We start from the raw sequence: 144,179 nt of genomic DNA, 5'->3' as shown, positions 1-144,179 counted from the left end.
TTTTAACAAACAAATCACTTCACACTTCCAAGTGGTGCTAGGCTGGCTCTGAGACACTAATCAAAATGTCGACAGATAATATTCATTCTTATGCACAAATCAAACGGAAAGCATCGTTTTATCCTCGTGAACGAGTGGGTACACGCCGAATATCGAATGCAAGGTAGTGAATGAGAGAAAACAGATGGGGTGTCATAGGTCAAATTAGACTCTGCATTTTTATGTCTGGAATTGTGACATGTATAGTTAAAAAGTGTATTTAGTGTTGATAATAATAATACTGCCTGCCAGTGCCAATAATACATATTTGAAAACAATAAAGTTATCTTGTTATGGCTGCAATGCCACTATCGGGATAAGTGTCATCAACAACCGCTGAATAGCATAGCGCTACATTCAATAAATATTACTACAAATATTTATATTCATGAAATCACAAGTGCAATATAGGAAAACACAGCTTAGCCTTTTTTTAATCCACCTGTCGTGTCAGATTTTGAAATTATGCTTTACAGCGAAAGCAATCCAAGCGTTTGTGTAAATTTATCGATCGCATGATAAAACATTAAGTACACTTAGCATCAGGAAGCTTGGTCAAGAAAATCAGAAAAGCAATCAAATGAATCGTTTACCTTTTGATGATCTTCAGATGTTTTCACTCACGAGACTCCCAGTTACACAACAAATGTTCCTTTTGTTCCATAAAGATTATTTTTATATCCAAAATACCTCTGTTTGTTTGCCGCGTTATGTTCAGAAATCCACAGGAAAGAGCGGTCACGACAACGCAGACAAATTCCAAATAGTTTCCATAATGTCCACAGAAACATGTCAAACGTTTTTTTATAATCAATCCTCAGGTTGTTTTTAAAATATATAATCGATAATATTTCAACCACAAATGTCGTTCACAGTAGGAAAGGGAAAAGCAATACCTATCCAAACTCTGTTGCGCGAGCAAAACTCATGTGACCACTTGATGTGATGTTATCGCTCTGGCTAATTTTTCAAAATAAAAGCCTGAAACTATGTCTGAAGACTGTTGACACCTTGAGGAAGCAAGAGGAAACGGAATCTGGTTCATATCCCTTTAAATCCACCAAAGGGAGGCTATGGAACATGGAGTTTTCAAAATAGAAGCTCCTGTTTTGATTTTCCTCAGGGTTTCGCCTGCAATATCAGTTCTGTTATACTCATAAACAATATTTTGACAGTTTTGGAAACTTTAGAGTTTTCTATCCAATACTAATAATAATATGCATATATTAGCGACTGAGGAGCTGGCCGTTTACAATGGGCACCTTTTCATCCAAGCTACTCAATACTGCCCCTGCAGCCATATGAAGTTATGTGTTTATTTCAGTCTAGACAGGCTACGGCTGGCAAAATCGAGGAAATCCTTGCTAAATTTTTTATAAACTGCTCGGGTGTATTAGCTACAACTGTCCTCACGTTTGTGAACTAACGTAACAACTGTTTAGAGCAGAGGGACGGTGGCTCCCGTAGGACAAACAGTATAAGGTGAGTCAAAAGGAACACACAACAATAATTCACAAGGGCTACATAGTGAACATAACAAATACAACTATATTATGGATTATTGTGACAATTAAGTTGGCATACGCTACTCAGTGTATGTAAATTGACGCTCTCTAGCCAGTCATATAAATACGGTTCCCTTTAATATAGACCACATAGAAACTTTCAGAAAATCAACAGTTTGACATGTCTCTCATTATGTTTCTCTTTAACCCACAACACCAATGTAACGGTATTCCGTATGAGAAGGAGAGTCGGACCAAAATGCAGCGTGTAGATTTCGATCCATGTTTTAATGAACAAACGTTAAACACGAATCAGTACAAAACAATAAACGTAACGAAAACCTAAACAGCCTATCTGGTGAAAACACATAGACAGGAACAATCACCCACAAACACACAGTGAAACCCAGGCTACCTAAATATGGTTCCCAATCAGAGACAAATGACGAATCACCTGCCTCTGACTGAGAACCATATCAGGCTGAACATAGAAATAGACAAACAAGACATGAAACATAGAATACCCACTCAGATCACACCCTGACCAATCAAAACATAGAAAATACAAAGTAAACTATGGTCAGGGCGTGACAGTACCCCCCCCCCAAGGTGCGGACTCCGGCCGCAAAACCTGAACCTATAGGGGAGGGTCTGGGTGGGCATCTGTCCGCGGTGGCGGCTCTGGCACTGGACGTGGACCCCACTCCATGACAGTTTTAATCCCCCTCCTAAACGTCCCTAAATAGGTTACCCACCACAATGATAACATGAGACAGAGGGACAGCTCGGGACAGAGGTAACTCGGGACAGATGGGTAGCTCAGCACTGAGAGGAAGCTCAGCACTGAGAAGAAGCTCAGCACTGAGAAGAAGCTCAGCACTGAGAAGAAGCCCAGGCAGGTAGTAGAAACTACCAGAACCTGGCTGGCTGGCGGTTTCAGCAGATCCTGGTCGACTAGCAGATCTGGGAGAATCTGGTCGACTGGCGGATCTGGGAGAATCTGGTCGACTGGCGGATCTGGGAGAATCTGGTCGACTGGCGGATCTGGGAGAATCTGGTCGACTGGCGGATCTGGGAGAATCTGGTCGACTGGCGGATCTGGGAGAATCTGGTCGACTGGCGGATCTGGGAGAATCTGGTCGACTGGCGGATCTGGGAGAATCTGGTCGACTGGCGGATCTGGGAGAATCTGGTCGACTGGCGGATCTGGGAGAATCTGGTCGACTGGCGGATCTGGGAGAATCTGGTCGACTGGCGGATCTGGGAGAATCTGGTCGACTGGCGGATCTGGGAGAATCTGGTCGACTGGCGGATCTGGGAGAATCTGGTCGACTGGCGGATCTGGGAGAATCTGGTCGACTGGCGGATCTGGGAGAGTCTGGACGACTGGCGGATCTGAGAGAGTCTGGACGACTGGCGGATCTGGAAGAGTCTGGTCGACTGGCGGATCTGGAAGAGTCTGGTCGACTGGCAGATCTGGAAAAGTCTGGTCGACTGGCAGATCTGGAAGAGTCTGGTCGACTGTCAGATCTGGAAGAGTCTGGACGACTGTCAGATCTGGAAGAGTCTGGACGACTGTCAGATCTGGAAGAGTCTGGACGACTGTCAGATCTGGAAGAGTCTGGACGACGGGCAGATCTGGAAGAGTCTGGACGACGGGCAGATCTGGAAGAGTCTGGACGACGGGCAGATCTGGAAGAGTCTGGACGACGGGCAGATCTGGAAGAGTCTGGTCGACTGGCAGATCTGGAAGAGTCTGGTCGACTGGCAGATCTGGAAGAGTCTGGACGACTGGCAGATCTGGAAGAGTCTGGACGACTGGCAGATCTGGAAGAGTCTGGACGACTGGCAGATCTGGAAGAGTCTGGACGACTGGCAGATCTGGAAGAGTCTGGACGACGGGCAGATCTGGAAGAGTCTGGTCGACCGGCAGCTCTGGGAGAGTCTGGTCGACCGGCAGATCTGGGAGAGTCTGGTCGACCGGCAGATCTGGGAGAGTCTGGTCGACCGGCAGATCTGGCTGCTCCATGCTGACTGGCTGCTCAATACTGACTGGCAGCTCTGGCTGCTCCATGCTGACTGGCAGTTCCATGCCGACTGGCAGCTCTGGCTGCTCCATGCTGACTGGCTGCTCCATACTGACTGGCAGCTCCATGCCGACTGACAGCTCCAGCTGCTCCATGCTGACTGGCTGCTCAATGCTGACTGGCGGCCCTGGCTGCTCCATGCTAACTGCCAGCTCTGGCGGCTCCTTGCAGACTGGCAGCTCTGGCGGCTCCTTGCAGACTGGCAGCTCTGGCGGCTCCTTGCAGACTGGCAGCTTTTGCGGCATCCTGCAGACAGGCAGCTCTGGCGGCTCCTTGGAGACTGGCAGCTCCATGCAGGCTGGCAGCTCTTTGCAGACTGGCAGCTCCTTGCAGACTGGCAGCTCCTTGCAGACTGGCAGCTCCTTGCAGACTGGCAGCTCTGGCTGCTTCATGTAGACTGACAGCTCTGGCTGCTCCTTGCAAACTGACAGCTCGGGCTGCTTCATGCAGACTGACAGCTCAGGCTGCTCCATGCAGACTGACAGCTCAGGCTGCTCCATGCAGACTGACAGCTCCTTGCAGGCTGGCAGCTCCTTGCAGACTGACAGCTCCTTGCAGACTGGCAGCTCCTTGCAGACTGACAGCTCCTTGCAGACTGGCAGCTCCTTGCAGGCTGGCAGCTCCTTGCAGGCTGGCAGCTCCTTGTAGGCTGGCAGCTCCTTGCAGGCTGGCAGCTTTAGCGGCATCCTGCAGACAGGCAGCTCTGGCGGCTCCTTGCAGACTGGCAGCTCCTTGCAGGCTGGCAGCTCCTTGCAGACTGGCAGCTCTGGCTGCTTCATGTAGACTGACAGTTCTGGCTGCTCCTTGCAAACTGACAGCTCAGGCTGCTCCATGCAGACGGACAGCTCAGACTGCTCCATGCAGACTGACAGCTCAGGCTGCTCCATGCAGACTGACAGCTCAGGCTGCTCCATGCAGACTGACAGCTCAGGCTGCTCCATGCAGACTGACAGCTCCTTGCAGACTGGCAGCTCATTGCAGACTGGCAGCTCGGGCTGCTTCATGCAGACTGGCAGTTCTGGCTGCGCTGAACAGGCGGGAGACTCCGACAGCGCAGGAGAGGAGAGAGGCTCCGGCTGCGCTGAACAGGCGGGAGATTCCGGCAGCGCAGGAGAGCAGAAAGGCTCTGGCTGCGCTGAACAGGCGGGAGACTCCGGCAGCGCAGGAGAGTAGAAAGGCTCTGGCTGCGCTGAACAGTCGGGAGACTCCGATAGCGCAGTAGAGAAGAGAGGCTCTGGCTGCGCTGAACAGGCGGGAGACTCCGGCAGCGCAGGAGAGGAGAGAGGCTCTAGCTGCGCTGAACAGGCGGAAGACTCCGATAGCGCATGAGATGAGAGAGGCTCTGGCTGCGCTGAACAGGCGAGGCGCACTGTAGGCCTGATGCATAGTGCTGGCACAGGACGTGCAAGGCTAGGGATGGGCACAGGAGGCCTGATGCGTGAGACTGGAACCAACTTCACCAGCCGACTAAAACGGACCTCAGGACGAGTATGGAGCGCTAACCCAGGTGCCATCAAATCCCTGACACGTTCCGTCAGGCGAATTCTATGCAAAATGCACCAACACAGCAACTCCCTCATTTCTCTCTCCTCCAATTTCCCCATTAACTCCTTCACAGTCTCTGTTTCACTCACCTCCAACACCGGCTCTGGTTCTGCTCTCCTTGGCTCCTCACGATAAACAGGGAGAGTTGGCTCAGGTCTGGCTCCTGACTCTGCCACACTCTCCCTGAGCCCCCCCCCAAGACATTTTTTGGGCTGACTATGGGGCCTCCGTCCGCGCCGCCTTGCTTGCTTCGCAAACTCCATTCTCCTATATCCTTCCGCGCACTGCTCCATCGAATCCCAGGCGGGCTCCGGCACTCTCCCTGGGTCGGCCGCCCACCTGTCGATCTCCTCCCAAGTCGTATACTCCATACTGCACTCCTCTTTGGGCTGCTCCTGTTGTTTCTTCTCCCGCTGCACCTTTGGGCGGCTACACTCCCCTGGTTTAGCCCAGGGTCCTCTCCCGTCGAGGATTTCCTCCCATGTCCAGAAATCCTTATTGCGCATCTCCTCGCGCTGCTCCTGCCTGTTGACACGCTGCTTGGTCCTTTTGTGGTGGGTGATTCTGTAACGGTATTCCGTATGAGAAGGAGAGTCGGACCAAAATGCAGCGTGTAGATTTCGATCCATGTTTTAATGAACAAACGTTAAACACGAATCAGTACAAAACAATAAACGTAACGAAAACCTAAACAGCCTATCTGGTGAAAACACATAGACAGGAACAATCACCCACAAACACACAGTGAAACCCAGGCTACCTAAATATGGTTCCCAATCAGAGACAAATGACGAACACCTGCCTCTGACTGAGAACCATATCAGGCTGAACATAGAAATAGACAAACAAGACATGAAACATAGAATACCCACTCAGATCACACCCTGACCAATCAAAACATAGAAAATACAAAGTAAACTATGGTCAGGGCGTGACAACCAAGGTCTGGTACCTGAGGTGAATTCAACAAGGCTTCTGTTTGCGGCGACATGTTTCCAGGGTAACAATTTCAGTTGAAAGGTTTTAATGAATGTTCCAAAATATTATGATGAAACATCAAACAGCTACTTTTTGTATGAATTACTGTATTTTTAGTGTATTTAAATGGAAAATGACTTAGCTATTCCTACTACATATAGTAGAAAGTCTACATGGCCGCTTTTTTAGAGGTGCTTTAGACGCAAAACAGACACCTATGTTCGCCACACACTACCTTCTCACACTGTTAGCGAGCAGTCGCGGCTCACACAAAACAAATGGAATAAATCAAATCAAATGTATTTATTATAGCCCTTCGTACATCAGCTGATATCTCAAAGTGCTGAACAGAAAACCCAGCCTAAAACCCCAAACAGCAAGCAATGCAGGTGTTGAAGCATGTTGGCTAGGAAAATCTCCCTAGAAAGGCAAAAACCTAGGAAGAAACCTAGACAGGAACCAGGCTATGAGGGGTGGCCAGTCCTCTTCTGGCTGTGCCGGGTGGAAATTATAACAGAACATGGCCAAGATGTTCAAATGACCAGCATCCTCCGAGAGAGAGAAAGAAAGAGAGAGAGCATACTTAAATTCACACAGGACACCGGATAAGACAGGAGAAGTACTCCAGATATAACAAACTGACCCGACACAAACTACTGCAGCATAAATACTGGAGGCTGAGACAGGAGGGGTCAGTAGACACTGTGGCCCCATCCGATGATACCCCCGGACAGGGCCAAACAGGAAGGATATAACCCCAACCACTTTGCCAAAGCACAGCCCCCACACCACTAGAGGGATATCTTCAACCACCAACTTACCATCCTGAGACAAGGCAGAGTATAGCCCACAAAGATCTCCGCCACGGCACAACCCAAGGGGGGGGCGCCAACCCAGACAGGAAGATCACATCAGTGACTCTACCCACTCAAGTGACGCACCCCTCCTAGGGACGGCATGAAAGAGCACCAGTAAGCCAGGGACTCAGCCCCTGTAATAGGGTTAGAGGCAGAGAATCCCCATGTCTAATATATTAGCAAACGTTAGCCAGCAATCGCAAACTATTTCCTTTGTTGAACGCACCTCTGGTGTGGTCGACATGAGCAGCTCTGTGTCAGTAACTGTTATCCTCATCTTAGTGTCTGGGGACTGAAGGGTCACACCTGTCACACCTGTACGCCTGGTTTCTACTACCATACCCTGTTCAAAGGCACTTAAATAGCTTGTCTTGCCCATTCACCCTCTGAATGGAAAACATCCATGTCTCAAATGTATTTTTAAACATGTCTTCTCCCCTTCATCTACACTGATTGAAGTGGATTTAGGAGATGACATCAATAAGGGACCATAGCTTTCATCAGGATACACCTGGTCAGCCTATGTCATGGAAAGACCCCAGCCACCCCAGTCATAGACTGTTCTCTCTACTACCGCATTGCAAGCGGTACCGTAGTGCCAAGTCTAGGACAAAAAGGCTTCTCAACAGTTTTTACCCCCAAGCCATAAGACTCCTGAACAGGTAATCAAATGGCTACCCGGAATATTTGCATTATGTGCCCCTCTAACCCCTCTTTTTACGCTGCTGCTACTCTCTGTTTATCATATATGCATAGTCACTTTAACTATACATTCATGTACATACTACCTCAATTGGGCAGACCAACCAGTGCTCCCGCACATTGGCTAACCGGGCTATCTGCCCCTTGATGAAGGAGCAAAAAATGTCAAATACAAATACTGAGCTACAGCATTATTGTATGCTAATACAATTTCTCAGAAAATTTGATATTTTTTTTTACAAATGTTAATTTTTTTCCTCAACGATAAGTGACAAAGTTATTGGCACCCGTAAAGATTCTTACATAAACAAACCCCCCCCCCCCAAAAAAATATAATCTGCCTTAAAATTCTACATTTTAAGGAACTGTGTTGTCGCCTTCAATTGCTTTGTATGTCAGTGGGGTATAAAAATGAGTCCATTTTGTCATCCATGGCCATGGAAAAAGGCAAAGAATAACAGCATTGTTCAGGGAGGGTGATGATGAATTTCCACTGGTAGAAACAGTATGATTAGTTTGCAGTGCCTGTATGATATACATTTTTATGAAACATATACCTTTCAAATGACCATCTCTACGATAATGATACAACCTGTCAGACAGGCAGCACTTTGTGACCCTGGGGCCCTTCAAATCCTGAAGCTGTGCCCCAGAAGAGAAAATAACTTGTTCCGGTCATAAAAGCTGCCAGACCGCATGGTGACATTGCTTACAACCGTTATGACAGGCTCATTGTCCACCCAACCTCCCAAAAGCCTGGAAGGGATGAGAGAGAGCCAAGCCTATTTTTTTTCTCTCTTGCTTTATTTGTTATTTTGCATATTATGTCTATCTCTCTGAGACGCTACCCAGGAAAGGGCTGAACATAGCCCATATTAATATATGTAGGCTTAGAAATAAGGTTTTTGAAATCAATAGCTTGCTAACATTCATATATTAGTCACTTTGGATACTGCAGTAGCAATACAAGGATATAACACCTACAGAAGAGACGGAAATGCTTATGGGGGAGGAGTTGCTGTATATATTCAGAGCCATATCCCTGTAATGCTTAGAGAATATCTCATGTCAAGTGTTATTGAAGTGTTGTGGTTGCAGGTTCACCGGCCTCATCTAAAGCATTTTATTTTGGGGTGTTGCTGTAGGCCACCAAGTGCTAACAGTCAGCATCAAAAGATTGTCTGTAAAATGCTTGATTAGTGTGATGTAAACAGATATCTACTTTCTTGGGGACCTGAAAATTGACTGGTTTTCATCAAACCTTCTCACTGTAACTATTGCCTGTAATCGCCTGCCATATGATTTATGTTATACTCACTCACAGACATCATTCAAACAGTTTTAGAAACTTCAGAGTGTTTTCTATCCAAATCTACTAATAATATGCATATATTAGCAACTGGGCCTGAGTAGCAGGCAGTTTACTCTGGGCACCTTATTCATCCAAGCTACTCAATACTGCCCAAAGCCATAAAAAGTTTTGTTCTAAAGCTGTAACCGTAGCCATTGGATGCAATGATCACAATATAGTGGCTATATCTAGGAAAGCCACATTTTCAAAACTGGACCTAAAATTGTGTATAAGAGATCGTACAAATGATACATTTTTGGGGGGTCTGATACGATTAATAAGGTGCATCCAGATGCCTCACTGAAATTGCTTCTTACAATAATTGATAAACATGCACCTGTTAAGAAACTGACTGTTAAGGCTCCATGGAATTGAAAAAATGCATGGTTGAAAGAGATGGCTACTAAGTCAGCTGCACATCTGACTGGCTAACTTACTGTGAATGAATTAATTATGTGACTAGATTCAACAACAACAAGAATAAAGGAAAACAACTTAAGTACAGAAAGGCGAATTCAGCTCTATGTTTCATTGAATCAGATGGCTTATTCATCACAAAACCATTTGATGTTGCCAATTAGTTTAATGATTACTTCATTGGCAAAGTGGGCAAACTTAGGCAGGAAATGCCAACAACGAACAGTGAGTCATTATATTCATGCATAATGAAAGAAATGCATTGCAAGTACGAATTATTGTTATGCTCAATTAATGACAAACCTCCTGGCACTGACAACTTAGATGGAAAGTTGCTGCCGGCTCTTAGCAAACTGTTGGGGAAAATGGTGCTTGACCAAATACAATACTATTTCTCTGTAAACAAATTGACAACAGACTTTCAGAATGCTTATAGAGAAGGGCACTCAACTTGTAATGCACGGACACAAATGACTGATGATTGGTTGAAATAAATAGATAATAAGAAGATTGTGGGAGCTGAGACTTCAGTACAGCCTTTGATATTATTGACCATAACTAGGGCTGTGTCAGTCATGCAAAAGAGTGCCATTCTCACTGTATTTGACCGTTAATTTACATTAACACGTTTAGCATCTCCAGGCCTCCCTGTATACAAGCCGCTGATGTGCACGCCTTTGGAACATGATTTTATTGTATATGATTGTATAGTAAGAAGAATATAGTTGAACTTAGCTGAATAAATTTGAAAGGATATTTTTCACCTTAATTATTAGGGCTCAAATCCCAACATCCGGTGAAATGGCAGAGCTTCAAATTATTATTATTTTTACTATAAATATTAAACTTTCGTGAAATCACACATGCAATACACCAAATTAAAGCTACACGTGTTGTTAATCCAGCTAACATGTCCGATTTCAAAAAGGCTTGACGGTGAAAGCACACCATGTGATTATGTTAGGACAGTGCCTAGCCACAAAACCATACAGCCATTTTCCAGCCAAGGAGAGGGCTCACAAAAGTCCGAAATAGAGATTAAATTAATCACTAACCTTTGATGATCTTCATCTGGTGGCACTCCCAGGACTCCATGTTACACAATTTGTTTTGTTCAATAAAAAACCTCAGTTTAACTTGGTGTGTTTTGTTCAGTAATGCATTGTCTAAAATAACATCAGTTGAAATTGCAGAGATACTCATCATAAACATTGATGAAAGATACAAGTGTTATACATAGGATTAAAGATACAATTCTTGTTAATCCAGCCACTGTGTCAGATTTCAAAAAGGCTTTACGGCGAAAGCAAACCATGCTATTATCTGAGAATAGCACCCCATCAAACAAAGACAGACAATCATAATTCAACCCGCCAGGCACGACACGAAACTCAGAAATAAAGACATAATTCATGCCTTACCTACCTTTGACGTCCCATAAACATCACAAATGGTCCTTTTGTTCGATTAATTCCGTCGTTATGTATTCAAAATGTCCATTTATTTGGCGCGTTTGATCCAGAAAAACACTGGTTCCAACTCGCGCCACATGACTACAAAATATCTCAGAAATTACCTGTAATCTTTGTTCAAACAACTTTCCTAATACAACTTTAGGTATTTTTTAACGTAAATAATCAATAGAATTTAAGACGGGATAACTGTGTTCAATACCAGAAGAAAACAAAGTGTAGCGAGCTTTCAGGTCGTGCGCGCTTCTATCAAACAGTACACTTCACTTGACCCTTGTTATGGACAGCCGTACTTCTTCATTACTCAAAAGAAAAACATCAACTGATTTCTAAAGACTGTTGACATCCAGTGGAAGCGATAGGAACTGCAAGGAACTGCCTTAATTCTAAATTCCCAATGAAAACCCATTGAAAAAGAGAGTGACCTCAAATGTTTTTTCTGGATGGTTTGTCCACGGGGTTTCGCCTGCCAAATACGTTCTGTTATACTCACAGACATCATTCAAACCGTTTTAGAAACTTCAGAGTGTTTTCCATCCAAATCTATTAATACTATGCATATCCTAGCTTCCGGGCCTGAATAGCAGGCAGTTTACTTTGGGCATGCGTTTCATCCGGATGTGAAAATACTGCCCAATACCATAAGAAGTAGCTATGTTGAGCTTTAAAAGTGCTCATTTGAAAAAGGTCCTTTATTAGGTTTAGTTATTTGGCAACTTTAGTTGTGAATGATTCAACCAGTATAATGTCATAGAAATCAAAACGCATAAGGGCTGTAAGGTATGACTATTGATGATTGAGAAAGTAGCAAAAAAAAGTTTGTGCTCTCATCAAGAGATCATATTTTCACCCATCAGACTCTTCTTAATATAACCTCAGCTTTACTAATACGTCAAATTAGTTTTGATTTAGAATGGTCGATTTATCAAATGGGCAGTATCAGGGGCAAGCGGAAAAGGACATTTCATAGGTATGCACTCGAATAGCGAATGGAAGCCACGTACTTTCCCACCGGTCTGTTTTGTAGGCTACTTTCAGATTGATAGCGGAGGATCATGTGCTTAATATGGGCTGCTGAGAAATAAATATAAGAACACTTATTTCATTCCGCTCATCAACCGCTGTTTGAGGAGCGTGCTCTCACTGCCCCGACAGGTGATATTCCGCCTAAGCCATGAACTCTCCAACCTTGCAGCTACCCAGTGCTTAATTTGGGAAACCAAGTGAAATCTGTTCGGGAACATCGCAACAAACATATTTCACTAAACTGTTGAAAGCCTGTCTGTGTGCTCAAGAATGGAATAAAAGAGAGAGAGGAGATGGAAAAGCATGGTGGTGAGATACAGTATTCTGTATAGGTAATGGTTAAGGTAATGTGTAGGCTATTCAAATCCAAATTCACCAAGGTAAGCCACCCTGCACAATCAATGAACCAACAGCATCGCCTAGGGCTATACATTCTCTCCCAGACTCATGGATATACATGTTGGAGCATAGCATAAGTTAACCAGTCCATCCAGTATACATAATAATACAGACCACACTCAAAGGTGATTACTCAAATGTGTTTAATTTTGGAGTATAGACTAGACCAATTATGTACCGGAAACATCTTAAATCAGTTTTGTTTAATGATTTATGCCACGCCTTATATGTGGTAAGCAGGGTTGGGTAGGTTACTTTCTAAATGTAATCTGTTACAGTTATTAGTTACCAATCCAAAATTGTAGTCAGTGACGTATCTTTTGGATTACCCAAACTCAGTAACAATCTGATTAAATTCAGTTACTTTTAGATTACGTTCCCCTTAAGAGGCACTATGTTAAAGTTTACATTCCTGGCCGTATATAGATGTAAAATTTGACTTTATGGTTTGGTTATGTAGGCTTCTTTTTAACCCATCGCTTACTACTACATATAATAATACAAATAAATTATATCTTTACATTAAAAACCAAAGTTTATGAGAATTCCAGTCATTCCAATAAATGTAATACGCCTTGATCTTCAAGAATAGGACTTAGAAATATGGAAGTAGAGAGAGGCCAAATTGTTTTACTTGAGCATAACCCCAAAACTAAGGACTTATTAGCCAGCCCTACTCTGCTGTTTATTGTAAATGTTGCGCTCATGGAATGGCATGCTTTGAGCTCTACTGAAAAGTACTATGTACTGTATATGATGAACAGAGAGTAGCAGTAGCGTAAAAGAGGGGTTGGTGGGTGGGACACAATGAAAATAGTCCGGTTAGCCAATGTGCAGGAGCGCTGGTTGGTCAGCCCAATTGAGGTAGTATGTACATGAGTGTATAGTTATAGTGACTATGCATATATAAGAAACAGAGTAGCAGCAGCGTAAAAAGAGGGATTGCGGGGGGTTGGGAGGGGGCTCATAATGCAAATAGTCCGAGTAGCCATTTGATTACCTGTTCAGGAGTCTTATGGCTTGGGGGTAAAACCTGTTGAGAAGCCTTTTTGTCCTAGACTTGGCACTCCGGTACCGCTTGCCATGTGGTAGTAGAGAGAACAATCTTTGACTGGGGTGGCTGGGGTCTTTGACAATTTTTAGGGCCTTCCTTTGACACTGCCTGGTGTAGAGGTCCTGAATGGCAGGCAGCTTAGCCCCAGTGATGTACTGGGCCGTAGGCACTACCCTTTGTAGTGCCTTGCGGTCAGAGGCTGAGCAATTGATGGCAGTGATGCAACCAGTCATGCTCTCGATGTTGCAGCTGCAGAACCTTTTGAGAATCTCAGGACCTATGCCAAATCTTTTTAGTTTCCCGAGGGGGAATAGGCTTTGTCGTGCCCTCTTCACGACTGTCTTGGAGTGTTTGGACCATTCTAGTTTGTTGGTGATGTGGACACCAAGAAACTTGAAGCTCTCAATCTGCTCCACTACTGCCCCATCAATATCAATGGGGGTGTGCTCGGTCCTCCTTTTCCTGTAGCCCACAATCATCTCCTTAGTCTTGGTTATGTTGAGGGATAGGTTGTTATTTTGCCACCACATGGCCATGTCTCTGACCTACTCCCTATAGGCTGTCTCGTCATTGTCGGTGATCAGGCTGTTGCATCGTCTGCAAACTTAATGATGGTGTTGGAGTCGTACCATGCAGTCGCAGGTGAACAGGGAGTACAGGAGGGGACTGAGCACGCACCCCTGGGGAGCTCCAGTGTTGAGGATCAGCGTGGCAGATGTGTTGCCACCTACCCTCACCACCTGGGGGCGGCCCTTCAGGAAGTCCAGGATCCAGTTGCAGAGGGAGGTGTTTAGTCCCAGGATCCTTAGCTTAGTGATGAGCTTTGCTATGGTGTTGAACGCGAGCTGTAGTTAATGAATAGCATTCTCACATAAGTGTTCCTTTTGTCCAGGTGGGGAAGGGCAGTGTGGAGTGCAATAGAGATTGCATCATCTGTTTGAGCGGTATGCAAATTGGAGTGGGTCTAGGGTTTCTGGGATAATGGTGTTGATGTAAGCCATTACCAAACTTTCAAAGCACTTCATGGCTATGGACGTGAGTGCTATGGGTCTGTAGTCATTTAGGCAGGTTGCCATTGTGTTCTTGGGCACAGACTCAATCAGGGACATGTTGAAAATGTCAGTGAAGACACCTGCCAGTTGGTCAGCACACGTCCTGGTAATCCGTCTGGCCTCGCAGCCTTGCATATGTTGACCTGTTTAAAGGTCTTACTCACGTCGAGTACGGAGAGCATGATCACACAGTCATCCAGAACAGCTGATGCTCTCATGCATGCCTCAGTGTTGCTTGCCTTGAAGCGAGCATAGAAGTGATTTAGCTCGTCTGGTAGGCTCGTGTCACTGGGCAGCTCGTGGCTGTGCTTTCCTTTGTAGCCTGTAATACTTTGCAAGCCCTGCCACATAAGACGAGTGTCAGAGCCGGTGTAGTATGATTCAATCTTAGTCCTGTATTGATGCTTTGCCTGATTGATGGTTCGTCGCAGGGCATAGCAGGATTTCTTGTAAGCTTCCGGGTTAGAGTTCCGCACCTTGAAAGCGGCAGCTCTAGCCTTTAGCTCAGTGCGAATGTTGCCTGTAATCCATGGTTTCTGGTTGGGGTATGTACGTATAGTCACTGTGGGGACGACGTCCTCGATGCACTTATTGATAAGGCCAGTGACTGATGTGGTGTACTCCTCAATGCCATCGGAAGAATCCTGGAACATGTTCCAGTATGTGATAGCAAAACAGTCCTGTAGTTTAGCATCTGCTTCATCTGACCACTTTTTCATAGACCGAGTCACTGGTGCTTCCTGATTTAATTTTTGCTCGGAAGCAGGAATCAGGAGGATAAAGTTGTGGTTGGATATTTGTTGTACCGCAGCTCTCTAGGCCCTCTACTGTTTTCTATTTTTACCAATGACCTGCCACTGGAATTAAACAAAGCCTGTGTGTCTATGTATGCTGATGCCTCAACCATATGCTCTACCGTTCAAAAGTTTGGGGTCAGTTAGAAATGTCCTTGTTTTTGAAAGAAAAGCAAAAAACAATTGTCCCTGAAAATAACATTTATCAGAAATACAGTGTAGACATTGGTAATATTGTAAATGAGTATTGGAGCTGGAAAAGGCTGATTTTAATGAATATCTACATAGGCGTACAGAGGCCCATTATCAGCAACCATCACTCCTGTGTTCCAATGGCATGTTGTGTTAGCTAATCCAAGTTTATCATTTAAAAGGCTAATTCATCATTAGAAAACCCTTTCGTAATTGTGTTAGCACAGCTGAAAACTGTTGTACTGATTAAAGAAGCAATACAACTGGCCTTCTTTGGACTAGTTGAGTATCTGGAGCATCAGCATTTTGTGGCTTTGATTACAAGCTCAAAATGGCCAGAAACAAAGACCTTTCTTCTGAAACTCATCAGTCTATTCAATGCTGGCCAGACTAGTTCTGGAGCTGGATTAGCCATAAGCTTTTAGGGAAAACATGACCACAGATAGAAACCAGTATCTTTGAATTTGCCATATATTGTTAATGTCCAAAGTTTTGGCATCTTTCATTAGAGACATTTTTGTACATTGTAATGGACACGTTGCTACCTTTGGTATGTAGGCTGCTGACAGGCTTTGTCTGTGGTACAGCAAAGCCAAGTCAGCCCCTGCTCATGGTTCTCACAGGGGAAGTTTAGCTGCACCAATCAAAGCAGTGAAGACTTAAATGGTCAAAACCATTCACCTTGGGGTGATGGGGGAGCAGAGTTGCAAAATGCAATCATAACACTCAATTATACCATACAGTATATATGTTTTAATACAGACTAGCTCAAAATAAGTGAACATTTACAAATTATCCAATGGATTAGCTTGAGAAACAAAAGTGGAGATGAAAAAAGTTTACAACCTCTATTTTAATTTGCTCGATGGCTCATGTGGCCAAATCTAGGCTACAGCGAAAAGCTATTTGGTTCAGCTCAGTCGCAACTCGCGAAGGGGAAGAACTTGCAGATGTTTCTGATTAATTAATAAAAAACGCCATGCTGGTTGGTGGGTGGTATCATTCAAATAACACCCAACATTGAAAATAATTAGCATGTTACAGTATATCAGATCATTGATACCAAACAAATGTTAAGTCCCCACTTCGGATTTTCCACTTCAAGCACAAATATATCTGTGACTTTGACTAAAACGATATTGACTTCAATCGTCATGCAACATCATGGGTAAACTCTGGGCATCGTATTTCACCTGAGAAAAAGTTCATTTTTGCTCTTTTGGTACTTCAAAGTAGCCTCAATTTTAACTGCCTTGATAACCTTTCCGCTGTTGTTTTACCCCAAGTATTTTTGATCTTGCTATTATTGTGGTGCCATGTTCCTTTTTTTGTAATGCACTTTATATTAGATATTATATGTTTTACTTTGTAATTGTCCTTGTGTGTCTTGAAAGAAGCAAGTAACATGTATTATTATTCTATTTATATAAAAGCATATTCAAATGAGATCCACACGGGTGATTTTCATTTCAAGAGGCACAGTCAATCCCTCCCAGGTGGTGAAGGCAAAGTTAAACATCCATAAATCACAATGGTTTGGGGTCAGCATTTTTATTTACTGGAGAGGAGGATTTAGTTAATGGCTTGTCATCAGTGTTATGATGGATTTGGAAATGTGTGGGATTTAAAACGAGAGTTTTAATGCGTCATTGGGAGAAGCTTTCTTCTTCTCTTTCTTACCCTCCCCTGACCCCCCTCCCTCATTGACCTGTGTCCCCCCTGGCCTGCTCGACATCCTTTTGCCATAGTGTTTGATCCGAGAGTGACGGGCTGTGAAATTAAGAGTCACAATAATGTAGCTGAAAGGTTCCCTGTCTAAGAGAGATGAGTGTGGGATCATTCATAGCATTCATTTGTGTCTGCTCTCTTCTAATGGTTCTTTAAATGATGTTTATGGCTTTGAATTAACACAAAAAAAGGAATTTCAGAATGCTTATAGGGACGTGACAAATACAGAGCTCGGTTGACACCACCAATCTCCTCAGCCGGTAAAGTCTCAGTCAGAAACATGGTTAAGGAGTAATCTGGCATTGACGCGATGATCGATTGTGTTCGGTTTTATTTGTTTTGCCAAATGGATAATCTTTTTTTTTTTTTTATTGAGTAAACATTAAATCATTTTCTACAGTATAATTAGATGGCCCGCCTCCTATGCTGCTTAGTGATGCTGATGCCTTTTCTCCCCCGTCTCTGTCTTGGCTGAATTTGCATGTCCCCGGCACTAACCCACACTCTGTCAGAGCTGATACATCACCAAAAGGTCAGCGTAGGGAATCTCCCTGGGCGCAGCAGTAAGTGCCGCTGACTTTCCCCGAAACAGAAAAAACTGCCAACAATACCCCGGGAAGCCTGGGAGTTACACTGAGACTGCCTTTTTCTGCCACCTAGGCTGCTGACAGCATCACAACATTGCCCCGCAGGCCCCGAAAGAGCCGACTCAGGGAATCCCATTTATAAATGTAAATAAAAACAACTCGGGTCATGATTCAGTAAACCCCTGTGACAGATTCAAATTTTCCTCATTATCATTCCCTGCGTGACTGGTTTTTAGCGTCCATGGCATTACTGAAATTCAAAATATTATGTGGGACAAGAGATCATTTCCGATGTGTGGTCAAAGTTGCACTGCTAGTCCTGTGTTCATTTTCTCTGCTCTTACCTCCTATTTGGGATCCATTCTTTTGTTTTAGGTGACAGCACTGACATACCCCAACAGACACCAAATTGTGTATTAAATTAAGATGTAAAATCGTGACTCGGTAATTACAGAAAGCTGTTTGTTATCGGATTAGGTGTTTGAGCAGGGCGTTCTCAATTGGCTGAGATGGAGGTGAAGGAGAAGCTTAGACAAACTGTAATCAGCTGTGGCTGTGCCCATCCCACGTCTGCCTCAGTCTCTTCACTCCCCCCCCCAGGGTTATTCGAGAACAACGCAGAGAGTGTGAACCACGGCATCACATATCATTGACTGGATGGGAATTGTGATTTAAAGGTAACAGAACGTTTTATATCTGACACTACTAAAGATTGCATTGGAGTAAGACGAGAATAGGCTTCTTTGATGAAGTCCACCATCACAATATTCAGAACCTATTTTAACCAATTTTCAGAACCTAACTCCAAATAAAGTGAAGTGTGTTTGTTTTCCTCTCACAGCAGAGTAAACAAGACGAAGGCCTTTAAAAGTCCAACTGGAGCATAATGCATAAATTAACAGGCTCCCAAAGCAGTCAAAGGTGTACACGAGAAAGATTCCTTATTTGGTCTTAGCATAACATAAACATTTTATATGTACATATTTTATATGTATATTAACTGTTTTTATGGAAATGTGTGACCTGTTGTCAACGAAGGTACTCAAATTTGACTAATTAACATTGTTAAAGCCATAATACATACGCATGAACCCTTTGAGCATACCTTGAACCCTCCCAGTGACAGAACTCCCTCTGGTGTCCTCAAGCTCTTAGAGAAATGATTTAGCCTGACTTGCCCACCCCAGCCCAACCTATATTTACCTACGTTAACTTTGCTAACCAGCCTGTGGTTATTCCTCAACATGGCCACGCAGCGTTTTTTTGCATCTTGTGCTCATGAGCAATAAATCACAAGGGAGGTTGACAACCTTAAATAATCATTTCCACGATCACATTACTGTGAAGCCCCTTGGGATTTATCTGGTACAATTTTCCTGCTTAAATTACCTGAGATCTTGTCAGTTGTGCATAGTCTGTGAACAAAATACTGATTTAACAATGATGTATTAGTATGATGCTATGTCTGGAAATGGATATGATAACTAGATTTGTTATTCCATTCTTGCTAATCCCTGTAACCAATGACTGTGGTGATGCAACCTCATGTAATGATACCTACTGGAAGAAAAGGTACATTTAGTCAGTGCTACCCCTTCCAGTCTCTTGTTTCAACCTGTAGTCTGAACCCTTGAGATTCCTACATTGAACAATATGGATGATTCCACGCCAGCTTGGCCCGCAAATATTTTTGACAATTCTACAATAGAAACTTCATCAGGCGGGAAGGATGTTTGATATGCTTTTTACATTTGTATCCCAAACCATTTGTGTGGGGGAAAAAAACAAAAACAAAAAACATAATGAATGTGTGTTTTTTTTTAACTTATACATGCCTCCTGTATGCTATGATCTGTAAATCAAGATGATGCGGACATCTTGGTATCATTATACTCCTTGTAGTCTGCTCTAAAATATCGAGTAGATTCTGAAGTAAGTAGTGTCTAGACTAGAGTCTGAAATACAATTATTCATATGGATTTATTCAACATTACGAATATGAACTCTAAAGTACCCTTTTCAATATTTTTATTTTATTTTTAGACATATTGTTTTAAACAAAATACTTTACAAGTACATCACATTTCCAGAGTGGGCGCTCCCCTACTTTTGACGTAATGATCTATTATTTTAGCACCATCAACACAGTGAATGGGAAAATGGATTTGCTAAATGTGCAATCCTAAAGTAGGGCTTTGATTGGTTAATTACCTATAATGTAAATTTCTATCTATAAAATTGTTCCAAACACTATGTTTAAAAATAAGCTAAATCAAAAAGGATACTTTTGAGATATGCATATTCATATGTTTAATGTTTAATAAATGTATGTATCTTTTTATTCTTCTGAATCTAGATATACTCCATTATTTAGAACACACTTTAAGGAGTATGACACCAAGATGTTGTCTGTATCATGAACGGTTCACGAAATATAGGTTCTTACAAGAGGTATACAGTGCAGTCGGATAGGATTCAGACCCTTCCCTTGTTTCACATTTTGTTACTTTACAGCCTTGTTCTAAAATGCATTTAAATAAAAACAATTATCATTAATCTACACACAATACCCCATAATGACAAAGAGAAAACAAGTTTATCAAAAAATGTAAAAAAAATAATAATAAGGCCCAGTGGCCTCCATCATTCTTAAATGGAAGAAGTTTGGAACCACCAAGACTCTTCATAGAGCTGGCCACCCGTCCAAGCTGAGCAATTGGTGGAGAAAGGACTTGGTCAGGGAGGTGACCAAGTACGCAATGGTCTCACTGCCAGGGCTCCAGAGTTCCTCTGTGTAGATGGGAAAACCATCCAGAAGGACAACCATCTTTCCAAATGCTCTGTAGGTCTGCAAAATAATTGTGATAAAAAAAATTAAAAGAATGTCAAACATCCTTCATCCCAATGAAGTTACTTTGTGAGAATTGCCAGAACGATCTGAGATACCAAAAATATTTTCGGGCCACTTTGGGATGAAATCGCCCATATGTCCATAATGTTCAAGTAGATGTTTGGCGACAACACATTATAGTTTTCCATGTGTGCATGGTGAATGACTTGACTTCTAGATTACACGTTGGTTTTCAAACCTTCAAGCTCACTGGTTAGCGTTGTGGTGCTGAACCATAAAGGTATTTCTGCTCTTTGCTTTGTCCTTGAGTTTTTTTCCTCACCCTGTTGCTGTGATACGAGCTTGGGAAAGGGAAAAGTTTTGCACCTCAGGCTATTATACATTACCAAATACACAAACATGATCTTTTAAAGGCATTAGGACATTCTCATTTAACCTGTACATTTAATTGTTTCAGAATTGTTTTATCTTAGCTCTCAAGCAGAACATATGTTGCTTGCCTGTTGCCAGTTTCTTGTTTCGTTAAATATACAGTACTTGTTGGCAAACCAAGACATTATACTAGTTTTATTCTCTAGTAAATCCTGGAAAGTCTTACTGTACCTCGGTCGATGTGGCCTTATACTTTCAGATCATAGTTTGTTTAATTATGCCAGTTTATTTCTGTCATTGTACATGACTAGAAGCACTGCAGCATTTACAGCTAACCAGTGAATATAGACTGTATTTTCAGTAAAAGACAACACAGATGGTACTTGATAGGGATAGTGTAACGTTTTCAGGGGGCCTGACAAGTGTTATGGACATTGCTGTAATCAGACGACAGACCTTGTGCAGGATGCAAAAAGGCAAGCATGCTAATTATCAGTGAAGATGCTGTTGGAGTTGGACAGGTGTGACAGGACTTGAGAACATTGGCATCGAGAGAAAGCAAGCTAACAGCCTCCACAAACGTGTCCCCTTTAATGAATCTGCCTTACTGGCTCAAATCCAACACTCATCCCCTGTATCTCGAAACAATTATTTGGAGCCTTGGTACCCTTCCCCAAAGCTCTGCCTTCAGGACATGTTCTCTGAATGCCTCAATAGCTGTGAAAGTGCCTCTCTAAAAATGTAGTAAATTAGCAAAGCTGGGAGGTAAGATCAACAATAACTTTAAATCGCTCAGTTGAGAAATCAAGAGCCTTGAGCTGAAAAACAACAAGGAAACTCTACTTTGAATCTAAAGTGTAATACCGGATGAAACTGAAAGGCTAATGCTGTGAAGACATTACACTTATACTCAATTACATTTGGTTACCATTATACAGTATAGTATCATCTAGCATGCTCTTTAGAACTGAGATATGCATTGCTATTTCAGATAATGTTGGAAAATGTGATTATTAATTAGTTTGTTTTGATTGAGTATGACAGTACTCAATCAAGGCTTCACCTGTGCCCTGTATAACATTTTCTTCAAGAGACCACCCATTCAGATATTTCCTTGTCATTATTGACAATCACGAGTCTACTAAGTAGTCGCCCTGATAGACCAGCAGAGACAAACTGGGCTCTATTTTTGACTAGCGTCAAACGCACGGTCTTCGACAATTTTTACTTGTAAAAGCAAGTGCTCTACTATTTTCCAACCCTGGCGCCGGGTTTAGTCATTTACCTGCCTTATATCAGCTCACTTGCTCTTGGATGGGAGGGGTGGAAATATTTGAGGTGTGACCCCTAAAAACGTGTGCCAATGTTCCAATTTCAGACAGCGCTGCTGATAATGATTAAGACTGGTCTTAGCAGTAATGCAATTGGTTAAGGCATCGATTTTGCCAGTTGAGGCACACAGTAGCTTATTAATAAGTAGCCTATAACCAATGTTTTCTTAATATATCACGAGCAGCAAAACAGTCAACAGACATTCTTATTTTTTCTTTATAATGGACATAAGTTTTGTCTGTGCAGCTTCTGTGAAAAGTTTGGACTCATTAGGCCTATGTGCGATGCCCTATGAATGAAAGGTGTCAGTGACTGTAGGAAGTATGTTTAGGAACATCAAGTTATTACAATAGACTGCTTATTGTTTTTCCTTTTTCATTTTGTAATTTTCCAATTTCTTGTTGGACCTAACTGTCAAATTGCAGGAATTCCAATCGCTGTCCTTGGTGCTGAATCAACTTGTAGCCTAGGCCATTTGCCTGTTTTTGTTTACCTTCTATGTGGCAAAGTCACTAACAGGGCATATCAACAGCGATGTTAGGCTAATCCTTATAATGTTTGGGCAATGTCCAATTGTCCATGGCTCGAACATGCAGTGCATTTTAGAAATGGGAGTGCAATGTTTGTAGACTAATATTTCCATTTTGAAGTCAATAATGAAAAACTAGATTGGCTACAGGTTTGTAATAACTAGGCCTATTGTCGGGTTAGTGTTCTATTTGATAAACTATATTGTTTAAAAAAATAGACAGATTGTTTTCTGTTCAATTTGGTTAAGAAACTAAATGATTACACTGACTCACCGTACATGGTTCAAACGCATTGCAATTTTGTCTGCTATTTCTGGAAATTTGCAAATATGATTTGTAACGTTTCATGATGTTTATAAAACATTACATTTGTGAGCAGTATAACGGTGAGGGGACATTCCCACTGTAACGGTGTGTGCTGAGAGTCGGGAAGCAAGTTCAGGGAGTGAGTGTTTTAATAAAATAAACGGAACATCATTAAAAAAAAACAAGAACCTCGAACAACGCACAGACATGAAACAGAAACACCCAAGGAACGAACCAAGGGGAGTGACAGATATAGGGAAGGTAATCAGGGAGGTGATGGAGTCCAGGTGAGTCTGAGGATGCGCAGGTGCACGTAACGATGGTGACAAGTGTGCGCCATAACAAGCAGAATGGTGACCTAGAGGCTGCAGTGGGAGCACACAGCACATCCACTTTCTCATTATATTGGATCTTTATCCAGTTTGGATGTGCAAAAAACCCTCCAGAGTCTAAGTTGGCTCGTCTGTATTATACGACCACAGGGAATAATTATCAAAATTGCAACTGTATTTAAACAGAGCCTAAGTTGTTGTTTCGTTTTATTAGAATTTGATTAGAATTATACATGGTGTTTTTAGTCCTTATCAATAACCGAGTGAATGTAATATTGCTTATTGACTGTTTGGTATGTACATGTCCAGTCTGCAATTTAGAGTAGGACTTTCCATATTGAAGCAACGCAATTAAAACAATGTAAACTGCAAACAGCAGGCAATTTAATGTACTAGGCTATAATGGACTAACATTGAAATTGGAGTTGATGACAATGCAATGTATAAAAGACCATAAATACACATCTTGAAGCAAGCACATGTTTAGCCATGGAGCACGTTCTGATTGGCCAGTGAGGGGCCAAGCCTTGACACACCCACAACTTGTTAATTCATCAAAACCCAGCCCTTTCGCGCTACTACACTCATAGTTCTTGTTGTGGTGTGACGCCCCATTCGCAATAGCTAGAGCTTGCTTGCCATGTATTTATGTGGGTAATCTGCCTTGGAACAGGTTCCTAAATATATGTTGTCATCTAGCCCCAAACCAGAGATTCAGCCAGTGCCCTCTAAGAATATCTGAACGCCGATCCTTCCAGGCATTCAATTAAAAATCAGCTGATGATTTGAAGACTGCGGTCTGTTGGTATCATGAGTAAACCAAAAGAAACAGAAAACAGGCCCAAGGGCTGATGGTGTTACAACTGATTAATAACACAGGTGTGTTGGAGCATCTCCCACACACCTGCCCCTCCCTGCCTGGCTGCTGACTCAATAGTAATCTAGTCTGTCTCTGCCCTAAGGCTCCTCTCATGACTGATGATCGACATATAACGGACTATTTCTCGTTATTCTCTTATTCAAGAAATCAATCTTGAATAACCCAGAAAAAAAACAATTGCTGGTCTTGTAAACGTTGTCTGAATATTATGCAAGCTAAATGTCGCAAACTCTCAGAAAGAAGCTTGTAAGAAGCTCGGGAAGGCATTAGCATATTGTTCTTTATGAAAGTCTTTCTGTACAAAAAAATATATGTTTACCAAGAGCACCACTAAAATTGATATTGTGCACTGTAATGTTGTAGGCATAAAAAAAAATTGCTGTAATTTATAAGCTTCACATTTGTATTATGTATACAATGGACTTAGGTTTGACTGTCTTTCCCTTTAGCAATATCACCTGAGATCTGTAAAGGCACCATTCATGTGCGACATTAGCAGCCCTGTTTGTCTTGCTCCGTGTAAACGCTCAGCGTTGTTATTGATGGACTGTAAGCTGTGAAACTGGTTTGATTACAACTGGTGCAAACTTCAGCATGATGTCCTTCTGGAAAGCCAATTTCAGCATACTGTGGATGATTAGTATTTTACTGCTGCAAGTTCATCATTAACCGTGATCCATTCCTCATCTCATCTGCAGCATGGCAAACACAGGCCTTAGCTGTGACACAAAAGATGCATCTAGATTTGTGTGTGTCTATGTAAATGTGTATGTGGATTTTCCCTGGTACTTCATGGCATAATAAAGTACCAGTCAAAGGTTTGGACACACCTACTCATTCAAAGGTTTTTCTTTATTTTTTTGTATTTTCCACATTGTAGAATAATAGCAAAGACTTCAAACTACGAAATGACACATATGGAATTATGAAGGAACCAAAAAAGTGTTAAACAAGTCAAAATATATTTTAGATCTTAGATTCTTCAAAGTAGCCACCCTTTGCCTTGATGACAGTTTTGCACACTCTTGGCATTTTCTCAACCAGCTTCACCTGGAATGCTTTTCCAACACATGCTGAGCACTTGTTGGCTGCTTTTCCTTCATTCTGCAGTCAAACTTATCCCAAACCATCTCAATTGGGTTTAGGTCGGGTAATTGTGGAGGCCAGATCATCTGATGCAGCACTGCATCAATCTTCTTCTTGGTCAAATAGGACTTACACAGCCTGGAGGTGTGTTGGGTCATTGTCCTGTTGAAAAACAAACAGTAGTCCCACTATGCGCAAACCAGATGGGATGGCGTATTGCTGCAGAATGCTGTTGTAGCCATGCTGGTTAAGTGTGCCTTGAATTCTAAATACATCACTGACAGTGTAACCAGCAAAGCACCCCAACACTGTCACACCTTCTCCTCCATGCTTCACGGTGGGAAGCATACTTGCGGAGATCATCCATTCACCTACTCTGCATCTCACAAAGACATGGCAGTTGGATCCAAAAATCGCAAATTTGGATTCAGAAGACCAAAGGACAGATTTTCACCGGTCTAATATTCATTGCTTGTGTTTCTTGGCCCAAGCAAGCCTCTTCTTATTTTTTGTGTCCTTTAGTAGTGGTTTCATTGCAGCAATTTGACCATGAAGGCCTGATTCACACAGTCTCCTCTGAACAGTGGATGTTGAGATGCGAAGCAACCAGTTTCATCATAGTGCTTGATGGTTTTCACAACTGCACTTTCAAAGTTCTTTAACTGTTCCGTTTTGACTTACCTTCATGTCTTAAAGTAATGATGGACTGTTGTTTCTCTTTGCTTCTTTGAGCTGTTCTTGCCATAATATGGACCTGTTTTTTTTACCAAATAGGGATATCTTCTGTATACCACCCCTACCTTGGCAATGCTGATTTGGTAGCTTCCATGGGCTCCCGAGTGGCGCAGCGGTCTAAGGCACTGCATCTCAGTACCATAGGTTTGAATCCAGGCTGCGTCACATCCGGCCGTGATTGGGAGTCCCATAGGGCGGTGCACAATTGTCCCAGTGCCATCCGGGTTTAGCCAGGGTAGGCGGTCATTGTAAATAAGAATTTGTTCGTAACTGACTTGCCTACTTAAATAAAGGATCAATTTTAAAAATGTAAATACCTTGTCACAACACTACTGATTGGCACAAACTTTTTCTTTTTAACTTTTATTTAACTAGGCAAGTCAGTTAAGAACAAATTCTTATTTTCAATGACGGGCAAGGAACAGTGGGTTGACTGCCTGTTCAGGGGCAGAACGACAGATTTGTACCTTGTCAGCTTGGGGATTTGAACTTGCAGCCTTCCGGTTAGTAGTCCAACACTAACCACTAGGCTACCCTGCCACCCCACATTAAGAAATTCCACAAATTAACTTTTAACAAGGCACACCTGTTAATTTAAATACATTCCAGGTGACTACCTCATGAAACTGGTTGAGAAAATGCCAAGAGTGTGCAAAGCTGTCATCAAGGCAAAGGGTGGCTGCTTTGTAGAATCTCAAATATAAAATATTTTTTTGATTTGTTTAACACGTTTTTGGATACTACATGATTCCATAGTTTTGATGTCTTCACTACTATTATACAATGTCGAAAATAGTGTAAATAAAAGAAAACCCTGGTGTGTCCAAACATTTGACTGGTACTGTGTGCATCAAGGCAGTTGTTAATGTCATGATGTGTTGCAGCGCGCACCTTGTCTTGCACTCTGCATGCATATATTAATGAATCTAAATACATTTCCGGTCCCAGGAATCTGCTGCATGATCAAAATAAACATAGTAATATTCATGTCGCTGCAAGTAATATTTGAATAACAGCACTGTAATATACAGTAACTGTTCATCACTGAAGCGTACCAATGCTATTAGCTTGGTTTAGCTTTCCTGGCAGATACACACCCTCGAGCTCAGAGCATGCAGGGTATCGCAGTGGATTATGTGTCAAAAGTGTACAAAATTCACCAATAACAGGCATGAATTGACAAATAAATGGATATATGAAAAAGCACCTGTGGAAGCCCATGAACCATGGAATGACCACATCCTCCTAACAAACCCTGTGAGGATTTCAATGATCATTTAGCCGGGAGGTTGCACTATAGATTAGCTATTATATCTGACACAACTGATTGACACAATTCTATTTTCAGTTATATAGACGCAACACAACCATTACATTGAACAACATTTACAATCATAACCTTGATCAAACAGCAGCTGCACTTACACAAACATATTGTATCATACAGTTATATATCACATTAGAAATGCAAACATACAACTATGTATATACTAGGAATTATGTAATGTTTTTATTCTGTATTGGAAAATAATACACTTATCTTCTTTTTCCCTCTTATGAAATGCATTGTCAATCATCCCACTTTGTTTAAAGTCTGTGCCTTCCTTCTGTCTGTGACATTCATTGGAGTGAAAAGTCCTTTGCGTCTTTGGGAGATGGGGACCAGGTTGAGAAAATGCTTCGAGACAAGGTTAGAAAATGTTCCACAGCCTGTTCTGTAGCTCTGAACTAGGACATCTCACAGGGATTCTGTGAGTCAGTGTTAGTTTACCTTCACAATGTTAATAGTAACAATGGCATGAACCGGGCATATCTGAAGGAGACGTTGGCAATGCTGATTTGGTAGCTTCAATTTCATAAACTCAGGTAACCTTGAGAGAACTGTTCTCACTCCTACAGCATCTGCACTTAATTTTTTGCTGTGCTTTACCTTATCAATTACAGTACCCTTCTACACACACCATTGTCTGCTTCTTGGGAATGTTTTACCTTTATCTTGTAATTCTGTTATTCCAGGTTTCACCTTATCTTCCATGTTCTCCTGGGATAATACATAATTCAGTTGGGATACTCTTCCTTTATCTTACTCTGGTACAGAAACAATAGTGCCGTTTCTTTTTACCACTGTCTTGAGTCGGTCTGGTTATTCACCAGGAAACCTTGTTCCCACGTCCTGATCCCAAGTCCAGTATTGACTTTTCCACACCTTTTTTATCTTCAATCAATCATTCTTTCATTGCCCTCTCTGAGATAGACATCCACTGGCGGAATATCTCTTCCATCTCTTCGTTCTTCCATTTGCGGATCTCAATCTTTCCCTCTGTCTCTTTTTCTCTCCAACGGACACCTTCCCAGTTCCCCAGTGGTAGAATGAATGACCTGCCTGGTGAGTTATCTAAAGGTCTACTGAGTTCAACCTCTGTGTCACTGAAGGACACCTTTTTAAAACAACTATTGGCTTTTCAAAGTTGTCTGATATTCTCAACATTCCCAAAGAACAAAGTTGAACATGGTGGTCTTGTGATGTATGCAGGTACACTTGCTAAACAAATAGGTGTGATAACAAATCACAATACAATGAATGAGCCAAAATTATAGACAAGATATTTTATTCACTACAGACAATTCCTTAAAATGTTTGTATAATCAAAAAACCTAGTAATTCAGGAAATTTGCATCCATAAGGATGTCTGCCTCAACAACTATGTTTACACTACAATGTTTTGTTGGAATCTCCTTGAGTATGCTACTTTCATCCCATCCCATCCACTGACTATGCAGAAACTCCCAAAACTCATGCAGGCTACTGTGTAAATCAATATGGTCAAACCTAACCTAGGCTAATTCTAAATTGAGTGATTAAGAAGGGATTGATTGATTGATTGGCATAGAACCTGAAGGAGTATGCTAGAGACAGTATGCCTTCTACTAGAGACAGATGGTTAAGAGTGAAGTACTTTTTCCATAAATCCAACTGGGACTTGAACCCATGTCCCTCTGGTTTCTCCCAAGCAGACATGTTCTCCATAAGAGTTAACTCCCTTGGGGGAGCTTATCTAGGATGGCTACACTACTAATCCCTCTTTCTGAAGCTCATTAATTTCTGCCCGCATGTCAGATGTCCTGGCAGCCTCATCCCACTTTTAACACCAATGTAGCAAATCTAAGGAAAGGACACAAATCAAAACCTCAAGAAAGTCAATTCCATTGGAGGATTTTGGAACACACCTATGATGGAGTGCTTGTATGCTTCAACGACACTATACATTAACAAATGGATGTGTCCTGACCAACAATTTGGTCAAATTCCCTAAACCAAGTAATCTGATTCATTCTACTGTCCTTTTGAACTTTTGCCCTTGCTCGGACTCAAGTCGATTAACTTCACTCACTAACTCGCTACTGACTGTGGTTCCATTTCTGAATCATCATCGTCTGTCGATCAGTCCCTAAAAACAGTCATCCCTAAAATGACATCAACATTGTCAGGATCCGCTCTGCCACAGAGGTAGCAAAGAGAAACGTCTCTGAGGGAGTGAGAGCTGTGATCTGATCAGACAGGATTTTCAGACCACAAGCTGGCTGCTGTCCATGTTACTACGTGAGGAAACGGTGCTGAATTTCTATGCGTCCTCGGCCAGTCCGTGGTGATGAACTGACTAGCGATATGGCGAGTTCGGGCCCTGAAATCACAGTTTTCACTGGTGCGATTGAGTCACTGTGGTATCTAGTCTTAATCAATATTTAAATTTAAATATAATAGCCTATATTACATTTTCAATCTACATGTGTCAGAAAGGACACACACAGCCCCTCTCTGCACGATCCCCATCATATGGCTCTGAAAAAAGTGGTTTGCGTGTACAACATTTCCTCAAATTAATCCTATAATTGCGCACGTTAAAATAATCCTATAAAATCTCAAACATGTAAATTGAGCACAGTAATCCACTCCCTGCTGTGGGTTGGTTAATGTAGACGCTTCATCAACGCGCACGCATCATCATCCTAAATGGTGGGCTTTTTTTCTATTTGATAAGGAGTCCTCCGTTTTGTGATGAAGGCTTTAATGTCAATACGACGTATTCTTTGATAGCAGTCAATACACTGTCTCCTAAAGCAGAACACCGCGCTCGATGGCATGATTTGACAGTCATCGTTACCCTTATTTCTGATTTGTAATCCCATAAAGGCAGTACCATTTTGCCAATAGAAATCGGAGGTGGAAAGAGCTTGTGGCTGCGGATTGTAGCTGTGGAGAGGCTATGTTAGTACTTAGTGCACAGAGGGGCGCGATGCATGCGTAAACTGGCTCAAACCTCTCCCCAAAACGCCCCTCACTTCGCACCGTGGACCGCTGCCGGCCGCTCACTGCCTGTCAGTGCTGCACCGGACTTGCCTGGCTATCCAGACTCCTTGCTCCGGCCAAACGGTACGCCACGCCCACGGACGTTAGTTTCTTCTCCGCGAACTACAGAGCAGCGGAATAATGTAGTGTGAGTCGTCAGTTTAGCACTGGACACCACCGACTGAAACTTCTAGGTCTTCGCTCCAAGGATGTATATTTGATACGGATATTACTGCCTCAACAAGGCTACTAACGATCGAAATTTGGCCGCGGATATGCTGGACTCAGCAGATTAATTTACAATCACTGCCACTATATGGAAGGACGATTGTGTTCTGGAGAAAACATTTGGAAACAAGTATTTTCTGTCTGGGTCGAGTCATTTGACGCTAAAACGGAAGAAATGTCATACTTGGATATCCCACGCATAGATGCTACTCATTTGTGTGATAATATACGTGGGAACTAATTGCAACGCAACTGCCCTCCTCGGTGCAAGTGAGTGTTCTTTGAGCACCAAGTCCAGAAATATTGGGTGGTTGTTGTGCTTCTTCACTCTGCTACTGGGGAAGCAGACCGGCGGCAAATCGATGCATTTCTTGCTCAAATCTACTCGGGCAATTGACCTCGTTGCATAGCCTACTGGAGATTGACAGACAACGGAGTGGTAACATCGGGCTCAGGAATAGAGGTAACCATATATCATCATGATTTCATTGTTTTCTCATATGAAAGATTTAGAAATTCGGTCATAACCGAGTAAGAGAAAATTGTTAATTGTTTCTACAGATGTGCAAGTATTGTCACATTGAGCTGTTATGTGACAGTGGAGTTCCATGTGTAAATGCATTTCATGGAAGGCTAATACGAGGTGTGGATCAGGTGTGGTTTGTTTGACGTTGTGGGGGTCTACAACAGAATGCTGTGTAATGGTCTATGGATAGGCTATTGCACCATTCAAAAGTAAAAACTCGTTCGCAGATAGATGACTACTCTAGTCTCGTTTGATTGTCTCACCACAAACAACCACGGGAAATGTAGATGTGGTTATTAGCAAGTTTGTTCCCCGATCCAGATATTTACTCGTAACATTCTTTTACTCGGTCAGTCTTGATTTGTGACAAATACTGCATGCACTCTTACAGCACATCAAACTGCTTTGAGACTTTGTGAAATATGCTTCTTAAGTCCATGTCCTTTTCTAAATCGATTCGATCGTGTGTCAAGTGCACCATGGCCTATTGGAGATGATAACCAAAAATGTGACGAGAGTATTGAAGATGAAGAATGCATTTGGGAATTATGTTCAACCATGTTGGCCGAACAGATCCTAGCCTACGTGTTTATTTATGTTGATCCTTTTCGAAAAGAAAGAAAAAGGGCGAGACCGTGTCTGTGAAATCGATCTTCAATCACGTTGCAATTCCACAAGACTATACAGGGTTTATGTTGGGACACTTATGTGCCTCACACAATCAATAGACACCCTGGGAGGAGGAAGTTCAGGAAATGCCTGTGCATATGAGTAATGTGATAAGTATTGGAACAATTTAACGTCTGGTCTAGCCTTTTTTATTTTATTTTGTATTGTACACTGGTGTGCCTGTGTTTCTTTAATAATTCTAAATTACTTTTAATCATTCGCTTCCATTGGCATTGCATAACGCAAGACCACTTTTAATGAATCCGTTCCACCTGAGCTAGTTGGCTGTTCGGCTAATGAATGTAGGTGAGCCTGTGCAATTCGGCTTTTGGCCACGGCCGAGGTCTCTCCTCCTCATTGCCCAATCATGGCAGTGTATTTTTCCACTGATGCAGCACCTAGCTCTGTATCCCTTGTACCGTAAATCCAGCAAGGAGAATTCTGAATGTCAAGCTGCAGTGCCTGAGAATGTCTTATTTTGTACCGCAGGTAGGGGGCCACGGAGCACCAGCCACAGCTTGCAGGTCCCTCCTCACATGAGCTATAGTCCGTTATGCTTCACATTACTTTGTTCCCACAGATATAAGAACATTGTCAACGTGCTACTAAACAACCCAGGTCAGCTATTACATGCATGTTTGTCTGGCTAGCTACAGGTAACTGCCACAAAAATGGAAACACTTGAGTAAATGAAGGATACAAAGTATGTTGAAAGCAGATGGTTCCACGGAGGTGTGGTTTCTGAGTTAATGAATCAATTAGCATCCCAACAGGCTAATGGTCCTGCTACACTACAGCCATGCTTTCTTTGAATTTAATGAAAGCTGCGCTACTGACCGTGTTGTGCTCGCGTTGCGTCGCGTCCAACGCAGCGTCCAGGCTCAAGACTTGTCCGAGGTTCCTTTCTCCACGGCTGACGCAGCAGTTCATTCTGCCTCGTGAATTGAAATAAGGATAACTAAAGTTGATTTTGGTTGCGTTATGGCCTCGACTATAAACCACTGGTTATTTTACTAATATTCAGTCAAGAAGCTACTAGCTAGCAGGAACTCTAGCTACATTGACTATGTTCACAATGTAAACAAAAGCAACTTGTGTAATTAGAAGATAATTTAGTACAACCACTAGCAACCCTTTAATGAGTACTTGCGAAAAGTTGGACCAAAGCTATTGTACTTACACATAATGGATTAATATGGTACAGAACAGTAGGGTAAAATAGAATAAAGTCACTCTTGGCTTCTGCCCCTCTCAGCTCTCACTCTGTGTAGCAGGTAGATCGTCGCATTGACGCGCCAGCTGATGTTAAAGCAACGGAATGCTTATAGTGTTGCTGAAGTGTTATGGTCATGTATAAAAATGCTGGGCAGGCCATTCATTTAGCTACCATGGCTATAGGATGACAATTCCCCCATCCACAGGGCATGAGTGGTCACTGAATGGTGTGATGACCATTAAAGCGATGTAAACCATACCATGGCCATCTCATTCACCAGATCTCAACCCGATTGAACACTTATTGGAGTTATCAAGTTTTATTAGTCCTATGGTATAAACTTACTTGCAGGTTACTTCTTGACAATGCAACAACAATAAGAAATAATAAAAGTTAAGACAACATTTTGACGTAAGTATAATACAGGAAGGCACAATTTACACCTGTTTTGGGGAAGTGGCGATTGGGGCGAAAGTGGTTAAATTATGCAGTATTTAGCAATCATAAAAAGAGTCTGGTGTAAATTGGTGATGGGAGAGCAGCAGTTGTGATGTGTGTGTTTTGGATGATATATCGTATCGTTTGGACAATTTTGCAATATCTTTGTGCTAGTTGGCTGTACCTTCACCAAAACATAATTGTGCTCCATCTTCTTTTTAAAATAAGGAGCCAATTTGTTTTCCGCGCATTTATTTCCAGCACTGATCCTAACTTGTTGTCTCTCTGCAGCAGACATATGGTGAGAAATATGTTTTTAACATGGAATCACAATAAAAGTACAGTATCGAATCATGAGAATCGCAATGCATATTGCATCGGCACCTAAGTATCGTGATAATATCGTATTGTGAGGTCCCTGGCAATTCCCAGCCCTATGTAGGTATGTATGTATGTATGTATGTGTGTGTGTATATATATACATGTATGTATGTATGTATGTGTACTAAGGTGTGGAGAATCAGTGCAGGTGGTCAGTTCAAGTGTTCAACAGGCTGATGGATTGTAGATACCAACAGTCTCAGAGACTGAGTTTCTATCAGACCTCATGCTCTGATATCGTCTGACCGATGGTAAGGGAATTAATAGCTCATGGCTGTGGTGTGTGGGGCCCTTCGTGAAGATGGGTGGGAGCACGGTCCCAGTGATGATTCTGGAGCGGCGCCTGAGACAGGGTTTTCCACAAACATCAACAAAACCCCAAATTATGGAATTGTTCATGGAAGAAGGGTGTCTCATCCCTCCAATAGAGTTCCAGACACTTGTAGAATATATACCAAGGTGCATTGAAGCTTTTCTGGCTCATGGTGGATCAAAACCCTTTTAAGACACTTTATGTTGGTGTTTCCTCTATTTTGGAAGTTAAATGTTGCCTTCTGCATTCTTGTATTGATCCCCTCCCTGTGTGTGTTAATGGGTAGGCTGATATTGGCTCTGGGTTGTTTAACAGCTGCCAAGGATCTGTGTGGACTGTTATCTCCCTCCTTTTATCATTCTGCTGTGCCCTTGAGGTGACAAATAAGACTTGACATCGGAATATTGAGATACACTGACCTCAAATTGACAAAGAGTGTATGCGCTCCAGAGGCATCTCTCGAGATATATTAGTGCTGTCTGGCGTTCTTTGTCCCGCAATGATGGATGGATATCTGACTTTCTGCAAGATTCTCTCTCTCTCCCACCGTCTAACCCTCTCTCTCTAAGACAGGTGACAGGCAGGGACAAATAAAATGACAGTGCCCTCCGCCCATGTAGGACATCATGCCGCCAGTCTGTGGCTGTCAGTGCCAGCATGGCTCTATAATAAGGCACATGGCTGCACCATCTGCTCCTGGTTTCGCTATTTAAATGTGAGAATAGGCCTGGTGGAGCATCCTGGCCTTGGAAGGGTTTGTAAGGATTGTCCTGAAATCAGTTGGATTTTCCAGAAATAAGATTTACAGCTATAATTGTTTTACTTGAAGACCTTAACATGTGTGCTTTCATGGAATACAAAATCATGTCGAGACAAAAAGGAACGGTTGAGTTTTTTCCCTGAAATGTCACAAAATGTATGTCTCTAAAATGAAGACAGTTTAACATTATTTAACTAGAATCTCAGACCTACATCCAGATGAAAGGTGCATGCATATTTCATGATGCATTTTGAAATTCATGTGTAGTGTTCTATCGCTTCTGTGTGGAGAATTAGCTCAGTCATTTGTGATTGCCTGCCAGAGGGTCTCATTAACGTTTTGGGGGAAAAAAATGTTTAGTTCTATGTTGAGCAGAGCCTATAGGCTACAGTTACCATGTCCACCGAGGTGCTAGATTTCGGCAGTTTTGGACAAATCACCTGATCTGTTCATAATGCAGGTGTTGGTTCCTGCTTAGCAAGCGCTTCTTAAACGGGTGTTCTTCCATCCAGTCCGTAAGGCCACAAATAATTTAAAGTCAAACTCAAGTCATGGGCTTATCAGTCCGGGTGGCATGTTTAGGGAGCACTTCAGAGGGGTAATTTAAGTTTCGACCGGTGGGAAACCCCACCTGTCTTCGCCCTAAGGACCCCCCCGGTGCCGGGGGAAAACCAAATCATGCCCCAAGATAGAGGCAAAAAGACAGAACTTCAGGAGTAGCTGTATGCTAATGTAAAATTTGGTAAAGTGATGTTATCCTAAAAATGTGCAAGGGGTTTTCATCACACGTACAAGTATGTTGAGATGGATGTGTCAGACACTTATTAATACTTTTCCTGTTTTTGTGAAGAGAGCTAGGGAAGTGCTAGAGTTTCCCGTGTCTCAGCAGCAGACTGAATGAAGTCTTATCATATACAGTACCTTGATGTAGCTGGCATCTTTGACAACGCTTCATGTCAGCTACGCCATGAAACCTGGCCTTCATTATCTGCTCCCGTGCTGATTGTTTCACAATGACTATGCTCTTACTAGCATGTGTTATTGATTCAATCCGTGCATCAGTTAAAATTAATCTAATTACATTCCTTTCGGACAAGGCTTTTCCAAATGTGTGTTATGGTTGGGTTTTCCCCAAAAGAAGGCACCGCACCAAATGAGTTTCTTTGAGGACATTTTTTATGCATTTCTCCCTGGGATTGAGACTGAAATGTCTACACTACAGTAGGCTGGTAATCAGCATGGTGCTTTATGATAACGACAGAAAGTCTTCCTCCCCGATGAGCACAGGGAGCGTGATTTACAGGAAATGTGTTTTATGCATTTATAATTATGTTCTACAAAGACTAACATCCCAGCCAGCAACCAGATCCCTTACTTAATGACACTGCTTTCCCTGTTCGTCACGTATGTCAGCACCCCAGTGCTCATAGCACCCCTCCCATCACCAGTACCACCCCTTAACCCCTCAACCCCCTCCACTCCATCCAGTACTTAACACCACTAAGGTTAGCTCTCCACAAGCACACTAAGCATTTCCACTATACTGCATCACAATGGACCTTTTCCGCTGTGGATCCACAATCAGCCCAGCATGTAATTTACCAATTGATCCTTATCAAGCCCAAATATACTGCTGTGGAAGTATATTTGACTAAGCTCCCCCATCTCTCTATTACCCCCCACTGTGATGGAACAGATGTGAAGACCAGGCTTATGACTGAAGTGTCGCTCTCCTATCTCACTCGAGAAATCAGCCTTTTACGATGGAAGCAGATTGATACTGTGCTTGAAACCTTTTTACACCTCTGAGTCTGAAAAGGCGGGCAGCAATTGCAGTGTCAATTTCTTGGGCTCTGGTTATTGTTGGACCTGGAGCTTGGGACTGTAGCCTTCTGCATCTCATGTTGGCTGTTACCGTGGCTATGCAAGAAAGGAAAGAGACTGTGGCATCCCATAGTGTATAATTTTCTAATTTCCCCAAAACTTTTCCATTCGCAAATTCTTATTCCATATATTGTACAACTATTACTATCTCGCTAAGACACATTCTTTTTAATTATGCCACTTGTCTATTTGACCTTTCTTATTAGTTTGGATGACATCAAAGCGAGAGGATTACGCGTCTATGGCACCTCACCATTAAAATGTAACATTGTAATTGCAATCATTTGCTTGCAACCTTTTAGGAAGGCTCTCGTTTGATTCCTAATTACTAGCTAAGCAAACGAGGGTCTTTCAGTTCCATTGGGTTTGCCATTTTACACTGAGGTAGAGGTTAAGTATGGGAGTAATGACTTTGTGCTACTTATAAATATATGCTTACCTTATCTCATTAGGTTGGCTATAGAATATTAAATATCATTCACTGATGGAATATTGGGATTCAGAAAGTCCCATCCCCTGTTATTACACAAGTCAACGTTAATTTCCTGCACTTCATTTATTTTATCTCAACAGTTCTTTCCTTTGACTTTATATCCTGGCCTGTATTCTGTGCTCTATTCTTGCCCGACCACCTCGCTCGCTCTCTCGCTCTCCCGCTCTGCTGTAACCACTGGCACAGACAGAACTAATCACTTGCCGAATCCCCTCTGGGGAACAGATCTGGCTCTGTGGGGCTACTCCTCCTCCCGGCTGCCGCATTCCGAGGTGACTCAATCCTGCTGCATCCTGCCTATCGAGCGGCCAGAATCTCAATCAGCCTGCTTCTGACCTCTGCTGTCAGGCATCTGGACCGGTGCCACTCACTGCCTAGTGAGATGGGGTATTAATGGATTGCTACTGTGCTGTGCCGGGCTGGGCTGGGACAGACCTCACGGCCAGGTCTGCTTCTGTGCCGTGCACGTCCAAAGTCACATATCTCTGCCTGGACCTTATATATTAATCCTAGTGGGCACAGCACTTGGCCAGCAAATCAACCATGACACACAGCAAAACCTGTGAATATCAGTGTCCTCCCATTCCCCCCCCCTCCCCCTCCCGCAGCCTAGTGCAGCCTGTTGGGTGGATTATATACAGTAAATAACAATGTTCTCTATAACCATCCGCGTCCTTTCCAATCAGACGGAGGGATCAGACGGTGGGATCTATACAGACCTATCCGGGTCAGTGTCACCAGGCAATGCTGCCACATCTGGGCCCGTGTACATCCAACCAGCCGCATTAGCATTAGTGCTGCCAAGGTTAGTGTGCCAGTCGAGAGGATTCCTGAGCTGAGACTTTAGTGACACACATCAGGTTGGGATAAGGGCCGGAAAAGGAGGCAGATGGAGGCAGACGTGGTTGTGCCAGGTTCATGATCAGGATTATACAGGCAGGATCACATGCCCCAACTGAATCGCGACAAAGAGCCTCGAGCAGATTGGTCCTGATCTAAATATAAAACAAAAAGCAGAGGATCTATTCATGAGCAGAGGATGAGGGATGGACATGCACGACTAAGTAGGAGAGCTGCTGCTGTGGAAATGTCCCAACAAAGAGCAGTACTTGAGGCTGCGTTCCGTACAGTACTGTCTGTATCCCGCTTAACCCCTTCCCCCACAGTGCAACGCTCCAGGACGCTCGCCTCTCTCTTTGTTCTCCCTCCGGCTTTGCATCCAAACAGCTGCAAACATAAACAAAGCACCTATGATTGACAGAGCCTTTATGGAACACGATCTGGTTACTGAGAGGTTCTTATCACGACAGTATATTGACCCAGGCCCCGGTGAGAAATTACACATGCTGTGTTAGCACACACGCTGTACACTTTAACAGCAGGCTAAACAACTACACAACCCGCTCCTCAAGCAGTGGCGGAATGCATCAGAGCGGTGGAGCGGCATTGTCCAAGTTGCCTGTTTACGTCTGTTTATGCCGATCTATGTGAGGAGGTGGATGCTGCGCTGGCACATTTCCCTGAGTCAGGGGGTCAATGTTCTCCATAGTATCTCTGCCACATCCTCACATTGCTCCAGCGCCCTGCATATGATCCCCGTAACAGCTGTGTGGCTTGGCATGTGTGTGTGGGCACAGGGTGGGTAGACACTAGACATACTTGAACCTGAGTGCTGTGCGGCACATATTGAGGACAACTGTGGTGAATTATTCCATGCTAAACTATTGTACACTAGTTTACGTGGAGTGTGGTGATTCTACTGGGTGACATAAATTGCATGTCTGTAATTAGGTCCCTCATGGGTCTTGGCTATCAGGCAGCAGATTACTTGTCTAGCTGGTTTGAGAAATACTTTGTCAGCATCTTTTTGTAGTTCAAGTCAGCTGAAATCAATAGCACTTTCTTGTTTTTTCTTACAATTCGGTAATTGGAGAGAAGATCCAGTCCAGAGCCCTGAATTGAGTTAGGTTAGGCCAGGGCAACAGAGGTTAGGAGATCAGTAGTAATGTTGTTGGAGGCCTCAGGAAGTCATGAGAGCCATCAGGCTGATCCAGAGTATTAGCCTAAGTTTTACTATATAGTACTGTGTGTGTGTGTGTGTGTGTGTATGTGTATATATATTAGTGCATTTTTATCCATGTGTTTTACTGCATACAGAATACATTAAAGTCAATCACAGATAGTGTCTGCTAACCAAGCACAACTCCAGGTTTCCCCCTGCGAGCTTAGGTTTGAAGAGACACCAACTCCAGGACACATCACAGGCATGGGTATGTACAGCTCGCAGTGAGTTAGGGTACTGTCAGTGACAAAGATCTGTTGGCAGATATCGCTCCACACATCGATATGGGTAGTGGGGGTGCATGCTTCAACAGGCTCATTTTCACGTGACTTTCATGGCCAGCCTGAATGGAGAAGCCACATTCCGTCTCCTCTTGATATGTGACAGTATGTAATATTTTATACTAGTTATGAATCCCACTAGTTTATTTATGTGCCCCATGAAAGCTAGTGTTATTGTTATTGCAGTGTGAGATGCATTTAAAATAACATAGCATTTAACAAACTGAAAGCAAATAAATATTTTAACTCTGACTTATAAGCCATATTTTTGTAAGGCAAAATGGAAAGTTCCTATCACGTATTTCACACGTTTCACTTTTCATTTTTGTTCCCTCGGCTCAAATTAGCTATGATAATGTTGATGGTTAATTTAAATAGGTACACCAAGTGCACTCTATCAGAAGAATACCATTTGAATCTCAAACCTTCACATCTCAACTGTAAAAGGTTCCCGCTGCCTCTGGGTGGCTGTCTGCCAAGGGTAATATATGTTAATGGGGACATTGTTACATATTTAATAAGGGCCTTGTTTTATTCATAGGGCCCTTAGATATGTGTTGTTCCTGAGCAATAGGAGTGCTCTTTTCTACTCGTTCTTCCTAACCCATACGTACACTCTTAGGAAAAAAGTCGCAATTTCTTTCTGTTGGTTTGTGTTTTTTTTGTTTGTCTTGACAACAAAAAAATATAAAAACTCGATCACAATTTTTTTTAAATAAATATGTGCTATCTAGAACCTAAATGGTTCTTCAGCTGTCCCCATAGGATAACCTTTTGAAGAACCCTTTATGGTTCCAGGTATAACCCTTTTGTGTTCCATCTAGAACCCTTTCAACATACATAGTTCAACATAGTTATACATGGAACCCAAAAGGGTTCTACCTGGACCAAAAAGGGTTCTCCTATGGGGACAGCCGAAGAACCCCTATAGAACCTTTTTTTTTTCTAAGAGTGTATAGTTTGTTTATTAGGCCTAAAGTAGTTGAACCAACGACATCCGCTCCACTCTCGCTGGCTTAACTCGACTTAGATATAGGTCTCATGCTGTTAACCCCCATACTTGTTTTGACCTCTCTTCTTACTTCTCGTTTTTCATGGCCATAAGTGGCTGAGTTAGAGCTGAATCTGTCTGCCATTTTCACCTCTTGAACTCTACTCTAAGTGCATGGTAACATATGGTCTATAATATGCCTTCCTGAGTGTGATCAGTGTGTCCTAACTGCTGTTATGTAAGAGTATGTGTGTGTGGACATGACAGGCTCTCCCCATGATGTATTCTGTTGCCTGGCTTCAAGTCCCTTCTCTCAGATGGGCTTGGCACCAACTCAACTGACCTGAGTGTGTGTAGCAGTCACATGACAGTCCTAGTTGTGCTGCTAGACTAGCAGAGATGTGATTCGTTCAAAGGGTGACATCTGTCTACTCTGCTCCCCAGTGAGAGAGCGGGAGAGGCCGTGGTGAGAGAGGGGAAATTACACAGTGATTTATTTCTATTTGGGGATATCTCACAGATTTTTTTATTCTGTTTAATGCCCTGCCCTTTTCACAGAAATGAGAAGAAGCTTGAGAAATGGATGTTGGAATGTACACTGAGTGTACAAAACATGAAGAGCACATTCATAATATTGAGTTGTAGCCGCCCTTTTGCCCTTAGAGCAGCCTCAATTCGTCAGGGCATGGACAAGTGTTCCACACACAGGGATGCTGGTCCATGTTGATTCCAATGTGTCCCACAGTTGTCAAATTGGCTGGATGGCCTTTGGGTGGTGGGCCATTCTTGATACACACAGGAAACTGTTGAATGTGAAAAACCCGGCAGCGTTGCAGTTTTTGACACAAACCGGGGCGCCTGGCACCTAGTACCATACCCTGTTCAAAGGTACTTTAAATATTTTGTCGTGCCCATTAACCTGCTGAATGGCACAGATACATGATCCATGTCTCAATGCTTAAATCCTTTAACTTGTCTCCTCCCCTTCATCTACACTGAAGTGGATTTAACAAGTGACTTCAATAAGGGATCATAGCTTTCACCTGGATTCACCTGGTCAGTCTACTGTATGTTATGGAAAGAGCAGGTGTTCCTAATGATTTATACAGTCAGTTGATGTGTTAATGAGTAGATGATTAAGTGGTGTTGTCAGATGACTGGTTGATCATTCCCTCTAATGTAGCGACCTAGAAATGCTTAACTACCATTAAATGTATAATTTAACGAGTTTGAAGAACACAAAGTTAATCATTAGTGGTTGTAATTCCCATACCTAAAATACAATTATTTCTAATGTATGTAGATACAGTGCATTCGGAAAGTATTCAGACCTCTTGACTTTTTCCACATTTTGTTACGTTAGTCCTATTTTAAAACGGATTAAATCAATCTACACACTATACCATATAATGACCAAACAAAAACAGGTTTATAGATGTTTTTACAAATGTATTACACGGAACCAAAACCAGCTGCGCGTGTGTGCCATCGTGCGCAAATGTATTTTTTTCCCCCTACACCAAACGCGATCACGACAGGTTAAAATATCAAAACAAACTCTGAACCAATTACATTCATTTGGGGACAGGTCGAAAAGCATTAAACATGTATGGCAATTGATCTAGTTAGCGTGCACTATTTAGCTAGCTTGCTGTTGCTAGCTAATTTGTCCTGGGATAGAAACACTGAGTTGTTATTTTACCTTAAATGCACAAGGTCCTCTAAGCCGACAATTAATCCACACATAAAACGGTCAACTGAATCGTTTCTACTCATCTCTCCTCCTTCCAGGCTTTTCATCTTTGAACTTATATAGTGATTGTTATCTACACCTTCATAGTATTACCACGTCGACCGGCAAAACAGTTCGTCTTTCAATCACTTGTACTTGTTTCTATAAACCGATGAGGAGATGGGAGAGGCAGGACTTGCAGCACGATCGGCACACCTATATTTGGGGAATTTCTCCCACTCTTCTCTGTAAATCCTCTCAAGCTCTGTCAAGTTGGATGGGGAGCGTCGCTGCACAGCTATTTTCAAGTCTCTCCAGCGATGTTCAATCGGGTTTAAGTCCGTGCTCTAGCTGGGCCACTCACGGATATTCAGAGACTTTTCCAGACGCCACTCCTGTGACGTCTTGGTTGTGTGCTTAGGGTCATTGTCCTGTTGGAAGGTGAACCTTTGCTCCAGTTATAAGACCAGAGAATATTATTTCTCATGGTCTGAGAGTCCTTTAGGTGCCTTTTTGCTAAATCTAAGTGGGTTAGGTTTTTAATGAGGAGTGGCTTCCATCTGGCCACTCTACCAAAAAGGCCTGATTGGTGGTGTGCTGCAGAGATGGTTGTCCTTCTGGAATGTTCTCCCATCTCAACAGAGGAACTCTGGAGCTCTGTCAGAGTGACCATCAGGTTCTTGGTCACCTCCCTGACCAAGGCCCTTCTCCCCCGATTGCTCAGTTTGGCCAGACGGCCAGCTCTAGGAAGAGTCTTAGTGGTTCCAAACTTCTTCCATTTAAGAATGGTGGAGACCAGTGTGTTCTTGGGGACCTTCAATGCTGAAGACATTTTTTGGTACCCTTCCCCAGATCTGTGCCTCGACACAATCCTGTCTCGGAGCTCTATGGACAATTGGTTTCACCTCATGTCTTGGCTTTTGCTCTGACATGCACTGTCAACTGTGGGACCTTTTCTATAGACAGGTGTGTGCCTTTCCAAATCATGACCAATCAATTGAATTTACCATTGGTAGACTTCAATCAAGTTGTATATACATCTCAAGGATGATCAATGGAAACAGGATGCACCGGAGCTCAATTTTGAGTCTCGTAGCAAAGGGTCTGAATACTTATGTAAATAAGGTTTTTTATTTTTAAGAAATTCGCAAAAAAATCTAAAAACCTGTGTTTGGCTTTGTCATTATGTGGTATTGTGTGTAGAATGATTTCATAAAATGACATTTCATTTTAGAATAAGACTGTAACGTAACAAAATGTGATAAAAGGGAAGGTGTCTGATTACATTTTGTTGCATAGTATATTAGACAAAAGTCAACACAAATATACTTTGAATACACCGTAAGTACATTTTATGTATATTTATTCTAAATTACAAATATACTGAAATGGTATTTGAATTAGAATTCCTGTATTTTCTTTACAAAAAAACTGTTTGTTTCAAATTTCCTTTTACAAATACACTTCCACCTTGATTGACGAGGATCTTCTCAGCCAATGTTAACATGTTATTTACAAAGCAGCTGTAGATGGTTCAGCAACTTATACGGAGCACTTCTAAGAACTGTGTACTATTAGTATTTCATACTTCAGTTGTTCACATTATGGTAATACATTAACGTTTCAATAAAATGTGTAAATTGTAATTGAACATCAAAACATTTGAATAAGGTAAATATGAGGAAGAATATAATATTATAAATCAACTTCAGCTGCAGAAAATGATGCTGGGTAATATGCAAATGTTTGTGCACATGCAAGTAGCTTTTAAATATATTTTGTGGACATTTTAAGTTAAATATTTTTTCGGGAAAGTATATTTTCTTGGGATATGAAAAAGTATACTCTCAGGAAGCATGTTTTTTTTAGCTGTGCAGTATTACTTTAGTTCCTTGTTGCATACAAGATGTACTGTATGTTTTGGAAAGCATTTTATTCTGCATATTTTTCTATTTTTCACTCGGCCATTTAAATCATTATTTTGGAGTCACTACAATGTTATTGATCCATCGTCAGTTTTCTCCCATCACAGCCATTGAACTCTAACTGTTTTACGTTCACAATGGCCTCATGGTACAAAACCTGAGCAGTTTCACTCCTGTCCTGCAGCTCAGTTCAGAAGGATGACCTGGTCTTTGATATGTTTAATACATAATCCATAGCATAATTATTAACTCGACCATGCTTGAGATATTCAATGTCTGATTTCATATTGTTACCGATCTATCAACCACTTCCCTTTTATGAGGCTTTCAAAAGGCTCCCTAGTCTTTGTAGTTTAATCTGTTCTTGAAATTAAATGCTTGACTGACGGACCTTACAGATGTTACATGGGGGACAGAGGACATGTTAGTTATAAAAATAAAAAAAACATGTAACATATTCTGTGATTTGTTTAGCTAAATTGTACTCCTTAACTAATTTAGACTTGCGTAAACAAAGAAGCGGAATGCTTATGCAATGACTATATCTAATATGTATTATACATTTTTTTTTACAGTAAATTACAATACAATTTTAATCCCACTTTTTAACCCAATTTAAAGGGGTATGAATGATTTTGCAAGGCACTGTATAGAGTTTCATGGAGAATTTTTTTCTCGTAAAAACAACTCCAAGTGTATTTTGAATGAATATACTAAATTTAAGTACAGTTTAAATTTGTGTTTTTAAGTTTAATGATAATGAGCATATGAGTATACTTAATAAAGACTGAAAACAATTAATTTAAAGTAGTAAGTGTAGTGAAGGTTGATAGTTTTTTTCAGTCTTTTAGTATACTAAAAATAAACTATCAAATCTAAAGTAAGCTTTTAACACGTGTATTGAAGTGTGATGTTTTAAAAAAACATTTTAATATGCTATGACTATAACGTTCACTTAATACGTATGTTAAAGTGTAATACTATTACATTTATAGTATATCAATGGGGTGGCATAGCCTAGTGGTTAGAGCGTTGGGCCAGTAACCAAAAGGTTGCTAGATTGAATCCCCAAGCTGACAAAGGTCAAAACCGGTTGTTCTGCCCCTGAACGAGGCAGTTAACCCACTGTACCTAGGCTGTCATTGTCAATAAGCCCATAGAGTATATTATGTTTAGGCTATTTCTTTCAATATATTGTTAATCCAAAATGGTGTTTTTCAATATTAATGTTTATATTTTTCAATAGTCTTAAATTAAAGTGCTTTTTAAAAATCAAAATACTACTCGAGTTACAGAGCAAGCAGCACACCACGCATATTTGCTTTGCACCTACAGATGAAACTCTTACTTATTTCTTACTTATGCTTTTAGATGCAAATGTCAAACATATGTCAATAATTCTTCCTCCAAAGAACTATTCTATGGATTATATTTAGTGAAAATCCCCCAAATCCTGGTCTTTTTTTTGGTCCTGGTTTCGTGATGAATCACTCACATATAAAGGTTAATCTGTCTGATTCAACCATTTTATATGGAGACTCTGTAAAAGGGGCACTCTAACTTCTGTAACCTCTACTAATTAACACCGCATGCGTGTCTAGTAATGGACGCTGACATTAAAGTTTGATGTGCCAATCTACGTGTCCTTTTTTTTATTGATGCACTTGATGTGATTTTAGGGTTTAGGCTGTACTTATGATTCTGAGAACTAGATAAGCTCTGGCTGTATCTAGTTCTGTGATGGTATGACACATTCACACGAAAAGGAAAACTCTGCTATCGTCTAGATGCTGAGATTGACAGGCAGGTCCAATGTTCCCGTGATATGGTGTAAGATGTTTTTTTTTTTTTTACTGTGTGTTTTTTTTTCTTCCCCGTTTGAGTTATATTTCAGCCACACAGATCCACACCAAATATGAACGTTCATGACACATCAGGAATTACATAAGACACATGAGCACAGCTCCACTGCATACACTTGAAGTGAGAAGTTTACATACGCCTTAGCCAAATACATTTAAACTCTGTTTTCCACAATTTCGGACATTTAATCATAGTAAAAATTCCCTGTCTTAGGTCAGTTAGGATCACCACTTTAAGAATGTGAAATGTCAGAATAATAGAAGAGTGATTTATTTCAGCTTTTATTTATTTCATCACATTCCCAGTGGGTCAGATGTTTGGGTGACTTTTGGCCCATTCCTCCTGACAGAGCTGGTGTAACTGAGTCAGGTTAGTAGTTCTGCCTATAAATTTTATATGGCATTTAGGTCAGGGCTTTGTAATGGCCACTCCAATACCTTGACTTTGTTGTCATTTGCTAATTTGACACAACTTTGGAAGTATGCTTGGGGTCATTGTCCATTTGGAAGACCCATTTGCGACCAAGCTTTAACTAACTATCTAACTAACTGATGTCTTGATGTTGCTTCAATATATCTACATAATTTCCCCCACTCATGATGCCATCTATTTTGTGAAGTGCACCAGTCCCTCCTGCAGCAAAGCACCCCCACAACATGATGCTGCCACCCCCGTGCTTCACGGTTGGGATGGTGTTCTTCGGCTTGCAAGCCTCCCCCTTTTCCTCCAAACATAACAATGGCAATTATGGCCAAACAGTTCTATTTCTGTTTCATCAGACCAGAGGACATTTCTCCAAAAAGTACATTCTTTGTCCGCATGTGCAGTTGCAAACCGTAGTCTAGCTTTTTTATGGTGGTTTTGGAGCAGTGGCTTCTTCCTTGCTGAGCGGCCTTTCATGCTATGTCGATATAGGACTCGTTTTACTGTGGATATAGATACCTTTGTACCTGTTTCCACCAGCATCTTCACAAGGTCCTTTGCTGTTGTTCGGGGATTGATTTGTACTTTTCGCACCAAAGTACGTTCATCTCTAGGAGACAGAACATGTCTCCTTCCTGAGCGGTATGATGGCCATGTGGTCCCTTAGTGTTTCTACTTGCGTACTATTGTTTGTACAAATGAACGTGGTACCTTCAGGTGTTTGTAAATTGTTCCCAAGGATGAACCAGACTTCTACAATGTTTTTTTCTGAGGTCTTGGCTGATTTTCCCATGATGTGAAGCAAAGATGCACTGAGTTTGAAGCTAGGCCTTGAAATACATCCACAGGTACACCTCCATTTGACCCAAATGATGTCAATTAGCCTATCAGAAGTTTCTAAAGCCATGACATTTTCTAGAATTTTTCAAGCTGTTTAAAGGCACAGTCAACTTAGTGTATGTAAACGTTATTGTGTCAAGCACAAAGTAGATGTCCTAACCGACTTGCAAAAACTATAGTTTGTTAACAAGAAATTTGTGGAGTGGTTGAAAAATGAGTTGTAATGACTACATCCTAAGTGTATGTAAACTTCCGACTTCGACTCTCTCCTCAATGCATCCTTTTTATTGATCTGTTGATCACGACAGTGTTCTTTCTTATTGTAAGCAGGCACGAGCAGAGATCGGGCTCAACCAGTGCCTGAGCACCTACCCTTTTGCCCAGACAGCTTGGTGGAGTTTTTGAAATAAATGAATTACTTTGATTTCATTTTTGTGTCTTTTCATTTATGAGTTGCACATCAAATTAGCTAATTTCATAAGCTCTTGAATCTCAGGTATGGATCTGCGAGAGTAGTAAGAGGCTAACCTAATGTAGCAGGGGTACAATAAACACTTTTTTTGGTCTTGATGAGAAAAATAAACTGTTGGAGGGTTTCTTCTGCACTGTTCAACCAATCCAGTAATAGTGGCCTTGTTAATATTCCAGGTGGAAACAACTTCAGAGAGAAAGCTAGCAAACGTAACGTGGAAGTCGAGTCAAACTCAAATCAAATAAAAACTTGTCAAGGGAAAATTAGGCTTTGTCACGCCCTGATTGGTTTCACCTGTCCTTGTGCTCGTCTCCACCCTCCTCCAGGTGTTGCCCATCTCCTTATTATCCCCTGTGTATTTATACCTGTGTTCTCTGTCAGTTTGTTGCCAGTTTGTCTTGTTCGTTCAAGCTTACCAACGTTGTTTCTTTCAGCTCCTATTGTTTCCCAGCCTCTCTTTCCTCGTCTTCCTGGTATTGACCTTTGCCTGTCCTGACCCTGTTCCTGCCCGCCTGACTGTCGCCTTGTACCTTTGCTCCAACTCTGGATTACTGAACTCTGCCTGTCCCTGACCCCAAGTCCGCCTGCCATCCTGTGCCTTTGCCTTACCCTGGATTTTTGACCCCTGCCTGCCTTGACCTGTATTTGCCTGCCCCTGTTGCCACAATAAACATTAGTCTGCATCTGAGTCTTACCTTGATCTCTGATAGTACTGTCACGCCCTGATCCGTTTCATCTGTCCTTATGCTTGTCTCTACCCTCCTCCAGGTGTCACCCATCTCCCCTATTATCCCCTGTGTATTTATACCTGTGTTCTCTGTCCGTACTATCAGAGATCAACAGTTGGTTCTGTGATGAGGACTAACATTCAGCCTGGGCCCCAGCTGAGCCAAGCAGTCTCTTTCTATTAGTGACAGGAGCCTAGCTCTGCACATTGACACTTCTTCATGCTTATGTACTGTAGTGAAACAACTTAACTTATCCTGAAACAGCTCTTTTCTTTTATTTCTGTTAATGGGCATCACCGAGTGACAGTTGAAAGAGGCTAAGAAAAACTTCAAATGAGATTTGTTGCTCTACAAAGTCTACACACTGCAAACAAAGTGTTTGACGTATCTTTTCTAGGTCCTTTTGACATGGCAAACTTTGCAGAGTTCTTACATTTCTCGCTGTCACAGCGTGCCAACTGTCGTAGTCACCGTGTGATTTAAAAAGGTCCCGGGTGTTGGTGGTTGGGTGGGGGACAGGGGGGAATGCTTCCATTGGCTGATCAAAGGGGAGGTGTGCGGTGACAGGGCCTCTGTTAGGAACCTGATCTGTTCCTGGATCACAGGGCTAGGAATGGGCTCTGCTTCCCCAGGAGCCACATATGTGATTTGGGGCTAGCAGCTTCCATTGCAGTGAGGCTCCCAGGGAAGGGGGTCTGTGTAGACACACTGCTGTGTATGTTTTTTTTTCTCATACCCCCTCGGCAGGCTGACAATCTCTCCATTTTACTGGTACGCTTCCTGGGAAAGTGGATAACTTTCACTCGTTTTCATGCTGCTTTGCAAAGCATCGTGGGCACACGCCTTGGTGCAGATAACGTGTTAACAGAGCAATGCGTTAATATTGTACGTGGCTGTACCTTTTTATTAACCTATCTAATCCTTTCATCTTGCCCAACCAAGAAAAATAAACTGTGGACTGTCCCCTTCCTTCCCTCTCCCCGTGTCCAGCCAAGTCAAATTCGATTTTGCGATTCAGATGCTTTTTATCTGTCCAGTTCCTCTATTACTACTTGCAGCCTAAACCACTCAAGGTCATTGGCCCCTTTTTAAAGTAGCACGGTTGGAGGAGAGCCTACAATAGCAGTAGATTGACAACCTGTTTTCCGGTAATATTACCATTATGAGGCTTTAAATGTTGCTTTATTGCTAAAGCTTGTATCAAGACGGCCCAGCTGTGTGAAAACGTTGAGGAGACGTCGAGACGAGATGCCCGGTTAGATTTTTCACCAATACAGGCGGGACGGAACACAACTACACTGCGATAACAAATGAGGGGCCTTGGAAATGTGTGACCTGAGCATCACGGCACAAACATACAGAATCCCCTGTCTGGATGTTTTTATACCCTTTTTCTCCCCAATTTCATGGTATCCAATTGGTAGTTATAGTCTTTTCCCATCGCTGCAACTCCGGTACAGACTCGGGAGAGGCAAAGTTCAAGAATCATGCATCCTCCAAAACGACCCAGTCAAGCTGCACTGCTTCTTGACACAATACCCACTTAACTCAGAAGCCAGCCGCACCAATGTTGTCGGAAGAAACACAGTACACCTGGCGACCGTGTCAGCATGCATGCGCCTGGCCCGCCCGGAGTCACTAGAGCGCGATGGGACAAGGAAATCTCGGCCTGACAAACCCTCTCCTAACCCGGACGACGCTGGGCCAATTGTGCACTGCCTCATGGGTCTCCCAGTCACTGCCAGCTGTGACAGAGCCTTGGATCGAATCCGGGTCTGTAGTGACGCCTCAAGCACTGCAATGCAGTACCTTAGATTGCTGCACCTCTCGGGAGGCCCTTGCAAATTGTTAAAATCAAACAATTGGCCCTCCATTTAATTTTTTAATCCCGATGTGGCCCTCGAGCCAATAAGTTTGCCCACCCCTGCCCTAGTGGGCCTATGAAGCAGAAAGTGGAGGAAGTGCATTCTGGTGTCTTCTTTGACACCACACTCCCAAAAGAAAGTCTTGTAGGTTCTAGTTTTGTCTTATCTTGATTATTGTCCAGTTGTGTGGTCGAGTGCTGGAAGGAAAGACCTAGTTAAGCTGCAGCTGGCCCAGAACAGAGTGGCACAGCTTGCTGTTAATTGTTATCAGAGGGCTGAAGTAAATACTATGCATGCCAGTCTCTCTTGGCTAAGATTTGAGGAGAGACTGACTGCATTGAAAATCCCAAATTGTTTGCATAGTCAATTTACACACAGCTCTGACACACACACTTATGCCACCAGGGGTCTTTTCACAGTCCCCAAATCCAGAACAAATTCAAGAAAGCCTACAGTATTATATAGAACCATTATTGCATGGAACTCTGTTCCGTCTCATATTGCTCAAATGAAAAGCATACCTGGTTTAAAAAAATAGATAAAGCAACATCTCACGGCACAACGCCTCTCCCCTATTTGACCTAGATAGTTTGTGTATGTATTGATATGTAGGCTACGTGTGCCTTTTTTAAATTAATGTAGTTCTGTCCTTGAGCTGTTCTTGTCTATTAATGTTCAATATTATGTCATGTTTCATGTGGACCCCAGGAAGAGTAGCTGCTGGTTTAGCAACAGCTAATGGAATTCATAATAAAATAGCAAAAAACAAATCATTATCGCCATGAGGAGAACCTATAAGAGCTTGAACATGAATGCAATGAGAAACCAATGTTTTAGTTTCCCATATGCTTGTTGAACCACTGGGAGGGTAGTAGCACTCAGTGGGTGGAAAAGATTGCTCAAAATGGCTGAGATGGTATGCCAGGCACATTCTCCAATTCAAAGGAACTCAAAGGCTGTATCTAACAGTTCTGACTCTTTGTGCTGTCATGCGTATGTCTGTGTGGTCTGATGGAGGCTGTGCATACGTAGTCTGATGTGATGTGTGGACTAGAGGTTGACATGGGAACAGGATTTTTCGGGATTCCATCAGGAATGGGAGTTAAGCTCTAGAGTCAAGTTTGGGACAGGATCGACGGTTTACAGGAATGGGCAGTACAGGTATAGTTATTTTTTTTTCAGGGGGGGGATAGGTAGAAATATGTAATGCATGGAGCATTCCTGCCACACCCTGATCTGTTTCACTTGTCTTTGTGCTTGTCTCTACCCCACTACAGATGTCGCCCGTCTTCCTCATTATCCCCAGTGTATTTATACCTGTATTCTCTGTTTGTCTGTTGCCAGTTTGTCTTGTCAGGTCTAATCTGCAATCTAAAGTTTTGTTTCCTAGTTTCCCCGATTCTGACCATTCTGCCTGCCCTGACCCTGAGCCTGCCTGCCATTCTGTACCTTCCTCACTCTGACCTGTTTACAAACATCTGCATGTCCTGACCACGAGTCTGCCTGCTGTTCTGTACCTTATTGACTCTGCCCTGGATTACGGACCTCTAGCCTGCCTTTGACCTGTCTTTTGCCTGCCCCCTGTTTGGGGCAATAATAATCTGTGACTCTAGCTGTCTGCATCTGGGTCTTATCCTGAGTTCTGATAGTACAAACTGGCCATGACTGACCCAGCAGACACAGACAAGCTCCACAATGCTGTCTCCCTGCAAGGATCCACCTCTTGGAAGACACGAGGAGTTACTACAATGTCTTATGGAGGGACTCCATACCCTGGCAGAACGTCATAACCAGGCAGTGTATATTTTGGAGCTACAGGCCATTTCGTAGCTTCCTGCCCATTAAAAACCCAGGCTCATCAAGAAGGGGCGAGTACTCCGGTGGGCCATACGGAGAACTTTTCCTCTCCCCTTTCCATGCCATCCTGCTGTGGGGGAACCAGTCAATCTCTCCGGGTACTCATTGACTCTGGGGGCAAGTTTTTTTGGACGCTACCTTGGCGTCCGAGCTGGGCATTCTCACTAAGCCCCTCTGAATTCCCATGGACTTCAGAGTGCTGGATGGGCACTCTATAGGCCGGGTCACTCACAATACCACTCCCATCAACCTACAAGTGTCAGGGAACCACAGCGAGGAAATCCAATTCATGCTGATTAAGTCTGCCTGGGATAAGGTTGTGGTATTGGGATTCTCTTGGCTCCAGTGACACAATCCCATCATAGACGACTGCTAGTGTCATTATGGGCTGTAGCCTGTTCTGCCACCCATTGTCTGAAGTCAGTGCAGCCTGTCCCGGGACGTCTTCCTGTGGGCTCGGAAGTTGCCCCAGACCTCTCCGCCATTCCAGCGGATTACCAGGACCTCTGGGAGGTTTTTAGGAAGGCCCGGGTCACTTCACTTCCTCCGCACCGACCCTATGACTGCGGGATCCACCTTCTCCCAGGCACCACACAGCCCTGTGGACGACTGTACCCTCTGCCGTGTCCAGAGACCAAGGCTACGGAGACCTACATCGAGGACTCCCTAGCTGCAGGATGTATCCATCCTTCTGCCTCCCCTGCCCGTGCATCAACTACCGGGGCCTCAATGACATCACTGTGAAGAACCGCTACCCGCTACCACTCATTGCCTCGGCCTTCAAGCCACTCCAGGGGGCCACCGTTTTCTCCAAGTTGGACCTGGGAACGCCTACCATCTGGTGCGGATACAGGAAGGGGACGATTGGAAGACTGCCTTCAACACAGCCAGTGGCCACTACGAACACCTGGTCATGCCATTTGGACTTACCAACGCCCCTGCTGTGTTCCAGGCCCGGGTTAAAGACATTATCCGCAACATGTTGAACCGTTCCATATTGGGTCATACTGGCCTCTCCTACTGACCAGGATCCAAGAGCATCAAGTCAGATGCGCTGTCACGCCACTATAGTCCCGCGGCTACACCCTCAGACCCAGAGACCAACCTTCCCACCTCGTGTTTGGCAATGGCAATTAGCTGGGGAATGTGGAAGCAGGTCAGTGAGGTGGAGCGTTCCCAGCCGGACCCCGGGGGGTGGGCCCAGATAACCAGATGTTTGTGCCTGACGCTGTCCGCTCCTCGGCTCCCATCGGATCCTGGCCTTTGTGCGACAACGCTTTAGGTGACCTACCATGGTCTCGGATGTTTCCGCGCTCGTAGCCGCCTTCACAGTCTGTGTGCAGAACAAGACTCCTCTGCAAGCTCCGGCTGGTCTTCTTTAAACACTGCCTGTCCCTCACCATCCCTGGTCTAACTTAACACTGGACTTTGTCACGGGTCTTACCCGGTTTTCCAGAGCCGCCCACTTCATTCTTCTCCCCAAGCTAACCTCTGCCAAAGAGATGGACCAGCTCATGATCAGCAGATCTTCCGGATCCATGGACTCCCGATGGACATGGTCTCCGACCGGGAACCTCACTTCTCGTCCTGGTTCTGGAATGCGTTCTGCATGCTCATTGGGTCATCGGCCAGCCTGTCCTCCGGGTTCCACCGGCAGTCCAACGGTCAGTCGGAGCGAGCCAATCAAGACCTGGAAACGACTCTTCGATGCCTTGTCTCCAACAACCCCACCACCTGGAGCCAGCAACTCAGGTGGGTTAAAAACTCCCGCAACACCCTCCCCTGCTTTGCCACTGGGCTCTCTCCTTCTGAGTGTTCCATGGGGTGTCAGCCCATGCTCTTCCTGGAGGAAGAGGTTGGCATATCCCCTCGGCCCAGATGTTTGTCCGCCACTGTCGGCTCTTCTCAAGACCACCTCCGGGTATCAACGACAAGTGGACCGCCAATGGACCCTGGTATTGTCTCGGGCATAGGGTACGGTTGTCCACTGGTGACCTGCACCTCCAAGTGGAGTCCCGCAAACTTTCCCCTCGCTTTATCAGCCCTTTCCTTATTTCCAAAATCATGTGTCTTTTCTTGCCCCGTACCCTCCGTATTCATCCCACTTTTCATGTGTCTAGGATTCAGCCCTTTGTCTCCGGTTTCCAGTAGAAGGACTGCCTTCATTGCCAAACTCTCCTAATTTGTTATCAGCCGTGTGTGCAGGCAACCATCTCATCATCGCTGAGCAGCAGACAAACAGAGCAGTTGCTATGGCTGCTCACACACAGAGCAGACAGACAGATGAACGGCTAACGAAGGAAGTTATTTCTGATATGTGTGTAATAATTTGAACAGGGTGGGACTGCAGGCCGCCTAGCATTCAAGAGTATTGGGCCAGTAACCGAAAGGTGTGAACTAGGTGAACAAGTGAACTAGGTGAACAATCATCTGTTAATGTATCCGTTAGCTAGGCATTTAACCCTAATTGCTCCTGTAATTCACTCTGGATAAGAGTGTCTGCTTAATGAAACAAAAATAGAACTGTTTGGCCATAATGACCATCGTTATGTTTGGATAAAAAAGAGGGAGGCTTGCACCATCCCATTTGTGAAGCACAGGGGTGGCAGCATCATGCTGTGGGGGTGCTTTGCTGCAGGAGGGACTGGTAGACTTCACAAAGTAGATGGCATCATGAGGAGGAAAATATATGTGGATTTATTTAAGCGACATCTCACGACATCAGTCAGGAAGTTAAAGCTTGGTTGCAAATGGGTCTTCCTAATGGACAATGACCCCAAGCATACTTCCAAAGTTGTGGCAAAATGGCTTATGGAAAACAAAGTCCAGGTATTGGAGTGGCCATCACAAAGCCCTGACCTGAAACCTATTGAAAATTTGTGGGCAGAACTGAAAAAGCTTTTGCGAGCAAGGAGGCTAACAAACCTGACTCAGTTATACCAGCTCTGTCAACAGGAATGGGCCAAAATTCACCCAACTTATTGTGGGAAGCTTGTGGAAGGCTACCGGAAACGTTTGACCCAAGTTAAACAATTTAAAGGCAACGCTACCAAATACTAATTGAGTATACGTAATTGTCTGACCCATTAGGAATGTGATGAAATAAATAAAAGCTGTAATAAATCTCTACTATTATTCCGACATTTCACATTCTTAAAATAATGTGGTGACCCTAACTGACCTAAAACAGGTCATTTTTACTAGGATTAAATGTCAGGAATTGTGAAAAACTGAGTTTAAATGTATTTGGCTAAGGTGTATGTAAACCTCCGACTTCAACTGTAGCTGTCCCTTCTTGGCAATACATTAATCCATGTTAACATCATCTCTGTACATGCTGCCAACACTAAACACACATGCCTGCCTGTATACATTTACACACATACAGTACACATGCTATTATACACACACATGTATGCACACTGACACACATACACTGAGTGTTCAAAACATTGCTCTTTCCATGACATAGACTGACCAGGTGAATCCAGGTGAAATCTATCATCCCTTATTGATGTCACCTGTTAAATCCACTTCAGTCTCTGTAAATGAAGGAATGGAGACAGGTTAAAGAAGGATTGTTAAGCCTTGAGACATTGAGGATTGCGTATGTGTGTCGTTCAGAGGGTGAATGGGAAAGACAAACCCTGCTGGGGTTTTTACGCTCAACAGTTTCCCGTGTGTCTCAAGAATGGTCCATCACCCAAAGGTCACCCAGCTAGCTAGACACAAATGTGGGATTGGAGTCAACATGACTCCAATCCCACAGCTTCCCTGTGGAACTATTTCGACACCTTGTAGAGTCCATGCCCCGACGAATTGAGGCTGTTCTGAGGGCAAAAGGGGGTGCAACTTAATATTAGGAAGATGTGCTTCTACACCTGCATTGCTTGCTGTTTGGGGCTTTAGGCTGGGTTTCTGTACTTTGACATCAGCTGATGTAAGAACGGCTTTATAAATACATTTGATTGATTGATGTTCTTAATGTTTTGTACACTGTGTATTTATGCAAACAGACTTGTAGAGAGGACCTGCCATCAACACAACACGTGAATTGTTAACAGCTCATGGTAACACCCCAGTCACATCAAGGTGGTTGTTACTCCCTCAGTACCACAGAGACAAGCAAAAATAGCTACATACAGGCTATAACCTGTTGTTGAAGGCTTGAAGTATGTTCAAGGTTTCCCTTAGGTTTCACATGCTTGAATGTTGAAGTGTTCCTGTTGGATACAACATCAAACCCAACAGGTAGAATACATAGCCCAGTATGGTCTTCTTTTCGCTATCTACCCTATCTTTCTATTACCCTTTTCTCTCTCTTCCAACCATTCACACCCCTATATCAGAGCAGCCCTTGGACGGGAGGGGAGAGGTGTTAGGAGGTAAGGGGGGACGAGGAGGGACAGAGATGGAGCAGGAACACTGCTATTGTCTCGGGAACATTGTATAATGTTCAAGGCCCTTGTCGCCAACCGGCACTTTGTGTACATCTGTCTGTCATACGTTCCTTTCATCCTTGCATCTCCTCCCCCTCTCCCCTCTTTATCCCCCTGTCTTCGCACTGTGTCTCAGACCCAGAATACCATTAACCTTTCACTAATAGTGCTCCTCCAGAACCTGGAACACATTGTCAATCCACAGTTATTGTGTCTGAAATACATTTCCACAACACTCTGTAGTTGCTTAACTATTCAGTGCATCGCACAAGCCTCTGAAGTTGTAGCACACTGTTTCTCCAATGCTTCTGCCATGACAAATTTGGCGTGTGGAACATGCATTTTACGTAATTAAAAAAGTAACTAATTGATTCCTTTCAGGTAAGTCAATAATTTTGGATTGAAAAGGTCAAGGTAGCTTAGCCAACCCAATTAAATATAAACCAAATTTGATCACATTTACATTTTCAGAAGTTGATTGATGTATTTATAGCCTATTTATTTGTGTTCCTAACCAGGTATGAATATATGTATATAACATTACCACCTTAGCCTGGCCAAATGGGACAAGGCACATTGGCTGTAGCATAGCAGCTGCGGTGGTAATCGGTATTCTACAGTTGATCGGACTGAAAAAAATCATCTTGTTTTCATCCCATACAGCATGTCAGATCGATAATGTTTAGGTGTAGGCTGCTGCAACATTTATTTTCTGGGAGTTGCCGTGCCCTACCTTTCCCCCTTTTTCTGAGTCAGACACAAAGAAACAAAAGCCATGGATCCAATTAATAAATCATAGAGGAACAAGGACAAGGACAGCTCAGGGAGATTGCTAGTATTGTTGTTTTGCCGTGGTCTTGCCGTGGTTGCTGTCTGCATCACCACACCTTTAGTAGCAATCAAACACTTCAAATGTGATTGATCACACCTTTTCCCACAAGCCCAGAGCTGGAGCCAGAAATATCAAAGAGAAAGAGCTCTCTACTTCACACAACGTGGTCTCCCTTCTTTGTTCAAGGGCATCTGTTGGACATGTAGTTTTAGTCAGAACTAGAAGCACAAGCATTTCGCTACACTCGCAATAACATCTGCTAAACATGTGTATGTGACCAATGACATTTATTTGAATAGATGTGAACGTATCTGGTGTAATTTTCGAGCAAAAACAAAGGTGATTAATATGCAACACTTATTTTGGGAGAATTAAAAGGTCTTTCCGTTAGAAAGTAAATGTTAGGAAATGAAAATTCGAAGGGAGATATTTATTTTGGCTTAACCAGCACTCAGTTTTCCAACTCCCTTTATAATGTTGACTATCGGCTTATTATACCCACCTAGGGACACGCGAGAGTTTTATGTCACCATGGTCGGTTTTTAATGCTTAAATGAAAGGTTCACCCATTTTCACTGTTATATTGTTTTTGTGCATCTCTGTGTGATCTTCTATCGATTCCCTAGGTCATTCCTAGTGGCGATTTTAGCATGTAAATCTTGGTGGGGCAAACAAACACCCCAAAAATGGGGAGGCGTGCTAGCAAAGCCACTACAGATTGCAGACTCCTAAATTGATAGTTCAGTTTGTTTAGGCGATCCTACAGCTAACTAGCTACTTTACATGCTGATATTGTCTTTGGTATTATTGTGTGTAGCTACGTTAGCCAGCTAGCCAGCCCATAGACAGAGAGCATTGCATTGTGGGTTTTTGACTTGAGCTGCAACATATTTCCAAAATGATTTTCCATGTTGCTACCAACCTTTATTATAACACCAAAATGGAACATTTGTTCACAGAAAATATTGCTATCACATATTGGTGTTATTTAACATGGTCAATTAAATGATTGAGTGGTTGTTTGTGGATTTCTCCTTTAAAAGGTACAGTACATTAATAGGTTTGTAGTGAAGCCGCTAGATTTAAATAAGAAGACTTATCTACCAGAGCTGTAAAAGATGGCTGCGGTTATCCCGTTGCAGTTCCTCCTAGATTGCCTGTCACCTCACTGGAGGAAGATCAGGTGAGCACTCGCATTTCCACGAGGCTCCTGTGGTTGATGGATGAGAGGGGGAGAGTAGGTAAGAGCTCCCTAGCACGGGTATCCGCAGGAAAATGTTATTTACCCAACTTTTTGTGGCGTCGGTAGGTTCTGTTGCTTTTATTTTAAATCTGTGAAGCATTGCACGTAATATGTCAACTATAACCAACTGAAGCACGTTTCCTCGCAATCAGCTGGCAGTGTTTGCCGCCAGGTTAGGCTCGGCCAGAATGTGCAAGTGTTTGTCACGTGCGCATTGCATCAGTATTAAAGCTAAAAATCGGAAATACATGTCTCACATTCCTACCTGTGAAAGAACCAACAATATGGACAACCAGTAAAGTATAATTCTTATTCATCATTCTGCCCTGTAGAGCTTGTGAGAGCAAACGTTCCTGATCCAAATGCTCATTTCTGCCTGACGTAGAATTCTGTGCAATTCAACGTCAGGTCTTCAAGCTAGGGGATCAAGATGTGTATTGTACTGTTATGGAGGGGATGCTTGGTAGGGGCGAGTAGTGTAGGGTGCAATGGTGAGAGAGAAGAGGTTATCGTAGTGTGAGTTCAAGGCTCAGCAGTGCATGGTGTGTGAAGGTGAGACTGAACAGGAGGCTGCTACTCCTTTGCTGCTGCTACTCTTCCCCGCACATTGACTCTGTACCGGTACCCTCTGTATATAGCCCCACTATTGTTATTTACTGCTGCGCTTTAATTATTTGTTATTCTCATCTCTTACTTTTTTTTGTGATTTTCTTAAAACGGCATTGTTGTTTAAGGGCTTGTGAGTGAACATTTCACTGTAAGGTTGTTGTGTTCTGTTTTATTCGGCACTTGTGACAAATACATTTTGACTTGAAGGGAGGCAAACACACACACGCAGGCAGAGGAGAGGCTCACTCTGACTAATGATTCTCAGATCACATGTGAATCCAGACCCTTTTGAAAAGAGCTCCAATCTCCTCTCCCATCCCCCCCATCCCTCACTCACTCTCACGCTCTGCTCCTCTATCATTGTGCGATAGAGGCATGCTGTTCAAACCGGTCTAGATGAGCATTTATGAAATCTCCCAAAAGAGATTGCCACTTTAGTCATTGTGAATAATTGATTACCATAATCACATATCGGTGATATTGATCGGTATCAATAGATGGGTCCAGAGTACAAGAGGATAAGATCAAACTGATTAACTATTAACATATCCACTAACAGATTACCGATCAATAATTTACTCTCCAGCACTCATGGTACTGAAGGGGCCAAATGACAATATACAAATGAAAGTGCTTGGAAGACATGTGAAGCAATGGATTAGGTAAGCGTATTGAAAGTTCCAGTTGGACTTCAGTCAGTAGATGGACCCAAATCTTTCTCACCTGCCACAGATGTCATGTCTGACAAACTGTTGACAAGTGGTCCAAGAATTAGCTCAACAAGCTCAAGTCCCAGAGCAGAAAATCGATTAGAGGAGAAAACGGAAACAAACCCAATGTGTTTTCTTTTGACCCATTTTTCCTCTTTTCAGGGGGAAGACAAACTGTAGGCCATTGCTACAATTGATCACAGAGAGTCGAAATAAAGAGTACCACATCTATTTTTACTTCATATCAGTCAAAATAATCAAACTCAACTTTTTTTTCATCACAAAGGCACAGTTGGCCCTTGGCTGTACATCTAATCCACGCAGGTGTGAGCCATGCCATAGATCCACAACATTACCGCAGGTGTCAGATACATGTGCCTTAGTGATTGATTGCGTCATTACATGCCGTGGATTGATTGGCCCAGGCAGACCCATTGTGCATGTTTTGTTGTTGAATCATAGCAGGCACCTGATGCTAGCTAGTGAGTCAGGCAGGGGAGCATTTCTAATTAATGACCTATATTAAAACATCTGTGCCTGCAGCCACCTGTATCCGTAAAGGGAAAACGGTAAACCTAATAGCTCAGGAGGATCACACAGCAACTCTTTCAAAATGGTGGACAGGGTGAAACAAATGATGTACAGTACATTCACATATGGATGGTATGGGAATGGGGTGGTGAGTCAGATGGGTCAAAAGGTGAATGGTCGGCCAATGAGGGATGCGGCGTGCAATATGAACTCCTGTATTCCCATTGGAATTGCTCCGTCATGGATGTCTATTGATTTCTGTAGTATAAATCTGTATCCAGGTTGTGCAGCGATGGAGGGACTCCCAGCAGGGTGTATTTCAGTGGTGCAGCAAGGCCCCGAGGATCTGCATTAAGAAAGCTGGTATGAAGGAAAAGAAGACTGATGTTATTATTTTTACAAATATTTTTTTTTTTAAATAATTATGGATGAAACAGTCCATTGAGGATGATGTGCTGCCGCCCTGGTTTCAGGCTTGAATAACAGAACATGGAGGAGTCATTATACAGTAACTTGAAGAGTCATTGTCTGCTCGTTGTCTGTTTTTTTTTTTCTTCCAATAAACTCTATGAGGTGGAAATATGGTCATGAGTAAAAGATGATGTCTTCAACATGCAGTGTTGCGAGCTTGAGTGCACGACACATGAACTGTAATTATTTTGTTAATGATGTTAATTATTGTGCTAATCATCTATCACAGTAGACCAGTATTTACTTGGCACCATTTATAATGCTGTGTGAATTTCAGTACTGTATCTGTTGCATGTGCACAGTGGGGTCTGAAATTATTGACACCCTTGATAAAGATGAGCAGTAATTAATGTAGAAAATAAATAATTCAAATACTGAGCTATGTTGTGTGCTCCCCCCAAAATTGGGAAATTGTATTATTGTATACTAATACAATTGCTCAAAAATGTAGGGGTCAAAATTCACACCCCTGTCTACAATGCATATCAATATCTCACATTGCGAGGAAAATGGCACGGAACCTTTTTCTTTAATGTTTTATGAGTTGAGGAACCCATTTAGGAGGGATCTTAGCCATTCCTCCATACAAAATCCTTACAGATCCTTGATATCCTTTGTCTCTAATTCAAACCACAGGTTTTTAAAGGGGTTGAAGTCCGGACACAATTTTGTTTTTTGCCAATTAACCATTTCTTTGTGGATTTTGATGTGTGCTTGTGATTATTGTCTTACTTTACTGACTTTATTGTCCCCATGGGGAAATTATGTTGGTGTCATGTCATTGCCAGCAGCATACCACCCTGCATCCCACTGCTGGCTTGCAGTGGGAGACCAGATGCTGGTGGCAGTGGTGTTGGAGGGCCAGTAGGAGGCACTCTTTCCTCTGGTCTAAAAAATATTACAATGCCCCAGGGCAGTGATTGGGGACACTGCTCTGTGTTGGGTGCTGTCTTTCGGATGAGATGTTAAACGGGCGTCCTGACTCTCTGAGGTCATTAAAGATCCCATGGCACTTATTGTAAGAGTAGGGGTGTTAACCCTGGTTTCCTGGCTAAAGTCCCAATCTGGCCTTCAAACCATCATGGCCACCTAATCATCCCCAGCTTACAATTGGCTCATTCATCCCTCTTCTCTCCCCTGTAACTATTCCCCAGGTTGTTGCTGTAAATGAGAATGTGTTCTCAGTCAACTTACCTGGTAAAAAATAGATAAACATGTTTTATATAAAGTTGTATTGTCAATTGGTTTTGTAACAGTTACATGCCAATAAAAAGAGACTACCCTGCTGGACTTACTGGGTCGATAGGAACATTAGCCCAAGCTATTTAGGAGGATTATCACACCTGGCACAAATTATTTCTTGTTCTGTTTTTCCTGCCAAGAGGTGCCCTAAACCTCTGCCCAGAGGGGAGTAGTTCAAAGTCCGGGTACAGGGGGTGGCTTGGATCTAAAATGATTTTGTGAGCCTTGCAGAGGACCCTGACCATAAAGATCTCATCCAGGCACCTTGCTTGCTGTGGTGATAATCCTTCTAGGCATATTTCTCTGGTTGACAGTGGAATTGCCAAACCAACAATCACTACAAAAAGTTAAAATACTCTCAATTAAAGATTTGTAAAACAGAGTGAGTATAGTACAATTAACATTAAAAGATCCCAGCTTTTTAAGAAGTATAGTCTCTGACTATTTTGTAGATCAAGTCTGTACATTTACTCCACTGAGGCTTATTGTCCAAGATATTTGTATTCGTCTACAATCTCCATGTTCTGACCTCTGATAGATGTTTCAGAGGTAGGTGGTTTATCCTTCCTGAAGTCTATGCAAATCTCTTTGGTCTTATTGGTATTGAGGACCAAGTGTGATTAATCACACCACTCTAAAATGTCATTTAGGCCCGTGCCATGGTGTTCCTCGTCATCCTGCAACAGGCTGATCAAGGCAGTGGCATCAGTGAACTTGTCTTGCTGGAAATTTCAGCCTCCTGGCAGAGGCAACCAGTTTTTTTTTTTAGCTAAATACTGGGTAAAGTTCACAATGATGTTGACCTTAACAAAGGCCCCAGGGAATGATCAGGAAAAAGCAAAAGAGACCCATAACATCAAAGATCCATCCCCATATTTTACAGTAGGTACGGGTTATTTTCTTTTCATTGGTGTGTGTGTGGCCAAAGAGCTCTATTTTCATCTAACCAAAAGCACCGGTGCCAATCCAAGGTCCAATGCCTTTTTATCAAACTCCAGATGTTTACATTTGTTGGATGACATGAAAGTAGAGCTCTTTGGCTATGCACACCAGTGGTGGGATTGGCATCTAAATAAGGATGCATGAGCAGAAAAGAACCCCATACCTACTGTAAAATATGATGGTAGATCCTTGATGTCATGGGGCTATTTTTATGTTATGGGACTACATCTAGAAAAATGTATAAGCAATGCAGGTCTCATCTCAATATGTCATTTAGAGGAAATTCATGCCAACGTATCTTTCCTCGCTGAAGATATCTACTATCATGCAAATGAAGTGGTAAAAAGGTGGATAAATATTATATCAGCAGAGGCCGGTCCCATAGAGGCACCACTCATCCTGGAAGCATGTGTTCCTTTGCCAAAGCATTCCCTCCTTCCGTCTCTGCTCTCACTGTAGCTCGTTTGGAAGTGAGTAGCGGAGTGTCACAGGGATGGGGATCCACCAATGAGAGCGATCACTTGACTGGAACACTTTCTCTTCCCCCCCACCGCCCTCTCCTCATACTTCTTCACCTCCAAGAAGAAAAGTGGAGCAAAAAAACATTATTAGTCTTGTGGCAGGAAGGTAACGGGACAGATACATAATGCAGGAAGCCTGGAGTTTGCCGGGGAGTCTAACGATGCGGGGCTGCAGTCAGACTAGTGATATTTAAAACTAGCTGGCTGCTGAAAGAGTGAGAGCCTGGCTGCTGACAGATGAAACCTTAATGCCGGCCCATCAGATGTTCTGCATGAGCCTCAGATCACCTACTGTTAGAGATGGGGCTCAGTCTCAGCCCACACAATGGGCAGCACTGTGGCTTTTATTGGGGGGGGGGGGGGGGGGGGGGTCAAGAGATAAGCTTCTGACCATTATAAAAGGTGCAAGGAATACTTATCTCTTCACGGTGAAAGGTTTGAGAAACAAAATGAGGATCATGTCTATGCTCAGAGGTTTTAGCGTTGCCACATCTGATGTCCCTCGAGCAAGCTTGACCATGGGTTGAAGGTTGAACACACCAGCTAAGAACTAGCATAAGACTCCCCCCCCCCCCCCCCCCCCCCCCCCCCCCCCCTGAAATGTGAATACATCCCTCCAGAATAGAAGAATGGTTCAGTCCTTTCAAAGTAAATGCAGCCTGCAGTCATAATCGAACTCCAGGGGGTGGGGGGAGATTTCTGGTTGTGGATTGTTTCCATCCCCGTCGGGGTCCCTTGGAAAAACAGGTGGTTTTCTCTCTGTCTGCGTCACTAATCCCGCTGAGAGAAATAGTCTGTCACCCCAGTCATTTTCACAAACAATCTAGAATCTTCTGCCCCTTTTGCCACTGACTGCAAGCAATTCTGTGATATTAGCTAACCTTGTTGTTTTCTAGACATCAGTCTATTGCCACTGTCACTTGTGAGCAACAAGAGCAGACAACATGCTCTTATTACATAGACCCATACACATATTGCTAAATCTTCCATCTCTTAAACAAATCATTGGATAGTCAGTAAAATTTAGCTGGGCTCAAAATTGCCATTGAGCATATTGTTGTGATCTATTGAAGCAGTGGTTATATGTGGGGATCGTAAGAAAATTATGATTTTTTTGTTGATTGCAGGTAGATGGGGGGGGGGGTGAAGACCCCTGTAACTGCTTCCCATTACTCTGCTGTTGGATGAGATTCCGAAGGTTTCATCAGTTATTGACCGCTTAAATATTGTCTAAATTGTGTGTGATCCCGCCTGCTCATGTCATTCCTTTTCCTGAACTGGCTAACAATTATGGCCTCAGGCAAGGTAGCAGAACTCCACCGCAAAGCTGCTGAGGCATCACTACAAGTTATGTTCGTTTGTTGAATGGCATGTGCTTTAAGAAAATAAGTACAGTCCACCGTATGTGTTCAATGGGCCTATGATTCAAATTCAAGTGCCGAAATAATAGATTTTGACATCCACTCTCAGTCCTTTCCCGCCTCCCTCTTTATGTAACAATGTCATCCCCAAGGAGATGGACTATAGCTATGTGTGTGCAAGGTAATTGGCCATCTCACAGGGATACTGGATGTAGACACTTTTAGCGGAATGTATGTTGATAAAGAGCTTTTAAGATGTGACAAGGTTGGAGGGTTTTGAAAGACTGTGCAATTTCAAACGGCATATTCTGTAATAGAGGTTTAGTGAATGTACATTGTATGTGGCTCTAATGGCTGTTTTATGTATGTTCCAACACCGCAGCCCATTATCGTGTCTGCTCACGTTGCCGGTCTGTAATGATGGGGTGCCTCACCAGGGTGCCCACTCTTCTGCCCGTCAAAGTCCCTATTAGTGGAGCTGATTCTGCTGTACGTGTGGCAGAGGGCACAGAGGCAGGGAGACACAGGGGTGTTCATTAAGCAACCACCTCGTTACACTGTCTAGAGCATACCGGACTGTTAGCTGAAGTGGTCCATCAGTCAATTTCTTGGGCTACTATACCTATTTTGCCAATTGGCCTGGACCCTTTTCCTACACGGACCCCTGCTGATCCATCACGACTGGTCTACCAACGTAACCGCACGAAGGGGCTACAACCGACTTCTTCCGTCGCAACATCCCTCTAAGGCCCTTCTGCTAGCCCGCTAGCACCGGCCCGCTAGCTGTCTGAATCGCCGTGTCTCCAGCCCGTCCAGCTACTCATTGGACCCTATGATCGCTCGGCTACGCATGATCTCCCTAATGTCAATATGCCTTGTACATTGCTGTTTTGGTTAGTGATTATTGTCTTATTTCACTGTAGACTCCAGCCCTGCTCAATATGCCTCAGCTAACCCTCTTCTCCCACCTCCCACACATGCAGTGACCTCACCTGGTTTAATTGATGTCTCTAGAGACAACACCTCTCTCATCGTCACTCAATGCCTAGGTTTACCTCCACTGTATTCACATCCTACCATACTTTTGTCTGTGCATTATGCATTGAATCTATTCTACCGCGCCTAGAAACCTGCTCCTTTTACTCTCTGTACCCAACATACTAGACTACCAGTTCTTATAGCCCTTAGCCGTACCCTTATCCTACTCCTCCTCTGGTGATGTAAAGGTTCATCCAGGCCCTGCAGCGTCTAGCTCCACTCCCATTCCCCAGGCGATCTCATTTGTTGACTTCTGTAACCGTAAAAGTCTTGGTTTCATGCATGTTAACATTAGAAGCCTCCTCCCTAAGTTTGTTTTATTCACTAATTTAGCACACTCTGCCAACCCGGATGTCCTAGCCATGTTTGAATCCTGGCTCAGGAAGGCCACCAAAAACCCTGTAATTTCCATCCCTAACTATAACATTATCCGACAAGATAGAACTGCCAAAGGGGGCGGAGTTGCAATCTACTGCAGAGTTCTGTCTTACTATCCAGATCTGTGCCCAAACAATTTGAGCTTCTACTTTTAAAAATCCACCTTTCCAGAAACAAGTCTCTCACCATTGCCGCTTGCTATAGACCACCCTCTGCCCCCAGCTGTGCCCTGGACACCATATGGGAATTGATTGCCCCCCATCTATCTTCAGAGCTCGTGCTGTTGGGTGACCTAAACTGGGACATGCTTAACACCCCGGCCATCCTACAATCTAAACTTGATGCCCTCAATCTCACACAAATTATCAATGAACCTACCAGGTACAATCCCAAATCCGTAAACAAAGGCATCCTCATAGGTATAATCCTAACCAACCTGCCCTCCAAATACACCTCTGCTGTCTTCAACCAGGATTTCAGCGATCACTGCCTCATTGCTTGCACCTCCGGATGAAAAGCATTTCCAAAGTAAACTGCCTGCTACTCAGGCCCAGAAGCTAGGATATGCATATAATTTGATTTGGATAGAAAACACTAAAGTTTCCAAAACTGTTAAAATAATGTCTGTGAGTATAACAGAATTGATTTGGCTGGCTTGTATTCTGAAAAATGAGAGAGTAAGACCACTCTGAATGAGTGGACCCTACAGTGTCCCAGAGGTTTTTCATGCGCTCGTCCGAGAGCGCGCCTATCTTGTTTACCTTTTATATTGACGACGTTATTGTCCGGTTGAAATATTAGCGATTGTTTAGGCTAAAAACAACCTGAGGATTGATTATAAACATTGTTTGACATGTTTCTATGAACTTTATGGATACTATTTGGATTTTTCATCTGCCTGTTGTAACTGCATTTGAGCCTGTGGATTACTGAACAAAACAGAGGTTTTTGGATATAAAGAGGAACTTTATCGAACATTTATTGAGTAAATGGGAGTCTTGTGAGTGCAACCATATGACGATCATCAAAGGTAGGTAATTATCGCTATTTATGACTTTTGTAATTCCTTTACTTGTTTGTAAAATGTTTGTATGCTTTTGTAAGCGGGGCACTGTCCTCAGATAATAGCATGGTATTCTTTCACCGTAAAGCCTTTTTGAAATCTGACAAAGCGACTGGATTAACAAGAAGTTAATCTTTAAGCCGATGTATAACACTTGTATTTTTTATGAATGTTTATTATGACTATTTCTATCCAAATTATATGCACATCCTAGCTTCTGTGCCTGAGGACCAGGCAGTTTACTTTGGGCACGCTTCTCATCCAGACATCGAAATACTATCCCCAAGCCATAAGAAGTTTTAAGCATCTCCATTCCAAAATGAAATCTAGAATCGGCTTCCTTTTTCGCAACAAAGCATCCTTCACTCATGCTGCCAAACATACCCTCTTAAAACTGACTATCCTGGTGATCCTTGACTTCGGCGATGTCATTTACAAAATAGCCTCCAACTCTCTACTCAACAAATTGGATGCAGTCTATCACAGTGCCATCTGTTTTGTCACCAAAGCCCCATATACTACCCACCACTGCGTCCTGTATGCTCTCGTTGGCTGGCCCTCGCTTCATAAGTCTTTGCTTGGTAAAGCCCCGCCTATCTCAGCTCACTGGTCACCATAGCAGCACCCACCCGTAGCTCGCTTTCCAGCAGGTATATTTCACTGGACACCCCCAAAGCCAATTCCTCCTTTAGCCACCTTTATTTCCAGTTCTCTGCTGCCAATGACTGGAACTTCATATCTCCCTTACTAACTTTAAGCAACAGTTGTCAGAGCAGCTCACAGAGCTCACACTGCACCTGTACGTAGCCCATCTGTAAATTGCCCATCCAACCTCATCCCCATACTGTTATGTTTTATTATTTGCTCCATGGCACCCCAGTATCTCTACTTGCACATCCATCACTCCAGTGTTTCAATTGTAATTATTTCACCACTATGGTCTATTTATTGCCTTACCTCCCTTTATCTTAAAAATGTACATTCTGTTATTGACTGTATGTTTGTTTATTCCATGTGTAACTCTGTCGTTGTTTGTGTCGCACTGCTTTGCTTTATCTTGTCCAGGTCACAGTTGTAAATGAGAACTTGTTCTCAACTAGCCTACCTGGTTAAATAAAGGTGAAATAAAAATGAACACCACGATGCCCTACCAGGTGGAGAGGATAGCGGCTCGTCACAAAATAAATAAATGGATAAATGAGGACAGGTGCAGCCGGAGGGGAGGCTGATGCGAGGGATGGAGCGGGTGAGGGAGGGCCAGGATGTCTCAAGGTCATGCTGTTTGCTGGAATGAGAGACTTAGGGGGGGGGGAGCTTTCTAAAAGAGGAACATTGTGTTGTTGTTCCAACGTTGAGATGAAGGGGGTTCAGTCCTAATCAGCCTGAGGATGCAGGCTAGCTTAAGTCTTCCACCCTGGTGCACTCGGGCTGTCTCGGTTTGGAGAGAGTGAGGCCAAGTTTCTGGCATCCAGCAGCCACAGAGCTCCCGAAAGGTCAGGAGGATTTGCTATTAAATATAGTCCAGGCTGGAGGACCTTATGCCCCGTCTGATCGAATTAAGTTAATTTAGTGAACAAAATATCACAACAAGATGGCAAAGCACCTCCCCAACAATTTCATGGCAGAGAAAGTCAATGAAGAAATATAGTCCTACTTCCAAGTGCCTGAAAAGATAAATGGTTTCAAGAAGTTAAAGAAAGCTAGAATTGTTCCCAATCTCTGGTCTGTATTGTACAGATCGACTGAGTTCTCTGTGTCTGGTAAAAGTATAACCTTAATTGATTTTGAAATTGCATCTAGTTCATTCTGCTATTACAACTTAGGCTTGTCTCAACAGCAAGTTGAAAGACCGACTGAGTTCCCCAAAAACGAATAAAGAAAAAAACGACCTATAATCATCTGGTTAAAGAGCAACAAATCCCTTTAAAACTGCCTATGTGGCATCAATATGAGTCAAGTAGTTATTCTATCGTCACAATTGACCACAAAGTGTAAATATTATAATTTTTGCCATAAACTCAGTCTGGTCTAAACCAGAGTTTTGAACATCCGTGATTTGACGATGTCCATTTGCCCGCTGACGTGGAGTGAACAGCTGCGGAGATTGCTCTCTATCCAATATCATAGACAGGGAGACAGACCTGCCCAGCAGCTCTGACTGTTTACATAAGACAACACTTCACACATTTTTTTACTTGAGAACTTTTGCACCAAACACCTTAGTTAAATGTAAAATTGTGCAACTAAAACTGAATGAAAGACGTATTTCTTGAGTTATCTTATCATTTGAGGAAATTAATAAATAGGCTGCCGCAACTACAGTGTCTCATGGAGGACAAACATCATTAACCAAATGCAGAATCGGTCAGGAAACACACCTCCACTACAAATCTTTTTTTTCTTCTAATGAGCAACAGAAAAACACGTGCCAATAGCGGTACTCAGTGGCTCTTTTATACATGGTCTAACAACATGTCTGTAGACCATTAGAATGCGACAAGTGTCGTCGCTGGTCAATACAAAATGTAATTTATAATCCGGTGGAATGACTGTAGACTGTCCTGCGACTGATGGTTTTCCATGTCTCAGATGCATTCAAAAAAATAAAGTTTGACCTTGTCTCAGCGTCTGTTGTCATGGTTACCAGCAGCGAGTCAGTGCACACCCATAAAGAATGATAGAGCGGGTGAGGGAGGCCTCTAATGACCAGAAGGTTGTTTTAGCATGGGCAGCGCCATTGAGGGCTTCCACCATGCTTCCTCCATTTTAAAGTAGTCAACTTAGTGGGGATATCTAAGCATTGTAGCCTTAATGGTGCTGCCCATGCTGTCACAGACGCAGGTGCAGTAAAATACTTGTGTTAACTCCAACAGTGCAGGAATACCTACCAATAATAATATACCCATAACCCATAACAAGTTAAATAGGATTAGCCATGACTAAAAAACACTATATACTGTACATATAAAGTTGGTGAAACAGTATGCAAACATTATTAAAGTGACCAGTGTTCAATGACTCTATGAACATAGGGCAGTAGTCTCTAAGGTGCAGGGTAGTGTCCCAGGTGGTAGCTGGCTGGAACAGTGACTAAGGTTCAGAGGCAGGGTACTGGGCGGAAGGCTGGCCCTTGGTGACTGTTTAACAGTCTGATTGATGGCCTGGAGATAGCTGTTTCTCTGTCTCTTGCTCCCAGCTTTGATGCACCTCTACTGTCTCCATATGCTAGATGGTAGCGCGGTGAACAGGCCCTGACTCAGTGGTCAAGGTCCTTGATGATCTGTGACACCGGGTCCTGTAGATGTCCTGGAGGGCAGGTGGTGTGCTACTGGTGTTGTGTTGGTCTGCACCACCCTTTGGAGAGCCCTGCGGTTGTGGAAGGTGCAATTGCTGTACGAGGCGGTGATACAGTCTGGCAGGATGCTTTCAATGGTGCAACAATATACGTTTGTCAGGGCCTAGGGGCCAAGCCAAATTTCTTCAGCCTCCTGAGGTTGAAGAGGTGCTGTTGCTCCTTCTTCACCACATTGTCTGTGTGAAGAGACCATTTCCGTTCATTATCTATCATTACCATTCGACTAAATATGTGTATACGACCAACAACATTTGTTTTTCATTATCTTATCATTATCAGGTAATTATCATTACCTTGTAAATTATTACCTTGTTGTGATTTTATCTTCCTGTAATAATGAAGACAAATTAGCTGAAGTTAAGATGTCAGCTATGCTCTGGTCATTATTTGAACTAGCTAATGTTAGGAGATTCCCTAAAAACACGCCACTTTGCTACAGCTGTGACTGGAAGTTACTTTTTTTGTAACAGGTTAGGATGATTAGGTTAAGGTTAGGAAAGGGGTTAGCGAAAAGTCACTTTCGGTCGTAGCTGTATCAAAGTGGCGTGTTTTTAGGGAGTGCCAGCTAGCTAGCTAACACGCTAGAAACTAACCGAAACATTGTTTAGAACGTTGCTTTTAGTTGCCTGGCTTGCTACATTGACATATACTGAAGTAAAATCCAGCAATTATGTCATTTGGACCACCATGCTGTTGATGTCATACAGCCGGTCATATTTGTGTTTATACTTTTACATAGCGACAATGACAAGTTTGATGTTGGGTGGCAATAGAATGTTCATGATGTCACTGCGACAACTGTATACAGCAGAGATGGGAATGGTGTAACAGGAACAGAACTGTCTCCGCCAGACGTTCTGGATTGACTGCACTAAGACCCAGAGACCTCTGTACTATCTAGCAGAAGAACAGGCAAACGTCTCTTTCTTTTTCAACTCTCTTTTATTTTCTCTTTTACTGCACCTCCTGTGCTCACATTTTCCGTTTCCCCTGTGATCTTTGACACAATCGTCAAACTAGCAACCAGCAAAGACTGAGCCTTTCACTCAAACAGCATCATTCTTTATCCACGCCAAAATGTCTTATTATTCTGCCTGCTGTGGAGTTTTAATGAAATGGGGTTTAGATACATGGGTCTGGTGTGAGGCTAGAGCAGGAGATGAGAAAAGCAGGCAGGCAGACAGAGAGAGGGGTTATATATAGACTAAATCATTAGTGGTGCAGTCAGAGTGAGAGGAGAGGCGATCTGGGCCTTGCTACAGCCACTGCCGAGACAGACCGGGAATAAGCTGAGGAGAGAGACGGTCCACTGCATTGTCTGGAAACAGTCCTGTACCTCCATAGAGGTGTCAGAAACCATCCACACACACACACATCTGGCAAATGACAGCCACAAGGAGGGAGGACATTAACTTGAAATAATCAGACCTAAAATAGACTCCAATCAGCCTAAAGTTATGCCGCTGGACGCTTGGGTTTGAAGGTGTGTCAAGACCATTTTGCATACTTGTAATGAGGAGCAAATGTGATGTCTTTGCTAAAACATAGCTAAATTGTCCCCCTGCTTGCACAGTAGATTATTATCTGTTGGCAGTAATGCCGGGAAATGTTCCCTTGGGATTTAGCTAGGCCCACATCTGCCGGTCAGTTATCAGCTGTCTTGCATCTGTCGCCTTGGTACCAAAGCTGGGGAAAAAACTTAGAGAAAAGATAAGAGTGAACCATTTGCATCGCATGTGTTCACAGGCTTTTTAGCGTGACTTATTTGAAGGTATTATAGGGAGCACTAACCCATCAGTTTCACACCGAGTGCCTCACTCCTCAGGTTGGTCAGGGTTGTGTGACTTGGAACGCTGCTGTAATACGAGTGACTGGATTCGTATCACGCTGAGGCCATTGCTCTCCATCCCACCGATCACAAGCGTGAGCTCCAATTACAAAGCCTTCGTTTTGCTCAACACAAAGTAACATCTCTGCATCTATCTCCCCACAATGCTTCACCCACTGTTCTGGAATAAACCATAAGACTGGCTAGAGCCCTCTCCAATCTGCAGACCTGTATAGGGAGCCTCGATGCACTCAGAATCACAATTGTCTCACTGACTGCCATATTAGAACCAACATGGTTTATCTTTGATGTATTTAAGTGTGTACTATGCATGGACTCCAGAATGAGCTTTTCAGTATATTTATGTGACTGACTGATTCCTTTGTATGTTAAAATCTAAATCTATAATCCTCTCCTCATGATCAGCTGCGTGAGGTCAAATATTCAGTTAATATCAGCACTCTCAGAGGGTTCGATTCTCGCACAGCGTTGCATGTCCCTATGGACAGATAGATTAACCTCTGAGAGTGCTGATATATTAACCTTGATTAACCAGGATCGGTGTACCCCCCCCCCCCCCCCCCCCCCGTGGGATGGTTGAGCTAACATAGTCTAATGTTATTAGCATGAGATTGTAAGTAACAAGAACATTTCCCAGGACATTGACATATCTGATATGGGCAGAAAGCTTAAATTATTGTGAATCTAACTACACTGTCCAATTTACAGTAGCTATTACAGTGTAAGAATACCATGCTATTGTTTGAGGAGAGTGCACCGTTATCAACTTGAACATGTATCAATAAACGAATTAGGCACATTTGGGCAGACTTGATACAACATTTGAACAGAAATGCAATGGTTCTTTGGATCAGTCTAAAACGTTGCACCTACACTGCTACCATCTAGTGGCCAAAATCTAAATTGCACCTAACTGGAATAATACATTATGGTCATTCTCTTGCATTTCAAAGATGATGAATGCTAAGAGAGTGCAAAGCTGTCATCATGGCAAAGGGTGGCTACTTTGAAGATTTTCAAGTATAAACAATATTTGTTTAACACTTTTTGGTTACTACATGATACCATATGTGTTTTTACGTAGTTTTGATGTCTTCACTATTATTCTACAATGTAGAAAATAGTAAAATAAAGAAAAACCCCTGAATGAGTATGTGTCCAAATTTTGACTGGTACTGTATGTGCTTTATAGACATACCCAGTCATGCACTCACACATTAGTTTTCACACTTGCACGCACACACATTTTAAATACTTTATTTGAATCCACCAATCAAATTTACAAAAAAAGGATCCAAACATTTCAAAGGTCCCTGTATGCATGGCACTCAAGGGTACAGAAAGCACCTCCTTCGCCAAAGAGCTAGGCTGCCCACCACAGCTAAAACAGAGCAGTACCTAGCCAATTGCTTTGCCCTAGTTTTTGTCAGGCCTGCAATGTGGAGGCCACACACTGCAAGCCTGTGTATGTGTCTGAGACTGCCGAATATCAGCGCCACCAGCTTGCACCTACACCAGAGGCTGTCCAAGAAAACAGAAAGCAGCTTATTGGCAAAGGCCTGCTCTATATAGCCGTCAAATGAACAGCCCACTTCCAAAAGGAGCACCTCCTGGCCTCCTCAACAACAATATCTGACGTATTTGGCACACAGGAAAACACATCATCATCAACATCGAACCAGCTTCCCCTTATGCATATGTGCGGTTGGTAGACCACTTTTCCCACATTGCTGGCTATCAGGTCAACAAGACGGTCATGTTTAGCAATGTAAAAATCCTTGTATGAACAGCAGCCATTCACAACATGGGCAATGGACTCCATTACTTTTCACTCATGTAGAATACAAAATGGGTCATGGTTTGCAGGGTACCAGAGTGCTAGATTACATTTTGTTGGTAGAATTTGCAGCCTCGCTTTAAGAGTAAAGGTGAGAATGTCCTTGCCAATGGCAGCATTCTAGTACATGGAATGAGAGACAGAGTGGTCAACACAGTCCACACACATACACACACACACACACACACACACACACACACACACACACACACACACACACACACACACACACACACACACACACACAGTCTCCCTTCCCTACTGTGCAGTATCGACCCATGCTGAAAGGCTGCAAGTTCGTAATGGAGAATTTGGAGAAGAGAGATGGTCTCGATTGGCTTAGGAGAACCAGCCCAAACCCAGAGGTGCTTCTAGAAGCTTACGCTTAGGCATGGGTGGCCAGAAATCCATCACGACTTTTTAACCCAGCTTAATGTGGTCTCTATTTACTCAGGATACTCGTGCCTAAGTGGATATTTTCACACTGTCTCACAGACCCATGACAGGCACGTTTACCCAACACTCTCCACCCACGCTCCTCATCCACGTACAGTAGCTGCCAGTATTTCCTGTCTGATGTTTGTGTTGTTGTTTGGAAAATGAACATCTTTATTGTCTGATCAAAGTAACCCACCGGCATTGTTATTCCGCTGGTTGACAGGGCTCTTGAGCTGATGAGCGGGTGATAAATCACTCACAGCTCCACCATGACCGGTCACTGAGCCCAGATGATAAACTTGGATTAGCTAACACAACGTGTCATTGGAACACAGGAGTGATGGTTGCTGATAATGGGCCTCTGTACGCCTATATAGATATTCCATAAAAAAAATCAGCCGTTTCCAGCTACAATAGTAATTTACAACATTAACAATGTCTACACTGTATTTCTGATCAAATTGATGTTATTTTAAAAGACAAGAAATTGTCTTGTCTTTCAAAAACAAGGACATTTCTAAGTGACCCCAAACTTTTGAACGATAGATTACGCAAACACACAGTCTAGGATATTGATTCGAACTTAGTCCAATGAAACAGGTCCCTAGCGGGCCAACACAATATGACACGTGTTACACAAAATAAGGATTTCAAAAGTAAAGAGCGAGAGTGCACGAGAGAAAAGCACACTTTGGGACATTTGAAAACTACGCTTAGTTTAACCCTGACCTTGCCCCGAACTGCCACTCTTATGGGTCAGAATATAATGATGTAATTACATTTTGACAGTCTCCGATGGGGTCTCTCCTCGTGGACCAAGTTCCGACCTCTCCTCTGATGGCGACACTTCTGTTGTTACCGGGTGTAACTCTCTGATTGTCCACGCGATGTCAGTGTCCTTTCTCTTAGTGGTCTGTTTCCTCGCCCTTGTTCTGAAAGAGGGGTCTTCTGAGGGCGGCTAATCAGCCATATAGGTGGTTCCAGCGTGGCAATGAAAGCAGTGTAGACGCACGATTCCTTGGAGAGAATAACCGGGTGGTCCTGTTTGAATTCACCTTCTTAGACACAGCCACTCATCCGTAGCGTAGATTGTTAAAAGGTTCCTTTGTCTTCTTCAGCCTGGTGTTGCGTTTTGGGGTTACAACTAATCACACCTTGGCTGCAGCTCGTGGGCCCTAGTCATAATGTTAATTCTTAACTCGCATGTTTTACACCCTCGGGTCAGAAATGGCCGTTTGCGCCTTTAGGGTAAATTCTCTGGGCGTAACTCGTTGCGAGGCAAGGTCTATTATATATTGTCTGCTCCCTTAAGATTTACAATGGGCATTGAGGTGTCCTAAAACCCACCCACCCACCCCCACTAGCCTCTTGTTAGATCATGAAACCAATGAGAGCATATGGGGTTTTAATGAAAAAGTTTATTTGTATTTTTTTATTGCAGATGCTAATGCGTGGTTGTTTAATTATGTTCATATTGATCAGAGAGGGAGAGAGGAGAGAATAAATATAGAGGGAAGGTGGGAAAGATATTTGTAGATAAATACTCTGATTGAATAAAAACACAATTCCTTCCTGTCTAGTTTGAAAGCAGGCCAGTGATGTGAATAACCCCAGAGTTAACCATCAGTCTCTTTTTGTTTGGGTTCTGTGCGAGTGAGTGTGTTATTTTCTTCTCCCTTTTGTAAAGTAAGGACTTGACAGTGCATCAGTGTATTATTACGCACTGCTTTTCTGCTCTGCATATGCAAATGAGGTCTGATACCCTAGGGGCATATTTCCGACCACATGTGCAAAAAAGTTCTTTAGCTGGGCTGATTTTGGAGTCGCTGCAGAGTTTAACTCGGCTCTCCCGCTGAGGTCAGCCGTGGAGGAACAGTTTAGAGGGAGACGTATCTGTCATGTACTCTAAGATTATACTGTAAATAGAATAGAATAAAGTTGAGAATGTTATAGTTTAAGTCGAGCATATCCTATAAATTGATCAAATAAAACAGGATTGCGTACAGTCTGGTGTAGAGTGGAATCAGTTTGCTACTCCCTTGTGGAATGTGTTTCGTCACACCCACATAGCTGTTCTCTGATTTTGTTTTCATTGTTGTCTGTAACCTACGCTATGTTGGCGTGTGTTTTTTTCTGAAAACATATCAAGGGTTAGTGTACAAAACATTATGAACCCCTGCTCTTTCCATGACGTGGACTAAGTCCATGTGAAAGCTACGATCCCTTACTGAATACACTTCAATGTGTGTAGATGAAGGGGAGGAGACAGGTTAAAGATGAAGGGGAGGAGACAGGTTAAAGATGAAGGGGAGGAGACAGGTTAAAGATGAAGGGGGGGAGACAGGTTAAAGATGAAGGGGAGGAGACAGGTTAAAGATGAAGGGTAGCAGACAGGTTAAAGATGAAGGGGAGGAGACAGGTTAAAGATGAAGGGGAGGAGACAGGTTAAAGAAGGATTTTAAAGCTTTGGGACATGGGTTGTGTATGTGTGCCTTTCTCAGGGTAAATGGGCGAGACAAAAGTTTTAAGTGCCTTTGAACGGGGTATGGTAGTAGGTGCCAGATGCACCGGTTTGTGTCAAGAACTGCAACACTGCTGAGTTTCTCTTGTCACCAGTTTCCTGTGTGTATCAAGAATGGTCCACTACCCAAAGGACATCCAGCCAGCTTGACACAACTGTGGGCCAGCATCCCTGTGGAATGCTTTCGACACCTTAGTAATTGAGGCTGTTCTCAATATTGGGAAGGAGTTCTTAATCTTTTGTACACTCAGTGTATATAATGCTGTCTTTCTCTCTATCACCCCCAGGTCAATGGACATCCTCCACAAGGGACCCAGTTGTTTCCTTTAGTCCCCAGTGCCGACCTCCAGATGCTACTTAGGTAGTCCCCCTTACCCCCTGCTCAGCGGCACCCTGACCACATGTAGCTGCACATGTCTGCCCTTCTCTGCTAGGCCAACACAGCCCACACAGTCTTCATGAGGATCACGACCCTGCCAGACCACACCAGATAGAGGTATGTATATCAGTGCAGTGTACCTCGATACAGCTCGTCTTGAACAGCACTGCCCATCCTGGGATGTTACGCAGTGTGCATAATGGACAGACTTTCTTTTGAATATTGTAATGAGGCAGCAGTGGCTTGATGGTGGACAGCTGTCTTGGTCTTGGTCTTGATTTCAATGGTGTGAAGAGGCATGAAGGGGGAACGTTGACATATCCAAGACAAGAGACAGCTCCCTCACACTGTCAATCTGCTGGCCATCTGGCCCATCAATAGTGATGATTTTGATGATTTAAGTCACAATCCAAATCCACGGACCTAACCCTAAACCACCAGTTGGTTTTTCGGGGTCTAATTTCCCCAATAACTGAATTGATTGAATTTAAAGAAAGCCTTTCCCATTCCTGTTCATCTGAGGTTTAAGGGCTGATATTTACTTTTCACAACCGGTTGCCATGGCAGCACCTGCTACACCTTCCCTCTGGGACAGCTGTCCTTAGTGTTTAGAGGTTTAAGGTCAAAGGTCAGTGTCGTAGCCTCTATCAAGTACAGGGACCTGCTGTAGCCTGTCCCCTGAGCCAGCTGCCCCTGTCTGGCCTGGGGTCAAAAGTCACCCTAACACAAAGTGACAGGCATTTTAACAGGAAGTTAAACCTACCACAACACCATACATAAGTAAAATCTGCTAGTCCATTAGCACAAACTAAACTACTACTTGTAACATTGGAAAGAATACTGTAGCTGTGCCTATGTGCAGCCAGTGATTTATTTTGTGCCAGCCCATGCAGTCTTAATTCATTCAGGCACTTTCAATGTTGCTTTAAAAGCCAGAAACATTGTCGCTCACCCTACATTTAGCGGGGAATCGATCACTGAACTAGCTGTAACAAAGAAGAGAAATAGGGATAATGCATGAAGATAACACAGTATGCAGTCTGAGTGAGTCATTTTGTAATTTGCCTGGATAGGTCTTGCAGAATTTCTCAGCTATTCTGAGACCTTGACATTTCTGTAATGGACCTCAAAGAAGTAACGGACCTCAAAGTGCCCTTTTTGTATTTGCATGTTGTTACGGTTTTTAATTTAAGGAAAACACTGCGGTAGAAATGCCAACAGGTCATTTGGGGGAAGGTGGTGGTGTTAAATGTGCATGAATTGATATTTATGCTTCTTTGAGTTAATGGAGAAAAAAAACAGATTCCCTTGGAATGATTTGAATATTGATTTTGATATTGACATTACAGAGGGGGTGGCTGGTTGGGTAGCTGGGTGGTGTTTAGGATGGATTCATGGATGGATGGGTGGGTGGGTGGTTGGATGGGTGCATGGGTGGATGCATAGGTGAATTGGTGGAATGGTGGATTGTTTGATGTGTAGTACACGTAGGGCAGATGATGAAGATCAGAGCGAGTAGGATCCCATATGGAAAAGATATAGAATAATTTAACAAGATTGCTTTATGTTCTACCTGGAACTTTTAAGTAAAACATATGACAGCAAGTACACTTAAAAGATTCAAAGAAGATTCTTGTAATATCTGATTTATACGGGTGGTTAAAATGTAGACATAACAAAAATGTTGCATGTATTATTTAAAAAAAAAACGTAATGTCTCGTGCATGTTTTAAAGGAGCAACCACTGTATGTACATTTTCATGTTTGGAGTGTCCATGGTTAAGGTTAAGCAGCACCTCCTACTGGACAGTTGATTTATTTACAGCTATGCCTTTGGTCTCCCAACCAGGGTTTTAACCAAGCCCATCCCTACTTAGGTTTTATATTTGTCACTGGCTACTACCAACGTGCTACCTTCTAAGGTCTCACATACATCGGGCAGGGCACACAGGAGACCGGGGTTCAATTCCCTGATGGGGAGGAATAAGTAGGCTGTCCTTGTAAATAATAATTTGTTCTTAACTGACTTGCCTAGTTAAATTGAATCTGGAGTGCCTGCGCTCATAAATTAAGAGTGTTTTGCTCTCGGAGCATACACTGGACGTTTAGGCTGAGGAGTAGGGTTGATTTGAGTGTTCTGGCCTTACAACGCCAGTCAAGCACCCAAGTTAATGTTGACTAGCTTGCTAGCTACGTCCAGACACAAATGAGACCCCTCTGACCATTGTACTCGCCCTAGCAGAGCTGGTTAGAATGTTTTTGTGTTTACCAAAGGGTTGGTGACTGTAACTGTGCTGCTGGAAACAATTTAATTGCGCTTTTTTGCCCGACGGTTACTGACACCGGCCATATTCAACGGGTGTTGAGTGCTCGTAAATGAATTATTCTGCATTCTGGTACACTCAGACGAGAGTGCTCTGAAATCGGAGTACTGTAGATAGCCAGAGCGAATTTAAGAAAACACCCAAATGTCCACTGAGAACGCACAATAACTATACCCCAAGAACACAGTGGCCTCTATCATTCTTAACTGTAAGAAGTTTGGAACCACCAAGACTCTTCCAAGAGCTGGCCGCCTGGCTAAAGGGAGGTGACCAAGAACCCGATGGCCGAGCTCTAGAGTTGCTCTGTGGAGATGGGAGAACCTTCCAGCCCACTTGGAGTTTGCCAAAAGGCACCTAAAGACTCTCACACCATGAGAAACAAGATTCTCTGGTCTGATTGATCCAAGATTGAACTCTTTGGCCTCAATGCCAAGCGTCACGTCTGGAGGAAACCTGGCACCATTCCTACGGTGAAACATGTTGGTGCTAGCATCATTCTGTGGGGATGTTTTTCAGCGGTAGGGACTGGGAGATTAGTCAAGATTGAGGGAAAGATGAACGTAGCAACGACAGAGAGATCCATGATGAAAACCTGCTCCAGAGCGCTCAGGACCTCAGACTGGGGGTGAAGGTTCACCTTTCAACATGACCCTAAGCACACAGCCAAGACCTTCGCATGAGTGGCTTTGGGACAAGTCTCTGAATATCTTTGAGTGGCAAAGACAGAACCCGGACTTGAACCCTATCGAACATCTCTGGCGAGACCTGAAAATAGCTGTGCAGCAACGCTCCCTATCCAACCTGACAGAGCTTGAGAGGATCTGCACAGAAGAATGGGAGAAACTCTCCAAATTCAGGTGTTCCAAGCTTGTAGCGTCATACCCAAGAACACTCAGCTGTAATTGCTGCCAAAGGTGTTTCAGCAACGTACTGAGTAAAGGGTCTGAAAACATATGTAAATGTGATATTTCTGATTGATGAGGACATACATTTTTTTAAACAAAAATGAGAATAAGGCTGTAACCTAACAAAATGTGGAAAAAGTCTAGGTGTCTTTCCGAAGGCATTGTAAGTCCACACATATACAAATACACCACTGATATAAGGCAACATACACATTTTTACCAGATTATTATTAGATGTTTTACAAATCTTCTTCTGCCATATAAAAATCTTATTTGATTTTTATGATTCTTTTTCATATGGGATCTTATGTTGGAGATTATGATGGACAGATATGGGAGTTGAGCGCAAAGGTGATAGAGGATGAGAGATATGAAGGAATGTACTGTAGATGAGGGACATGCATAGATGGGTTCAGTGGGGCAGTGGGAGGAGGGTCTTGGAGACATGGACCAGTCTAGGCAGATATATCCAGAGCGGGAGTGTGCCTTCGCCCAGGGTAATTCACTGGGAGTTGCTGTGAAATGGAGCAAGTCTGCTGAAGCTGACAGAGATTATTCAAACATTTTCCGGGGAGTTGTGACAGAAGAGAGTGGTTTTGAAATCAGACTCAATCCATAATGTACTTGGTCCCATCACAGACTGCAGAGTTTTCCCTTGGGCACCCATGCAGCACAAATATAATCAAAGAAAACATAGGCAAAAACCAAAGGATATTTGCAACTGTGGGACAGGGGAGAAGTCATACATTCTCTATGCGTTTTGTAGGTTTAGAAATACTAGTCAAATAGCATCGATTTACTTACGGTAGAGCCATGGAATCCCTGATTTCAGCTCGATTTGCATAGGAAAGTTTGATGAAGCATAATCAAGTGGATTTTATAACGCTCTGAGGCTGAAGGACTAGATATTTTTCACATGATGGAGGGATAGGAAGTAGGCAAACTGACAGGAAAATGCCTATTTTTTATTCCAGCGTCACATGGATAAAATTCCCAGTTGTTCAGCCGCAGAGCAATTTGAAATGTTTGCTTGATTTCCATGTACGGTAGTTGTAATACCTCGATGGTTTAGAGCATGGTTCTGGCAACAACAGGGTTGTGTGTTTGATTCCCACATGGCCTAATACTGTGTCTTACTCTTTGACAGCTTTGTGAAGTGTCTGCTAAATGACCAGATTTTTTGGAATAGCATAGCATCATAGGCTATACACCATATGCCACATACCACCATATTCACTGTTATTTTTTTGATCCTCACTTTATGCAAGCTACAGTATTTTATCTGAGAGAACCATACAGTAATGCAGTGCTGTGAGAGTCAGATAAAAACTTCAAAGACTTGTGTCTTTAAAGGAACTGTGAGATTTGAGGAAGGATCTGACCATTCAAAACCATTGAATATCGCTCACTATCTTTCATCCAACGTAATAACAGTAATAGTGTAACAGATGAAACAGCACACAGATTTAAAATTATAACCTAATCAGCAGTCTGAAAAGTATTTCAGCTATGCAAAAATCGGTATGATTGAAATGTGCAAATTTAACCATGGCTGATTCAATGTAAAATAAAAACAATATTTTTGTTCTACTTCACATTTGACAATTCTACCACTTTCCTCTAGTTCGTCAGCTATGTGTGATGCTGGCACATTGAGATGGAGTTGATAACCGCAACGTAATTCGCCAAGAGGGGATAAATTAACGGAACAATCAAAACAAAATAAAGCAGCATATATCTTTAAACAGTTAATCTTATCTCTTCAAATAGAGGAGCCCTAGAGGGACAGCTGCATGCAGTGATCATGAATGGAGCTCAGTTAGCACTGCTGACTACCAAGTAGGGCCCCCGCCTCGCCTCTTCCAGCTAAAAGGGGCTTTCAAAGGGAACCCGGCTTCCCAGTGTCACCGCGGTAAAGTCCACAGCCAACAGAATGTTTTCTTGGTATTTTGATTTCACATTAATTTAAGGCTTGCTGTGATGACTCTGCAGGAAATATACACACCCATAAATGATGATCAGTTATGTTAGGTTGCGGTTGTCGTCTGCGTTACGGTTGTTGGATGCTTTAGAGGTAATGTGAGAGAATCATTCAATCGCAGTGCTATGTGTTCGAGGCTGTAGCCCCATTAGACGCTCTGAATCCCCTGTGTGGCTTAGATCTCGGTAGTGATCCCGGCCAATGTGGGGATGTGTGGCGAGGGGTCCGTCGTCTTTGAGCTACAATGCTGATTTTAGGGTTTCACCGCAAAACATTTGATCTCTAAAGGCTCCGGTCAAAGCTCGTTCTTTTGAAGGCTTACTGGGTTTATGGGACGGTACGTCTACTGAACCCGGAGGATGTTTGCCTTGCAATAATCAAATAATGTTGTACTCTAACTTAACCACTGGAACACACTGAAAATGGCTCCAAAATGCCCTCTGGGAAAGTCTTCAGTGTCTAGCATCATACAACACCCAGTTAATGTGAAGTGGGTGTGGTTATTCCTTTTATTTGACGAGCACAGATGGCGGGAAACTTTTTTGCCCTGTTTTCCCATTAAAACTGCATAATTGATGTCAAAGAGCAAAGTTCATGATTAAAGGGATACTTTTGGGATTTTAGCAGTGATGCTCTTCGTCTACTAGCATTAGCACAATTACTGGAAGTCTATGGGATATCTACTCGCATGCTGTAAATGTACTATATAGGATAGATTGGTATGTTGCCCCTCCGTGTTTGTGTGTCTCATGATATAACTCAGTAACTGAGGCAGTGTGTCAAATGATTGATTCTCTGCGGTCTCCCACCTTCTGAGCACCGCCGCAGTCCATCTCAATCCTCGCAGATCCAAGCACAAACAACACAAGTCTCCAAAATGTACAATATACTGGCTTTTGAAACCCAATCTCCTTCTCCTAGAACCCTGGTCTGCCTGTTCATCTGCGGTTGCTATGAGACAAACACCTTGGAGCATGCCTTGAGGGTCACCCTGACCAATAATAGAGATGCATGGCTCAGCGTCTTGCTGAAGCACTATGTTTTCTCTCTTTCCTGTCCATCCCTTTATCCGAGGAAGAGAGTGGTGGTGCGTAATGGGGTGTGTAAGACAGGCCTTTGGTCCATGGCCCTAATGGATAAGCTCCAGACCAGAGCTGCCTTTGGAACAAGCGCACAAACCGGAATCGGCTATTTACCCCAAAACAATTTAGAGAATATCAGCGTCATACCGTCAGGTAGGGAAAAAAAATACTGCGGTGATATTTAACTCATTACTTGCCACATAAAACGATAACACGAGTGCACATCCGTCAAAGCGTGTCAGCCAGACACGCAGGATGTGGTGCCACGTTGCCATGATAAATGAACGTTTCACGCGACATGATTAATATCACGCAGCGATACGATTGTCATGGCAATTAAGTTATTGGCAAGTTGAGACGACAAACATCTGCATGTGCCAGATCTTCTCAGTCCGTTTGTGTGATGGGCCCTTCTGAGAAGGAGAAAGAATCACGCTGATATATTCCTGTATCGGTCCTCTTTGTAAGGTTATTGGTGTACTACTGTACTATGTTCTACCAGGCTCCTTTCATCTTGCCTCGTTTCACATTATACTGTAGAAGCTTGGTAATTTATATGATTAAAAACGAATGATGCTCATGTTTTAACTACTTAGTATTTACACACGCCTGTAGCCTGTCTTGTACTATCAAGACCAGCATACATTAGTGCTCTTGTACAACTCTTCAGCATTAAAGTGAAAACATACTGACAGTAAGCAGAAGCCCGATTCACTGAATAACAGAAGGACAAGCGATCCCATTTTCTGTTTATCCCAGAGTGGAGGAAACGGCAGCCATCAAGTGTCGCCCAGACTGTCTTTACTCCATGCGTAGTGAACCGCCCTGGGTCTTGCTCCTATTCTCTTCTCCCTCAGCCCAATCCCTTAGGCGGCGGGGCATCAGATCTCATTGACTGGGACCTCCCTGGGCCCCTGGGGCATTGCAGGCCGTTCCCCTCCACAGCCGACAGCCTAATCCATCTCCATTGTGGGGAGGCATAGGAGTCAGAGAATTCTGTCTGAGCAGAGCAGAGTGGACACTCATCCTGTAAATAAGCTCTGGGATGTGGACTGTTTCCAGTGTCCACACCAAGATTCCCCAGAGAGCTGATGGCTAGCTGCTTGGCATTTCCAGCTCTCTACCTTGGAGAATTCTGCCCATATACTGTAACGATGTTTCCCGCTACAGCCGACAGGGCTGTGGTTTTAGTAAACATGATATAAGAGGAGCTGGAGATCAGGCCCTCATTCTTTGGGCAAACTGTTTACCTTTTAGATGATGGCAGATGGTGTTGTCTCACAACAACTTAGCCTGAGTGAGATGAGGAGAGTGTGAGTGTGAGAGAGAAATTTCACAGCATCCGTGTTATTTAGTCATTTACCTGCATTTCCTCGTATCAAGTTGAAAGTGGCCTGACCGCCATTAATTCAACAACGGAGCAGCATGTTCCTTGTTAGTCTTTATTTGTATGTACTGTATTCCCAGCGAAACGGCAATTTACAGTTGCTAATGGCTGTTGACATGTTTTTAAAAGGACAGTTTTTTTCTGTTGTCTGGCAGTACAGTTAATTCCTTTTTAATTATGAGGAGCCAGCAGGTAAGCGTTTTTTCAGAGCATCCATCATGCTGCCCTTTTTCATCCATTACGGTATGTACGGTATGGTGGCCTAAATGTCTCACACAGTGATTTAACCTTGAGAGTAACCGCACCAGTGCACCAGTGCATACTGCACCTCTATTCAAAAGATCAAATGTGTTGCAGAAAACAAAACAACAACAACAAAAAAGTCTTCCCACGTGGCCTCCGTGGCGTTACTTTCGTTCAGTATTCATCATAGCGTTAGCCCCGTAATCCAAGGTACAGCTGGGAAATGGGTTGGTGAAATGAGATGCATATGGGCAGCTGCTCTGTGTCTGTTGACGCTGCATGGCTGATGGCCACTTCGTCTCACCAGAGAAGCCATACAATAACCTCATACTTCTCCATTCCAATACCATTCCCTGGTTTTATTAAATTCACAGCACAGACAGGAAACAAAAGGCCTATTTAATGGCCTATGACAAATCCCATGCAGATCCTGGTGTATTAAGTTGTAAAGCTGAAAACTGTTACCGCAGAAATGCTATCATCATTACAGATGGAGCGTGTGTGTTTAAGGTACGTCGGCATGAACAAGGAATCACCACGATAAAAATATTAAAGCACCGTTTCACAGATATGCTTCATACGAGAAAGAGAGAGAGAGAGGATATCTATATATCTCGGACATAGTCAGTTCATAGCACTTCAAATCTGTCCCGCTACCTCAGATAGAAAATGATCTGTAATAAGACTAGCAATCTATATTTAAAGAAAAAACAGTATCTGCCATTTCTGGAAGCAGGGTAGATATGAGACACTGTGTGTTTCTGTGTTTGCATGTGTGTGTTTTTTTTATAGAGCATATAAAAAAGTGTTGGTAAGTGTGTGGGTGGATGACTGCGTGCTTTTGCTACAATTGTATATGCATTGCCAGTTGGCGTCTTCTATATGGATACATTTCTGTTTTCACTCATATTGGAGATGTATGTAGCTATTTAAAAGACTGGCTTTTAGAGAATCCACAGAAGGTAGAGCCACTGTGATAAACCCCTTATTAAACTGTGCAGCCAACTAACTTGGTCCAAGGATTGCATGTTGAGTTAAATGATTTGCTAAGCTATAATTACACAAACCTACTATTTGTCCTTATCTCGACACGTGTATAATTCCCTAACATCTTAAAGAAGTTCCGATGAGGAGGAAAATAAGATACAAGCTGTTAAGAAAATTGGCTCTCTTGAAACATCACCTCAACCTTATGCCTCTGTGCTAAACATTTAATCCGAGGTATTGCGCATTCATTAAAATGCATTCGCATACATTTACTGGCTTTAATCACCTGAATGTACTTTGAACACTGCTGTTTTGCATCCTGATCATGGCTGATAGAGATATTTAGTCTCAGTTTGACCACTGTGATAGCTAAACACATAGATATACATCTTGATTCACCTAGTGAATTCCTCACCTGGTGTCTCACATCCTGACCAGTGCCCCTCTCCTTTGCCTTGCAGTTTCCCAGAAAGCCGGAGGGAGGATGGACCGGCTGATCTTCTCCTTGTTGATGCTGGCCGTCTCCACCAGGGGACAGCTGTGCCCCAAGCGCTGCATGTGCCAGAACCTGTCCCCCTCACTGGCCATCCTCTGCGCTAAGACGGGCCTACTCTTCGTGCCCACAGTCATCGACCGGCGCACCGTGGAGCTGCGGCTCACTGAGAACTATATCACAGCCATAAGGAGGCGGGACTTTGCCAACATGACTAGTTTGATCCATCTGACGTTGTCCCGCAACACCATAAGCCAGATCATGCCTTACACCTTCGAGGACCTCAAGCGGCTGCGAGCGCTGCACCTGGACAGCAACCGGCTGAGTGTGATCAGAGATGACCACTTTCGGGGGCTCACCAACCTTAGGCACCTGATCTTGGCCAACAACCAGCTGCACAATATCTCTCCACACGCCTTTGACGACTTCACAGGAACCCTGGAAGACCTGGACCTGTCCTACAACAACCTGGTAGACATCCCCTGGGAGACGATAGGCCGTCTAACCAACGTCAACACCCTTAACATGGACCATAACCTTATAGAGCACGTGCCCCAAGGGATCTTCACCAACCTGCACAAGCTGGCGCGTCTGGACATGACGTCCAATAAGCTTAAGAAGATCCCACCGGATCCACTTTTTCTGCGCATCCCTGTCTACGCGAAAGCCAAAGGATCTCCTCAGTCGTCATTGGTGATGAGCTTTGGTGGAAACCCGCTCCACTGTAACTGTGAGCTGCTGTGGCTGAGGAGGCTGACCAGAGAAGACGACCTGGAGACCTGCGCCTCTCCTCCAGACCTCACAGCCAAGTACTTCTGGACCATCCCCGAGGAGGAGTTCATCTGTGAACCTCCGGTCATGACCAGGAAGTCTGCCAAGACCTTCACCATGGAGGGCCAGCCTACCAGTCTGAAGTGCAAGGCCAACGGAGACCCGGACCCAGAGATTCACTGGATTTCCCCAGAGGGCCGTCTGATCTCCAACACGTCACGGACTGTCACCTTCAGCAACGGCAGCCTGGACATCAACATCACCTCCCTGAAGGACTCTGGAACCTTCACCTGCATTGCCTCCAACGCGGCGGGGGAGTCCACGGGCCAGGTGGAGCTGGTGGTCAACCTCCTCCCCCACCTGGCCAACAGCACCAACCGGCTACGGGAGCCCGACCCTGGTCCTTCAGACATCCTCACATCGGCCAAGTCCACCTCAACCACGGGCAACGACACACGGAGGAACCAGGAGGGAAGGGTGCTGATGGCAGAGCTGACAGCTAGCTCAGTGCTGATCAAATGGCCATATCAGAACCACGTTCCTGGGATCAGGATGTACCAGGTCCAGTACAACAGTTCCCTGGATGACACGCTCATCTACAGGTGAGGAGGGATAGGGATCTAAACATGGGTGATGGGGAAATAGTCTCTTGGTTAGATTGAGTTAATAACTTTGAACTGTTTTTTTTTTTGTATTAATGACCTACTCACGGTTTTATGATTAAATACCATTTTGACTCGCAGATGTTCAATTACAAAATGTCTATCAGTAGCAATCATAAGAACACCAGAAACATTTCATCTTGTACAAATGTATGTCATTATAATGAGATGATAATTAGGTGGTAATTACTCATCGTTATTTGCAAGAGATAAACAAGGACACTTTCATTTGCTCTGAGAAAATGTTTCCTTTGTTCTTGTTCCAAGGTAATACTTTTTTTGTTTTGATGCTTCCGTCATTGCATACTTCAGGTCCAACATCAATTTATATAAATTTGTAGAGTTTGTATCGCTCTGATAGATGCTGATGGCTCGTTCTGTTCCGCTCATTAATTATTTTGGTCCTCAAAAAGTATTGGTTTTCATTCAAGTCTTCTCACGTCTTCTTACAGGGCCTGGCCCAGGGCTGTATGCAGGCAACTTTCTTTTTTTCTTCTCTGATCAATGACAGCAGTCACCAAGGGAGAACATTGATTTAGGATGTCATTTAGGGGCGTCCACGCCAAGATTCTTGGTGGCAACTCTTAGTGACCGGAGATAGGCAGTCCTGTCCCACTGTGGAAAATGCACAGCGACAGTAAGAGAAAGAGAGAACTTTTCCATCTTTGTTTCAAGGGAAACGTATTCCCCAAGCGGTGTCTGTTACCACGGGGAGTTGGAGGGATGATTTTGAATGCTGGACACGTAGAGGAGCATTGTGCACAGAGAGGCACAGTTTGGATTGTGGACAGTTTTAGAGCAGGGACACAGTTTATAGACGGACGCTTCTGTGCTCTGATGCACTCTGTCTCAGCGGATAGTGTGGGGTGCCTAAACGAATGAACACGGCAGCTAATTAACTGAGTGGACAGGAGAGATGTTACTGTAGGTGAATGTATCTAGTACTAAGGAATTAAACCTGGCTCCCTGATTCTTGTTCCTCATTGACTAGTTGACTGATTTGTTTATTTGGGGTGGGCAAGCAGTGAGCCCACACACACACACACACACACAGTTATGTAAACCTAGCATATTACAGTATGTATCTTTCACTTGTCTACACACCCACTGAAGGGTATGAGCACATAGTACACTCAAAGGCATTCAATACACTAATACAAACACACACCCACACAAACAAAGCAAGTACAGTACATTTCTTAAACAACTCATCATAAAAAAAAACACATTTAGATGAATCAGAGGTTTTGTTCGACTCTAGGGCAGCAAAGCTTGCTTAAATTCAGCCTCTGTCTTCCATATTGATTTGGAAGAAGAGAGGAATGTGCATAAGGGACATGTTTCAGGGGCGAGGAGCTCAAGCTAGCAACAACACCCCGAAGCTGTAATTTATAGACATTTTTCAAAAGCTGTGCAGAGGAATGGCGTAACAGCCACTGCCAGGTCCCAGTACACAACACGCCGCAGCCCAAAAATTATTACGAGCGAATCAGTATAATGCCCACAGGAACTAGGTCGACCAAACGAATGGTCCAGCCTGCCAGCTCGCTACGCATTAGTGCTATGGAAATGTCTGCCGGTACCCTTCTGCTGATTTGGCCCTTTGCAAATTAGCTGCTATGTTCACTTTGCTCTGTTCCAGCTCCTACTCAAAATGTGTCCTTGATCATTTTAGCCATTTCTGTAAAAAAAAAAAAAAAAACACGTCATTTCAGCTTGATAGTCCTTCCCTTCATGTCCGTGGATCTGAAATGACTTGACAAATGCATTTCATACAGTGTAAATCAATGCTCTCTTTATCACATCAACAGCCAGAATTTTTTTTTACTATTAAAAGGAAGCCATCTGACAGTATTGGGACATGGCCCCTACCATTCCTCTGATGTAGGAAGTGATTGATAGTTTATATCAGAAGCACCCGGGGCTGGCTGTGAGGACCATTGGGTTCCACTGTAGATTTGCTGGCACAGTCACTTGGGCGGTACCCATCGATGGCATTGATAGTGTATCCATGCGAGGTGTCACCAGGGAACAATGGGACCCAGCTGGACTTATGCGGTAGTCACTCTTCCTCAACTCCCCTTAACGCCTCAGTCCCTCTCTGGGGTGGGGCCCCGGTGAATAGAGGCCCCGCCACAATAGAATGGCACCGTCGCACACACGCACACTCCTTTCATGCCCTGCTTTCTAAATCACCTTGGCATGAGGTTCTATTAGGGATGGGCGGAAGAGCACTGGAGGGGGGAGAAAGGAAGAATTGAGGAGAGAAAGAATGAGGGAACAGAGATTTTGTCACTGTGATATCACGACTATCAGCTGAACCATATTACTAAGGGATGGACGTTTGTTCGGTCGTTTTAAATCGAGGAGCAGGCTCAGAATGTGTAAGTGCTTCTACTACATCTTCTACAGCTATATAGTATTCACAGTTGAATAGACTGCTAATCCACTTGTGTGCAAGTGGACTCATGTGAGAGGGAGGAAGGAAGGAAGGATGGAAGGAAGGAAGGAAGGCATTTACTGTTTGCTCACTCATACCATTGGTTATTTTAATACTTTGTGATGACCAATGAGCTCACCGATCTACTCGCTTGACAGACTTGGGTCTGTTTACTCTTGAGTGATTATTAGTATACATGCCACATTCATTCACCTATTTATTTGGAGCCTTTGTTGGCTCTTCTGAGCTGGGATGTTTTTTTTTGGGAGAGACAAAGCCATCCCATTGGGCACACACTGGTTCAATCATTGTTGTTTCCACGTCATTTCAATGAAATGGCCAACATGGAATAGATGTTGAATTGACGTCTTTGCCCAGCGGGATCATTGGTTTGCAACTATTTTCCCACTTGAAGTGTACCTGCGATATCTCTCAGACAGTCCTTATAAGGACTATATATAGTCCGAAACAAATGAAAACACTGAACATTAGGGATTCTTCTGAACAAAGGCTTGGCAAATATGATGCGTGGAGCAAAACAGAGCATTGCGTAAGTGAATTCCCCAAATTATGGTTTTGACAACACTCGGTTGTCAACAAGTTCATCCTATTTTCAAACGTGACAGGTCATTTCCTTTTGGTGCTGTACTTGAAGGCCCCCTGCAAAGAGGGCACAATGACATGTTCACAGCATTGCCTTGTGAGAAATCAAACAGGAGGGCATGACATTGCTGTACACCGCTTCTCCTGAGCAATGGGTTATACCATCAACGTAGTTGTCTCGCTGTGCATGATGGTGCAGCATATCGCCTGTACAGAGATGGCTAGATAGACAAAAGGCTAAATATGTAGGTTTTGGCTGAGGGAACAAGCCAGTCTACCTTGTTATTTTGCTAACCTCTCGTTACTATGCGGTCCTCTGTGTTGGAACTAACCACCAAACTGTAAGGCCTAAAGGATGACTCATCCAGTCCACATAGTATGTAAGATCGGATCTCGCATGGAGATCTCGAATAGGGATCCAAGAAAGACAATGTTGTTGCCTAGTCTTTTGATGGCCTATTTCAACAAAGAATGGCAACATAATGTTTTGTTGTTATCAGATGCCCACAACTGTAACATAAGCGATAAGGCAAACGCGCCTTGTATAAATCGACTGTCGAAGATTGAGTCAAAAACACAAAAATCTCTATTATTAATCTCTAAAATGGTTGGTTTTAAGGCTTGCCAATACAAATGGAACCAGGCGTTGAGTTGAGAAGGTTGGTGTGTGGGACAGATGGTTATCCCAACCTGTTCTTCCTCATCTACCTGCCCACTTCAAAGTTATATGCCATGATGGCACGTAAGTTATGTACAGCAGGAAAAAGGTGGGGAGTCTGATAGGCTGCCATCACGTGTGATATCTCATTTGTATGCATACAGAGTGCTGAAGCTTTCAACTGGTGTTTGTGATATCGCGCATGATATGCTCAGCTGCACATTACCATGTGCACTACACTTATACTCAGAGACACAGGCGTACAAGTGTGCAGACTCTCTCACTCACTCACTCACTCACAGCTCTACTAACTACCATGCAACGTCTGACTCTAAATCTCTAAGCTTAGCCTTTTTCTTTTAAGTGTTCCTTCTTCTTCGTTGCTCCCATTTTCAATGACTGGCCTCTTAGAATCCGGTGATGTTCCCCTTTTTCCAGGTTTATCCATCTTAGTGTATTCTCCTCACGTATGCCTCTGTTGGAAAGGGCAGCAAGGGGCCGATTGGCTTTATCCCCTACCAGAAGCACCAGACATGAACCCATCTGGTTGTCTCATCTCCGCCCCAAAAAAATCTCAGTTCCCTAAATGTATTCATGCATGCTACTCCGGCATGCATATCAATCAAATCAACTTACTTACTTGACTATCATTATGCTGGAAAATAAATAGTAGACACCTCTCTGAAAAGATATTATAGCAAGTTAGATGACTAGACTGCTGAGGATCAAGTGTTTAAAATCAACAGGAAATGAGCTGGAAATATGGACCGATTCCCTTAAATTCTGATGTGGGTGATAGGGGGTTATTTTCAATTTGAAGCCAGACCTTTATCTCATGTGATAATATGAACTTGGCCAAGACCATGCATGAAGACGAGGAGGTACAGCATGTCATTAGGCTCCATGTAGTCGTTCTGGAAGCTGCACTCCATCAGAGGTGATTGGCAGATGGTTAATGTGTGAACCCGGGGACATAGCATGGAGAAGAGACTAGCCTAGATAGATAGTCTTCCCCTCCAGGCTAGTGACTCCCATCGTGAATGATTGATGGGATGAGAGGACGTCTCCTTGCTGGAAGGCTGCAGGGTATGTACTATGTGGCCGGATGACCCATAACCCTAAAACCACACACTGGTATTCTTGTTTCAGCTCTGGTATGATCCTGAACTTAAGTTTATAGAAGGAATGTTGTGTCATTCTTAGGGCGGCAAAGGGAGGATATATTTATGGATACATTTGAGGTTTACCAGTAAACTACCAGCAATTTTGTATCTTTCAAAGATTTTATGTAATATATCACAAGACATCTAGCGGGCCTTTTTGGGTACGTAAGATTATTACATCTCTGGACATCTGTGCTTTTTCACATGTAAAATATGTAAAATCATGAAATAAAAACGCTCTAAAATATTATAAAAAAATATAAACCATGAACTTTGCAAATACCGTTGGGGTTTAATATGAGGGTTTCAGCATAAAATATTATTTATTACACTATGTCAATATGTATCTGTTGTCAATGTTTTGGCATGCAGGGGAATTAAAAATAACGCCATTGTTGATTAGATGCTTTTTTAAACCCTCCTGTTGTGTTTGTTTCATGTTAATTAATTCTGTGTTTCCGGTCCAAATTGACCTCCCCATTATAGCTGATTTATAAATCCATAATAGTATATATATTATCACCTAATGTTGCGTTAGCTCTTTTTATCAACTTAAGTTCTTGTGAACATTACACGTTTTGAACTTCTATTTGCTATTTATGGCCTGTAGGCCTCATTGACCTGAGGTCATACAACTCGTTTTTGAGTAAAAAAAGCATAATGTATGGAATATTTTGACTATAACAAATACTCAGATGAAACTGTCAGTTTCCTGGCCTCTCTCCTCCTCACCGGTGATATGATCAAGAGCCTCACATATATTATATTGTTTTGTCATTGTGCTGCCACAGAATGAATTTTGAGCAAGGCCTCAAAAAAGCTTTATAAACCAGGGCTGTGAGAAAAGTTTTATATATATATTATTGAAACAATGTTGCGATTGTTTATGAGAATGCCAACAGGTGTGGTTCCCGTGGGGGAATGATTCTATTGGGGAAAGGTTGCCATGGAAGCCAAGAAGGGGGGTGTGTGTGTGTGCGCTCAAACACACATGCATGTGGGGGTCTGGGAGAGGAAGTGTCCATCTGATTAATGGGCATGTGCCTGAACTCAATTTTATACACTAATTGTAGTCTCACCCATTCATTTCTAATGACCGGTCATTTTTGACCAGGAACACCACAGGTGTACAAAAGCTAAATAAAACACCCACAATGTAATGAAAATCATCTAAATGTTTTTTATGTGTTCAGATGCCCTGTGTGGACAAAGTCATGGAACCTTATGACAATCAGATTACAGAGAGCAAACTTCGGTCCAATTCGACCGGAACACAACAGGAGGGTTAAATAAATTAGGCTATTTCCTTTTGAACCATATGGTCTATCTACTAGAAACTCACGGACAATTATGGACACAAAGTTATAGAACTACAAATTGCCAAAATTACTGGTAGCTTTGTAACCCTAGTCATGGTATGTTTTATCGATCAATGGGACAATGTGTAAGCAGTGTGTTTCTCCCTAACCCTTCTACTGAGTCTTGCCAGTTGTTAGTTCACTTACAGCTCTTGCCTTCCTTATTTACCTTGTAATTCTCTACTAATATGTGTGTACACACAAATGGCATTATGCACTTAGCTAATCATTAGGCCATTGTCCTCTAATTCAATGATTCACTTAGTATTAACTAATTGGATTACACCCCCTAACATCAACTGGGCATTCACGCAAGTACCAAATACCTGCTTCAATGACTGCCAATTATACTCAACCCATGAAAAATAATGGATGTTATCAAGCTCTACAGTTCAAAAGAGTCACTTCGCTCTAGCTAGTTACATGGGCGTGAGTGAGGCCCTTTTGTACTGCACAGTCACCACAGTACTTTTTCCATTCTCTCCTCCTCTGGTCCAAATCTAGCTGTGCTCAGCGAAAGGCCCGGTCACCTCCCCAGACCCATACTGATGTGCTGGTCCTTGGCATCTTGCTCAGAGTTTTCATCACCCTCCCCAAGCCCCAGGTCATTTTTTTTATTATGGGCGTCGACACGCCCCCCCCCCACCTCCCCCATGTCCTCCATCCCCGAGTGTGTTTAGATTAATTAAGCAGACAGACATGCAACAGCCGTAGCGATAACAAGGGAGGGAGGGAGGCGCTGGCCCAGTTAGTGATTTTAATCACCGACAACAGGTCACTCTTTTTATAAAGGAGTGAAGGCAGCAGAATGTGACAGAGATGCTGTTGAGTTACCTATTGATGGATATCATAACGGAGGTGACTACGTCATTGAATGAGGAGGATGGATCGAGTCGATGCACCGGAAATGATGGGCAAAGGCCAATGCGTTTGTCATTACTGTGTGGTAATAGGAACACTGTTCCGTGTCTTCATGAACAGTCCATCATCTGAACACAAATATCAAATTCACACACATGCACAAACGCACGCATGCACACACCCAGTCACATGCTTTCTTGCTCTCTCTCACAACCACACACACACACACGCAGAACCCATCCAATTATCCTCCATGGGATTTTCAAACAATGTACTTTGTATCATAGATTAATACTATTAACAAATTAGATTCTCTATTTGATGCACCATGAACAACAGCATCCAATAGAGATTCTAATTTGCTTGGAAGAACTGCAACTCATTTGGCTATTTACATCAAACTAAGCATGACATTAATTTGGTTAGCAGGAATGTTATGAGAAGCAGTAGTAAAGTATGCTCCTGCTCTTTTAAGTGCAAATCCATCACAGAAACAGTTTGATTGAAATACTAATTTCTTTGGAAACACTCAAGCCTGCACTGTGAAGTAAAACAAACCCCCCCGAAAAAACTTTGACTGACTTTGTCTACTTGTTTTCTCCCAAAGATTTTAGGAAGTTTTCCAAGCAGATTTAATTCCTGAAGTACTCAATTATAGTAAGGCAATGTAAGCCAATGACCGCTGATAGTAGATCAATTCCTATAGGCTCTTGGGATATTTCCGGGTGCTTTGGGGTGCCTCTTCTCAAAGCCTGTAGCTAAGCCCCTTAGTGATAGTGGGTAACTGGGATTTATCTGAAATGCATTAAGGTGTTCTGACACCCCCCCCCCCCCCCCCTCCTTCTTCAACTCAAAGCCATTTCAAGTCATCGGGTAGATTTGAGGAAGCGTGGCAAGTGCCATATTCATCCTCCATTTATCAAATCTATCGATCCGCAACACGTCCACAGAGAGACGTATACTATCATTGTGTTCTATGTGTCCGAGCGGCTCCTACTGTAGGTTTGCTTTTCATTGCGGGTTGAATCTGACATTTTACAGTTATATCTCAACGTATTTTATGTTTGGAAACATTGAGAGAGAAATGATCTCCATCTTGGGGCTCTGCTAAAAATGTATAGGCAGTTTGAGATGGCTGGAAATCATGCAAATCATAAGACTGAGTGGTGGCAGGAGTGTGTACCATGGGTTGAGGGCAGCCTAGCAGGGAGTCTCTCTGCTATGTGTTAACTGATGGGCCACTTATATAGCCTAAGCCAGATGGCCATCAGTGTAAGTGGGCTGAACTAGCCCTGTCTGCCACCTGAGGACCCGGCAGAGGGAAGCAGGTGCTCTGGACAATTGTGTGTGAGGGGATGGGTGTGCGTGTGTTCCTGTGAGAGTGTGTATGTGTGGCACACAACAAAGACCTTCTGTGACTCTCTCTCACACACACACACACCAAACATTGGGGAAGAGTAGAACTGTATTAACTGCCAGAACTACTAGACCCAGTGTGACTCAGGTGCTGCAAAGACCAGGTCCTGACTTCAACCAAGGGTGGTCACATGGCCCCTGTCATGTTTCCAGTTAGATGTTTCTGTGGCTTCTTGCCCCCTAGTGGTCAGATATTTTCCTTCCTATAATTGACTCATGTCATGTGACAAGGTTAGAGGCCTTTTGGAGGTGGTGTGATGACATGATGGCATAATGGTGCTACTAAATTCAGAGGTTTGTCACTTGACTACATACCTTCGTCTCCTGTATGCAATTCATACCTTTAGGTCTTCTTGCTCTCCTGAGAATCTTGAGGCTGGAGGCTCTTGAAATGGAGTTGGTCGGCAGTGGTGAGCGCTTTGAGGAAGAATTGGGCCTACCTGCGGTGACAGTCGTAGTGGAGACTTCTAATGTTTGCCCTGAGAATCCTACCAGAAATTATTTTGGACCGGTTGGAGTGAGAGTTTTGGAACGAGTGCATTCCTGCTTTTAAGCCGACCCATATGTTGTGTCAAGCTGGGTAAAGGACAAACTGGGAATGGTTACATCTGTGAAAGTGTCAGGAATTGTTTCTATTTTTTTTTTGAGTATCTACCGCTTAGAGGAAGCGGGCGTTTTGAGTCACGCTGCTCGGGGCTCAACCTGTGGCGTGTTTTGCTCTCCAGGGCAAAGCACAGCTCAAAGAAGTAATCCGTGGGGTAGCGTTGAGCGTTGAGGTGGATCAAATTAAATGGATTATTCCTAGTGTTTGTGAGCCCGCCGTTTGGTGAGACGTAGACCCAATGGCAAGAAGGCATAGTCAGAGGTTTGGGATGGAGAAACTACTGTGTGCCACTGCCAACTGTGGGGGAGAACAAAATGTGCAATCTGCACTCCAACCTGTGGAAGGAAGCAATACGCAACACAGCGTTTATTCTGCCAGAAAGCCAAAGGAAGAAGAAGTAAAAGGTTAGAGGTCATTCAAGTACAAGATGGTGCAAGAATATGCACATTACATGTGTTGATTGACATGGTAATGAACCAATAGTATTAGAGAAAAGGTGAAAAAACGTACCCCTCTGACACGGTACGGTACTTCGTGACGTCTCACGATGTAATTTACAGCATAATGTAACTCATTGTGTGCCGTACAGCCTCTTTCCACCAGGGGTAGCACTTCTCTCAGAGTTTAAAAACAAGAAATGATCAATGGTTAGTGTAAAGTTAATTACTCGTTAGTTCATCAATAGTTCATTCAATCGATAGTAAATATTTTGCGTCATCACTGCGAGTCATCATGACTCTCAAAAGCCGCGACAGCCGCAGTTTACTTGTGAAGATAACTTTAGCGCCACCCTAAAGACTCTATTCAAATTTGACACAAACCTTCAAATTGGTATGTAATGACACAGTATATAAGCTCTTTATGGTGTTTTAAAAACATTTTAGAGGTGATACGTTTGACAGGTCAGGTGAAAAAGTTTCCCCACACAACATATCTCCTCCCCCTTTCGCTATCACTCAGTAGCTCAGAAGGCAATGGAGCTCCATTACCTTCTTCAGTCATGTAGAGAAGGGCAGCAATGAAGGTCTCGTCATTGATTTTGCTTGATTGTGCTTTACAATGGTATTCATATTTACAGTTAACCTGGAAGTATTACATGTTTGGGGCGCTAAAATAAGGTCATATGTATAGAACACTGCGATGTGTGTAAGTTTGCTAGTTCTCACTAAGTCATTGGACGAAGGCGTTTTCTGTGGGCGGGGGGAGTTTAAATCTCGGTCAGAATGTTAACATGCGTCACTTGCGGTACGGTTTTGGAAGTATAAGGACCTTCTCTTTCATATCAGCGAGAAATAATTTAAAAAGAAAAGAAAAAAGGTTAAATGAATACACAACTTTATAGGGTTAGTTAATGTTCTCACACGGCCATGTCTCCATGTTACAGCGCTTGTTTGCGGAAGACAGACAGACAGGGACCACCTGTGCTAATTAGCTGTCTAGCGGGCTCCGAACACTTGTGTGCAATGGAAGAAGTCCGTCAGAAACGTGTTGTCACTGAAAAATTCTGCTGGTTTCAACTGTGATGAGAAGCCGTTTAAAACAGTGTTGAGCATGCGCATATTTTGCATTTGTGAAATGATTTTGATGTGACATGAAAGTAAAGAGCTTTATGTTTCTAGAACCGCATCGCAATTGAGAATCGATTCGCGTTTAGATGGAGTTTTAGCTGCCAGAGCCAGTCTATCTCTGAAAATAACATAAGATCCTTGGAGTAAAGGTACTTAAAGAGTACATCTTGGGCTGTTAGACTCCACATACTGCATTGTATGATGGCTCTTTCTTTTGCATCTTGACTTTGGAGTTTGAATTATGTATTGCTCTGTATTTACACATGCAGTTCTTAATTCTCACTCATATTTGATGGAGTATTTTTAGTTTCCTCCTGAATCATTAAAGTGGACTGCGATAATCTTGACTCCAGTATTACGATAAGGCATTTCAGTCATACCATACTGTAACGTGAAGAGGACAGAACAGACACAAGTTCTGCCCATAGCAATTACTGTACACCATGCCAACTATTCAAGGTTAAAGCTAGACATTCCCCCAGCCTGCTCACTGTGCCCTCAGGGGGCTCCTGGTACATTTTATTTTTCATATGGTTTGGTAATGTCTGGAGGTTTTACGTTTCTGGAGTTGTGTTTCATCCTGTCTCTCTGGCATAATGTGTAGACATGTACCATGTTCACCATCTATGTCACTGTTAATTGACGATATCACTTTAGACCTATCTGTCAGACGGCGACGTATTTGGCTGGCGGGATTAACAGCGGCCAAGAAGAGGATAGCCTCCCGTTGGCAGGCTCCTCAGTCTTTAAAACAGACAGCAGTGGCTGCTATCATTCCTGGACATTGTAAACACGGAAATGTCTGTAGCACGTACGCATGGGCCGAGTGAAAGAAACATTACTGCTCTTTCATCAGCGTATGACTGTAAAAAGATAGCTATTGTGAACTACTAGTCCTGTGGATGGGGGGGGGGGGGGGGGGGGTGGTAACTGTGTTGTTCCATCTTGTCACCTCTGTCCATGTGTACCTGTTTTGTGTACCTTACTAAAAACAATACAAACATTTGATCACAAAAAGAACAGACACATGAGTGGTGTATGCAATGTTAACTGCATAGCAAGCAGAAAATGAGTACACGGAGATTAGCCGTAAAGGGATGTTAGTTATATATTAAGAGAATATTTGCGATGCTTTAATGGCGCTGTGCATCACCTAATTCGGGGTCTGATGTGTTTACACAGCTTAATGGCATGCAAACAAAGTGTCCTCCCTGTATCGTGAGGCGAGGATCGCTAAATGCATTGTCAGCAGGGTCTCTTGCATGCAGTACGGTACATGCAGACTCTAATTGCATAAAATGTGCCCTCTTACCATGACCGCCTACAGCGATTGCAGAGAGGAAAGATACATTACTTTTATACCCTCTGTTATTCTTAATCTCTCATCCCGCCGGTATGTACTGTATTCTCCATTTTTATCAGCCACCACACAATTAGCACTTACACAAATGTCCTCCTCTTCCAGTGGAATAAAAGCAGGAGAGAACACTGTCGAGAGCTACTGCATTCATCACTAGCCATTACTAATATGTCACGCTGTGGTGGCGTACAATCCATTAGAGACAAGGAGCGCTACAATAACGTTTTTTTTTACAAAAGGTATAATTAGTTGTTCATTTTAATGAAAAACGAGAGATCATGTTATTTTGCTTTTACTCTCGCGGCGGGTGAATATGCATTAGACAATAGAGGGTGCAGTGATGACGACGGCTCTGACGAAAACAACTCTATTAATGGAGTTTTCATATGGCGGTGGCGGTCATGACGACTGTGATGATGGTAATTATTTGGCTGTTGACGGTGACGAGCAGAAGCATATGACATAGATGACAGGCTTGACGGTAGTGACTGGTATCAGTAATTACATTATTGGCCTCTATAATTAGGATGTTGACGACGGCCGCGACAATTTATCCCAAAGGGGTTACCAGCCAACTCTCTCCGACTTGCTCAGTCTGGCAAACCATTCTGTGATTCTCCCCTCTGTGTCGATAACCTGTCTGTCCGTTGGCCGGTGACGCGTCTCTCCGCCCTCTGCAACATGCTCGGAAGAGCGAGGGAGTAAAGTCGACCCTTATCAGCGTGGCGCGAGCCCGCAGTACCACCGCAATCTCAGTCCATAGATTTTTCACACGGAGGGTGGGCAGGACTGACACTGGCAGATGTGCGGTTGGATGTGTGTTGCTGCCCATCTCACCCAGATTACCCAAATTTTAAGATTAGCACGAGCGCAATGTAAATCCTTGCCTTTGCCAGAGTCCCCTACTGTAACCAATGTGTGCTTTTGTCTTTAACTTTGTGTGCCGTTGTCATCGCAATCCAATCCGTGTAGCCCTGTCTCCCGGTCTACTGTGCCAGTGTGCTCCATGCCCGGGTGTTCCACGTGTTTGTCACTGAGGGGGCTTCTTTAATTCCCTCAAATGAGTCTGGCTGCCTCTGTGAAGATACGAGGCTTGTGGAGTTGACGCCACACTCTCTGCAGCTAAAAGGATCTCGCATCCTCCACAGGGGGTCTTATTATCCCTTCCTCTTCCATAAAGACAAGGAATTAGCCCGCCCCCAACACTGGGGTGAGGGAACGCAGCAGTGCGGGAATATAAATAGCTCCTAATGCTGAGCACTGATATCAAAATTCCATTCATCCTACCTTTTGATTCGTACCCAATTCGTTTTAGCGAGATCCCCGACGGTTGGGTTTGTTTTTTGTGAGAGAGAGAGACTGACAGTGTCTCATCTGGGGATAAAACGCTGAATGACAGAGAGGCTGCTGGGTAAATGGAAATGTTTTGCTGTTAATGGTGGTAGACTCTGGGAACTCAAGGCTGTTGCATATGTTTCACTGGTCTCTGATGTTTATCACTTGCTGGTTGGTTGCTTTGCAACAGCATGAAAATGGCCAAGTTCAAGTTCGTTTTGCATGGCCCGGTGCCCCAGGTACTATTGGTCCTAAAATGAAATCTTCACCCACCTGGAGCACCAAGCCATGCAAAACAAACTCCACCACTGATTCAAAGGCTAAACTACATTAGAATGGGCCTTCCAATGGATCCCTATATATATATATATCTCTGGTGCATACTAAAGGAATGCATAGTAGGTACTTCATCTGCACTGGGAATGGGACACACAGCGATTATGAGGGTAGTACAGATGCCACATTAAAATCCGGTTATACCTTGGATAGATATTTACTGCAGTGTTTCCCGGTTTGACCGTGTGTGTTTTAAGACATAAGCAGTATCTGTGTGTTTTACAGATGAGGTGAATGTTTTATTGCCGACGTCACAGGGATAGTAAAAGGAGAGACCTCTGGGTATTCATCTGAAGTCTTTTATCCACTCGGTGCGAGATGGCTCCAGTACACAGAAAAATAAGACAGACAAGGGCTCTGTCTTTAAGATGCACTGCGGGGTAGTCAGGGAGAGGAAGGGGTGGTGTGGAGAGAAATGGCAGCATCCTGCCATAGCCTGTAGGGAGAATTACAACATAGCTGTTTAGGCTCATATACAATAACATTCTCACACTTACCGTCTGCATGGCCAGAGGACTCTGACACACCACTCTGACAGAACCAGGTTGCAGGGCAAAGGTCATCGTGCAACCATTTTGTGTTGAGGGCTGCGAAAATGAAATATTCACATGGATTCATTTTCTAACCAGTCCTATTTATTCCTATTTACCTAAAGCGCATATTGTTGAGCTTGAAGCGCCCTGTTGTCGACCCCTATTTAGTATCGCTCATCATATGATGCAGCTCTGAAGCGCTCACTCTGATTAGCATGGTGGGGAAACCTAGCATGGTTTACAGTGCTTCCTCTCCACCAGGTAGAGGGCACCGAGGTTAGCTCATGAATAAATGATGAAATAATTGCTGTCTGTTTGAGAGGCTGGTCATGCCTGTCCTACTCTCCCCTTGCCACAGTTCTCTCTGCTTGGCTGAGGCGCCGGCTCAGGCAGAGAGGCCTTGGGCGTGTTCTGTGCTGGTTAATTTCTCGTGGACAGATTTCTCGTGGACGTTTAAAAGGCTAGAATCTGTCAAGACCCATGTAGAATTATGTGATTATGAGCAGCTGTACCTATATTTGTGGTGTGGTTTTCATATAAGCCCTTTTTTGGCTTCCAACCTCACCTGCACACCATTTTTTATCTGTACTGTTTTGTCTGTCACTTCTTTTCTTTGGTGTGAATAAATAAAACCTAAAACCTACTTCCTGGTTTTGTATTTTATTCATAGATTTTTTGGGGGATGGATATGGATTAGGCAAAGGCCGTGCTTAAACTAGGGAGATAATTACAAGCTCTGTTCGCAGTAGTTGTTGTACCTGTGTGGGAACACTGACGACGGACCGTTCGTTCTACATTTATATTTTCATTAAATGCCATGTCTCACATTAACACCCCCAAAACAATCATGTGTAGTGCATATATGTATCAATATTAATTTTCACTTTGGTTTTTGTTTTATTCAAGATTGGAAATGTTGAGATAAAAACGACGCGGCTGTGCCGATGAACAGCTCTGGAGCACTGCACCAGGTGGCTGTCTCCCGAGTGGGTTGCTTTTTGACCACAAGGTACCAGACTGTCTACAGACATAATGTTTTTTAACCTAGAAGAAGACCCACGTGACAAGAGTAGGCATGAAGGAGTCGAACAGGATTGGCAAGAAGAATGTGGCGTTGTCCTGAAAGCATGGTAAGCCAACGTTAAGGAGTAAGTGTGAGGCTAGCTACAGTAGCTATCTTATTGGTTAGAAAGCTAGCTAGCTAACGTGTTGCATTTTACAGGCAGACTGTCAGTTTAACACATAACTAGCTAGATAATGAACTAAACTGCAATTATTGTAAACCATTATCTTGATTACTACGGTAGATATATCTGTAAGATGTATAGCTAGAAGGATTGTGGCATGTGTCAGAAGCAATTAATGTGGACCAGCTACCTCACGCTAGCTAGATCCTGTTAGCCATCTATATCCTACAGATGTAACTCAGAAATGTAACGTAAACTCACTCACTTTTGTACATCGCCTTGGTCCGTACAATTGACCTTATTTTTGTGCCCAAAAAACGTAACACTTCCAGATCAACTGTAATATCAATACCAATGTAAAGCACAATTTCTCCCCTTTCCAGCAAAATTAATGACGAGACCTTCATGATGCCCATCTCTGCATAATTCAAGAAGGCAATGAGCTTCGTCGGGTCTTTTTAAAAATGTTGGGAGGGGAGAGAAGGCTACAAAGTGATTTTGAAAGGGGGAAATATGTTGTGTGAAGAAACAGGTTTTTTCAACTAATCAACTTTAAAATGTAAATTAAACATAGTTTATGTAATGTCTCATCACATACCTGTTTGAAGGTTTGTGTCGAATTTGAAGAGGGATTTAGGGCTGCGCTAACGTTAGCCTCAAGTGAACTGCAGCTGTTCCGGCTTTTGAGTGTCATGATGGCTCGCAGTAATGTCGTGCAAAAAAATACAATTGGCACCCTAGTCATGAAATATTAGTTTAATATCAGCAATAATTATATTAATTTAGACAAATCATGAATAATTAAGCTTTCTTACAAGTGTATATGGTTAAGTATGATTTTAATCTGCGAGAGAACGGCTACCCCTGGTGGATAGAGGCTGTACGGCACAAAATGAGTTGCAAATGCGTAGTGACACGTCACGATGTAACGTACAGCGTCAGAGGGGTCAGTTTTTTCATCTTTTCTCCAATACTGTTTGTCCATTACCATGTCAATCAACTCTGAATCGAAACGTAGTTCACACCCCGGATTTTGATGCCAACACAGTCACTACAGTCCCATTCGTTTTCATTGCAGCCTCGTTTGAATGTCGCGGTTATGCATATTTGTACGGAATGGGGTGAGTTTACGTTAGCCTACTTAAGCAATAGAGTAGATACTTATAGAGTTAATAGGGTTGTCACTTAGCTAGCTACCTAGGCCATATTTGAGTCAGTTTGGCTACAAAATTGGGTCTCAAAAATCAGTTATTTAAGTTAACAGCTAGCTACAGTAAAATAAGGAGGAACATGATGCTGTGATGGAATGAGTCAAGGTAGCAATTGTTAGTGATATGAGACGTGGTGACATAATATATTTCACTTGGATGGTGTATTTTTTAAAAATTTTTATTAGCTCTATTGTTGTTATTTACAGACATGAATCAGGAAATAGGCAAACTGATACATGAATCCTAATTGCAGTTTATTTTTTAATATTTTTTTTATCTCTGCACGTTTGTCACCTGATGTCGCGGAGCCTGGTGGAGATAGCTGCCACCATTCTACAAGGCACATATGTATATGCATCCAGGTTGAGGCTTGCTACCAGCAGGAACATGGAGTACTATGTGTTAGTTAGTCATATTGTTTTCCTTTACATTGCATGATTGTACTCTTGTAATAGTAATTTTATAGTCCTGTATAATCCTGGAGTAATTCTCTGTCAGAGAGGCTGTGATTAGAGGATTATGCAGGAGGACCTGTGCCAGTGGGAGGTCAGGTGTGAGGATTGTAATTTCAACTGTGTTTCTCTCCAGGTGATACAGAGACAGAATAGTCCAAGGACCTCTAGAGCCTTCCCGACAAAGGACCTGCAATCTCTCCAGAGCGCAGAGAAGTAAGCTCGACTCGTAATAGTATACTTGATGCACTCTGTTCAGCTCCTTTACTATGTCAGTCTGCCTATGTGATCAGGGCCAGGGCCACTGGTTGGATTGGATTTAATGTACTCACTCAAACTCATTTTCTCGCCTCCCCTGTAAAAGTCTCACAGATTTGTGTAAAAACTAACTTGTGTGTCCATCCCTCTGTCCCCAGGTGAGTCTTCTGGGCTATGGAACTCTAGAACAGCAGATCACAAAAAACTGCCACCCTGTTGTCAGCTATCCACAGATGCTTCCTTTAAGAAGGGATTGACCAAATGTGATAAAGTTTTGTATAAGCAATTCATTTTCACTTTTCGAATTGTTAGATTAAAAACAATAACTTGTTCGTAGCATGTTTGTTACATTGGTCTTTCTTTTTTTTAACTCCTGTGTTAACTTCAACATCAAGGTAGCACTTAGAGTTTCTGATTCAAAAGGTCAAATACCTTTTAATTTGTGTGTCTCAGACACGTCACACACGCGTGTCAACTAAAATATACTGTATATCCCAGTCAAGATTGAAGAATGGGTCAAATGGACTAAGTGAATATAAGTCTATGCTTTTCCCCATAGTTCTTTGTATGAATTTGAGAGGAGACATACAATACACGTTGACAGAATGGCTGTGAGAGAGAGCCTGTTGCTGTGCTCCGAGGTAAGGCCCTGGCTTCCGGTAGCACTGAAGGCCCCAGTATTCAGTCAGGCAGCTGGAAGATGTGTGTCACCATCCAGGCCCATGAGACGGCATGAAAATGAATTGATGTGTACCTTTCAATCTCAAAGCCATTTTAGCATAAAGCACATGTTGCTGAACAATTCAACCCATTTGTTAGTGTCACTGATCCACTGCATATGAAAATTCCCTTATATTCAGTTCCTATTGAACATACTTCTTTCAGAAATAAATGTTATAGTTTGATTAAATTATATACGGGCCCTGGAATAAAGCCGTTGCTTTATTCCAGGGCCCGTATTTAGTGTCTAAAGAGTATGAATGGGTGATCGAGGACCAGCTCCCCCTTGTCAATGTAATCATATTCATTGTGGTATACAGTGGGGCAAAAAGTACTTAGTCAGCCACCAATTGTGCAAGTTCTCCCACTTAAAAAGACGAGAGAGGCCTGTAATTTTCTTCATAGGTACACTTCAACTATGACAGACAAAATAAGAAAAAGAAAATCACATTGTAGGATTATTTATGAATTTATTTGCAAATTATGGTGGAAAATAAGTATTTGGTCACCTACAAACAAGCAAGATTTCTGTCTCTCACAGACCTGTAACTTCTTATTTAAGAGGCTCCTCTGTCCTCCACTCGTTACCTGTATTAATGGCACCTGTTGGAACTTGTTATCAGTATAAAAGACACCTGTCCACAACCTCAGTCACACTCGAAACTCCACTATGGCCAAGACCAAAGAGCTGTCAAAGGACACCAGAAACAAAATTGTAGACCTGCACCAGGCTGGAAAGACTGAATCTGCAATAGGTAAGCAGCTTGGTTTGAATAAATCAACTGTGGGAGTAATTATTAGGAAATGGAAGACATACAAGACCACTGATAATCTCCCCCGATCTGGGCATCCACGCAAGATCTCACCCCGTGGGGTCAAAATTATCACAAGAACGGTGAGCAAAAATCCCAGAACCACACAGGGGGACCTAGTGAATGACCTGCAGAGAGCTGGGACCAAAGTAACAAAGCCTACCATCAGCAAGGGCATTGAAGATGAAACGTGGCTGAGTCTTTCTGCATGACAATGATCCCAAACACACCGCCCGGGCAACGAAGGAGTGGCTTCGTAAGAAGCATTTCAAGGTCCTGGAGTGACCTAGCCAGTCTCCAGATCTCAACCCCATAGAAAATCTTTGGATAGAGTTGAAAATCCATGTTGCCCAGCAACAGCCCCAAAACATCACTGCTCTAGAGGAGATCTGCATGGAGGAATGGGCCAAAATACCAGCAACAGTGTGTGAAAACCTTGTGAAGACTTACAGAAAACGTTTGACCTCTGTCATTGCCAACAAAGGGTATATAACAAAGTATTGAGAAACATTTGTTATTGACCAAATACTTATTTTCCACCATAATTTGCAAATAAATTTATAAAAAATCCTACAATGGGATTTTCTGGATTTTTTTTTTCTAATTTTGTCTGTCATAGTTGAAGTGTACCTATGATGAAAATTGCAGGCCTCATCTTTTTAAGTGGGAGAACTTGCACAATTTGTGGCTGACTAAATACTTTTTTGCCCCACTGTAGAAGCCAAAACTGATCCTAAGTCAGTTCTGCTATTCTAAGATGCTTTGTGAATATGGGCCCTGGTCTGTCTGTAGCATCCTGCTTTCTGTGGCCCAACTCCCTCGCCACCTGAAATGCAACAACAACATTAATAAGAATTAGCCTAGTCAGTCAGTAACCTAGCTAATTAACGAAACATTAAGGTAAATGTGCACATGCCTAGTCAGCCAAACAACAAGCCTATTGTCAGTAAAATCTGGAGAGGCATTTAGCAGTATTGCCAACTTTTTCAGTTGCATCAACAGGCAGGGGAATGAAGTCGTTTGACAAAAAGTGTTTCATAGTCAGTAACTAGTCAATTTAAAATATAGCTAGCAATTATATAGCTAGCTAGTTATTTTCTAGAAGCCTAGTTAGCTAGGCTAAGGTGAACCAAACGCAAAGTGATGGTGGGAATTAACTTAACTAGTTTTCCGCCCAGAAGTTTCAATCTAGCGAACTAGTTAAAAATCTCTTAAGGATCGGGGTCCCGCTAGCGGGACAACTTCCGGTGAAACTGGAGGGCGCGCACTTTAAATAAATTCTAAGAAATATTTAGGTACATATAAGTGTCTTATGTCGGCTGAAAGCTTAAATTCTTGCTAATCGAACTGCACTGTCAGATTTACAGCGAAAAACATGCCATGCGATTGTTTGAGTACGACGCCCCACATCAAAATATTTTTCCACCGGCACAGGTTTCATACATTCACATATAAAGATTAAATATTCACTTACTTTTTGAAAATCTTCCTCTGATTTGCCATCCAAAGGGTCCAAGCTATAACGTGTTTACAGATTTACTCCTCAGATACCATCAAATTTAATCAAACTATAATATTTATTTCGGAAAGAAGTGTGTTCAATAGGAAACGTAATTTCTTCATCGCGCGCCCAAACACGGATTTCTAAAACTGTTATTTCTTATTTGTATTTGAAGTTACAAGCCTGAAACCTTGAACATAGACTGCTGACACCCCGTAGAAGCCATGGGAATTGCATCCAGGGATAATTTACAATATGACCTTTCACTTGTATTTCTAAGAGGATGGTCTCTCAAAAAAAAGTTTTTTATTATTTTAACATTTCTACAAACTTCAAAGTGTTTTCTTTCCAATGGTACCAATTATATGCATATCCTGGCCTCAGGCAGTTTACTTTGGGCAAGTCATTCAGGCGGAAATTGAGAAAAAAGGGGCCTAGCCCTAAGATGTTTTAATGGCATTTTTCTCAACTTCATCAATCAGATGGATAGCTAGCAAATATATTTGTTTTTCCTTGCATCTACAGTAAAGCTGCCTGATACAGTGGGCCAGTTTATAGTAATGTAGAATGAATGATACAGCTAGCTAAATGCCATGCCAATGGCTAGCCAGAGTTCATCTGAAATGTATACTTACCGGTGAACAACAGTGCACACTTCGTCCACTGCCAGTCCTATCAACCGCTTGCTGAACATGGTTGTTTGAAGACATTTTCGCCATACATCGCTTCGTGTATGTTGCTAGTTTGTGAGCATGCGAAATCGTCCTCTTTGCCAGTCAAACATTTTATGCACAACTGTTGCAGTGGCTTAACCTGATGGGTAAGGTGTTCTGCTAGCGGAACCCCACGACAACATTCCGCTGAAAAGGCAGCGCGCGAAATTCAAAAATATTTTGGGGAAATATGTAACTTTTACAAGTCCAATACAGCAAATGAAAGATACACATCGTGTTATTCTACCCATGGAGTTCAATTTCAAAAATGATTTACAGCGAAAGCACAACATATAATTATGTTAGTTCATAGCCAAGTCAAAAAAACACAGCCATTTTTCCAGCCAAAGATAGCCATCACAAAAAGCAGAAATGTAGATACAATTAATCACTAACCTTTGATGATCTTCATCAGATGACACTCATAAGACATCATGTGTATATTTATATCCAAAAATCCCAGTTTACATTGGCGTGTTACGTGCAGTAATTTTTTGATTCCAAAACATCCATTGATTTTGCAGAAATACTCATAATAAACATTGATAAAAGAGTGCAAGTGTTATTTACAGAATTAAAGATGGACTTATCCTCTATGCAACCAATGTGTCAGATTTTTAAAAAACTTTACGAAAAAAGCATAATCTGAGAACGGTGCCATCTTGGAGTCAACATTAGTTAGAAAAAACACCATAAATATTCACTTACCTTTGATGATCTTCATCAGAAGGAACTCCCAGGAATCGCAGTTCGACAATAAATTACTGATTTGTTCCATAAAGCCCATAATTTAGCCGCTTGTAGTTAGTGTGTTCAGCCCAGTAATCCATCTTCATGAGGCGCGAGCATTTTCTCCATGACAAAAACTCAAAAAGTTATGTTACAGGTCGTAGAAACAAGTCAAATGATGTATGCAATCCATCTTTAATCATCACTAAGGTTCCAACCGGAGAATTTCATTGTCTGAAGAAAAGCATTGGAACAAGAGAGTATGCTCTCGTGACCACGCGTCATGAGACCGAGGCTCTCTGCCAGACCACTCACTAAAAGAGGTCTCATGAGCCCCTCCTTTATAGTAGAATCCTAAAACTAGGATCTAAAGACGGGGACATCCAGTGGAAGCCCTAGGAAGTGCAAGCACATTCATAAATTTCAGGGATTTAAATAGGCATTGTTTTGAAAATCGACTTCTCACTTCCTGTTTGGATTTCTTCTCAGGGTTTTGCCTGCCATATGAGTTCTGTTATACATCATACAAACAGTTTTAGAAACTTCAGAGTGTTTCCTATCCAATACTAATAATAATATGCATATATTAGCATCTGGGACAGAGTAGGAGGCAGTTCACTCTGAGCACGCTATTCATCCAAAAGTGAAAATGCTGCCCCCTATCCCAAAAGAGTTTTAAACGATGGGATGGAGTGGACACTGCTAACATTCAAAATATATGTGTTGAAAACATTCAGTAGTAGCCTGTCTACCTGGATCATAAATACAGGTAAAATTAGCATAAGGGAGGGGCTTGGCCGAGAGTTTCCTTTTGCGAGGGAAGAGACTTCGCTTCTTTCCTTCACACAACGGAAATTACAATTTTATAGCACATTCCCCCCAGAGGTTTAACAGGAAGTGATGACTTTTATTTCTGGGTAACCAAGATTATGTGCTGGCTAACTGTCTCTTCTGCCTGCTCCTCACCGCAGTGGGGGCCAACCAACATCAATAATGCATCAGACCCCTGCTTACAGGTGAAGGGAGAGCTTGGCAGGCAGGAGTGGGCACTTCCCTTTCTGCAGATATTTTATCCATGACCAGATTCCTTACCACAGACAGGCACTTTTAGTCAAACACACAACATTATGGACAGAATTCTGGCTGTGCTAAGGATCAGGAGGGTAGAGGCCTAGTTCAGAAGGGAAACGGAGAGAAGGTATAGGCTCTGCGACACACAGACTGATTGTCCCTGCCTGTGCTCCGGTGGCAGCGCTTCCCTGATGTTCTGAGGGGAATGAATAATGGGGCGTGGCACGGAGTCTCTGTGGTAACCAGGCCTGTCGGCACAATACAGCCACTTTCACACACTTAGAGAAGCTGACAGGCAGTTGTGTGTGTGTGTGTGTGTTTGTGTGTATATGCATGTGCGTTCATCCGCACGTGCATCTTTATGTGCTTGTGTAGAGATATCTGCGTAACCTTGAGAGCAGCGTCACTAACAGTATTTCAATTTTTACTATTTTATCAATCAACTTCTATTTGAATTATTGACTCATCAGTATTAAATGGATGTTTGTAACTAATTTAAAATGCAGTGGAAATGCAGCCTGATGCGTGGAGATTTAAGAAGGGATTAGTGTTTGTGTGTTGGTCCTAATCTGTCCCCAAACAGAGCTTCTCAATGACCCCGAACTGGCTAAGGAAATACCAGGGGAAAATAGCTTCAGCCCCATGAATCAAAATGTAAATCCTCAAACTGAAACTTTTTATGAAGAATCTTGTCTTTCTCTAATTGAGTTCACCTCTGGCTTGTCTATCCTCCCAACCTGGTATAATGAATCCTGTCAAGCACATTTATTTTACAAAGAGCATTACATATTTCCCATCTGAATTCCATTCTGGGGCCGCCTGACGCGTACCTGATATGAATGGGACAACACAAGAGAGTCAGAGGAATTGACTGTCACTTATCCTTAACCTTCCTTTTGTAAAAGCCCATTTGGGGAAACTGGTAGCACAGCCTTGGGAGAGTGTGTGTGTGTGTGTGTGTGTGTGTGTGTGTGTGTGTGTGTGTGTGTGTGTGTGTGTGTGTGTGTGTGTGTATATATATATATATATATATATATATATAGTGTGTGTGCACGTGCAATGATGTGTGTGTGCGTGCAATGATTCAAAGTTGCATGCACTACCACTCTCCCTACCCCCTCAGACAATGGGGGCTGGTTAGTAACCTATTCAGGTGTGTCTGAGACGACAGCTAGCTCTGATAATTGTATAAATAAATGAGCATGGTGTGTAAGCATACATACCTCACTAGCGATACGCCTTTAATTCCCACTGCTTCCCCGATACGCCATCATCCACGATGCATTTTTTTAGGTCAGTGTTTCTCCGCCTGACTGCATGCCAATCATTCAGGAAATTATACAGTGCATCCCTACAGATGGGATTATGTGGGAAGGAAATGTCGTTTTGTCATATTTTTGTGTTCATACTTATTCCTCTTGAGAAAACATGGAGGCTGATTTTAGTAAGAGCTACCACCAATATTAAATAAGTGTATGTCACAGGAAGAAAGACTGCACCTGTAGCACAAATTAATTATCACCCCTCTAAAGATTCCAGACAAAGTACAATATATACATACAATACCAGTCAAAGGTTTGAACACTTCCAACTCATTCAAGGGTTTTTCTTTATTTTTGCTGTTTTCTACATTGAAGAATAATAGTGAAAACATCAAAACTATGAAATAACACATATGGAATCATGTAGTAACCAAAAAAAGTGATTTAGATTCTTCAAAGTAGCCACCCTTTGCCTTGATGACAGCATTGCTCTTGGCATTCTCTCAACCAGCTTCACCTGGAATGCTTTCACATATGCCGAGCACTTGTTGGCTGCTTTTCCTTCACTCTGCAGCCCAACTCATCCCAAATCTCAATTGAGATTAGCCTTTACACTGCCTGAAAGTCTGTTGGGTCATTGTCCTGTAGAAATAGTCCCACTAAGTCCAAACCAGATGAGATGGCTTATCGCTGTGATAGCCATGCTGGTTGAGTGCCTTGAATTCTAAGTAAATCACAGACAGTGTCACCAGCAAAGTCCCCCCACACCATCACACGTCCTCCTCCATGCTTCACGGTGGGAACTACAAATGTGGAGATCATTCGTTCACTTACTCTGCGTCTCACAAAGACACGGCGGTTGGAAACAAAAATCTTACATTTGGACTCATCAGACCTAAGGACAGATTTCCACCGGTCTAATGTCCGTTGCTCGTGTTTCATTGCACAAACAAGTCTCTTCTTATTATTGGTGTCCTTTAGTAGTGGTTTCTTTGCAAAATTTCAACCTTGAAGGCCTGATTCACGCAGTCTCCTCTGAACAGTTGATGTTGAGATATGTCTGTTACTTGAACTCTGTGAAGCATTTATTTGGGCTGCAATTTCTGAGGCTGGTAACTCAAATTAACTTATCCTCTGCAGCAGAGGTAACTCTGGGTTTTCCTTTCCTGTGGCGGTCGTCATGAGAGGCAGTTTCATCATAGCGATTGGTGTTGTTTGCGACTGCACTTGAATAAACTTTCAAAGTCCTTGAAATTTTCCGGGTTGATTGACCTTCATGTCTTAAAGTAATGATGGCCTGTCGTTTCTCTTTGCTTATTTGAGCTGTTCTTGCCATAAGATGGACTTGGTCATGAAGCTGGTTGAGAGAATGCCAAGAGTGTGCAAAGCTGTCATCAAGGAAAAGGGTAGCAACTTTGAAGAATCTCAAATATAAAATACATTTAAGTTACTACATGATTCTATATGTGTTATTTCATAGTTGTGATGTCTTCACTGATATTCTACAATGTATAACACAGTAAAAATAAGGAAAAACCCTTGAATGAGTAGGTGTGTCCAAACTTTTGACTGGTACTCTTTGCTCTTTCATATCTCCTGTCTTAGGGGATCAAGACCTCTCTTATTATAGGCCAATGTTGTATACTGTATGTTGTTTGGAGTATGCATATGTGGTGCATTTAAATAATTATATTAGGAAATTGGTTTTTAACACCTACCAAATAAGGATTTATCAATATTAGTGATCCAACGATGCATTTTGGGATCAACAAGCTGATTGTCGTAGTTATTTACCAAGAAGCAGCATTTCATTTGCATTCCATTTCAAGCTTCATTCGTCTCATCAGGCTCTTCACTTAGAGATTTCAATCAGTCTCGGAAAAAAAAAAATAGCAGTTTCATTTCTCCGCCCTAAATTTCCCACAAAGAGAATAATTTGCTTCCCTATTCACAATCGGCACCCGGCTTCATTGTGGAGTAATTTAATTTGGGGTAACTGCCGCAATGATGTTTCATGAATCAGGAATCCGTCCCCCTGCATCTCTCCAATACCTTTTTTGTCTACTCCTTTTTGTAACTATGTTCATGTGTTTTACACCTAAAGTGTCTAATGTTTAATAGCCTATTCCAGAGCTGCCACGTCCATGATAAATCCCGCAATAAAACCAAAGCACAAAAACACCAGATAAAGGTCCTCTACACAGCCCAGATCAAGGCGACTTTGTTCAGCATTGTGCCATGAGGATTCTAAAGGCAGTCTGGATGTCATCCCTATACAGAGAGAGAGAGAGAGAGAGACGGAATGAGGCAGACTCTGGGCTTCCAGCCAAAATGACAGGCAAACGTGAGGCAAATAAGAGGACTTCAGAGCGGCTAGTCATAGAGCACCTCCTCCTCCCTGCCACACTTTAATAGGATCCAGGATTGAGATCTTCTTTTTTCCCCCTACAGACCATAACATTAACTATTAAAGGAGAGAGGAAGAGAAAGGGGGGACAGACAGAGAGAGAGAGAGTGACACACAGAGAGAGATGGAGAAAGAGAAAAAAATGGTCTTTGCTGACTCGTGGAGTAATTAGAAGACTTTTCCGTGATCCTAGTTGGATTAGGATAATTCTTCCTCAAACAGGTGCTCTCGTTTTTGTAGTCGATAGGTTGGAGGAGTTCCCGAGCCAAACGGCCACCTCGGGGGATCCGCAATTAATAAACAAATGTCTTCTAGCACTGTCTTTCACCTTTTTAATAGGAATACACTCAACCAATTTCCTGCCAATGTAAGTGTGATAGTGATTCAAACACAAGACCATTGATACTAGAACATTGACCAAGATAAATGGAAGAACGTTATATCAGCTAAAACCTATTTAAATTCCTATATTCTCCAATCCCCGGTAAGGCCTTTTGTGTTACATGTGAAAGAGGAATTCCCTTGGACTCAGACATCTGATATTAGTGTAGCCAAGACTGTCTGTAAGAGCATTAGCTTCAATGACTCTTAAAAAATTGGGGTTAAGACCAAGGCTAAGGTTGGTTGATTGTCTGAATAGAGAATGTGGATTTGAAACTTTCATAACCTTGTAGTTGACACGTCACTTCTCTAGCTGGTGCTGGTTTGGGAAAAGCCTCTAGAAGAAGATGCAAAAATAATCTGGGTGAATAAAGATTAGGAAGAGGTTGCAGTGGCAGCAATAACATTTCTGGCTGGATGTCAGGGTTACGATTATTGTTGCTTTTCCCATGTACTTCATTTTGTCAATTCACATAAGTGAATTCATGTTCTTGTATGCAATAGATCTTTTTGGAAGTGCAAACAACTCAGAGAATATGTCCTATTGAATTATGTCTGGTTTGCGCAACAGCTTCCTCTGCTAGTAGAACATGTATTTGACAAATGAAAATTATATTTACAAAATGTTAAACCTCCAGCCAGAAAAGTTAGAATATTTCTTGGTTTATATTGAATAGGGGTTCTAATGATCTCCGGCTCAAGCTGGAGGCACCTTGTGAATTTACACTGTACTGAGCAATGCACATTCTCAGTCACTGTGTCTCGGTGGAGGACATTTTGGGATGGACAGCTCAGTACTGTAGTAACAAGGTCCTAGCCTAAGTCACCCGTTCTTTCAACCCTGTCAACAATGTCTTCTCCATGTCTTCAAAAATAATGGTTAACATTAAATGATGATAATTTATTTGAACAAGTCCAGGGGAGTTTTCTTAACTTATATGAAGTGTTCTACCTCAAGCAAGGCGGCTTAATGAGATGACACTGGGCATTGTTTACCAACTCAGCTTTTAGAGCTGTTGAAGTGAATTTAAATGTCAAGACTTGTTAGCCAGATAACGATACACACGTAATGAAAATGGGAGATTTGGAAGCTTTTGGGAGTTATGCGAATGGAGACTGACATTTAATCACAGCTCAAGATGTCGCTGGCATCACATTTAATGACCGTCGTCCTCTCCTTTTTCCCTAATGATAGAGTTCCGGACATATTGCGGAAAATCCACTGCTCACTTATACTGTCAGAAATCGCATGCATGACCACACACTATCAAAGTGCCTTTCAGTGGTCTATACTACAGTGTTGCCCGACTTTGTTTTCTGTCACAACAGTCTGCATATTGTTGTCATTGCAAAGGTCGGATTCACCAGAATATTATCACGGGGAACGGTGTCTGCCAACGACTGCATAGTTTTATTGTCTCCTCGTTCATGTCTTCTTTCCTGACCTTGTCCATGATAGTGCCGCACAGCTGCAGGAATGGGTCAAGACCATTGGCATAATCTAGAGAAGTGGAGCAATCCTGAAAAATTACCTGACAAATGGAGTCCAATCGTATACAGTAGTTTCAGTTTAGTGCTGAAAGGGGTGATTTCAGAATGAAAAGGTATGGCACCAACAGGAAAATGAGATTTGTGTTGGAGCAACATACAGTACCTCCTGATGTTGATAGGCTCTACAGTGCATCTGAAGCCTACATGCACCCTATTATCTGCTAGTGTTGGCACCTATTGGGCACATGCTTTACTCCTTGGATGGACATTGACCTCAACGTGCTCTTTCTCTACAAACTCATTGGACCAGGGTTAAGATGATTGACTGTGGATGTGAGTCAAAGCTTCAGAGAATCCACAAGGGACCTTTACACTGATTACTTTCATCCATAATATATTCCATGTTACACATTTCTGGTAAATCCATTTTATGGCCCTTGAATATAGATTTTGAGGTTTGTCATTATGATTGTCCCACTAGTAAGCCCGAATGGGCTATTCCAGTTTGATCGCACCACTCATCTCAAACCAAGGGTTGTACCATAACTCTATTATAATACTGTGGAACAATTTTTTAAGATAAAAAGTATGTCTTAGCAAGTAACTATCCATATTGATTCACATAGCCCTATAGACAAGTACAGTATCTACACTACCTTTTGTTACTCAGAAATAATCATATTTTGAACATATGTCCCACCTACAGAGTATTTGTTCCTGTACATATACCGTGCCAGTCATCAATCCTAAAACATGTTCCTCTCTCTAAATCAATAGAATGATCCCGTCCACCAGTCAGGATTTCCTGGTTCGTGACCTGGTGTCAGGGCGTGAGTACGACCTGTGTGTCCTGGCGGTCTACGACGACGGCATCACCTCGTTGACGGCCACGCGGCAGGTGGGCTGTGTCCAGTTCATCACGGAGACCGAGTACAGCCAGTGCCAGGCCCTTCACAGCCAGTTCCTGGGCGGCACCATGATTATCATTATTGGTGGCATCATCGTGGCCTCCGTGCTCGTCTTCATCATCATCCTCATGATCCGCTACAAGGTCTACAGCCACCAGGGCATGGACACAGGTAAGGTGGGCACCATGGACAACATCTGTGCCCAGACCAATGGAGGACAGGCTGGGGGACAGGTGTCCCACTCTGGGTCTAAAGTTACAGAGAGCCAGGAGGAGCAACAGGCTCATGCCTTAGCTGGGGTGGGAGGGGGGCCAGGGACAGGGGGAGGAGGGGGTGTGAGTGGAGCGGCATCACCTAATGCCACCCAAAAGGACTCTAACACCATGGCGCTGGTGGTTGACTGTGAGAATGCGGTGCAGATCTCAGACATGACTGCTGAGGACCTGCTGTCGCCTAGTAAGAGGCGTCACTCCAGGACTGCCATTGAGATGAAGAGGAGAGCTTCGCTCACACCCAAAGAGGCCACCAATGTGAATGCGGGGGGAAGTAAGTACTTGAGCAATAGAGACAGATACAAATGGTTGCGAATGGGGTTAATGAGAGAGAATGGTAGTGAATGACCTTTTTTTTTTACGTTTTCAATGTGGTATTCATTTTTATTCCTTCTGTGACCTAGAGTAGGTATCGGCAGCTAGAGCTCTGCCACTGAAAAGGAGTCCATTGCCTAGCCCAACCCAGCACACCTCATTGCAGCACATGAAACGCCAATTCGGAGACATGTAATTGCCAAGAACAGTGCTATTCTACTGACACAATGGGCCACAGACAAGTATATTTTCAACAGCCTATCCAGAGTGAGAAACTTGGATACATTGTTCCAATCGGATAATTGCACTTTCTGAATGAGTGACCATGGATTTCCAGAGCCTTGGCCTTGTAAATCACTAAATCAATATGGTGAATTAAATCAGGGTCAGGGGGAGACAGGCCCTCTCTTTCAATAGCGTCAATCACTCAGTGCAGCTGCAAAATACATTTTGGTTGAAATTAAGGGACATAATGAACCAAAGTGATCAATCTAGACTGAGGATCATTTGTCAATGAAAACGGTTGAGTTTGGCTGCCCTTGAACCTACCAAAACCATTTGCAGCCAACCACGTTGTCACAGTCATTGCTGTGTAATGCACACTTTGCACTGCAATGCAGATAATGGATTCCCTAATGGTGCTGCAGTGAACAATCACTCTATACATTTACATTCACCAGTAGAATCATATGCGACACACAACCAGTAAGTGCAAGGCTACCATGAGATCGGAGTCACTTTGCCCGGATCCCATATCAGATCTGTGCCAAAAACCTGTGTAGCTCCCGTGTGGGACAAAACGGTGCCAATTTGGTACAGATGACACCGGGCCATGAATCACATTCCCACGGCCATGTCCGCAGGCTCCCGAGTGCTGTGTCCCTGAGACGAAGGCTGAGGGATGCACTGCGCCGTGTCCAGCCTGGCTGTCACTAACTCTACCCGCCTCATCTCTCACCTCTATTTGTCTCTTCCACCAGACACGCCGGCGCCCGCGGCTGCCGACGACGACAAGAGGGCTCACAGAGACTGGAGCGACTTTAAAATTTGATGACTCCTTCTGCTTCTCGGTGAGAAGCAGCCATCAACCTCCAAGAGTAATGGTGCCCTTCTTTCCCTGTTCCTTCTTTCCCTGTTCCTCTCCATTAATCTACTTGAGAGAAGAAGATAAGAGAGGGGGGGGGGGTCTTTAGTGTAAGACAGATGAATAGATACAAACTGAGACAGAGAGATGGCTGTGTGAGAGAGAAAATATCACTTAGTCAGAGCTAACATATTACTAGCCACGTTACTGCCAGAGACCTCCCTCAGGAGTCTGTTCCCACACATATGCCATATTCAGCGAGACTAATTGCAGAGGACACACCCTTAGCACTCAGTGCTGCACTTTGATAGCAGCAGACATCCAAACAACATAATGCAAAAACATGAATTACAATTACTTACATTTTCATCCTACACCAATACACTGCAGCAGCAATACAAAACCGATCATAGCACAGTGGCAATTACAAACAAACACACAATCTGATCCACCAACCAGTTAAAATCATCATTATAAAGTCAAATTACCATTCAAACAATTGCACATGTTTTCATGATCAGTTGTGATTAATGTCGTGCATTCAACTCGATCAGTAACCATTGCTCATGTTTATGTTTTTCAGAATATTCCAGGGTTCCAGGAAACAAGGAGATTAGATGATAAATCAGGAACATTTTTAGGACTTCTGTCGGACTTCCTCCTTGCGACCCCGGAGTTCACACTGTATCCATGGACCCTTCCATGAAAACACACCTAGATGGATTTAATAAGGACTCAATTCACCATCATAATCTATTGGAGTGGAACTAGACGGGCCAAAGGCCTCGCCGGTGGCTTTTGAAACGTATTGCCTTGTATCCCTTTGTGGCTGACTGTCTGTGTATCCGCTGTCATTACCACAGCACTACTACTGTTCCTGGACCAGGACTTGCCAATACCTGGACCTGTTCATGTACCTGGATCTATTCCTGGACCTGCTCATACTGTACCTTACTTGACCTGACTGTCTTCAGCCTCAGGATGGGGACCCAGCCTAAGGTGAGTGTACACAGGATCATGTACTCTATGTGGGTTGACCAAGAAACACTCCCTGGTCGGGTCAATAGGTCAGAAAACCCCCCCAGGACTTACTCATGATTTAACCAAGTTGACCATATATTTCAATCAAGCCAGCCACCGATACAGTGGCTTGCGAAAGTATTCACCCCCTTTGGCATTTTTCCTATTTTGTTGCCTTACAACCTGAAATTAAAATTGATTTTCTTGGAGGTTTGTATCATTTGATTACACAACATGCCTACCACTTTGAAAATGCATAATATATTTTAATGTGAAACAAACAAGAAATAAGACAAAAAAATGATAACTTGCATAACTATTCACCCCCCCCCCCCCCCCCCATCTAGCCACTGGGATTTTGCCCCTTCTTCAAGGCAGAACTGCTCCAGCTCCTTCAAGTTGGATGGGTTCCGCTGGTGTACAGCAATCTTTAAGTCATACCATAGATTCTCAATTGGATTGAGTTCTGGGCTTTGACTAGGCCCTTCCAAGACGTTTAAATATATTCCCCTTAAACCACTCAAGTGTTGCTTTAGCAGTATACTTAGGGCCATTGTCCTGCTGGAAGGTGAACCTCCATCCCAGTCTCAAATCTCTGGAAGACTGAAACAGGTTTCCCTCAAGAATATTAGTGTATTTAGTGACATCCATCATTCCTTCAATTCTGACCAGTTTCCCAGTGCCTGCCGATGAACAACATCCCCATAGCATGATGCTGCCCTCACCATGCTTCACTGTGGGGATGGTGTTCTCGGGGTGATGGGAGGTGTTGTGGGTTTGCGCCAGACATAGCATTTTCCTTGATGGCCAAAAAGCACAATTTTAGTCTCATCTGACCAGAGTACCTTCTTCCATATTTTGGGGTAGTTTCCCACATGCCTTTTGGTGAACACCAAATATGTTTGCTTTTTTTCTGGCCACTCTCCCGTAAAGCCCAGCTCTGTGGAGTGTATGGCTTAAAGTGGTCCTCTGGACAGATACTCAAATCTCTTCTGTGGAGCTTTGCAGCTCCTTCAGGGTTATCTTTGGTCTCTTTGTTGCCTCTCTGATTAATGCCCTTCTTGCCTGGTCCCTGGGTTTTGGTGGGTGGACCTCTCTTGGCAGGTTTGTTGTCGTGCCATATTCTTTCCATTGTTTGATAATGGATTTAATGGTGCTCTGTGGAATGTTCAAAGTTTTGGATATTTTTTTAATAACCTAACCCTGATCTGTACTTCTCCACAACTGTTTGGAGAGCTCCTTGGTCTTCATGGTGCCGCTTGCTTGGTGGTGCCCCTAGCTTAGTGGTGTTGCAGACTCTAGGGCCTTTGAGATCATGTGACAGACCATGTGACACTTAGATTGCACACAGGTGGACTTTTTTTAAACTAATTATGTGACTCCTGAAGGTAATTGGTTGCACCAGATCTTGTTTAGGGGCTTCATAGCAAAGGGGGTGAATACATATGCACCACCACTTTTCCATTCTTTTTTTTTTTAATAATTTTTTGAAACAAGTAATTTTTTTAATTTTGTGTATGTCCATTACGTGAAATCCAAATAAAAATCCATTTAAATTACAGGTTGTAACGCAACAAAATAGGAAAAACGCCAAGGGGGATGAATACTTTTGTAAGTCACCGTAGCTCTGAGATGAAGGAGAGTGATGAAAAATGAAACTCAAATCAGAAAGCTAATTTAGGGTTGTGTGTGAGAGTGTGTTCTGTGTTGTATTTAGCCAACCATGTTAGAAGATCCAGACAGTTCCAGTCTGATTAACTTGTGGTTACAGACAGGAGTATAAAGTGAGTATGTTTGAGTATAAAGTGGTTATTCTGGAGGAGGAAAACCACTCCAACCCAATCTTTCTCCCAGAGACATCTCATGTTTGCCTCCCATCTCCCCCCGTCTCCTCCCTGCCCCTTCCACTGGTTCCTCTGGCTTAACTAAGAACCTGGCTAAACGGACGGGAGATAATTATGGGTAGACAGGCAATTAAGGAGTCAAATTTTGTAAGCGATCAGCGCAATTAGGTCCTGAACACACTGATGGAGGAACACAGTGGGAGAGGATCCTAGACGCATCACTACATCTGTCTGGAGCTAATCCTACTTTCTCTTTCAACTCTTTTTAAAAATGTATTCATTTATTAGGCTGGCCATTGGCGACAGCTAGTTTTACTGGGGTCCGACACATAACTAAACAGACAAAATACTTTACAATTGACGTACGTGTGCGTGTGCATCTATCAGTTACACATACATGTCAGTACATACATACAACAAGTAGGTTACATGGGGAAGAGGCGTAGTGCCATGAGGTGTTGCTTCATTTGTTTTTTGAAACCAGGTTTGCCGTTCACTTGCGCTATATAAGATGTAAAAGAGTTCTATGCACTCATGGCTCTGTATAATGCTGTACGTTTCCTTGAATTTGTTCTGAACCTGGGGCTTGTGAAAATGCCCCTGGTGGCATGTTTGGACACACCTACTCATTCAAGGGTTTTTCAGCATATGTGTGAACTCCTTCAAGAATGTTGGAAAAGCATTCCAGGAGACGACCTCATGAAGCTGGTGGAGAGAATGCAAAGCTGTCATCAAGGCAAAGGGTGGCTACTTTGAAGAATCTCAAATATATTTTGATTTGTTTAACACTTATTTGGTTACTACATGATTTAATGTGTTATTTCATAGTTTTGATGTCTTCACTATTATTCTTCAATGTAGAAAATAGTCAAAATAAGGAAAAACCCTTGAATGAGTAGGTGTGTCCAACATTTTGACTGGAACTGTATATACATATCTACCTCAATTGCATTTACCCCTGCACTTCGACTTGGAACTGGTAACTTTTGACTGGTACTATACAGTCATGGCCAAAATATTCATTTTAACAAAGTCTGCTGCCTCAGTTTGTATGATGGCAATTTGCATATGCTCCAGAATGTTATGAAGAGTGATCAGATGAATTGCAATTAATTGCAAATTCCCTCTTTGCCATGCACATGAACTGAATCCCCAAAAAACATTTCCACTGCATTTCAGCCCTGCCACAAAAGGACCAGCTGACATCATGTCAGTGATTCTCTCGTTAACACAGGTGTGAGTGTTGACGAGGACAAGGCTGAAGATCACTCTGTCATGCTGATTGAGTTCGAATAACAGACTGGACGCTTCAAAAGGAGGGTGGCGTTGGAATCATTGTTCTTCCTCTGTCAGCCATGGTTACCTGCAAGGAAACACGTGCCGTCATCATTGCTTTGCACAAAAAGGGCTTCACAGGCAAGGATATTGCTGCCAGTAAGATTGCACCTAAATCAACCATTTATCGGACCATCAAGAACTTCAAGGAGAGCGGTTCAATTGTTGTGAAGAAGGCTTCAGGGCACCCAAGAAAGCCCATCAAGCGCCAGTACCGTCTCCTAAAGTTGATTCAGCTGCGGGATCGGGGCACCACCAGTACAGAGCTTGCTCAGGAATAGCAGCAGGCAGGTGTGAGTGCATCTGCACGTACAGTGAGGCGAAGACTTTTGGAGGATGGCCTGGTGTCAAGGGCAGCAAAGAAGCCACTTCTCTCCAGGAAAAACATCAGGGACAGACTGATATTCTGCAAAAGGTACAGGGATTGGACTGCTGAGGACTGGGGTAAAGCCATTTTCTCTGATGAATCCCCTTTCCGAATGTTTCGGGCATCCGGAAAAAAGCTTGTCCGGAGAAGACATGGTGAGCGCTACCATCAGTCCTGTGTCATGCAACCAGTAAAGCACCCTGAGACCATTCATGTGTGGGGTTGCTTCTCAGCCAAGGGAGTGGGCTCACTCACAATTTTGCCTAAGAACACAGCCATGAATAAAGAATGGTACCAACACATCCTCCGAGAGCAACTTCTCCCAACCATCCAGGAACAGTTTGGGGATGAACAATGCCTTTTCCAGCATGATGGAGCACCTTGCCATAAGGGAACTCGGGGAACAAAACATTGATATTTTGGGCCCATGGCCAGGAAACTCCCCAGACCTTAATCCCATTGAGAACGTCAATGCTCAAGAGGCGGGTGGACAAACAAAAACCCACAAATGCTGACAAATTCCAAGCATTGATTATGCAAGAATGGGCTGCCATCAGTCAGGATGTGGCCCATAAGTTAATTGACAGCATGCCAGGGCGGATTGCAGAGGTCTTGAAAAAAATAAGGGTCAACACTGCAAATATTGACTCGTTGCATCAACTTCATGTAATTGTCAAGAAAAGCCTTTGACACGTATGAAATGTTTGTAATTATACTTCAGTATTCCATAGTAACATCTGACAAAAATATGTAAAGACACTGAAGCAGCAAACTGTTTGTGTAATTCTCAAAACTTTTGGCCATGACCATATTTTTTCTCAACAACCCACAATAACGTTACAAAATTCAAACTTGTAATTATTTTCTTTCATTATTAGTACAACGGCTCACTGATAGTTGTTGGCATTTCCTGTCTAAATTTGCCCACTTTGACAATAAAGTAATCATTCAAATAATTGGCAACATCAAATGGTTTTGTGATGAATAAGCCATCTGATTCAATTAACGTTTTTAGCCTTTCTGCCCCCCCCCCCCCCAAAAAAAAAGAGGCACTTCCTGATTGGATTTTCCTCATGTTTTCACCTGCAATATCAGTTCTGTTATACTCAGACAATATTTTTACAATTTTGGAAACTTTAGAGTGTTTTCTATCCTGATCTGTCAATTATATGCATATTCTAACATCTGATCCTGAGAAATAGGCCGTTTACTTTGGGAACGTTATTTTTCCAAACATAAAAATAGTGCCCCCTAGCTTCAAGAGGTTAAAAGATCCTTCACCTGTGATAGAAAGACACCGCTGTCCTCAACAGCACTCCTGCCAGCTTTGGTCTTTGTCATGGTAGCAACGTAGGTTATGCTGTTGCTCCTCGCAGTTCCAGAAGGGCAGGTTGCAGGTAAGATTGAAAACAACAACTAACAGCAGCGATCTAGACAGCCACAAGCCCGGCTTTTCCGTAGCATGTTTAGTAAACAAACCAGTAGAGTTCCATGCTGAGCGCGGCTATGGCTGTGTTCATTAGGGTAAATGTTGTGCTTTTTGTGTTTGGCTGTGCTGACTTGAAACATTTTGTTTACTTAAGTTAATAAATATGTTTCTTGAAGGACATGCATGTGGTTGGTCATTTCCGGGACGCCTTACGAGGTCATACTTAATTATTCTCACATCAAAGATAGGACAGTGCTTTCTAGAGATTTATCCAGTCATCTTGTCATAGCTTAGGTCTATGTTGTCTTAGATCACTACAGTGGTCATAGTATACCATTGTACAGCCAAACACAGATGAATCCCATTAACGTTTGATCCCACAACTCATTTGAAGTTGATTTCTTACCCTCGCTCACCATGTGTTCAGACAGGCCTGTGTCTATGTGATGGCACTTCTACAATTTGTACAACAAGGTGATTACACAGTGATCTGGCCCTATCGTGTGATGGAGAGGAGGGATGTTGCAGTGAAAGGGCCTCTGCTATTACATATCGGCTTTCTGAAACAAAGCAAGGGAGGTATGCATAATTGATAATAGCAGCTAGTTCTTGCCACAGATGTTAACCTTGCCATCAATTCCCCTGTGAAGTCTTTCTTTTACCTGCTAACATCTGAGAGCATAGAAGCGTGTCGAGAAGGGAGGGAAAATGAGCAGGACAGTTCTGGAGCATCGCTGTATGTCCTAACAAATAGTTTCATCATACTCTCACTCTGATGGCTTTAGCCTTTGATAGTTGAGAGTAAACTCACCCGTACTATATTTTATCAGCAAACTAATGTTGTGCCTGTCTGATTAATAAAATGTCGAGTGGCGGGTGGACAGGTGCTTTTGTTTTCTATTCTTTGTTGGATATTAATGTGGAGAGGGTTGAGGTGTAGTGATATCAGGGGACCCCATTGTTCTTAGCCCTCACCGTTCCCCGAGTGGACAGGGACAAATGGAAAGGCTCAGCCGGCCGTCAGCGCCAAGGCCTGGGCCATGAAATCACTATTGATCAATCCATATCTCACCATCAAGCAGGAGTTTGAGAAATTGGACTGGTTTAAGGTTAGACTTGAAAGAGATGAGGCCGAAGATGGATGTGTGTTCAAAGAGCCTGGTATTGTAAATATTCTGTCTCACAAAATAACATGAGGATTGGAAAACAGAACCACTGTAAAAGGATCGTAACCGTGCTGCTGGTGTAATTTCATAGTTAGTGTTTGCAAGGGAGTGTTTGCAAGGGAGATGTGGAGACAATCTGTAGGATACGTGTGCGGGCTGTGTGTGTTTTCCAACATACGTGTGTGCGCGTGTGTGTGTGTGTGTGTGCGCATACCTGTGTGTTTGCTTTTTGTGAGAACACCATCCTACAAAACAAAGACCACACAAACAAAAAGCAGATGATGCGCTACATATCACAACCACTGCCAAATGTAATTAATTACTGCTGTACCAAGAGGCCGGCAAATGTCAGCAGAGGAATTTATTTTGCTAATTTTGCAGCTTTCTTTATTGCCATTGCTGTGTGTTTGCTTTGATCGAGGCCGTAGTTTCTGCCTTCTTTGTGTGTGAGGCACTGGGCCTCGGGACGCACTGCAGCTCAATTTAAACTCAGCACTAATTCCAAACAATGGCAAAGGCATTGATTCTGTTTCTTTTTGTCACACAGCCCGTCTGCGGCCAGAAAAATATGTTTGTATACCGAGTGGCAATTCCATTCTTGTCTCTTCGCGTTTGTATTGAGCGAGAACAGAATTGAGTTAGGGGTTTTTCTGCCTCTCCTTAAAGTTGTATTTTCTAGCTACGTGTTCTATGATCCTTATTGCTCTGGAGACAACAACAAAAAATGATCACAACAATCAAAATTCCTCACGGATTGACATCACAACTAGATTGCTATCAACCATTTTGCTAAAATAGGCCTTGGAGAAATCAATGACATGTTGTATGGCTTGATGGCGCCCATCTTCCAATCCTCCCACACTTAGCATTATGTTTTGTCAAGTTTCCAGCCTCGTTTCTCTGGCAATTAGAGTATAGCTATGTGGCAAGTCATTGCTCCATGCTGATGACGCAGCGATGAGCATGTTACCCAATGTATCAGCAGCGGCATGGCGCCTGATGATCACAGGTCCCTGGCATCAATAAACAGGTTGTTTTGAGTGAGATCACAGAGGTCTCCCCACTAATGGAAGTCAAGAACAGCGGGCTAAATGGTCTGTGCTGAACTGTCTGAAAGCTCAACCATGGCATCACTATGCAGACATTATGCAAACAAGTTGTTTGTTGGGAGACAGAATGATGTTCGACTCAGATATCATGGGGCAGAAGTGAGGCGTCAGGGGACATTAGGTTGTAGGCTCTATTTGTTTTCATTTTGTCACTTTATCATGTTCTTCTGAGCAGGGCAAATGTAGAGGAGGCTACTGAGATTCACAATACCAGAGTTATGGTTTTATTAAACAGACTTTGCCGGTTCTGATGACTAAGGCATACCTAAAAACCAAGGGCAAAATACTGTTGATGTTATCACTCGCCCTCTACGCAGACAATGTGAAACAGCAATAACAACATCCCATGTAAAAAGGTGAGATGATGAAAGTTGGTATGGAGAATAAATTACGGTCTCCCCCTGAACAGTTTATGGGTTGGCCGGCAGAGAATCGCAGTGGATGCCGTTCGGTGAGAGATTTGTGTGGCAGACACACTGAGGTGATTCATATCAGACGATGATTGGGCGATTGCCCCGGGGGCGGTATTCACTCCAGAGTTCAGCCGGTCCCAATTGATTTCTGCTGCTCAGGCCACATTTAATTGCATAATCAATACGTGCTGATGAGAAACAAAGTGTGATGATGGGAATCATAATCAGGGTTGCAAAATAAGAGTCGGACAATGTGTATCGCACTGACCCCTCCGTGGAATACACGTTCTCAGGACAGGAGAGCCGCCATGCCATGACCCCGGGACAGCAATGCTGGTCCAATATCCTTTCTCCTGGATGGTGAAGAAGATCATATTTGTAGCTCAATAGTGCATGCTCAGCACAATGAACCATGCTTTGTTTGTAAATAGCTGTATATGAAGCTATTTCAAATACAATCGCTGTCAATAGCGTTTCTGGAGATAGTGTGTCATGCAACACCATGAATGATTTGGAGCAAGTAAGCTACGGTATGATGCTATAATTCAAGGTACAAATAGGTCTCCTGTGCTCAGTTTGATACGTCGACTTAAAAAGTGGTTAAGGAATTACTGGAATATATTTCTGCACTTTTGCTGAATCCAAGCGCTTCATACTATGTGGTTGTGCTTTAAGAGAGACTCTCCTGCTGTGCCAACAAGAGAGTAGTACAGATAGGCAGGTTTTGCTTTGTGTAGACGCTAGCTGAATTTATCAATGCTCCCACGCTGGGAGGGAGAGGCAGAGAACGCCCATGGTCACTAAGGTCCTGGAGCGGATTACATCACACTTAAAGCCATACATTTTTCACAGGATAAAACCCGCTATAGACTAGTCCTGAACGTGAATGTAGAATGTAGTTTGTTCAAGTCATGTGTTACAGTACACTTTGCGATGAAGGAGTAATGGCCCCTATGTTTTGAATGGACAATCTATTTCTGCCTTGTGAAGTCAGCGTAAAGTGCCTGAAAACACTTTCATGCAGTTGTGTTTTTTTGACATAAACATCATGCTAGTACATTCAGCCAACTGAGAAGCAAAAAAACATACCCTCTCAACTCCTTCACTTTATAGGCCTCAGTCCACTCCAGGGCTTTCAGCGTCAAACATGTTAGCCTGACACAAGGGATCAGCATTTCCAAAATGGCATCCATCATTGTAGCTATTGCTCTTGCACCTCTTCCGCCTCTTCTCCTCTCCAATACAAACCACCTGCAGTGCCAGCTAGTCAGCTATATCCAGGTGCCATACGTGTCCACCAGAGAGCCTATATCCAGCACCATTTTTTAAAGTGCCTAGTTCCATATGTAGATGTAAGCCGAAGTATTATATTTTAAAATGTCTGCCAGGCTTGTGTTCAGCTCACCACCTGCCATGCATCCAGAGCCATGATATTCCCAACCCGCGGGAGGCTTAGTCAGACTACCGTGAGGGCTGGGCTTGTCTGAGCTGACCGGCTTAGCTCCTATCACTCTTCTGTGGACAGTGCGTGAGACATTGAGGATGAGTCTAAGGCCGAGGAGTCCCAAATGTAATCTTGCACTATTCTGGAAAAGCATCTGTTCACTTCAATGGCACTGGGTTGTTGTTTTATAATCCTGTTTCGTTTCATGGCCACGTAGGCAGGCCCGCCACGGTTTGGCCAGTGCTGTTAGGGAAGCTGCCAGTCATTTACATTTGTATCAAACAGCAGTAGAGCACAACACGGATCCAAACAGAGGGCATTGTCCAAGCACGGTGGTCGTATGGCTGCCAGTGTTTGTGAAGCTTCCTGTGTTTGTATTAGACACACAGGTTATTCAACTGATGTTCTTTGGTCTATTGTCATCATGGAAATGTTTGAATGTTCTCGGTTTCATTAAATAAAGCCTTAGTATGGCAGGGATTCAATGACTCGAACACTGGTCAAGGAGAAACAGTGTCATCACCATACTTCAGGGGCTACAATGTTGGCTGATCTTCATGAAGCCCTTTCAATGATCAACCTGGATTAAGTGGACTTGTATGTGTGGTCAATCGTAAACTAATGAAAGGGCAAAATAGTACATATTCCTCACTGATTTCGCTGTCTCTCTCTTCTCTCTGCAGGTATGGGCCGAGTTTACCCCATCTGGACTCCGAGGACAGAAGGATATAAAGGAGGAAGAACTAACAGGGACTAAGCAAACTGAACCGCATGTCTGTGCATCACCACCACCTCTTCGCCACCATGGTCTTCATCACCCTGTGTTGCGTTTTTTTTTTCTTCTCACCTTTGAGCCGAACCCAGTGAGAACGGAATCAAAACAGGCAGACTCAGACAAAAAGCTTAGAGCTGGGGACTCACCTTCTTCTGTGTTCTCCGTCACTTTTTAGTTGGCTTTATCTTTTGTATCTGTACATAACGCAATTCCAAATCTTATAGTTTTGTACATGTAATTTTTATGGTGTGTGAAATTTTTCTAATAAAATAAAAAAGTGGATTAATTCCCTAGAGACTAACAGGCCTGTTTGTGGCTGATGATTTAGCATCTGTTACACCTGCTTCTCTCCTCTTGTATTCCCCCTATACAAACCTAGTACTGTACACCCACACCCTATCCCCGCCTTGCCTATCTCTGCTTCATGGCACCGCAAAGCCAATAACATGTGTTACCTGATGGTTGTAGCACAATGGCAATCAATCCAGATTACTTTAGAGGGAGAAAGGGATCCCAGAGGTAAAAAAATAAATTAGGTTTGAATCATCCCATAGCATCCAGCCCTTTATATATATTACCCCACCAGTTCTACAGCCTTCTCCATATAGACACATTCAGCATCAGGGTTAGCCTCTCTCCCCCACCTAGTAGGCTATAAATTCTGCCAACTCAATTCCACTGACTTCTTTTTATGTTTTTCCCCCTGACCCTCAAAGCCGACATGAATTTAAACACTGCAATTTGCACAGAATCTCTTGTGGTGGTTTTCACCATCTGGTGCAGTGAATCTGATCCAGGTCAGGCATTTAACCAACAGAATGCTTTGCGTGAGTTGGATATCTTATTGAAAGTGCTAAAGCCTGCCTTTCGTGGCTGTTTATAGCTATCCTAAAGTCCTCCTTAAGGCTTGCTGGGTGATGTGTGCCATGAGAGTAATGACTGTCTGCCATTGTGCTAAATCATCATTTTTGCTGTTATTACATACATCACAAAATGGAGTAATCATCACTATTTCCTCATGGCAAGAGATCGAATGATTTCACTGTCATTAATACAGGGGAACATCGAGGTGCAGAGAGAGGGGGTTGCCCAGAAGAAATGAAATGTTAATATCAGTCACTCTGGGAGTTAAAGTGAGTTTGAAAATGTCTCCCCTTTATATGCCCTAAACCAGACAGTACTGGTTTCTAGTCGACGGAATGAGAGACAGAAGTGATGGTAAAAGGCCATGTCTAATGGATTTCTTGAGGAATTCATTTTGTGGCTTGATAACAGTACTTTTGTAATGTTCACTTCTGCAAATGTGTGGCCAATGGTCATAGAGGAAATCTGCACTCATCAGCTAACTGGAGACGTCTGTCTGTGAAACGGTAAATTCCCATTCTTGAAAGTGATGTTACACTCGAAGTCGGAAGTTTACATACACTTAGGTTGGAGTCATTAAAACTCGTTTTTTAAACACTCACCAAATGTCATGTTAACAAACTATAGTTTTGACCAGTCTGTTAAGATATCTACTTTGTGCATGACACAAGTCATTTTTCCAACAATTGCTTCCAGACAGATTATTTCACTTATAATTCACTGTATCACAATTCCAGTTTACATACACTAAGATGACTGTGCCTTTAAACAGCTTTGAAAATTGCAGAAAATTATGTAATGTCTTAAGAAGCTTCTGATAGGCCAAATGACATAATTTGAGTAAATTGGAGGTGTACCTGTGGATGTATTTCAAGACCTACCTTCAAACTCAGTGCCTCTTTGCTTGACATCATGGGTAAATCAAAAGAAATCAGCCAATACCTCTGAAAATAATTGTAGACCTCCACAAGTCTGGTTCATCCTTAGGAGCAATTTCCAAACGCCTGAAGGTACCACATTCATCTGTACAAACACCTTGGGACCACTCAGCCATCACACAGCTAAAGAAGGAGACGCGTTCTATCTCCTAGAGATGAACATACTTTGGTGCGAAAGAGAACTGAAAAAGTGTGTGCGAGCAAGGAGGCCTACAAACCTGACTCAGTTACACCAGCTCTGTCATTAGGAATGGGCCAAAAACGTTTGACCCAAGTAAAACTATTTAAGGGCAATGCTACCAAATACTAATTGAGTGTATGTAAACTGCTGAACCACTGGGAATATGAAAGAAATAAAAGCTGAAATAAATCATGACTATTATTCTGACATTTCATATTCTTAAAATAAAGTGGTGATCCTAACTGATGTAAGACAGTGAATATTTATAGGATTTAATGTCAGGAATTGTGAAAAACTGAGTTTAAATGTATTTGGCTAAGATGTATGTAAACATCCGACTTCAACTGTGGTGAAAGTAATAGACTGGCTCTACTCAACATTGGTGCTGACTGCGTGAGCTAGATATTTATGTTGTACTATAAGTTATTCTTTATACAGATTGGGAAAACAAATGGTTCCTTAAAACCCCTTGACACATATTACCAGTCAAAAGTTTGGACACACCTACTCATTCAAGGGTTTTTATTTATTTTTTACTATTTTCTACATTCTATGAGTAATAGTGAAGACATCAAATCTATGAAATAACACATATGGTCAAATATAGTTACCAAAAAGTGTTAAACAAATCAAAATATATTGTATATTTGAGAATCTTTAAAGTAGCCACCCTTTGCCCTGATGACAGATTTGCACACTCTTGGCATTCTCTCAACCAGCTTCATGAGAGAGTCACCTGGAATGCATTTCAATTAACAGGTGTGCCTTGTTAATTTCTTTCCTTCTTAATGCGTTGGAGACAATCAGTTGTGTTGTGACAAGGTAGGGGTGGAATACAGAAGGTGGCCCTATTTGCTTAAAAGACCAAGTCCATATTATTGCAGGAACAGCTCAAATAAGCAAAGAGAAATGACAGTCTATCATTAGTTTAATTAAAACATGAAGGTCAGTCAATACGGAAAATAAAATGTAAAGTTTCAAGAGCAGTCGCAAAAATCATCAAGCACTATGATGAAACTCTCTCATGAGGTCCACCATAGGAAAGGAAGACCCAGAGTTACCTATGCTGCAGAGCATAAGTTCATTTGAGTTACAAGCCTCAGAAATTGCAGCCCAAATAAATGCTTCAGACTTCAAGTAAGAGACCGGTCTCAACATCAACTGTTCAAAGGAGACTGCGTGAATCAGGACTTCATGGTCAAATTGCTGCAAAGAAACCACAAGTAAAAGACACCAATAAGAAGAAGAGACTTGCTTAGGCCAAGAAACATGGGCAATGGACCGGTGGAAATCTGTCCTTAGGTCTGATGAGTCCAAAATTGAGATTTTTGGTTCCAACCACTGAGTCTTTGTGAGACAGAGTAGGTGAACGGATGATCTCTGCATGTGTAGTTCCCACTGTGAATCATGGAGGAGGAGGTGTGATGGTGTGGGGGTGCTTTGCTGGAGACACTGTGATTTATTTAAAATTCAAAGCACACTTAACCAGCATGGCTACCACAGCATTCTGCAGCGATACTCCATCCCATCTGGTTTGCGCTTAGTGGGACTATAATTTGTTTTCAACAGGACAATGACCCAAAACACACATCCAGGCTGTGTAAGGGTTATTTGACAAGGAAGGAAAGTGATGGAGTGCTGCCTCAGATGACCTGGCTTCCACAATCACCCAACATCAACTGAGATGGTTTGGTGTGAGTTGGACAACAGAGTGAAGGGAAAGCAGCCAAAAACTCCTTCAAGAACTTTGGAAAAGCATTTCAGGTGAAGCAGGTTGAGAGAATGCCATCAAGGCAAAGGGTGGCTACTTTGAAAAATCAAATATAAAATATATTGTTTTGTTTAACACTTTTTTGCTTACTACATCATTCCATGTGTGTTATTTCATAGTCGTGATGTCTTCACTATTATTCTAAAATGTGGAAAATATAAAAAATAAAGAAAAACCCTTGAATGAGAGGTGTTTCCAAACTTTTGACTGGTACCGTACGAACACGCAGGTGTGCTCATTCTATGGTGGTCCCTGCAGCGTACGCTCGAACCAGTGTGATTAGAACACTTTAGAACATCCATTTACTATTGATGCAAGAGTCAGTGTTTGAGCTGGCCACACAGTTCTCATTTTACACAAACAGTTTTTACAACGTTATGTCCACAATGTGAGCAGTTTTTGTTTGGATGCAATGTTCAGTCATTCACAGAAGTAGCTACAGCATAACACAATATTCATCCAAACTGGAAAATGTAGGCTACATTAGTTGTAGCGCTAACTGAGGAAAGAGTGGTCATTTTTATCTAACTCTCGGCTGGCAGAAACCATATGAATTAGGTAATAGCAATTACTTTCTACAATTTCTCACATCACGGGTGACCTCACCAATGAGGTGAACCATCCTTTCAGCTCATTTTGTTATAACATCTTTGGTCTAACAGACATTTACGTAACAACCAGAATGCATTGTATGATGTCAACAAACATGGCACCAAGTATAGTCGGCAATTAGCTTATCATTAGCTCATTATAAATCAGTACAACTTTCACAAAAGTATTTTACACACATCTGTCCATTACAATCTATGCAAGAATTGGAATGCATGATTTGTCACCAGTACTGGAAATGTGAATAAAACAGTACATTTATTTATTTTTTATTTTACCTTTATTTAACTAGGCAAGGCAGTTAAGAACAAATTCTTATTTTCAATGACGGCCTAGGAACAGTGGGTTAACTGCCTGTTCAGGGGCATAATGACAGATTTGTACCTTGTCAGCTCGGGGATATGAACCTCTCGGTTACTAGTCCAACACTCTAACCACCAGGCTACCCTGCCGCCCCAAATACATTATGCTCCATACATACAGTGCCTGCGGAATGTATTCAGAACCCTTGACTTTTTCCACATTTTTGTTAATGTTGGAAACAGCTGATTTTTAAGGAATATCTACATAGGCGTACAGAGGCCCATTATCAGCAACCATCCCTCCTGTGTTCCAATGGCATGTTGTGTTACCTAATCCAAGTCTATAAAAGGCTAACCGATCATTAGAAAACCCTTTTGCAATTATGTTAGCACAGCTGAAAACTGTTGTACTGATTAAAGAAGCAATAAAACTGTCCTTCTTTAGACTAGTTGAGTATCTGGAGCATCAGCATTTGTGGGTTCGATTACTAGCTCAAAAGCCATTTACAACATTCAAAATGTCTACACTGTATTTCTGACCAATTTGATGTTATTTTAATGGACAAAAAATTGCTTTTCTTTCAAAAACAAGGACATTTCTTGGTGATCCCAAACTTTTGAACTGTAGTGTAAGTATTCAGACCTTTTACTCAGTACTTTGTTGAAGCACCTTTGGAAGCGATTACAGCCTCAAGTCTTCTTGGGTATGACACAACAAGCTTGGCTCACCTGTATTTGGGGAGTTTCTCCAATTCTTCCCAGCAGATCCTCTCAAGCTCTGTCAGGTTGCTGCACAGCTATTTTCAGGTCTCTCCAGATATGTTTGATCCTGTTGAAGTTCGGGCTCTGGCTGGGCCACTCAAGGACATTAAGAGACTTGTCCCGAAGCCATTCCTGTGTTGTCTTAGCTGTGTGCTTAGGGTTGTTGTCCTTCACACCATTCTGAGGTCCTGAGCGCACCTGAGCAGGTTTTCATCAAGGATCTCTATGTACTTTACTCTGTTCATATTTGCCTTGATCCTGACTAGTCTCCCAGTCCCTGTCGTTGAAAAACATCCTGTGGGACAACTGTGGGACCTTATATAGACAGGTGTGTGTCTTTCCAATCAATGGAATTTATGGCAGGTGGACTCCAAGTTGTAGAAACATCTCACGGATTATCGATGCACCTGAGCTCAATGTCGACTCTCATATCAAAGGGTCTGAATACTTACGTAAATAAGTATCTGTTTTATATTTTTAATACATTTTCAAACATTTCAAAAAAGATATCATTATGGTCATTATGGGTTATGGTGTACAGATTGCTAAGGATTTTATTTATTTAATACATTTTAGAATATGGCTGTGACCTAACAAAATGTGTGTCACGATCGTCGTATGGAGTAGACCAAAGCTCAGCGTGGTTAGAATACATTCGTCTTTATTGTACGAAGAACACTTAAAAACAACAAAACGATTAAGACGAACGTGACCGCTATATAAACACTGTGCTAACAAACAACATAACATAGACCATAACCCACAAAATACCCAAAGAAGATGGCTGCCTAGATATGGTTCCCAATCAGAGGCAACGATAAACACCTGCCTCTAATTGAGAACCAATCTAGGCAACCAAAGACCTACATAAACACCTAGATGGAAACAACCTCATAAATCTATAAAACCCCTAGACAGTACAAAAACCCTAGAAGAGACAAAACACACATACCAACCTCGTCACACCCTGACCTAACCAAAATGTATAAAGAAAACTAAGAATACTCAGGTCAGGGCGTGACAATGTGGAAAAAGTCAAGTGGTCTGTACATACATGCACACATACATACAGTACATACATACATATGGTGTGCTACACTAGAAATGACAACATGATACTGTAAAAAGGCACTTACATCAATAGGAACGTACAAAGTTATTATCAGTAGTGAAGGCAATGTGGGAGCCCGCCGGAAAATGTGCCAGAGAAGAAAAAGTTTGTGCTTGGGCTCTCATCGAAGAGAGAAGTTTGTCCTGCTTCGTAAGGCATCAAACATAAATTGTCCGCAACAGTGAAATGGCATACTTCTGTGAATTAATAAGGAGGCGGAACAACATCTCAATTCAAATTGTAAAAAAATAAATAAAATGAATTTGAAAAGTTTAAACATAGCCTGTACTGTAGATAATTAGTAGGCAGCGTGCCATGGTTTGAGGGCAGTGTGAGTGAACTGCCCTGTTGCGTAACAATCACATTTTGGAACAGTGAGAGCATTCTGACATCACGCACATAAAAAAACTCACACTGGGGTGACCGTTAGAGATATTTGGAACTCAAGTGTGAAAAGGTTCATGGCTATCGTCAAGTTAAACCTTTATCACATTGTCACCAAATTCACTGCTCACACAACATCCCCCAAAGCTTTTTCAAAACAAGTTATTTCCTGGATTCCTTCTCAGTTAAACTGGGCCTTGAAGGTAGAGTGGATTGGTTGGCATAAAAATGGGCCATGTGATTTCCACACAGTTAAACCTCCTTGTTAAGGACCTTGGCAAACCTCTGAAACACTATCAGCCTCTCTCGTGTCCCATTTTAAGAGATTGTTTCATTTTATTTCTAATGGAAAAAGTCTATTAAGTGTTCAAGGATGTTAGATGCTGTAACTCCGGAGTTGAAGAATGAGGTTCTTTGTGAAATGAACCAATTGTTGAGAAATTGTCAACGGTGAGAAGGCCGATGTTTAGTGTATTGTATCAAAAAAAGCAGTGAGAGTTACAATATTCTGAGAAGCCAAATGAAGAACCTGCCTGTTAAGGTCAGACATCACAGGCTGAAATTAAATTTGTGCATCTATAACTGAACAAAAAATGAAAACGCAACATGTGAAGTGTTGGTTCCATGAGCTGAAATAAAAGATCCCACAAATGTTCCATACACAAAATAAAGCTTATTTCTCTAAAATGTTTAGCATAACTTTGTTCACATCCTTGTTAGTGAGCATTTCTCCTTTGCCAAGATAATCCATCCACCTGACAGGTGTGGCATATCAAGAAGCTGATTAAGCAGCATGATCATTACATTTTGCTGGGGACAATAAAAGGCCACTCTAAAATGTGCCGTTTTATCACACAACACCACAGGTGTCTCAAGTTTTGTGGAAGCGTGCAAGTGCCATGCTTACTGCAGGAATGTTCACCAGAGCTGTTGCCAGAGAGTGCAATGTTAATTTCTCTACTATAAGCCGTCTCCAATATCGTTTTAGAGAAAATGGCAGTATGTCCAACCGGCCTAACAATTGCAGACCATGTGTAACCACGCCATCCCAGGATCTCCATATTCGACTTCTTCACCTGCGGGATCATCTGAGGGGGCATTTCTGTTGTGTGGAAAAACTCATTCTGAATGAATCGGCCTGGCTCCCAAGTGGGTGGGCCTTTGCCCAGTCATGTGAAATCCGTAGATTAGGGCCTAAATTTATTTATTTATTTTATTACACCTTTATTTAACTAGGTACGCAAGTTGAGAACAAGTTCTCATTCACAATTGCGACCTGGCCAAGATAAAGCAAAGCAGTTCTACACATACAACAACACAGATTTACACATGGAGTACAATAAAACATAGTCAATATACGATGTGAGCAAATGAGGTGAGATAAGGGAGGTAAAAGCAAAGAAAAGGCCATGGTGGTGAAGTAAATACAATATAGCAAGAAAAACACTGGAATGGTAGATTTGCAGTGGAAGAATGTGCGAAGTAGAAATAGAAATAATGAGGTGCAAAGGAGCAAAATAAATACAGTGGGGGAAGAGGTAGTTGTTTGGGCTAAATTATATTTATTTATTTTACCTTTATTTAACTAGGCAAGTCACTTAAGAACAAATTCTTATAACTGCCTGTTCAGGGGCAGAATGACAGATTTGTACCTTTTCAGCTTGGGGGTTTGAACTTGCAACGCTCTAACCACTAGGCTACCCTGCTGCCCCAGATGGGCTATGTACAGGTGCAGTAATCTGTGAGCTGCTCTGATAGCTGATGCTTAAAGCTAATGAGGGAGATAAGTGTTTCCAGTTTCAGTGATTTTTGTAGTTCGTTCCAGTCATTGGCAGCAGAGAACTGGAAGGAGTGGCGGCCAAAGGAAGAATTGGTTTTGGGGGTGACCAGAGAGATATACCTGCTGGAGCGCGTGCTACAGGTGGGTGCTGCTATGGTGACCAGCGCGTTGAGATAAGGGGGGAATTTACCTAGCAGGGTCTTGTAGATGACCTGGAGCCAGTGGGTTTGGCGACGAGTATGAAGCGAGGGCCAGCCAACGAGCGCGTACAGGTCGCAGTGGTGAGGAAGTATATGGGGCTTTGGTGACAAAACGGATGGCACTGTGATAGACTGCATCCAATTTATTGAGTAGGGTATTGGAGGCTACTTTGTAAATGACATCGCCGAAGTCGAGGATCGGTAGGATGGTCAGTTTTACGAGGGTATGTTTGGCAGTATGAGTGAAGGATGCTTTGTTGCGAAATAGGAAGCCAATTCTAGATTTAACTTTGGATTGGAGATGTTTGATGTGAGTCTGGAAGGAGTATTTAGTCTAACCAGACACCTAGGTATTTGTAGCTGTCCACATATTCTAAGTCAGAACCGTCCAGAGTAGTGATGCTGGACGGGTGGGCAGGTGCAGGCAGCGATCGGTGGAAGAGCATGCATTTGGTTTTACTTGTATTTAAGAGCAGTTGGAGGCCATGGAAGGAGAGTTGTTTGGCATTGAAGCTCGTCTGGAGGGTTGTTAACACTGTCCAAGGAAGGGCCAGAAGTATACAGAATGGTGTCGTCTGCATAGAGGTGGATCAGAGACTCACCAGCAGCAAGAGCGATATCATTGATGTATACAGAGAAGAGAGTTGGCCCAAGAATTGAACTCTGTGGCACTGCCAGAGGCCTAGACAACAGGCCCTCCGATTTGACACACTGAACTCTATCAGAGAAGTAGTTGGTGAAGCAGGCGAGGCAATCATTTGAGAAACCAAGGCTATCGAGTCTGCCGATGAGGATGTGGTGATTGACAGAGTCGATCACCACATCCTCAGCCAGGTCAATGAATACGGCTGCACAGTATTGTTTCTTATCGATGTCGGCTAAGATATCGTTTAGGACCTTGAGCGTGGCTGATGTGCACCCAAGACCAGCTCTGAAACCAGATTGCATAGCGGAGAAGGTGCGGTGGGATTCTAAATGGTCGGTAATCTGTTTGTTGACTTGGCTTTCGAAGACCATTTAAATGGACTGATTTCCTTATATGAAATGTAACTCAGTAAAATCTTTGAAACTGTTCAATGTACGTACAGTGCCTTCAGAATGTATTCACACCACTTGACGCTTTCCACATTTTGCTGTGGTACACCCTGAATTTAAAATTGTACTAAATTTAGATTTTGTATCACTGGCCTACACAAAACAAATTAATAAAAAATGAAAAGCTAAAATATCTTGACGTATTCAACCCCTTTGTTATGACAAGCCCAAAAAAAGTTCAGGAGTAAAAATGTGCTTAACCAGTCACATAAGTTGCATGGACTCTCTGTGTGCAGTAATAGTGTTTAACAGGATTTTTGAATGACTACTTTATCTCTGTACCCAACAGTCGAGCAGTGAATTTCAAACACAGATTCAACCACAAAGACCAGGGAGGTTTTCCAATGTCTCTCATATAACGGCATCTATTGGTAGATGGGTAACAAATAATTAAGCAGACACTGAATATCCCTTCCAGCATCAAATCAAATGTCATTTATCACATGCGCCGAATACAACAGGTGTAGAACATACTGTCAAATGCTTAGGTACAAGCCATTAACAAACAATGCAGTTCAAGAAATAGAGTTAAGAAGATTTACTAAATAAACTAAAGTCAAATATATATATATACTGCTCAAACAAATAAAAGGGAACACTAAAATAACACATCCAAGATCTGAATGAATGAAATAATCTTATTAAATACTTTTTTCTTTACATAGTTGAATGTGCTGACAACAAAATCACAAAAATTATCAATGGATATCAAATTTATCAACCCGTGGAGGTCTGGATTTGGAGTCACACTCAAAATTAAAGTGGAAAACCACACTACAGGCTGATCCAACTTTGATGTAATGTCCTTAAAACAAGTCAAAATGAACCTCAGTAGTGTGTGTGGCCTCCACGTGCTTGTTTGACCTCCCTACAACGCCTGGGCATGCTCCTGATGAGGTGGCGGATGGTCTCCTGAGGGATCTCCTCCCAGACCTGGATTAAAGCAACCGCCAACTCCTGGACAGACTGTGGTGCAATGTGGCGTTGGTGGATGGAGCGAGACATGATGTCCCAGGTGTGCTCAATTGGATTCAGGTCTGGGGAACGGGCGGGCCAGTAAATAGTGTCAATGCCTTCCTCTTGCAGGAACTGCTGACACACTCCAGCCACATGAGGTCTAGCATTGTCTTGCATTAGGAGGAACCCAGGGCCACCCGCACCAGCATATGGTCTAACAAGGGGTCTGAGGATCTCATCTCGGTACCTAATGGCAGTCAGGCTACCTCTGGCGAGCACATGGAGGGCTGTGCGGCCCCCCAAAGAAATGCCAGCCCACACCATGACTGACCCACCGCCAAACCGGTCATGCTGGAGGATGTTGCAGGCAGCAGAACGTTCTCCACGGCGTCTCCAGACTGACACGTCTGTCACATGTGCTCAGTGTGAACCTGCTTTCATCTGTGAAGAGCACAGGGCGCCAGTGGCGAATTTGCCAATCTTGGTGTTCTCTGGCAAATGCCAAAACGTCCTGCACGGTGTTGGGCTGTAAGCACAACCCCCACCTGTGGACGTCGGCCCTCATACCACCCTCATGGAGTCTGTTTCTGACCATTTGAGCAGACACATGCACATTTGTGGCCTGCTGGAGGTCATTTTGCAGGGCTCTGGCAGTGCTCCTCCTGCTCCTCCTTGCACAAAGGCGGAGGTAGCGGTCCTGCTGCTGGGTTGTTGCCCTCCTACGGCCTCCTCCACGTCTCCTGATGTACTGGCCTGTCTCCTGGTAGAGCCTCCATGCTCTGGACACTACGCTGACAGACACAGCAAACCTTCTTGCCACATCTCGCATTGATGTGCCATCCTGAATGAGCTGCACTACCTGAGCTTGGGTTGTAGACTCCGTCTCATGCTACCACTAGAGTGAAAGCACCGCCAGCATTCAAAAGTGACCAAAACATCAGCCAAGAAGCATAGGAACTGAGAAGTGGTCTGTGGTCCCCACCTGCAGAACCACTCCTTTATTGGGGGTGTCTTGCTAATTGCCTATAATTTCCACCTGTTGTCAATTCCATTTGCACAACAGCATGTGAAATGTATTGTCAATCAGTGTTGCTTCCTAAGTGGACAGTTTGATTTCACAGAAGTGTGATTGACTTGGAGTTACATTGTGTTGTTTAAGTGTTCCCTTTGTTTTTTTGAGCAGTGTATACATACATACATACATACAGGGGGTACAGGTACCAAGTCATTGTGGCGGGGAACAGGTTAATTTATACACGTAGGTAGGGATGAATTGACTAGGCATAGATAATAAACAGTGAGAAACAGCAGATGATACAGATCAGGGTGTGACACTAAATTAGAATATTGTGTTTCGATGTGTGAGAAAAACAAACTATTTCATTCATTTTGAAATCAGGCTGTAACACAAAAATATGTGGAATAAGTTAAGGGGTATGAATACTTTCTGAAGGCACTGTATCAATTTTGAGATTTGCAAACATGAAAATGTATATTTTCTTTAGTGTATCATACTACCGTCATGAACATTTAATTGAATATGAACCACTTTAAAATAGACATCATTCATTTCAGAATCCATTTCATAGAGAATTTTACAAACTGGACTATATCTAGTAACTTATTTTAATGTATGGTGATTGGGTCTAAATAGGTGTTAGGCATCTAAATTCAGTGTTCGTCTTTAACTGCCATTTCCCGAAAGTCAGTGTAATGTCTGTTGGTGGAAGAAGGTGAGGACCAAGGTGCAGCGTGGTACGTGTTCATATTGTTTAATAGGAATAGAACACTGAAAATACAAAAAAACAAAACAAAGTGAACGAACGAAACCGAAACAGTTCTGTCTGGTGCAGATACAAACAGAAAAAAACTACCCACAAAACCCATGTGGGCAAGAGCTACCTAAGTATGGTTCTCAATCAGAGACAACGATAGTCCCTGATTGAGAACCATACCCGGCCAAAAACAAACAAATACAAAAACATAGAAAAAGGAACATAGAATGCCCACCCTAGTCACACCCTGGCCTAACCAAAATAGAGAATATAAGCCTCTCTATGGCCAGGGCGTGACAGTCAGACTCTTACAGCATGCCAACTCATTCACCGAATTCTGTGTGCTTATCCTTAGATACAGTATATTTTCCAGACTTTCCCAGAGGGAATTGTTGATATGTTTATTCTAGAAAAATGCACCACAAATCCATTTTCCGTGCA

At 42.8% G+C, this 144,179-nt stretch overlaps 1 protein-coding gene across 6 annotated transcripts; it reads left to right on the top strand.

Moving 5' to 3' along the window:
• The first annotated feature begins 30,325 nt into the window (after positions 1–30,325).
• LOC110507449 (leucine-rich repeat and fibronectin type III domain-containing protein 1-like protein) lies at positions 30,326–131,310 on the top strand. 6 transcript variants are annotated; one of them, XM_036965060.1, is made up of 7 exons: positions 30,326–31,248; positions 78,172–78,380; positions 87,634–89,038; positions 118,306–118,607; positions 120,004–120,126; positions 120,691–121,106; positions 130,918–131,310. In XM_036965060.1, the coding sequence occupies exons 3-5, from the start codon at positions 87,657–87,659 to the stop codon at positions 120,072–120,074; spliced, it is 1,755 nt and encodes a 584-aa protein (XP_036820955.1). In that variant the 5' UTR covers positions 30,326–31,248; positions 78,172–78,380; positions 87,634–87,656; the 3' UTR covers positions 120,075–120,126; positions 120,691–121,106; positions 130,918–131,310. The 6 variants fall into 6 exon arrangements, with proteins under 6 accessions (XP_036820955.1, XP_036820954.1, XP_036820953.1 ...); XM_036965059.1 differs by having other exon boundaries at positions 30,327–31,248; positions 120,004–120,120; XM_036965058.1 differs by having other exon boundaries at positions 30,328–31,248; positions 120,004–120,093.
• The last annotated feature ends 12,869 nt before the right edge of the window (positions 131,311–144,179 follow it).

The sequence above is a fragment of the Oncorhynchus mykiss genome, chromosome 27 (assembly GCF_013265735.2).
Source record: "Oncorhynchus mykiss isolate Arlee chromosome 27, USDA_OmykA_1.1, whole genome shotgun sequence".
Classification (NCBI taxonomy): Eukaryota; Metazoa; Chordata; class Actinopteri; order Salmoniformes; family Salmonidae; genus Oncorhynchus; species Oncorhynchus mykiss.
This window is presented reverse-complemented; position numbering and strand designations above follow the sequence as displayed.

Bases quoted from the DNA above. Each gene is read 5' to 3' on its own strand.
- LOC110507449 (XM_021587453.2), top strand. From the start codon at position 87,657: ATGGACCGGCTGATCTTCTCCTTGTTGATGCTGGCCGTCTCCACCAGG. The intron at 89,039-118,305 runs GTGAGGAGGGAT...CTAAATCAATAG, and splicing joins GATGACACGCTCATCTACAG to AATGATCCCGTCCACCAGTC. The intron at 118,983-120,003 runs GTAAGTACTTGA...CTCTTCCACCAG, and splicing joins CAATGTGAATGCGGGGGGAA to ACACGCCGGCGCCCGCGGCT.